A 144,179-nucleotide genomic window follows, 5' to 3' on the forward strand; every position below is an offset into this window, starting at 1 on the left:
ATGTCTTGTATGACTAGCCCATTACAGGAGCAACAGGACCTGGAGAAATAAACCTCTCTGCCCCTGGAAGCAAAGGACCTGGCCACATCTGGTGCTGCTTGAAACAGTTGTTTGTTGTGATGGCTGATCTAGGGGCCAGGTTGGATGGGGCTTTGAGCAACCTGGTCTAGTGGAAGGTGTCTCTGCCTGTGGAAGGGGAGTTGGAAGTAGTCTTTAAAGTCTCTTCAAGCCCAGACCAGTCTGTGACTATGATTCTATGACTTCAGTTGCTTACAGTTTAATTATTACTTGTGCTAAGGTGAATTGCCTTCCTTCAGCTATAGCAGTTACGGGAAATTGCTCTGCAGTTTAACAGTGATGGGTTTGCATCTGCCACACTGATTCCAGAGTTTAAATTCAAGCAGATGAAAACATGTGAGCCAACATATGCAGGCAGTCCCCGTGAGGGTGTTTTGTCACCTTTGCAAGGTGCTCCCTTTCCTGAAACCTGGGGTTCTCTTCCACACAGACCTGGCACATGGTCCGTTTCCTCATTGTGCGTGCCAGTGTATTACTAAAAGTGAAATACAGATTAGAAAGGACATTGTTAATACAAAGCTTCTTACTCATACAGAACACAAAGCTGCTCCTTCTTCCACACTTTCTTGTGCACCACATTTTCAACTCTCTACCTGGCAATGAAATCTGCTGGCACACCTCCTCATCTGTTGCAAGGGCTCATATTCCATTCCCCCACTTTTCCCTTCCTTTGGCCAGCCCTCCAAGTGAGCATGTCCCCATGCTCCCTGTAGCAGTTATTTTCCTCCTGTCACCACGACCTCCTCTCCCCAGGGACATGGGCTCCTTCCTGCTCCTTCACAGCCAAAATAAAACCAAGCTCCACTCATTGCTTTACCACTGCCAAGCAAATGGTTGCTACCACATTTGCTGAGCACGTGTTGCAATGTGAGTTTTCTCCAAGCGACATGTGAGGGGAGAGTGGGTGTCAGAGCTGAACATGCTGCTGGGAGAAGAGGAAGAGGAGATGGAGGAAGGGGATTCAGAGAGACGCTCACTCTGAAGCAGCCTTCAGGCATGTGCCGCAGCACTGCTCCTGTCTCCCCATCACACCTGGAAGTAGACTGTCAGCAAACACCCAGGTCTAACCTCTTCACACACCTGGAGCCACAGCTGGCAGGTGTTCCTGATCTCACCAGTTTAATGTGATCACAGCAACCAAGCCAGCCCAGCACATCCTCCTCTAAAACATTAGGTCATGCTCTTGGGTGACAGTGGGGCAGGAAGGAGACTCAGCAAGTTCTTCTGCCCATGTCCCTGGGGACAGCCAGGGTTAGCTGCCCCAAGTGCACTGGCAGCCCGTAAACCCTTCCTTGGCCAAATAGTTAGGCTTGACTTACTTTGTAGTAGGAGGTTCCTTGACACCTCCCAGATTTCACAGTACCAGATCAAAACTAGCTGGCTTGAAAGGCCGTGGGGTGGAAGAGGTCCCAAACAGAGGGAGAATATATAGGAGTATCTCCTGCTTTGTTATGTGACAGTAGTTTTCCATTCCTGGGTAAAGGGGATTAAACTACTAATACACATAAGGGTCTGACATTCTTAATGGGCTCCAGAAGGTCTAAATGTGGTATTTTACAAAACTGCTAGTCATATAGTATAATATAAAATCAAGATAATAGATGGAAATACTGTGTATGGGGGACTCTTAACTGCTTTTCTGTTAGAAGCCTGTTCTCATTCACTGAGATTTTCTTAAACTTTAGCAGTTTGGGCTGAAATTTTCTATGCTAGGTGTCTCACTGAGACTTTTAAGTACTGGCCAAAACAGGTTTTTTCTGTTCCAGAGGCAGAGAAAATACATTGCTTTGTCAGTGTTAAAATATGCTTAGATGGGATGAAATTTGTGCTCTCCTTCATTTTGCTCTTACAAACTTGTAATTGAATTAAATACATAAATTCTGTTTTGAGAGGACATTAAAGCAACAGTGGCAGGCAGGAAGGTTGGGAAGTAGGAGAATTAAAATTGTCCTACTTTAAGTTTGTTCCTTTCATATATATGCACCATAGTGTAGTCTTTAATTACATGAGCTAGTTTTTCAGCAGAAGGGAAGAATTCAATTTGAACAGCAGATCAGTTTATTTCCAGAAGAGTAATAGCAAACATTTTGCTTCTTGTGGCTACCTCCCACATCATCTATATGACTGACAGCAAAAAGATGCTTCAATAGAGCTTGAGGATGGAGGACAAGGGAGAGCTCTAGGAGATGCTCATGCATGGGAGGTAATATCACCTTCTCTTAGGTCCAAGCAGTTTATGGTAGGATGAGGCTGGGTATTGGGAAGGAGTACGATCCATGAGTATCCCACACAGGTCAGTCTCTGCAGCATCTGCTGCTTCATTTCATTCTCATCCTGTCTTCCTGCATTATGGGGCTTTTTTGGGGGACAGTGAGTATGAGACGTGAAAAATAAATCCTCAACCATGAAAGTAACAGAGGAAACAAGCTTTATTTTTATTGTTTGAAAGTTTTGTGCGTGGTAAAGGTACACATTTGACTCTGGTTTTCCTACATTTCCAAGACAGAGTAATTCTTTTTAATCATCAGCTAAAGCATCAAGAATACTGTGGCACACAAGAAGCTAAAGCTAAACACACATACACACGCGCGCACACACACACACACACACATACACACAAACACTTTGATGTGCATCTTTCATCCTTGACCTTAACGAGACAAAGTTTGTATTTAGCCTCACAGGAATTAAAAAAAAACCCAAACAACAAAACAAAAACAACAACAGAAAGAACAAGTGAGAAGAATATTTCATTGTGAGTGTCAAGAGAGTGCAAGGCTTACGTGTACACAAAACATACGAGATTGACTTACAAAGATGGAATGTACAAAACCTTTAAGAAAAATAAAATAGACAGACTCATTCCCAGAAGTGGAAAACTGCAGCGTTATCAACTGGTAGAGGTTTCTAACAGGGGCTACAGCCCCACACCGTGCAGCTTAGGGAACATTCCCATGTCAAAGCCAAAGCAAAAGTGTCAGGGTTAAGGCCGTGTTGCTCACAAACATCAACTGAAAGTGCTGTACATTCATCAGAAATAACACAACCTGTTAGGAATCTTCGACTCCAAAGCACAGATACCTTCCGCGCACTCTCCACAAACAGGCCTAAACAATTGCTGCTCACAATTCTGGAAGAAAATTTTCAGTGTACATCATGATTTCATAACTAGCTGTCACCCACAACTGAAAGTAATCGTTTTATAGCAAATACAACATATTGGGCACTTAGAGTTCTCATTATGGCAACACCAGATCCTTAGTTATAAAAAATATTGACATAAAATCGAAAGCCCTCTAGCTTTTACAGAAGAGAAGAGCATTTTCTAATAAATCACTATCCCATTACATTAGGCAAATGCTTGCCTAAACCATTTTCCTTTCCTTCATCAGCTACATTGCTGCTGGTTTAGCATATGTAAAAATCCCCTACTGTTTATATTGGATTTATCTGAACAGATCCTTTTATTCTATTCACAAAACAATGAAGGTACAGTTGGCTAGTTTGTCCTAAAATGCTCCAATTACACAAGATCTGATAACCTTCTGAGATTATTTCTGGGTCAAAGATTAGTTAAATGAAGCAAATACTTTCACCATTCATGCTGTGCTGCTAGTCAATTAGCATTCCAGGGAAGTCAAGGGAACATTTGGTTATACCTGAAATCTGGCAGCAAAATGCCTATAAACCTTTAATAAATGGTAGCAACTCAGCAAAATAAGTAGTGCAATTTTGCTGTTCACTTAGTTGGACGAGAAAAACAATCTGGCAGGTTTTAGAACAGAATTTCTGCATTGGTTGCTCGTTGTAAGCTTCGTAAGCCAAGCATTTTAGCTAAGTTAGCTTCAGAAGCACACTGTAAAAGCAATGTGTTTCTTTGTTTCCCGATGCCAGGCAGATAAGGTCAGACTTTGGAAATGAATACCCTATGCCACTGAATTTGAAACTGGAGTTGGCAGAATTTGCTATCAGAAGGAACTCCAAATTAGTGACATTTTTCAGGTGCAGTAACTGCTGCTCTGGTGATACTCTCTGAAAATCCAAAAGACTATTCAGTCTTAAGAAAAAACCTTACACCATACCTAATAGCTGTTAGCTGGGTTGTAAGGGGGGTTGTGTGCAGAATTCCATATTTGATAAGGATGCATATGATTGACACAGGTTATATGAAATCCCGGTAAACAATAACGAGTCAAAGGGACTGGAAATCTTTTGAAGAAAAGTGTTTACATTAAATAGCACGAGTCTTAAGTATATGTTTTGATAAATAGGTTAGGGTTTGATTTCTGTGCTCTCAGAGTTCCTGGCAACAGAGGGATTCGTCAATTTTTTCCCAAGTGGAAACCTTGCAAGATTAGTAAAATGTTATTATAAAAATCTGAACTTGGAACTACATTTGATTCATATTATCTGTAACTAACAGCAACAGCATATTTCTCATTTTCTTTTTATCTCAATGAACCCATTCAACCTCTTCTCTCCAAATAAATACAGTTAAAATTATACATACCTTTTCTTCATTGATAAATTTGCCATTTATAGGCATTCCAATGTCAGAATTTGTTCATTTGCCAGAAGGTTGCTTATAAGGACACTTAGAAGGAAATTACTTGATCATCAGAAAATTTGGTCTACAACTTTGTTAAATTTTGATACAACAGTTTATTGTGTAATGACTGAGATACAGTCTTCAGAATTTTAGGACAAACTCAGTTCAAGCAGAGGATATTTTGTTCTCTTAGTAATTACAAACTTGAGTTTTAACATTTCAAAAATGTAACCACCAGTTTCTTAGCTGCATTATGTAGTCCAACCCTTTAACCTTATACACGAAATATTTATTCCAATGATATAAGGAAAGTTACCTTTGCATGCAAATTTGTAAATTGACTCTATGTGCAAAAAAATAAACAAGGGAAAGAAGAGGAAATATCTTTAAGAAACAATAATTAAAATCAGACAAGCTCCACATTTGAGAACCTTGGGGTCTGCATTTTTACAAACCAAATGCATCTTTACATAAAAACCATTATTTTTTCTCAAATTCATTGAAACAACAACCTTAACCTTTTAGAAATAAGACAAATACTTATAACAAGTAATTTAATAAAGATTTCTTTCCATTTTGCAAACATGCTTAAAATAATCCCTTGTTCCTGACCCAATGCCCTTTTGTTTCAAGGCCCTAAAAATGAGAAAAGAAAGACAGTACTTCCCATGCTATTGTAGGCATTGGCAGCAAGCTCACCAGCTCCTCAAATGAGGTTTAAGAGTGTTCACCACTCTATCTTTATTAGGCTACGGTAGCAATTCATTCTTTGACCACTGGATTTAGAAATAAGAATAACGCCAATGCTACTTTAAAAAGGACAAGTTCACACTTTAAAAAAAAATACATTAAAAACAGAACCATGATTGTAAGCATTTCCAGTTAAATTAATACTTCAACAAAGGACATGGTAGAGAGATCCAGCAGGAAGGAGGAGGGACATTGTTTTCAGAGTGCTGCCATTTACAAATGGCATACATATGTTCCAGTTTGCTGAAATAACCTACTTTTTTATTATTATTATGCCCATCAGTCATACATACATACAAACAAATCAGAACAAATCTCAGAGTCCTTGTTTTCTCCTCTAACAAAATTCCCTTTGATGAAGGACTTCAGGAATTGGTTCAAATTCATTCTTATTTGCAATTTATTTTTTCTCATGTAAAAACAAATAGCTTTGGTAACCCTTGGCTTCCCTATACAACCTCTGTTTACCACAGTTCCTTTGGTTGTATAACGTAGGTCCTCCATAGGGGTACCTCTCTGGCTTTCTGTCCTGTGTGATGCTGCATTTTATTTTATTGGTTAATACAATGAATTGCCTTAAGGAAACACGGCAAAGAACACGTACAAAAGAGTGGCACACATGAGGTTAATTGAGCTGACATTGTAATAACCCTGATCCTAATAAACTAGTTTGGTGTCAAAAGGTCTGTCGTTACACAGAAATTCAGTTCTCACTAATGTATCACTACAGTTAAGTTTTTCCAGAGCTTTAGAAATGTCAGGTCTCTGCAAAGAACTTCCAGCACATTGAGCAAGAGGAAGAGTGAAAACAAGCACATGAAACAATCCTTCATTAATCCCACATGAGTAAGGAATTTGCATTGATTCTCATAGTGCTAAACATTGAGCTGTGTTAGGTCTGACAGCTAGAGCTAGAAGGATTTTGTGAGACTTAACCTTATACTAAAAGGACCTACTTGTTACAGATAGTAAGACGGAAGAATGTTAAAAGTGTAATACCTACCATGATAATGAGATCTAGAAGATTCCCAGGATTACCTCTGGGATAAATAATGCATAACAATGATACTTCTTCAAATTTGGAAGCTCTGAGCAGGAGCTACCCTTCGCAGTCTTCAAAAAGCTTTGGGGACTTTTCCCAAATTTTCCTCGTTTTTGCCTAATAGTTAATTCCAGTTCCATAAGTTGCAGTTTGTGTTTAATATCCCATTGTCTTTATGAATTCAGTTAAAGAGTATTTTCTGTATTAACCCTTGCAACAAAAAGTTCAGTGAGTAACATAAGAGGTGCAAGACCTGTGTAAACAAGGTAAATTTGGAAATTAACACAAGAAGTCCATAAGAGACTCCCTCATTATTAAAAAGGAACTCAAAGTAGGAGACATCCTGCACTGGATCTCTAGGATCAGTCTTTTCTTAAGGGTGGACGAATATCCAGCTCCAGAGCTCATTGCTACTGTAAGTATCGATAGACCTTGAAGCAGTGATTTCCAGAGTCTGCAACTACAACATGGCCATCTGAAGTAAGGGCAAGACCTTGAGGGCCATAAAGTGGGTCAGCAGAGGTGTTAATGTAGGACAAAAATGATCCACTTCCATCAAAAACCTTTGAGGGTGAGAAAGCACAGAATAAATGTTATGAATAAAAAAGAACAATAGAGGACACAAATCTGCTGTCAATTATACCATTATACTTCTCATTTTTGAAATGGTTGAAATACACTAGAATAAACAAGGGCAGAATCTGATTTGTTATTCTCATAATATACAAGTTTATATTCTTGTATTCAAGTATTTTCTTGTCTAAAAGAACTGATTAAAGCTTCCAGAATCTTTGGCAAGAATAAAACATGCAATGAAATAGTAATAGCATCTCAGCTTTTCCTTGTTCTAAAAATAGTCAACTACAATAAATCCAACTCAATCAAGGACTCAACCAACACCTTGCTTTCCTAACAAGTATTACTACTGTGGCTAGCACAACTCTTGGCTTCCCACGCAGAGAAAACAAGGAATTTGTTTGCACTGTTGTCAGTGCTTTCTGAGAACAACTCAGAAGCAGCTTGCTTATTTTTATATTCAGTGAAAATAATACATACAATTAGTTATTTATTAGATATCCTTCGGCAAGTAGGCAGGCTTTGTGATTAGCACTTGAAAGATAAAACGAGCGTAAGTCTCATAAATCAAAACCAGAATATTTTCTCCACATTTAATAAAGATTATAAAAATCATTTGCCCCAGGGTCTGTCCAGATCGTTTGCTTTTTCATGTTTTCCACCATGTCTCCAATCTTCTGTTACGGTGATTATAAATTACTATCATCTCAGCAATGCTTGCAAGTCTTCTAAATCATCAAATCGCTTTTGGGGAACTACTTGGATTCAAAAGCCTTGGTCAGAGTAACCATCAGAGTTACTAGCAGTCACACTGGAAAGTCATCTGACACCTCCAGTTCTAAGTGTGGACAGACCAGCAATGAGGCATATAGAAAGCTGTGTTAAAAACCACATCACTTCAAATGCTATCATCTTGCTTCTTGGGAAGTCTTAAGACTTCAGTAGCCAGAGTTATCAATCCATTGGTTCTCTTAATCAAGCACCTTTGAAATATAGAAATTTCTACCTGTATTCGGCTGTTTCCCCAATCCGCTACAATAATATTTCCATTGGAATCTACAGCTACTCCAGTTGGTGCATTAAATTGTCCATTTCCTTCTCCGTTTGACCCAAACTTCAGTAGGAATTCTCCCTCCTGGTTAAATACCTGTATGGGTTAAAACAAAAACCTATGTATGACGTATCAAATATAAACCTAGGCATTGAAGAGTTCCCAGGAACACAGCCCCTACACACACACATATAAGGTGCCCAGCTCCATTACACCAGACAGTATTTTCCATTTCATTTAAGATCTGATTCAGCTCTGACACAGAGGGGAGGGCCCCAGGAGCCCTTCTACAGCTTGTGCATCTTGAATTAAGAGGAGCTGAGTACAGATATGGCACTGGGAGTCAGTCCTACAGAAACACAACTGAACAGATGCACTCTGACTTCAATAATCTAACACATATTGAGAATCATGGCATGCTGCTGTCTGTACAGACAGTTTAGTAACTGAATTCTCTGTGATGGTAACAGGTTTAGACAGCAGAAAGATGGAACCAGTCAATGACTATTCTGCCAGTGACCTGGATGCACCAGTGGGACCAAATGAGATACAGGATGTGTCATTTACATAGTACCATGCCATCTCTATTTATTTTGGTCCATCTTGGACTCAGGCCCAGCTGTGCCAAAGGTCCAACAACGTTCTTAGATCCCAGCTGTGGCTTGCACAAGAAAATGCAAAGACCCAACAAGTGCCAAGTACACACTGAAGTGCTAATGAAGTGCAAGATGTGAGGAAATCATCCTGTTCTTGAACACCCACAGTGAACAGAAATAAGGCATATGGTGGAAGAAATGAATGAAGTACCAGGTTGGTGCCTCAGATGATTAAAGGAAGTAGAAAAAAAGTCAACTAATTAAAAAAAACAGGCAATGATGTATTGCTCTCTGCCTGGGTGTAAGCGGGGATGGTGACTGATGGAATGAGAGAGAAGCCTGCACTGAGTAGGTTTTTCCATAGAATATGCCTGAAGGAAGGGATATGCTTGAAGGTTGATGGGGAAGAGTAATGTTGCTGGGTGACAATATTTAATTCAAGACACAGGTGGTAGGAATACCCTTGGGACCCATAAGAGTGACATTGATTTGTTTATAAACTTATTTATTATTTAAACCAAAATATACTTTTTCCTCTTCCCCAACAAAAGATAACAACATCGCCCAGACTATAAATGACTCTTCACAATGCCAACAATTATCTGTACTGATTTAGAGGACACTGCAAAAATAATAATCTTTTCCTGTTTGTTAGTACCAGACTGTAACAACTAACATTTTTATCCCATTGACTCACACTGGAGACAGATGGAAACGCTCTGTTCTCATTAAGAATGCAACAATTAGAAATTTGCTAAGATGTCACACTTCTTACATCTCTTCGCTTGCTTTTTTTCATTTTAGGTTGTCCTTGTTAACCCTCTCCAGCGTTCTTGTTACCATGACAAGCCCTGCTAGTGGAGGGGTAATTTATGGGAGCCATAGGCCTCCTGCTGCTAAACCACAGGAACAATCTGTTTTAGGGCTCCTGCAGCAGGCTTAGTTTCTTTGTTGTAATCCAAACCACGAGCTACTATTTCTTCTCTAATTCTCCTCTAATTCCAAAAGGATACAAAAGTAAAGTTGCTATTCAAAAGCTAGATGATTCAGCGCCACTCAGGATACAAGGGTGTCTATGGTCTGACAGCGATTTCCTCTTTCAGGTGAAGAAGTGGACTGAGGTTTAAATCAGAATCCTCAATCGTTGTGTTCAATCAGAACAGGCAACCATTACATGAAATCCCTGGGATCTCATTGGTGTATGGGACCGGTGCACCTGTCCTGAGAACTGGGACAGGACAGTGTTCTGCTGCCCGTGTCCTCCTACTGCTGCTGTGTATTGAGGGAGGGAAAAAGAGCATGGAAAGTGACTGAAAGTGAATGTCATGGCCTGAAAACACACATGCAAAGGTGAGCAATTTCTGAAATGGCCTGTACCTCTTTGTATACTTTTTCCACCATGTGACCTGTATTCTTGCATTGGTTTATTACTGGGACAAACAAATATACCACCCGATCTCACCATGGCTATTTAACAGGTATGGAATTAAAGATTGCCAGGTACTTTGTTATACTTTTATTCAATTAGACATGTGGGAAGCTTTTGTTGGGAAATTCAAAAGCAGTTACCAGACTTACTTAAAATAGGAAAGAATATAGGATAAATAACAGGTTTGGCAGAGAGCTAATAACTAAATTGATATTATTTATCTTAGGTACAACTTGTGTTTATGCAATTGAATTAGAGAACATTATAGTGGCACCAAAGGCAACAGATTATATCTCTATTAAGCAATGCACTGCATGCAAAGGTCTCTGAATATGCAGTTGTTATATCAGACATCATACATACAGTGTTATATCTTTGGTTTTAGCAATACTTTATTTTCCCCACGAAAGTACCAGGATAAAGTAAGAAGCTTTCTGAGTTGCCGTTAATTGACAGTACCTTGACAGAATGGTTATGAAAATCTGTAATGATGATTTCATTGTTGCTGTTTACAGCTGCAAAATGAGGACCTGCAATGCAAAGGAAGAAACAAATATAAACAATAACAACACTAAATCAAAATGTTTTCTTAATTAAAAGGTTATTCAGCCTGCCAAAATATTATATTTGGCTTCTGAGCAATAACAGCCAAGTTGAGAATATCAGTTTCAAGTTAGGAGTAATTTCATTTCATGGTTTAAAAAGCTCAGTATGCCTTTTCCTACCATTTTGCATTTGCACAACTGTGTCTTCCTGATCTCAGTCTGAACGCTATTTCATTACACCCATTTTCTAATGGGAAGATAACACTTAGGGGACTGGTTAATGTGTATCTGATCACTGGAAACACAAAGCACCGTGTAGTTTATTATCATGAGCAGCTGCATGTGGGCATTACAAATCATTTATAAAATACTAGTTAAGATCAGTCTTTCTTGGGTCACTGGTCCGAAATGCTTCCAGGCATGCGGAGGTAGATAAGACAATTTGGTTTCAGCTCTGTTTGCAGAACAGATGTTGCTGTCTTCCCTACCAATTAAAAAGTGAGGTGAACAGGAGCTGTATGTTTAGTAGAACCATTCTCCCCCAGGGGAAACAAGTAGGATATAGCGTCTTCAACATGCTCAAACATCATGCAAATGTGAGCAGAAGAGGCAAGAAAAAGGGATTTACATATTAACATCAAGTGTACCTGCAAACTGCTTGTCACCGTTTCCTCGACTGCCGAACCTGGTCACTATTTTCCCGTTTGGCTGGAAGATGAAGACACAGCATGCTTTATTGTCCACTACAATGATGTGTCCATTACGATCCACAGAAACACCTTTAGGGCCCATGAGCTTTCCAGACCCAATTTTGGCCTAAAAGGGAAAACACAAAACAGGAAAATATGTTGGCATGATAGAAATAAGTTACTACAGTTCAAAGATTGCATTACATGCTGACAGTGGGATGGAGAGACATTTTTTGTCATCAAAAGTTTCCCAGAAGGCAGTGATGGTTTTTATCAGCTCTTATTGTATACTTCATAATTTTTTTCTTCATCAAAAATAAAGACTGCTTTCTGTATGTCCTTTCTAGAGTGGAAAATCTGCCACCTCAGCAACTGAGTCTAAACACACAACTCATAAGAAATACAATCTCAGTCGATGTGGGGCAGGCAGTAGAAATTGTCTACCTGGATTTCTCTAAGGCTTTTGGTAGTTTCCCACAGCTTCCTCCTGGAGAAACTGATATGTTAGTCTTGACAAATGGTCTGCGTGGTGGGTGGGAAACTGGCTGACCAGAGGGTCGTGGTGAATCACTCCTTTTCCAGCTGGTGACCTATCTCCAGGGGTTGATACTGGGCCCTACGCTGTTCAATGTCTTCATAAGTGATCTGGGTGATGGGATCAAAGGATGAAGTTTGCCAGTAATATCAAACTGATTGGGGAAGTGGGCAATGCGGAAGGGAGAGCCACCCTGCAGAAAACAAGGACAAGTATAAGGTGTTGCACCTGGAAAAACACAACCCAGGAGTGCAGCACAGGCTGGAGCCTGCCCAGCTGTGGGCCAGCTCTCTAGAAAGGAACCTGGAGGTCCCGGTGAACAACAAGCTCAATGTGAGTGAAAAGTGTGCTGCTGTGGTAAAGAAAGCCAATAGGATGCTGGGTTACATCAACAGGGGCACCACCAGCAGAGATAAAGAAGCCATCATCCCACTCTACTCAGTGCTGGAATCCTGTGTTCAGTTTTAGTCCCCGCTAAGCAAAAAAAGATGTGGTCAGGCTGGAGCTGGTCCAGAGAAGGGCCACAAAGATGAACTGAGCACTGGGAAGCCTGCTGTATGAGGAAAGGCAGAGATAACCAGATTTGTTCAGCACAGAGAAAAGAAGGCTCAGAAAAAGAATGGCTTATTACCATGTCCCAGTATTTAAAGGGTGGCTACAAAGAAGACAGAGACGCCCTTTTTATAAGGAGTCACATGGAAAATACAAGGGCGAATGGGTACAAGCTACTGCTGGAGAGATTCCATCTGGACACGAGAGGAAAATTTTTCACAATGAGAACAATGAACCATTGGAATAATCTCCTCAGGGAAGTGGTGGAATCCCCAGCAGTGGACACTTTTAAGATTCAGCTGGACAGGGTGCTGGGACATCTAGTCTAGATCATGCTTCACCTAAAAGTTGGACCAGATGATCCTTGAGGTCTTTTCCAATCTGGTATTCTATGGCTCTGTGATCTCTTTGGTGGAGAACATAACTTCCTGTTTCCATCAGAATTTAAATGAAGTAGATACTAAGATACCTCCTTTATGAAACAAGACCATCTTAGACCTCACTGCCTTTGCAGGGTGGAACAGATCACCACCTAGAACAGGCAATGCTTCTGACTTTTCTACCCCTATTCCCTTCCTCTTGCAAGTGATGAGGAGCAGCTGAAACTCTGTTAGTCTGTGACTGACTATAAAGGTGAGACAGATTACAAGGCACAAGAGAAGATGCATAACCTGACTCATTTCCCTCAATTCTCTAATGTTTTCAAAGCAAATACCCATGTTGATATCTGAAGGAGCTCAACTAACCTTAGTAAATCCCATGCTCCTATTCCACAGTACATTCTCACAGGTGGGGTTGAAGGTAAAAATAGAAGGTATCCCAAACTAAAGCCATCTAAGTTCCCTGATGCTGTCTGGTACAAATTCACCAGCATTACTACAAAACATCTTTCAGTCTTAAATGAAGAAAACTCCAAGGAGTAAATCTTGCAGCTTCCAGACTATGCTTAGCCAATATGCAATGATCATGTATCTGTTTTATGTTCAGGTACATATGCTGTTATAAAATGCTAAATATTTAGGAAAAACCCACCTAATTAAATCATGCTAAAATATCCCCAGGGAAGACTATTAAAATGACTTTGTGTTCACCAGGGGAAAGATATGAGCAAGCCTACAAAATGTATTCAGGTTTGCATAACAACAAAGCAGCAAAACCATAAGCTAATGCAAATCAGTAGATTTATTTCCTTTGGTGTGATTAAATCATATTCCTTTTTTTCCTCTGGGATGCCACTGTGTTTGTCTGCTTGTGCACTGCACCACCTCCTTACTTCCAGGATTCCTATGACTCAGTCTCATGAGTAAAGTGTCAATACATATGGAAAAAAGTCATGAATAAATCATGTACTATGTTAATGGGCACTCAGTGCTGAGAAGAGTAATAAAAATCACCATTCTTGGGCCAGAATTTCATATATAATTTGCAGGCAGCAATAAATTAAGCCCAGCTAGACGTTGCAGTGCTTTTTACAAAAAATCTCTGTTTCCAGTTTAGATCAAAATATGCTGACGACACATTACTGGGTCTGGCTGAACATACGCTTTGTATATTTTTATTTCAGAAGGTTTCTTAGAATTATAGGTTTGATTATTCGGAACAGAACATTATGAAACCCAGTCATTCCTGTTAAGTGTATGAATGGAAGTATTTTCAGACTTTTCTGCAATTAGAAATGAGAAAAGTATAATGAATCATCTGAACCCTTAATACAAATAGTGTGTTTAATTGAATTCAGTCAAGGACATTATGTCCCTTATTTTATAGGATTGTATGAATTTAGACTGGTTTTCAAATACGTGTTTATAAAGCCACCCTACTGAGGTGGAAAACATTCTACTGTGGGATACTGCTAGAGGTAAAGAAGTCAGCTAGCCTCTATAAAGATTTATAAAGACTTTTTCACTGTAGAAATAGGTGTGTTAGGGCTTTAACTCCACCAATCTTGTTGCTACCTGAAAGGTTCACAATTGTTGGGAATTAATTTACAGACTTTCAACATACCCTCTCTTCCTATTTGAGAACTTCCCTAATACAGAGATACAGCTTTGTCACACATTGCAGTGTTATACAATAAATGGATTTATCATTTATACAACTGTCTTAATTCAACTGTAACCACTTAACCATACTCCATTTTCCTATCTGAACATGACAACCAGCTACAACCATCTTCCTTAATTCTTCTAATGAGACACGAAGAATTTTCTGTCAGAGAAAATGTTTCCTCTTTCCCGCTCATCTAAACCTGATCTTGACTTGCAGCCCTGTTTGACTAATAACAAGTTATCTTAGATACAACCCTTCAAGACTAGAAAGAAAGTAATTCTCAGAAGTCTAAGAATCATTTTCTTGGCTCTGTTCTCTAGTTCCTTCACTAGGTTTGAATACCACCACTGACACAGAAGCTCCTGCTGCTGCTTCACCATGTGCTCTCTCCTTGGCCTAGCAATATGTCTTCTATAACAGTTTTCTTAAGCAATTTCAGAGTAATTTACAGAGGAAGCCCCAACACTGTTACCTGCCTTTTATAGATAAGGAAAATAGAGCACTGGGAAGTGAAAAGGAAGAGCACTAGTTACCTGCAAGACCTTGTGGCATAGGCAGTAACAGAAGCCTCAAATGCTAAGACCCCATCTGAGGCTTTACAATTCACAAGATAACACAGCCTCATTAAGATGCTCATATTTTGGCATAACCTCAGATTGCCCACCTCTTCACTGTGCAAGTTTTACAGCCTTAGAAAATTGAGCTCTGTTTCTACCAGCAACTGAGGAAGGTGACACGTTTCTGCCTGGCAGCAGAGGTTGCTGGGGTAAGCCAGCCCAGTGCTGTATCAGGGAGATGCCTGGGCCTGGCTCCAGGGGAAATTTGCCTTCTGGCTCACATGACTATTAAAATGCTGCTAAGGCAGAGTAGGTGTAAGTAGATGTAGAAAGAGGGGGACAAAAAAAAACCACCCAAAATAGTTAGGTTAAGTTCAGAATAGTCCCCGATAATGCCGAGTTAACAACTAGCAGACTGCCTACATCAGAGATCATATACAATGGCTTGCAGGCACAGTCCTTTGAAGGGAAACACCATTATACCTTTATCTCTCTCTCTGTGTATCTTAGCAAGTGTTGCACAATTTAATCTGACAGAGCCACTTGTCATGGGTTCAGCAGTAGCAGTCATTTTTCCCCTTCTTGGTAGCTGGTGTAGTGCAGTGTTTTGACTTTCAGCTCGGGAACAGAGCTGATAACAAGCGATGTTTTGGTTTGGCCAAGGACTCTGTGAGGCTCATGCTCTGCCAGGGAGGAGGGGGAGCCAGGAGGAAGCAGAGACAGGACACCTGACCCAAACTGACCAAAGAGGTATTCCATACCACAGCACGTCATGCCCAGGATGTAACTGGGAGTTAGCCGGAAGGGCCGGGGGTCTGCAGGGTTGGAGGAGGTATCAGTCGGAGCTTGGTCGGGCTGGGGGGGGCGAGTTATCGGTCGGCTGGTGGTGAGATGATGTATTCTCTTCCCTTGTTATTTCCTTTATCATTATTATCATTGGTGGTAGCAGTAGTGATCTGTGTTATACCTTAGTTACTAAACTGTTCTTATCTCAACCCGTGGGAGTTGCATTCTTTTTGATTCTCCTCTCCGTCCCTCCGAGAGCAGGGGGAGGGCAAGAAAGGGGGGGAAGTGAGCGAACGAGTTACCTGACTGGGTTTAAACCACGACAGTTCTTTTTGGCGCCCAACGTGGGGCACGAAGGGCTGAGATAACGACAGATCTGACTGGATTAATAGTCACTCATCACAATGACGATTTATTGGCTCTCAGAGTTGTTTCGCTTGATCTCACAGCTTCAGAATGTTGTAACTTACGTAGAGCCGGTATTTGCTGTGTTAGTGTTTATCAAGTATGGGGCCTGGGCTAAGGTTCTTGTCTCACTGTGCTTTATGGCAATGGCTTGTAATACGGGCGGGCTCCAGCAGCAGGGCGGGACGGACGTGGCCGTGGACTTGTACCTGGCCGTCCGGCTGCTCTTCACCGTCCTGGCCCTCACCCTACTCTCCATCTTTGTGAGGCTGCGGGGAGCCGAGGGGGAGCGGCCCCGGGAGCCGGCGGCAGCCGAACCGGCCCGGGAGAGCGGCCCCGGGGACCAAGCGGCGGCGGGAGCGGGGCCGGAGGCCGCGAGGGGACGGCTGCTGGTGGAGGAGGTCGGGGCGGTCGAGGAGCAGAAGGAAGCGGCTGCCGAGCAGCGGGAGAAGGCGGCGGAGGAGCCGAGCCCCGCGGAGGAGCCGAGCCCCGCGGAGGAGCCGAGCCCCGCGGCCGAGCCCAGCCCCGCGGCGGCCGAGAGCGTTTCCCGGAAGCCGCCCGCCGAGCCCCAGGAGGATGCAGGAGACCACGCAGCATTTCCCAGCAAGGCAGAGGAGGAAGAGCTGGACTCGGGAAAAGAGAAGCTGGCGGTGGGAGAGCCGGCAAGCACAGCAGCTACACCAGCCCCAGTGGCAAGCACAGCAGCATCGTTTGAGAGTTCTGAAGGTTTTGAATGGCCTTTGGGTACCCTTGGGACCTGCCTGCTGATTGTGATGGGGATCAGCATGTTGGCACACACACAGACTGTGTTCTACCCACAACCATTTTGTCTGATCTCAAAAGTTAAGCAGAGTCAGGTTTGGGTCTTGTCTGGGGTTAGACAAGGTTATAGGAGGACCAAGAGGATTTTCCCAAAGCTGGAGAGTCATGAGTGGCAGGGTGTGTGTGACAGTATGGGCAAGTATCTAGTCCACTGGGCCCCTCCAGTGCTTTGGAAGCGTCGGAGATGGAAGGCAGCTGTGTGGAGTCCCCAGCAACAAGCTGCAGAAACTGCTTAAGGGGACAGTGAATTATTTTGAGCCTGGTGGGCCCATGGCACTTCAGGCCATCAGAGCAGAGATGCAACATAGAGATGGACTCATGATCAAGGGGTGGACTTAACAATGGACACTATTGCCCAGGTTATTCACGAGTGTGAACACTGCACACAGTCTCTCCTGCTCTGGAAGACTGTTAGAAGAGATGGAGCCTGACATCATGGACCAGATGGACTCAGCAGCTTTATAGGGACTGGTCCATGCACTAAGATAAGAGTGCACTGAGATAAGAGTGATGGTATATTGAAAATGTGGGATCTGAGCATGACGTGAATGGTATGGAATAAGGGGTGGATAATGTCATGGGTTCAGCAGTAGCAGTCATTTTTCCCCTTCTTGGTAGCTGGTGTAGTGCAGTGTTTTGACTTTCAGCTCGGGAACAGAGCTGATAACAAGCGATGTTTTGGTTTGGCCAAGGACTCTGTGAGGCTCATGCTCTGCCAGGGAGGAGGGGGAGCCAGGAGGAAGCAGAGACAGGACACCTGACCCAAACTGACCAAAGAGGTATTCCATACCACAGCACGTCATGCCCAGGATGTAACTGGGAGTTAGCCGGAAGGGCCGGGGGTCTGCAGGGTTGGAGGAGGTATCGGTCGGAGCTTGGTCGGGCTGGGGGGGACGAGTTATCGGTCGGCTGGTGGTGAGATGATGTATTCTCTTCCCTTGTTATTTCCTTTATCATTATTATCATTGGTGGTAGCAGTAGTGATCTGTGTTATACCTTAGTTACTAAACTGTTCTTATCTCAACCCGTGGGAGTTGCATTCTTTTTGATTCTCCTCTCCGTCCCTCCGAGAGCAGGGGGAGGGCAAGAAAAGGGGGGGAAGTGAGCGAACGAGTTACCTGACTGGGTTTAAACCACGACACCACTGTAAGAATTACCATTGCAAACACACAAGATATTACAAGGCTTTGGCTAGATTCCTACATGCTAGCTCTGTTATATCCACGTCCTGTGTTTCAACTGTATGATTATGCCTGCCCTCCATATGTAAAATGCTTCTACAAAACATTTGTATATTTTTTCTCCTCTAAGTATAGCCTTCTGCATTCAATCTAATAATAGTACTTTATATCATTGATGTTTCATCTCTCATTTCCGTCTAGTCTCAGGAACTATAAAGTCCAATGCATTAACTTGCATTAACCACACAAATATTGCCAACTTCACACAGCTCTTGCAATCCAACAAAAGCATTGACTAAAAACAAAGCTAGGCTCCACGTCACAGGAACTACCTTAATAATTTATTTTTTTTAATACCTGTCTCCCTGCTGATAGTGTATAGCACATAAATCCTGGCTTCTCCAGAGGCATGGCTTTTTTCTCCAGAGCTGGAACCATCCAAAATGCTGGATTTACAAGTCTTGAGAAGGAAGGAAAATAAGCTCTCCATGCTCTGTGTCCAGATCAAGCCAGTTCACAGAAAAGATGTTAATAATTATTTAAAACACACTTTGCTTACTCAGGGTTTTTAGATTCTTAACGAAATCATGTCTTTCTTTGGTTTTGTTTTGCTGCTTTCATTTCATTCAAGCACTTCAGCCAAAACCAACGTTTTCCTTTGTAGCTGTGCATTTTCAAAACTACTTGACAAGGAAAATCACATATTCTCTTCCAATGCAAGTGATTTGTATTTTTTTTTTTTTTGACACTTGCATTGTATATTAGTATTGTTTTATTTTAGCTTCAGGTCTACACAGGATCTGGATACTTTTAAAAGCATACACGTCTGTTTCCCAGATGGAGGTCACTGAGGACTATGCAAGCACAATTGCCTATTTGCTATGGCATTTGTCACTTTGCAAAGCCTACTCAAAGGAAGGCCGTTTCTTAGTACACATGTGAGCAGCTCTGGGCCTGAGCTTTTTGTTCATTAGGCTTCCAGAAAATTAGCCAAACAGGCAATTTTGCTCCAATGCAAGACTGTAGAACTAAGTAACTATGGTAGCAATTTCCCTGCAGGTCCTTTATCTCACTGAATGGTGTATACCGCTAACCTCTCCTGTAGGTGACTATTTCTGGCATGCATCGCCAGACTCGGTAACACATATTCAGAGGACACACCAAAGGAAGACAACCTCTAATTCTCTCTGGAATTGCACCTGAACCCAAACAAAATAAATATTGCAGGTTGTCAAGCATCAGTGTAGCGTAGCATCTGCCTTCTTATTTTACTCCTATTAAAGGGATCAGAGGTGCTATGAAAATGAGGAGTGCTTTTCTCAGAACTTCTGATTTCTGAAACCTAAGACATTATTACTGCCTTTCAGTTTTTCCGGTGCACATCACTCCACCTAAAACACTCCTGTCTATGCTGTAGCACTGGAACAACATCCTTGGTTGCCCTTCCCTGCATTTATTACCAACAGGATCATACGTGAATTATACACTTGATTTGCTCGTACACACGGAGTAAATAGAGGAAGTCATCATCAGTCTGCTACCTTATTTTTCATTGTTGCTGGAGAACCTTATGTCCTCCTCATAAGTTTTTATGTCTGTCTGTGTGTATATGCATATATATGCACACACCTTCCTGTACAATGAGAATACTAAAGATATGAAGGCTGTTGAGCTAGTCCAACTAAACTTGATTACTTTAGCTATCCCTGACTACAAGTTATGGAAAGGCATTTAAGTATGTAGTATGTAGAACTGTAAAATGGAACCTAGTGTCTCTATTTGGTAAAACATAAGCATCACAGCTGTGACCTCCTCCTATTAATTACACAACATGGCTGTGTCATCACAACAATGGAATTTGGACTAAGTTACAACCAAAATATGTAGTTTCTGGACAAAAAAAAAAGCAACCAACATTACTTTGCATTCCTTTGTAAGATGGAGAAAGCTCCGGAGAGTTCCCGTGGTATTTCGTACCTTAAATTTTCCATCTGATGAGAATATGCTAACCCATTTGTTATCATAATCTGCAATAATGATGTCACCACTGGGATGCACAGCCACTCCTGTTGGCCGCTGCAACTGGCCAGGAGACCTTCCTCGTATGCCAAAACGGCTCTTGAACTGACCATCATTGGAAAATATCTGTAACAGAAAACATTCATTTTAAATAATAACATCATCTGTGTCTTGGAGCATAGATTTTAGCAAGTCGCTAATGAACACTACAGTCAGAAGGAGAGTTAGGAACATGAAGAACATTTACCAGTCCATATTTGAAAGTGATATTGCATAATTTAAGAAGAGGCTTCACCTGGACCCTAATTCTGAAATAAAGAAGTTCTCTGGACTTACATTGCACTGTTTCTTCTGTGATCTCAAAGTACTTAGCAAACATTAGTGAATTAAGCTTCAAAATGCCCCTCTTAGCTGGAAGGAAGTGGTATTATTCCCATATTAGAAATGAGGAAACTGAGGCACTGAGCTATTTGGCGACAGCCAAAGACTAAGCCAGTAGAAAACATAGGAATAGAAGCAAAATGAAAATTTCAGAATTTAATAATTTGACTCCAGGGTAAGCATTAGGCCATTTCCTGAAAGATCCTTTAGCCACACAAAATTCAGTTTACTGGTTGTGTCCCCAAGCCAGGTAATTAGACACTGAACTTCCTCTGAAGTGGCTGCAAATTACACAGTGTGCCTCTTTGAAAAGGCCTGGAATGGAATTCTTACTGCATGTGGCTTGCTGTTTCCCACATACTGAAGAACAAGCCACACACTGCTGCCTTGTTCATTGCTACCACATGGGCAGCCTGAAGAGTGATGACAAATTGTTAATGGTAAAAAAGATACATAGCAAGCAAATGAAAAAACACAGCTTGATTTTCACACAGGTTACAGAAGCCAAGAAATCATGGGTGTCAAGTGTGCTACCAAAGAGGAAATTTGATCATGATATCAGACACAAAAATCAATTAAGTAGACTAAAAGCCATTTGAAAATGACATCTATGTGTTTGTATTTGCTTAAGAAATTATATAAAAATATAAATCTAGGGCATCCTGACATAGATTTATAGTTGTAAACATAGAGTGATAAATTTACTATGTAAAATTATATTTACAGAAAGGTGTTTTTCCAGATTTTTTCTTTATTAATTGCCAAACATCATAAGGAAGGGAAGTTAACTCTGATATATATACTAGATATAGTGTAGATCTGAAAAAGATGGCTGCAGGTCAAGAAGACGGAATTATAATAGATAACAAACAAGTTGAGCTTCCTCTGTATTTTCTAGATCTGCTCGATTTGTACAAAATGTGTCTGCCTTGGACTACAAAGAGGGCAGAGGTGTGGCAGTGGAGAGAAAAAGAAAACTGCTAGAAGTGGCATATCCTCGTACCTGCACACACTGGTTGTTACTATCTGCTATTAATATTTTTCCATTTGTAGATGCAGCTACACCTTGAAGATTTGTAAATTCACCTTTGTTTCTTCCTTTGGTGCCTAAAATAGAACACAAAGCACATAAGAAATCAGGTTAGGCAGGACTAATGAGGTAGCACCTAAGTGCCAATACATGCATTTAATACATCCTTGATCTACAGTTTTCTGTTTTGAAGAGTTTTTGTATCTGCTAAAGCTTCAAAGCACCATCTCAGTACCATCCACAGTTCTAAGTACAAGAAGTTCTTACTCTTTGGCACGTATGCCAAAGAGTAAGCCCCATCAACATAATTACCTCTTTGGCTTTCACAAGTCAAAGCGTTCGTGATTTGCCTCTTGTGTGAGGGAACTGGTAAAATGTTTTCTCATAAGTGATGGACTTTTTTTAAACTTTGGATTTTTATTCAACTGAGAAGGCAATGAAAGGGGTGGTACCGTGGGAACATACAGGCAGAGGCTAAGATAAGAACCTGAAGAGATGACAAGGTTTTAGTACAATTATCTAAATCTCCTCAGTGAAGTCACAAAGTTGAGACAGAACATACTGGTGAACACTTTGGATGAGGCCATTTCAAGACAGGGAAGTTTCCTGTTGACTCATACACAGTTCTCAGTCATAGACTTTAAAAATTCCCTTAGAAGCGAAACTCAGATGAAGAACTGCCTTTGAATGATTGGGACACGTGGGCCAATGAGGACCGACAGTCGGAGACTGAACGTTTCTGGCAGAGACCTTAGATTGTTCCAATAAAGCAGTGTACACACACAGAGGTCCCATTTTTACCCAGAACAAATGCAACAGTAATTTACATAAAACTCTAAGTCTTTTTCCCAGTGGCTTAAGGGGATAAGGAGCTGTAGAAATGACAAATTTTCACAAAAGTTCATTAAGCTTAGGTGCCTCGGTACTTAAATATTTGTTTTGAGATGCTACAAGGACAGTCACACAGCAAACTGATGTCTTTAAAAGATCAGCCCTAAAGTGGCTCATCCAGATTACATCTGGAGCACAGAAAGAATATCCAGATTCCGGCTTTGTTTGTAAAGGAGGCTCAGGGGTCTTTAGACAAGACTGCAGTTATGATCTTGGACCCCGAGGCTATTCATAAGGAATGAATGAGTTTTGAAACAAAAAGTCTCTCTATAAGCTGTTCTTTCCAAGTCTTGGATGCAGCACTACTTTTCCTGATGAAGTATTTTTATAAGCATTCACTGGCTGCATATCAGACATTAACTGGTTTCAATATATGGGTTTAACTGAAAAACTTGCATTTTATTTTCATCAGTCCAAAATACCCTGGAGCTCGGTGATTAAAACTGTTCTGACTGTGATGCCCAATATAAGACATATATATTACCTCTGATTTCTATTTAGCTTTCATTAGGGATATATATGCTCTTAACAACCCTTCTTTCTGCTGTAGTGATGGGTATGGGATGCGTATTTCCTGTCACTGCCTAACAAGTAACATTTAATTCCTCTGCACTTGGTGGTGTGAGCATGTCCCTTCGCTTCATGGCTTGTTTTCTTGAACTCCAAATGCTCCATCCCCTAAAAAAGGCAAATACTTCTCAGTTTTTGTACTGTAAGGGGAAAGCACATATTCAGGGAACAGCGAGTTACACACCAATTACATTACCCACACTTGAGCCATTTCTGTGTATTCTGTTAATGAGCAGTGCCTGAGGGATGCATGCGGTAATTTTTTTCCACCATATGCTAATGATAAGTTTCCTTTTTGCCTTTTAGCCAAAGAGAGTAGATGAAAAGGCAGAAACATTCCTTTTACTACTGAGAGTAAAGGGAAACCATTTGTTAGAAAAGAGGAGGCATAAGCTAGAGCATCTGGAACCAACTAGCACAAGCTATATGGAATGTATGTTCTTTACCCTTAGAAAAATCTTCTTGAAAGTCAAGGAATTTCATTTTTAAAGATAAGAGAGACCTATATAAAGAGTTACTCAGAATGATCTTCAGTGGATTCTTGTAAACATACATCAAAGGAAAAGAAGAACAAATTACCCAGGAATTCCATAGTCACATTTCACAGTAAGTTTAAGAAATAGTAATTTATTAGCACAGTGTGCATGAAATTCAGCTCCATGCAGTGTCCTTCTATATAGTACTTTGCAGCTATTAAACACATTACATAGGTCCTAATTTGCACACAAGCCTTGATACAGTCCCCTCTGCAGTGGCACAAATTTCTCTGATGAAGAAAGCTAAAATTAGTGAAACACAGCTTATTTCCTAATTTACGTTCAAGAGGAAGACAGATAACTTTGAACTTTCTGATCTGAATAATTCACTATGCCAGCAAAGATCTGAATCCAAGCATAGGCAGTGGTAGGAGTTCAGATGATGAGAGGAAAGCTTTTGCTAAAGTATGTCAGCCTCTGGAAAAGCAGGCTCCTGCAACTGACCCCATCATGCCAAACGATAACAGCTCCTTCCTGTAGAGATTCTTGCCTTACAAACATACCTGCCTGAGAGACAGTCTTCAGCAAGTCTTTTCCTGCAAGATGTCACCCCTCTGTATCAAGGCACCCCGTGCTTTGTCTTCTCTCAGTCATGGGAAGTCACCCATCTCCTTAGCCTAGGGAGGCACCAACATTTCACATGCACAGGGCTGGATCCAGAGGATAGTTGCAAAATCCTCATGCCAGTGTTCCCCAAGCAGCCTGATTTAGAGATGAGAGCTCACACGTTTCATGCCTGTCTTTGCCCAGCCTTACCTCCCTCCTGTTCTGAGCTACTGCATGGCACAAAGGAGGAAAAGACAGACATTTTACTGCAACTTCTGTGGCAAGCTGACTGGGAGAGGACAGCAGAGTTTTCATTAGGGCAAGGGTGAACAGAGTTATTAGGAAGAAGATCTGCAGCCTGTGGAATAGCTCCCTTTATATCATCTTTGTATACAGATAATAAACAACCAGATTTGCCTTAGCATTACCTAATTCCTTCTGGTATTACTGAGCGTAGCCTGCACAAATCAATTAATTTAGCTTTGAAGATATGCTTTCAACAAAAAGCATCCATTTTCAGCTCAAGACAATCTAGCACATGGAAAATGCTTCATAATTTCAATCTTTTACTCTTGAACAATACAAACCAGATTAAATCTCACCAAAAAGAAGGAAGGGAGAGGGGGGGAAACAACCCCCAAACCAAAAGCCCATTAACTTTACAGAAGATGTTAAAAATTACATCATGCAACTGTAATAATAATTTGCTCTGTAAGTGCTGGGCATCTGGACAAACCTGCTCTACGATGTACATTTTTGATTATCATAGTAATAGGAGTGTCTTTTTCTTTCCAAGTTTTACAAATATGACTAATATCTCTCTGCTTGCTGAGCTAGATCTACCAGCTTCCTAAAACACAATGAAAAACCATGTCACTGCCCCCAGCAGGAAAGAAATGGATTCAGAGAGACAAGAACCCTGCAGAAAGATTACAGATTAATGGAGAGACTTTGGAAGTTGCAAGTAGCCATAACCTGTTGTGTAAGTACAGTTTCTTTCCTCCTTACACCAGTTCAAATACTTTTTGAACTGCTCTGTATGTGGTACTGAAAAAAGCAATGAAACTAGACAGTATGGAGAGGTCTATATAAATACTGCATAGACATGTATGAAAGAGTTGCTTTCTTGTTCCTTACCTTCATTTCTTTTTTCCTCAGAGCACTAAACCATATTTAGTCAAATCTTACACATTCTGAGTATGTGATGACATCTCTCATAATAGACACAGCTGAAATACAAAAGGCTCTCTAGTAAAACTGTACCAAATCAGATTGTTAACAAGCTATGTGCTTACTGTAAAATAAATGTCAATGTTTCTAACCCAAGTTCTCATGCAAACCTAAATTTTAGAATTCAGTCAATCTGTTGGATGAAGGCACACAGTGTTTGTGGCCTTTAAAGAGGTATGAATAATGCAGTAGAAACTCTGGCAGGTAGTCCCACACACTGATGGTAGTGAAGTTCGGGCTGATCTGTATTAGTTTGCTTTGCACAGAATCTGGCCCTAAAAGCTTGGCCAAGACCACCTCCAAGCCTTCCTTGTGCAGCGGAGCCCCTGCCACCACAACTAAATATACACACATCTTTGGGGTAGGTGAACCTCAGGAGCAGTTCTTCGCTGGTATAGCAGCAAAACCCTGAATGATGAACCAAGACCAGGTCTCTGTCATCAGGACATCAGACCCACACGGGGGATTCTCTGGACCGTCCATAGAAGAGGGCTAGCTGCAGTTGGGAAAATGTTTTTTCAAGATGTGTACCCATATAACCCATCTGTATTTTTTAAAAACCTCAAAAAGTATATATATCTGTAGGCAGCTCTGTTCCTTTCAAACAGGACAATCTAATACAGAGCTTCAGGCAGAGGCCTTCAGAGGAAAGTAAAGAAGGAAAACCTGATCAAGAATCCCTTTGCTCCACCTAAGCATGCTTTTAAACTGCACTAAAACAATTATTACATAGGCCCTGTTCTTGAGTTTTTATGTAGCGTTCCTAATATACTTTCAGCATTGATAACAGACCAGAAGGTGACATCCACACCTACTAAGGAGGCTGACAGAAGGTACCGTTAAAGGCACAGAATCAGAGTGAATTACCCACATTAAATGTACCAGCTAAACTTAGATGCTCAGTTACATGACTGAAGAGACAACTAAACACAATCAGAGGAAAAGGAAAATTGAACTTTCTAGCAGAGAACCAGCTCTCCATCTGGCTGTATCTAATGCCAATCCTAAGTATAAATAAATGAAGAGAAAAACAAGTTAAAGTGGGAAATAGTACCACTACTGCTAAAAGGTATCAAAGAACCCAGTCACGAGAAGTACCAGAAGAGAAAAAATACCAAGGCATATGGCATAGCACGGCAAAGCTAGAGCTATGGGGTCCTGGACAGAGTAGCTAACTCATGCTACCCATAGCTTTTAATCCTCCTTCAGAGACCAGGGAATAGATTTACCAGAGAAGGTGGAAGTTGCTGATACTGTGAACATCCCTCAGCTTCATCATCCTCTGCTCAGCATGCGTCTAAGGCAAAACAGCAGGGTAATGGAAAAGAGCCTTCCCTTTCCACTTACAGAGGTAGCAAAAAACATGGCACAACAATTATCTTCTGGGTATCATTAGTGCATTCTTGTTTCCTTTTGTATAAACCAAGTACGTGCTACACAGATATTGCATGGACACCCTGTTAGAGATTATTCCCGTTTAAAACAAAAATTTAAATGTTAAGGATGCAAACTATTGAGAGAAAAGAGGACGAAGCAAGAAATACTCTGTTCTTGTAAATATTAATTACATGAATGCATGAATGTGCACTCAATAGTTTGACCTTAAAATGTCTGAATAGAGCCACATGCTGTTTTAAAAGCCATGAATAACAGAATGGGCAAAAGATACAATGCACAATGCCCCATGAACGAAAGCACTTAGCTGTACTAATGTTGTATTAATGCTATCTCTGTTAATCCTAGCACAAGAACAATCTCCTGCTAGGAGCTGATCAATTTACTTGTGCATAAAAGCCCTTACATCAGCATATATACAACAGCATACTCAGCATACTTGCATGCCAATAGGAATATTACAGTATGATTCTCCAACACAGCTGTGTGAGCTTCTGGCAGCTCAAATAGAAGATTTATCTTGCCCAGTTTAAACTACAAATCCAGATTTGGCCAGGGCTATCAGAAGAATTCAAAAATGGGTTCAAAATAGATACGCAGTTGTATTGGAAAACAGTGATAAACACTATTTTATGTTACCTCATCAAAAAATGTAAAGTGAGCTGAAACTGGAACTAAACAAACTCTCAAATCCATGGAGACAATCCCTGTGAAAATGTCAGAATTTTTACCTGTCTTCATTAATTTTGCGTATTTTGGAAGAGTGTAAAAACCTAGAGCATTACAGCTGCAATGGCTTAAGAGACCTTTCAGACAATGCATACATAAGCCCACAGAAACCCAGAGGGACATCTCTATTTAGGGTCATTCTGTGAAATGATGGCTGAGAAGTGAACATGTAATAGGATGAAGCATTACTCTCAGCTTAGTTTTTCAATAAAACAGTTGTCCATATATCCCAAACGTGGACATTCCTGAGATGTTTCATCAAACAAAAGCTCTGAGACACCCATAGCTCTTATTCTAATTATTTTTCCTTCTTTTTCTGGGGAGACAGAATGGTGAAGATGGGGAGGAGGCAGAACTCCAAAACAAAGCACATGGTCACGACTGCATCACGACACAAAGAAGGGCACTGCACTTTTTGGAAAACATTTAAGACTTCTAGAGTTTATGATGTGTTGCAGAGAGCAGTTAAACAAAACTAAAATCCAACAAACACAACCAACAACAAAACCCAAAGCAGAACCATACCACAGGCTAGAAACTGCTCACTAGAAACAAGGGATACAGAAGCAGAAATTTCAAGCTGAAAACACTTAATCCATACCAAAAGCTTTAAACAAGAATAGTAACAGGTTTAAAATAATTTCAGGACATAATTTTTTTTCCCTTTTTCTTTTAAAGTATTTATATCTATGATTTCCACACTGGAACAAATTAGCACTTGATACATGTGAACAAGAGGGCTTGGTACTTAGTGGAGGTGTCAGCCAGTGTTCTCCTGTTACTCATAGGCACAATGTACCTGTGCAGGCTTTGCTGTCCTGCTTCTACCTGCTGTGGACGCACAGACTCTGCTTGTATCTGTCCATCCAGCTCTGTCTAGCATACAACATGTCACAACCATTCCAGAAGAAATTAGAGAGATGTTGTCTTTCTAAACAGGGTTCAGACATTATTCTTAACTATTTTGTTTAACCCTGATTCAAAACAGGGCCCCAGAAAGACCTAGGCTACATTTATACATATCCTCTGCCTCTCTTACCAGTACCAGCAATGATATTAGGAGGAAGTTCTTGACTGTGAGGGTGATGAGACATTGGAACAGGCTGACAGAGAAGCTGTGGCTGGCCCATCCCTGGCAGTGGTCAAGGCCAGGCTGGACGGGGCTTGAAGCAACCTGGTCTAGTGGAAGGTGTCCCTGCCCATGGCGGGGGAGTTGGAACTGGATGAGCTTTAAGGTCCCTTCCAACCCAAACCATTCTATGATTTTATATTTATAGGAAATGCACTGGCCATCTGGGAAAGCTGGTAATTTTATGGGTGGCTTTACTCAAAGCTTATGTTGCACTTCCCTATTCAGCAAGCAAAGTATACTTCCTGAATTCATTTTCTGATAGAAAACCATTACGTTGTTGCATGTAATCTCTATCAAAGCAAGGAATCTATCAGAAATACTGACAGATGAGAACCCAGATGGACAGGGTTATTCAACTGACAAATGGTGCCCACATGAATTTTCAATAAAATGATTAATAAATCCTCCAGGATTAACAACCATCAGTTCTCTGCTACAAAGGAGGAAGCCACCTTACTCACTGGTTGTCAGACTTGGTAACACACACTGCTGAAATCCTGATTTGTACATATTAAAAATTAATCTGCCTTTTTTCTTTAGAAAACATTTTATTACTTCACATTTTGCAAAATGAAAAGTATTTTCTAACTGTATAAGTAGATATTATATTAATACAGTAGCCCATGGTACAGGCTTTTAAAATGATGAATTATTATTATATAGCTTAAAACAAGTGTATATCAAGAGACCTGACAGAAAATCCCAGTAAATGGCACCAAGATGTTACATTTTTGCCAAGAATTAGAAGTCCATAGATAACATTACACTATATAAAGAACCAAAACATATTTAGATGTTGGGGAAAAATGAAAATAAAATAAACCATCATTTTTCCTGTGCTGACATAATGAAATAACTATATATGACCACAGGATTTATCATTTATAGTTCTAGGTCAGTGAATTAGATTAATCTCTAGGGCAATAGGTTTAGAGAAAGAGAGCTCCCACTTCCCTTCTTTTTAAAGTAATTTAATCTGATCTAAAACATTGATCTTATTTATATTTTCATTTTAGGATGCCCAATAGAGTGCAGAAGAGGTGGTAAAATACTGTATCCCAAATCAGACATATGCATTTTTCAATCCAATTTCCAATTAAATAATTGCTGCAAACAGAATTTCTAAAGTATGTGCTTTTAAAATTTACATATGAGCAAAAGTCAAGAGGCCTAAAGATATTGTCAGGCTGCTCTCCTTACAGCTGTAACCTTAAAATACTTTAACGTCCAGATTTTTTCAGTCAGTTTCCATGAACTATTTAAGATATGTCAGTAGGAAGCAGACAAGTCACCTACCTACTCTGAAGATCAAATCATCTTCAATGGGATTCTCTTTTCTTTTGCCGGTGCTGTACATGCTCGCAGGTCTCTTCACCGCTTTCTGCTTCACATGACCACTGCCAGGAGATTTAACACGCCTCTTAACCCCCTCAGTGGTAGGGGACACATCTGCTGATCTGACCACTTTAAGTTTGAATGGGCTACCCTTGATATGTTGATCATAAAGTCTCAGTGACAAAGTGAAGTCCCCTTCTTTCTGAACAGTATACAAAAATTCATAAGTGCCATTTTTATTGTCAAGTATTTCTCCATCTGCTACACTCCCATCAGGCGTGCTCAGTTCAGCAGTGAGGTAAGCATTCCCAGATTTACACAGCTCCCCATCTTTGTCCTTAGTTGTGATGGTAACAGACATGGGCTGTCCGATCACTGTCTGCCTCAGTCCCTCACCTGTGGCAACTGTTTCAGAGGCAACAGCATTGGTGGTTAAAATAGTACCCAGGTTGTGAATGGACTTCTTCAGGCCTTCTGTTTCCACTATGAAGTCCAACTGGTCATTTTCACGGGGCTGCAACGGGAAGTCCCGCTCAGCCAGTTCATTCAGCTTGTCACTCATTTGCTTCTTCACCAGCAGAACTTCAGTTTCAGTGCCGTGGTTGAGGGCTTGGGCTGTAAAGTTGCTGCAACTTTTAATGCTTTCTTGTCCTTCAAGCAGGGAGTCCAGCTGTGTCTGGAGGACCTGTGTACATTACCAGACACCAGATTAGCATTATGTTACAGGAAGTCTCCTAGCAAGATGTAGCATGCTTTATATCTGAAGACCCTTGTAGAAACCCAATTTATAGGGCTTTTAGAGTTTATTTTAAAGTTTCATTTCTGAAAAAGTACCACACTGATCCCCTACATGTTCTTGGAATAACATGCTGCAACACAAAAACATGTGCCCTGTTTTGGGTTTTCAAGGCTTCACAGATCCACTGTCACGCTAAGTTGCCCCACCTGCTCCACCTACCTCTCAGTATTCATAGTTAGTGAGATAATTACTGGAATTGAGCTGCATGCACAGGGGTAGAGATATTTTTGAGTCACAGGTCCATTACTAGGGGAGGCTGCAAGAAACTTCTTGAAAATTTCTTCAGAGCCCAGGGAAACCTTGGGTTGCTCCTCCATGGAGACAGACAAGAAGGCACTATACATCCATCTTGAGGAAAAGTGTGATTCCTGATCTAGGTAAGTGAAGAAGGAAGTCTCTCCAGCAGAAGTGGGTAAAAGGATTCCCTAGTTTCAGCAGACAGGAAAGCAAAATGTAAAGGATGGATTGTGGATATTGGGAAAAGTTGAGTTGAGTAGCCTGAAATCTTGTTGGGCAGCAAGCAGCTACTCTGTATTTAAGACCGAGGAAGAGCTTTTATTATAGGCTTGGTTCTGTCCCTTGGTGTAAAATCCTCAAAACAATACTGACCTCAAAATTGTTAGGTGTGGGCTGGGAACAAGGCTAACTTTTTGTTTAAAACCAATTTTGCAATGAACTGGAAAAAGGATCCCTGAATTATAACAACCTAGCAGAGAAATTCACGACAGTCAGGAAAACCCAAATGTTCCAGCTACCCCCAACACTCTCTGATGAAATCCCCAAACCAAAGTACTCAGTCACACATGTGGTACGTTTTTCCCCACAGAGAAGAACTAGGGCACAGACATTCCTGTGCATCAGAGAAGTTATTTTGTTGACTATCACTGTAAAGTAAATATTTTCAAAACTTTTCAATTGATTTTAAAGCAACCTTGGAGACTGGGTGTATTTATTGCTATGGCTTCTCTTGCGGAGACACCCCATGTAATGACACCACGTTCTAAAGGCATGTTTCTTCTGATTTTTACAAAGCTGTCTGCTTTTCACCCACTGGAGAAAATCCAGGCTGATGAGAAAGTGATAACACAGAATCTTTGTCAAGCAAAACAGAATGAACAAATTTCAAGACTACACTGAAATTTCAAGTTATCTGTTTTTCTAGGCAAGTCTCAGGATTCAATACAGGGCATTTCTAATCTGCTTTGTGTTTATTCAAGGACACAAGTAGTTAAGCAGATAGCTTAGCTAATAAAGTCCTAGAATGACAAAACCCCATATGCTTGGCATAAAAACCCACAAACTGAGGAGGAAGACAATTTGCAGCTACATTTTAAACCCATTATTTTCTCAAAATAGTTTTCTTTCATTACAAAGATGGAAAATATTAAATCTTACCATAGCTAATATTTAAAATGTATTTTAGAGTATTTTACACGAGGCCCCTTTCAGTCCATTGCACAACTCAAACTGAATCACCAACTTTCTTCTAGTAAAGTGCAGCTCTTTCATTTTTATGTTTTTACAAAGTACGTGATCAGAATAACAGAATATTTGGGTTTGCATTATTTTGCAGCACCACTTTTTATTCAGAAGTAAAATCCAATTCCAATAGCTCTTTTTTATTCAAACAGGGGAGATGCCTCTTTTATTGCTTTACAGCTTTGTACAAATTTGGTTCTCTGATGCCCAAAATAGGTTTCAAACTATTTTAAATCCCTTTAAAAACCAGTAAGATAAATTAATGTCATATTCCATCTTGTGTGAACTTCGTACATACCCTGAGTATATTTACTTGATAAAAAAATAAGGTTTTGTGACATCTTGAATACATTTAGATGAACCTGGGATCTACGTCCAAGTTTTTGATGCTAAAAGCTCCACAACTCCTGCTTAGCTCTGAAGATGCCTGAATTCTGTGCCCTGAGGGTTTTGGGCTCCGTGTGTTCCTGAAAGTACACATCTTGTGCACATGTTAGAATTCCTCCATATTCACAGGCTCAGCAGTTCAATACCTTCCTAATGACCTAGCCTGTTCCAGATCCAGGAATGCAGCATTCCTCAGCTTCAGACATCTGGAGATGCTCAAGCTGCTCAGTAATTGCAGAGAATGCCCAACATTATCAGGCACACTTGAAACTCCAGTTGTTAATGCTACTTTTCTTTGAAGGCTTTGAGGGAAAAGATCTTTCTTTATATAAAGCAGACAAACGATGCCCAGGAACACAAGGACTAAATTATTTCATTTGCCTGATTCAGACTGACTAATTCTCAACAAGAACCCTACACAACCAGGCTACAAGCTCATCTTCACAGATGCACAGATTTCTGTCCTCTTCCTTCAAAGCTTAGTCTACTATACAGGGGGAAGAGCACAATCTTCAATCATCCAGATAGGAAATAAGAGAGTGAATACAGCTCTGGAATCTATTGCTGCCTGCATTCCCCTGAGAAAGTGAGTTGTCCCTCCAATCTTTATGTGTTCCAATGAGTGACATCTAACACGATATACGTTAGCAGGCACTTGAAAGGAAAACACTGCCTTAAAGCAAAACAGCAAGCCTTTCTCAGTTCTTCAGGAGAAATTGTTTGGCATGTATCTTCATGAAGGGAGGTGGTGGGGAGTCATAGGATTGCAGCACAAGGATTTCAGACTTTCCTTTGGTGTTCTCTTATTGCCATCTATACATCAGTATGCTGGCTTTAAGCAGATGTCTACTTAGTGTATTGGCCATTTTAGATCCTCACACACCATGCACAAAGGGCTACCTGCCCATACAGGGTCTCAATTTCATTTATAAGGCTGGGCACCCGCAAGCAAGGCTCTGCAGCACTTGATTTCAGGAAAACAAAGCTCTTCCCTGGATCTGAGACACAATTGGTCAAACTGGTGTCCTGCATCATTTGTAAAATTTGTTTCGTTAAATTAATAGGTTTCTATTGAAACAAAACATGCATCTTACTTTGTGTTTAAGGCCATAATTCACTTCCAGTTCCATAAGCAGCACGCTCTTTCGCACATTTAAAGTCTTCTGGAGTTCATCAAAAGTGGAATGAATGTCATCTACAATGCTAGCCTTTTGGTTGGTTAACTGGTGTATGATTTCAGATATAAAATGAAGTGCTGAGTCGATCTCTGGAAGCCTGAGGGAGGGATTAAATTACAAAGATTGCTGTTTCAAAAGTCATTAAACATTGGCCCTTGCTCTGATATCTTTGATGAAACCATCTCATCAGCAGGCTGGCTTTAAACTCGGTCATTTCCCAGAAGTAAGTTCATTCCTTTTACAACCACACAGTGATTTTGGTCTCATAAAGTAAAGCTAGGCCAGGGCCCTCCCTTGTGGAAATCCATTAGACTTTAGGCATTTCTAACAATGAGGCCTTGTATCCTTTGTCCTTTATGCAAATGTATCTGCTCAGGAAAATATAACTAGATCTATCCCACTTCCACCTTTATTTTTTTAGCCTTTCTGCCACCATAGTGTTTGTATTAGTCTTTTAAGCATCCAATATTACTTATTTATCATTAAATTCATGACTGGCTAGCACTTTTCTCCTTAACATTTTATGCCCCTTATTTGGAGGGCACTTGAAATTCTACTGGCCTCTGTTTTGTGAAGGACAGATTGAAATCTTTAGCACTTTTCTCTGACCCTTCAGTGCATTGCACTCAAAGGATTTTCTTTTCCTTATGCTAGCCTCACTATTTCTGTTTTCTAGGCAAAAGTCCATTGCACATCTACCCCGGGTAACACAGAAATCCAGTAGTAGAACTGAAAATAGAAAATAATCAGTGGAGTCTCCATACCTTTTGTTGACAGCATCCAGCTGGACTTGGAGGGAAGCCTTATGTTGTTCCACCACATCCTTGAGGGGTACCGTGGGATGCTCTGCATGCTCTCCTTCTGTACACTCTCGGCACATGGCAGTCTCACAGGACTGGCAGTAAAACTCCATCAGCTGGAAAAGTGCACAACTCTAAATTCAAACACCGCAGCAGTAACATCACTCAAAGGACATCTTAGTGGGTCTTGAACTCCTGTTATTATCCAAGCTCTAAGACCAAGTTTCTCGTTTCTTAGCCACCACTAATTTCCTGCCTAAAAGATGGCTGTTCTATATTCATAACAAAATGCTGATTTAAATGCATTTCATTGCATCAGAAAGTGTCACAACAGCAGCCTGGGAAACAGAATGCTGTACTTCAAGGCAGTCCCTAACATCATATTTATACTGTGTAATAGTAAGTTTTGGTGTCTCTCTCAACTGCTCTCTGAAACAACTCGAAAAAATAGGGCATTCAAGTCCCCTCACTAACTCAATCCTTAGTCTCCCCATCCTGTCTGCCAAAAAGAGTGTAGACTTAGGATGTTTTTCATAACCAGCCCACCCAAGGAACATGACCTTGATGGCACTCACCAAACAGCATGGGTTTTTGCTAGAGAAAACCACTCTAAATGAATCAATGTGCTACAGAGAAAAATCTCCATATCTCATTACTAATCCCTTAAAACCATCAAAACCTCGTATCTGAGATTATAATAAGAGTGCTGGTCTAAACTTGAAAGAGGAAGAGATTCTTTCAACCTGTTATGTACCCAGTAAGATGCTCTCTGGAGATAAAACCAGATCTTTGCATGTAATAAATACCCTAAATTCTGAATATGTTCATGAAGAGAAAGAAAGAGAAAAGTGCTGTGCCCAAAATAATGCACACAGATGCAAATTCGGCATAAGACTTTCTTCTACAGCTAGGAAGTCCTCAAGCACAAAGCATTTTAGGCTTATTAAAAGTGCATAAGGAAGCTCATAGTATATGCTTCAAAGCGAGACACTGGCAGCTCTCTTGCATTCACAGCATAGCATCAGACTCTTGAATAACTCAGCTGATGCTTCTGGCACTTAGACCTTGCACACAAAGATGGCTGGGCTGGAGATGCTGGTTGACAACAAGATGGTTGTGTAGAAACAGCTGTTTTCAGGTGAGCAGAGGAACCTGTAAAAGCACCACGCAAAGTAGCTGGCTACTCCAAGACATCTTGAGAATTAAGAGGGTGAAGTAAGACTGTGGCTATCAGCATTAATAGGGATTTGCCTTTGGTAAGCTCCTTTCTGTCTCATTCCCATTCTTCTCTATCTCCATTCACAAGATATGGGATTCACACACAATGAGGGTTTAAGATATTTGTTGGCCATTTGTGTAAGCCACTTCACAGAAAATTTAAAAGCTGCTCCAAATAAACAGTGTAAGATCAAATATATCAGCCAGGAAAACAAAACAAAATCAAAACAGACCTTCTAAACAATGACAATCCCTATCAACACCACTCCGGTCACTGTGAATTTAGCAGTTTCACATTAGTAGATCCTCCAAGGCCTGACAGTTACTTTGGTAGGCACTAAGATGTGATGCAGTCTTACTGTGCCTAGAGGAAATGAGTTAAGAACAGTTTATGCTTTAAATTCTTTACAAAGGCTTCAAAAATTTGCAACCAGAAACAACCAAAAGGAGCAACATTTTATGTATTTTATTAGGATTTTTTTTTTTTGTCTTTTTATATGGTCAGAAAATTTCATTTCTTTTGAATGAGTGTCAAAAGTTCAGCTTTCTGCCTCTTCATAATTTAATGTGCAGATTCAAGATGTTTTAACAAGCCTTTATTAAATATTTTTATCTTTGGATACAACAATTAGAGTAATTTAATATTTCTTTTCCTATTGAACGATTCATAATAAACATATTTGCAGCAATATATATAGGAAAGAAAGCATCTCATTGGCATATTAAAGTTTAGCCTAATAAACTTCTTTCCTTTTTATTAAAGCACCAGAGAATCAATCACATAAGCTAGAATGGTAACAGCTTGAAACCCACAAGGATCTAATGTGTGTGTCTGCATAGAAACAGTCATCTTTGCCTCAGTCAAACTACAATCTTTTGAGTGAAGCAGCTTTCATTTCGCATCAAAATCTGGGGTTTGCGCCATAGCTGAAGAAAAAGAAAACCCAGTATTAATACCATCCAGTCTTCAAGTGCCTAGATAACCCAATTCCCTAAGATTTTGTGTACCACTTCTTAATCAGGTGAGATTCATTTCCAAGTGTAGACAGACACGTCTTACTGGCTTTTGCTCTCTTCCTTCTATGTCCAACATGGGTATCCCATTTTGTGACAGGCAGAACAAAATTTTGCCAGCAGAGAGCTCAGTTTGTTAGCTGTAATGCTCATAAGAGTCTAACTCTGATACCCTGAATTTTTTATTTAGCCTCAATGACACACTGAGTATTGCACAATGAGATACACAGCTAAGTGCCATGGTGGGAAGTACAGAGGTGAAGAGAAAAAGCAAGGTTTTGTAAGGTCTGTTATGAAGTCATTTCATCAGAGTACCAAGGACAGGTACTTCTTTATTTTTCTAACAGAAGCATACAGGCAGTAAGCGACAGCTGAACAAGTTCAGGAAATACTTTTCTAGACAAAATCTTATACCTGTCAAATTTCCAAGCTATTCACTGATCTTTTGAGAAAAAGCTAGTCAGAGATAAGGCACTCTCTCCTGTTACAAGCATTTAATTTAATATGGGGTATGCTCTCTTGTTACACTCCATAGGCAGAAAATACACTGCACCTGTAAAAGCATGGATACTAGACTCTGGGCTGGCTCTCACCTCAAATTCAAACAAAGCCCAAGCATGGACTTTTCAGGATGCGTGACTGCAAAGAGGCTACACCACTTATTACATATTATGAAGTAATGGACCTAGAATTTCACAGCCTTCCCTGTCCTGGCTGCTGTACCTGCCCCTAAATGATTGTAGATCAATGTTTGCAAACCAGGATGCTTACTTCCAACAAGAGCTGCAGCAGCTGAGGATAAAGCCAATCTTATTTTAATGTGTAGGTAGAAGATAAGAATCTTCCGTTAGGTTCAAAAGGTCTATCATGTATGTGCCCTATTACCTTAGTTTAACAAGAACATATATTTGTGTTTTGTGTTGGGTGCATATGAGGAAGCATTTCTTAATAGTTCAAGCACAGGAAACCATCTCTTGTGTTAAGATCCTACAAGCGAAGTTTCATTTTTTGTAAGAATACACACAACAAAGATGCCACAACAGAGGATGAGAGGTTGTGAGCAGAAGGAATAGGATACACACACATATGGAAAATATGAGTGATGGGAGTAAGAGACCAACTGGAAGGGAAAGTACATGGCCTGAGGAAGGCTAAGTTACAAGCAGAAAGGCATGACAATGAGAAAGTATTGGCACATCATTTTCTATCTGATTTTAATCAGAGAGGCTTAAATCCAGCATGGCTGGAAAGACTGAAAAAACTTACTTAAATAGAAACTTATTTCCAAGCTGATGCAAAGAAAATCTGGTAATATTTAGATGAATTATACTGGATGTAAATTTTTACCCTTGATAATAAAAATACAATGGATCTGGCCCTACCCCAAGCAATACATTAAAACTAACAGAGAGCAGAGGCATTCTGCTTCAGCTACCAGCTCAATCCTCTTTCACCCTCTAAAGCCCCCAGCAAAGGTGCTAGCAGCCAGGCACTTGCCATACAGTGCCCTCATGCTGTGTACACATGAAGCCAGCAGAAATGTGTTTCCTCAGTCAGGTCTAATGTGCCCAACACCTTGCCCTGCACACCCTGCCCTTCAGCCAGACCCACTGATCAGCCTCAAGCAGTTCTCTCCAAAGCTTATCTCAGCTCCTCCCATCACAAGGACTAATGTGTGCACTTTAGCTCTTAATTTCCTAGCTCCACAAAGCTTTAAACTGGAGTCACCCTCAGCCTATCCCCAACCCCCCCAGATACTTACTGAAGCAAGAAGATACTCCCAGCACACACTACTCAGCATCCTAAAGGGCATACTGTTTTTCAAGGCCAGACAAGTACATGGGGTTTGGAGGACTTATAAAAACACCTTTCCCTAGAAAGTTCTCAGAGTGGTATAAGGTGTCATTTTTAATTGTAGAGAAAAGTTTTTTCTAAGCACACCCAAAGAATGATCAGCTGAAAATGTAAAATGCAAAGCAAGTAATATCTTCATTTTGATCATTTTCTGCATTTCACAATTAAATGATCCCTTTCATGATTGCTGTGTCAGAAAAGAACTGTGATTCATTTTAAGGAGAGACAATAAAATGCAAATAAAAACTAGGAATGCATTAACCAGTAACCACTACACACACATAGGTATAGCACACAATTCAAAAGTTATACCAGTTATTCATTAATCAGAGTGTACAGCAAATCAATCCTACAAGTCCATCTCATTCCAGCAGGTCAGTAAAGGTAAAAGAACTGAGCTGTTCCTCTATAACAGTAATCACTAATTATCAGCTAAATTATTCCTATAAAACTGCTATACCTAAACTGAGCATCAAATAAAACAGTTCCCTGAAAGTTGTCTTAAAATACTAACACGTATTTCTTGGCTTGCATAGAAGCACAGCACTCGGTTCATAACACAGCATCACTCAGCTTTGCAGTGTTGCCCACTTACACATTTGCATAAGCCTGGCTGTAAGATAGGAGCTCACATGCCTACCATGAAGCCACACAGGTTAACACTGAAAATTTTTAAGTAAGCAGAGTTGTTAGAGCTGTTCTTATAATAATCTAGGAATACTTACCCAGTTGGGAGTACTTGCCGACGCATTCGGTGATCCAATTTGAGGGTGTATGTGGGAGGGATGCTGGGTGAAAAAAGTAGGTGGAGGAAAAAAAATAAAGCATCCTCCAAGAACTGATACATGAGATGCACAAAACACTGCAGATAAAAAGAAGCTCTCTGTTTCTAGCCTGCGCTGACCCAAATCATCCTGAGCCCTTGGCTCCATGGTAATATGCTCACACAGCTTTTGGTACTGCCTCAGTGTGCAGGTCAGTTAAGCTTGTAAGGTCCCTGCCACATACTGACTAAACAAGCACATAGGCTTCCATGACAATAGTTGATTCTACAAGCAAAAGAGTTACGGAAACCCATCACATAGTGGCAAAAGCACAAGGTTCGGCACTTACAGGACAATAATTTTGATCAAATGTGCTAAAAGACAGTATCATCCAAGATGACTGGTTAGATGAAATAATATCCTGACTACTTGAAAATGCTCCACTGAAAGTATCTGAGTTAATCATAAGAATCACTTGTCTTTTGTCGGCATATTATAAATCAAAGAACTAGTGTGATTACAATTCCCCACTATCTTTTTTGAACAAAATAGCTATGACAAACCAGACTGACCAGTACGTATCAGTAACTGTACACATCACAGGAGTTCATCTCACTTACATTTCCATCATGATTGGGACAGGAGAGCGGTTTGCCTGCCGCAACAGCAGTGACAGTCTCCAAGATGGAGGAGTCTTCAATGCTGTTGTCTGGCGTTCGTTGCAGGACATCCATCAGGTTGGTGATAAAGAAGTTGTTCTGGAGTGCAGAAACCCCTTTCTCTGGCAGAATGGAGGTCTGGCGGCACACGGGGCAAGAAAGGGTTAAGCTATGGGCTGGAATGTAATTCTGTAAGCACCTATGGGAAAGGAGGTGGAAGGGGAGAGAAAGGCAAAGTGTCATCAAAGACGGAAAAAACTCCTTTCAGTTGAAGAACTGGTCTGACCCCTACTTACAAAAGGAAAGGTACATCACCAGGCTTCAGAAGTAAAAGTGGTTACTGTGTTTTTTTTTTCTTTTAAGCCTTTTTCCTCTGCCACATAAGAAAAGGTTTATAAACAGGCATCACTGTAAGAGTTATGTGCCTGCCTTTGATATATTTATGCAGAGGGGATCTGCACTTCCAAACATCTACTGCATCCTATTCACAGGCTAGTAAGAATGATAGCCTACCAGACAAAGTTTGACAGACATGAAGTTATTGCATCAAGCATTTGAGCCTGTGTCTTTAACTGCCTAACCGGTGGTTGACCCTTGTCTTTCCAATAGAATCTCCTTTATTAACTTTTATTTGTGGGTTTAGTGTTTCAGAGCTCAAACCTGGTCCCAATGAAACCAATGGAAATTTTTCCATCTATTTCAACTGGGGAAGTTATTTGGCAGCTAGCCGGAATCAACAGAGCTGTCTTCATTACATAGAGAAGCACAGCCTGGGTTATCACAGTTTATGTTCAGGGGAGTTTTGGAGGAGATTTTTGTTTGTTTGTGTTTGATTTGTGTGAGGGGAGAGGGTTGCTGGGGGCTTTTTAGAAAAATTATATTTCACAGAATGTAAATCTGACACAGAAGTTCTGTGATCAACAATATGCAGCAGACTGGCCTAGGTAACTGGTCTTGAAAAGTTAATGGCTGCTGGGCATGCAACATCCAACTGCAATTTGCAATTCAGTACAGTCCCATAAGCACAGGAAGCTTTGCAGAATGCAGTCCTTAATGTGAGCAGTGCTACACCACATTCCTTAAGAGATGCCAACCAAGAAAGTGTGACCTTGCACAGCCACACAGCTCTTATCCACTTCCAAGGGTTTTTCTTGCACCAAACCTCCCATGGCAGCTCTCCTTCTGACCCCCCAGTAAGGGCTCTGTGAATGGAGAGCTTAGGCTTTGCACATCAGGAATACAGTGGAAGAGTTCTTCCAGCCTCTCTCCATAACCAGATCAGCATAAGAGGATTACAGTGAAAACCAGAAGCTGACCTTAGGATTTACACATGAACTGAAGTCAAGAAACTTAAGACATGATGGTGAAAATTCTGATTTCCCTGACTTCAGTGAGAGTTTCACTGCTGACTTCAGTAAAGTCAGGGTTTCCTATTCTACAAAAGACCAGTTCATCTGACACACTCAGAGATCCACAATTTTTCCTGCACCCTCTGCAAAGTTCAATATGCACACCACAGTTCTAGGAAGTGGAAATCTTGTGAACTAAATGTTCACATAAAACATCATTTATTAAAATCCTCATGCCATTCAACATATAATCCGAAGAGTTCAATCACATCACTGGGTAAAGAACTCTAACAAATAATTCATCAGCTAACTTTTCTGCAGATACTGTATTTTCTCCAGCATTTGATGGATAATATAGTATTATCACTATGGATATTCAGTTAATTTAGCTAAACACAGTAGGTGCCAGGTTTCTGGTTTATCACATCTCTTTTCAGAGCTTTTCCACTTCAGTCAACCAAGCTGCAGAATAATGAAGACATTTAATCACAGGTTATTAATAATGTATATATCATGTCTAACCCTTGGACATTAAAGGATGGGATAATTAATTCTCTGCTTAGTAAATCAACAAAGAAAGGGTTTTACTGTTTCTAATTATACTAATCAGGATAAATTTGAGGCCATTAATTTGAGATCCAAATTCTGAATGCCAACACTTTTCACATGGTTGTAACTGTATTCATTAGTTTCATTAGATTTACTTTTTATTGACCCTTCCATAAAGGGAATGTATTCCAAATATTCCACTGCCATCTCTTCTTCCTGCCTCCCACAAATAACAGTGTTTTTCCTCATCCCTGACTTTCCAGCATTCCCAGACTTCATCATGCCTTGGTATGACCTTTACAACTAAGTCCCCATCCACGTGCTTGTTACACGACACAAAAACCTCATTACCAGCTTGAGGAAAGGACTTACCTCTCACAGAAAGTGTGCAGGCAGGGGAGTACTTTGGGGTTCTTGTAACGGTCCAGGCATATGCTGCAAATCAGAAACTGCTTGTCAATCTGGCGGACCACAGGACTTGGGATGTTGGAGCCTTCACTGGCCATCCTAGACTACTGACATATGCGTCCTGTTCCCTTCTACCCTGCACGCTGCTGGAGTGGGGTGGGGAAAAGAAGAAAAGAAGAAAAATGGCTTATAAACTCCATGAAATAACAAGATCAACAGCTAATTCACTGATGTTTAATCCTTGTGCAGGAATTCATATTTCCCTCTAAAACCAAACCAGTGAAGAATTAAACTTCCAAAATGACTTATCGCTGGTGAGAACTTGTGAAGCAGCCATATCTACAACATGTAACACCTCTGTTTGAGCAGGCATTCTGGAAAGGCATGTTGCCTCTGGACTGATGGAGTTACAGGGCTGTCTGCTTTTAAAAAAATCCCATGATATAAATGTTCTTGCACCAGTAGTTTCAGTCAGTGGTAACAAACACAGGATTTCTTATATCTACAGTACTGCTGGCAAAATGATTAGACTGGAACCGTACCAGGCAGTCAAAGGGCCGCATCACAGGCAAAATGACGCAGCCTAACAATTTTTTCCTTATCAGTGCTGGTGTTGCCAAAGATATGGCAGGTTTTGACTCCAGGAAGTCCCCAGAAAGGAACCTCCAGAACCAGTCAGCCTCTGGAAAGGTTGTGCTCCATTTCTGCATCAGCTACGCAGGTGAGATAGGTGAAAATCCTCATGATATAAGAAACTGAGCAAAGGAGAGGCAACTAATAGGTGCCAAGAATCAGCAAAGGTAGGGTGAAGGATGCATGAAAGCACATCAAAATAATTAATGCAAGAAAAATACCACTGTAGGCAGAAAGAGTAGTAAGAATCATGTTTCTAGGACTCTTATTAATCCTGTCATATAGTGCATGAAATAGAAGGGTAAGAAAAAAGTCTATGACTGACAGAATTAAACTTACAGGTTAAGGAATCCCAGCAGGATTGGAGCACCTAAGGCACGAGGAGAGAAAAACTTAAGTTTCTTTTCAGCTGGAGGTACAAATTCTAGCCAACAGAATTCATATGTGGAAAGAGAAGACGGGAGGAAAAGGAAGGAAGCAATCTCAGGGAAAAGTAAACTTCCTGCTAAAATAGTTTAGGAAAACCTGCCAAGCAGAGGCCATGCAGACAATTTGATATTTGGCTCAGGCGCAGTTCAGCCTTTCCAAGACAGAAATAAGGAGCCCTCTGCCTTGGTGCTGATTACCCTCATTCAAAGTCACTCAATTCAACAATGATTTGCATGCCCTGTAGCATCTTATTGGCAGCGTTGCATCAGATCTTCTTCCTGTGCTGAATGCACGGCACACTAATCTGGCAGAGTTGAACTCATATTGTTCTTCCTGAGCTGTGTATTTTGCCATACAGGTATGGCTTACTTACTACATTGAGCAAGTGGCTATTTCTAGGATAATAACAGTGAGTATGGATTAGGCTGTACTGACTTCCTTGATAACAGGCTCCTCATGAATCAGCTCTGTGCTAGCACATAGAGCAGCAGAAAGTTATTCACAGTTAAAAATACCCAACAGCAGTAACTGACATTTAATTCAGAGGAAAGCATTTATGGCTGGCCCTTTTGTTTCCTTTCTTTTTCCAAGAAGGGAGAATCCACAAGGTTAAAAATGGCTATAATCCTTGTAAAACATCATGTTTGTTCACAATCCAAAAATGCATGATTTCAGGATTGAGCATGTTTCTTTTTTTTTTTCATTTCTTCCTCCATAGTAAGGTAAAATCAAATATTACATAGACACAAATTAATTTTACCTATTTAGATGCCATAAATAACACATAATAAACCTTAGGAGATCAACCGGGAATCTGTGTTACTTTTTAAAAGCTTGCTTTAAAAATGGCTTTACAAGCAGTGGAAATAAAATATATAGCTTTCACAAAAGGGAATAGAAAGAGCAGACTCTCAAACATGCACTAACGTGTCCGTGCGTTTGGCAGCATAACACGTGGAACTTCCCTGATGTCTTGCAAAAGAAGTGTCACTTCACCACGGATGCAGCTGTGTTTGCTTCCCATACAGGTATAGATCGTACCCCCAAAAGTTAGGGGTGGGGACCAAACAAAGCAGGGAAGATAATCAGAAGCAGGAAGACTTCTTATCAAAAGCACAGTTTCCGAACTGGCCACTGATACACTACAAACAGTGTAGATTTTTTGTTACAGACTAAGTACAGACTATTGAGAGAAAAACCCTCTACTCATATGAAAGAATAGGTCTGCAGTGAATGCTGCCTGTCATTTAACAGAAGAAAATTCTCTAGCAATCAGGTATTTTCTGTGATTTCATCTTGCTGCTATCAAGTGCAGCTACACCAGGAAACAGCATTTACACAAGGAAAACTCCTGCTGCCTGAAAAACATCGTATTCATTTAATCTGATCTTCACCTTGGCTTTTTACGTTTCCCCAATCTCATTGCAAAATCAGGTGATTCTTGGTGTTTCATACACAAGGCTCATGCCAGCCACTTTAATTTCCAAATGTTCACACTTTAAGCTTTGTCAGTGGAGGAAATCATTAACAATTCAGAAGTAAGTGCTTGCAACATCTGATGTTTTGTCTGGAACACAGCAGGCCATGACTGTCATTTATCCCCTGTGCTCACATAAATCAGGCTCAAAACATGCACCTGGAAATACAGTTCCATCAGCACATTTCAAGCTGTACCACTACCTGGTACAACAACGTCTTTCACAGGTGATTCATATTAAAAAGTGGTTTGAGTATGGAATTTTCAGGATTCTGCAGCCTCCCTGAGCCAACTCCACCTTTGATGCAATTTTGATGAATGTGATGTACCTACACGAGGATGATTTTACCCGCTGACTCAATGAAAGAACTGTATAATAAAAGAGCATTGGACAAAAAGCTGCAGATTTTACATGATGCTTTCATCATCTAAATCAGAATACTGTCTTTTGAATTTCACCAAAGACAGTATTCTGACTTACTGCAGTGCTCACAGCAGTTCCTGGAAACAGCAACCTAAGTTTCAGATGTATTAGCAGTGGGAGATTTTGCAGAGTAACACTAGTTTCACGAAAAAAAGATCATTCTTTTTTGTAGCAGCATCTTCTGAGCTTGGAAACTGCCAGAGCTCTTTTGGATGTTCATCCTGCCTCACAATCTAATAAAGAACAGCTGAAGCATGAGCTCTGAAACCAAGTCTAAGAATCCATTCTCTGTATAGTTAACACTTCATAATTTAAACATGCAAAATCAAAGGTTTATGAAACATTGCACCAAACAAGACATAAACCCCCACCCATTTATCTATAAGAAGCACACACTGGAAACCCAGTTCATGTGTGCTAAATCAAGCGCAGAAAAGGGTTCTGAAATGCATACCCTTTGTTACCCCTTTGAAGCTCAAGGACTGTTATCTTTCCAGCCACCCGAAACATAACACTTCTTTTCTTTCAGCTTGGAGATACAACTATCAATTTTCATTCACAATATACCATACAGCAAAGAAAGGAGAACACAATGGCTCTCTAAGCTAGTGGAAAGCCTTGCCTTGTTATGCATGCATGCCTTCAGGAACCAAAGTCAGGGTGCGGCCCCACCCATATGAAAAGAACTTCCTATAGCATTAGAAAAGGAAAAAAATCCACATTAGGGTACAGCAAATAACAGTTCAACACGAGCTGTTTCAGATAGAGCCACGTAATAGGAAGGTGCACTCTTCCTACAGGTATCTTCAAATGAGCTCTGGAATTTCCCAACAGTTATTGAATTCTCTATTAGTTTCTGTGGCTCAGCCAACAAAAAGGCATTGGAAAACTTAAAGCTGTCTGTTCAATTCCAGGATTTATTCCTAAAAGTGCAGAATTCCCTGTTGCTGATACACTGCCATCACTGAACTCCACCCAGACAGAGCTGCAACTAGCCTGAAAGTACAGGCTGAGGAGAACAAATTGCTTGCAGCTTGTTCATCCTCTTCTTATCGATGGTATTCACAACCTAGAGGGTCTATTCATGTATTATAAATGAATAGGTTTCCAATGGCAACATTTCCAAAGGAACGGTTAGGCCTTGAGAGCTGTAAGAAAGGGTGGGGAACCTCGATTTTGTTGATCCAAGGAATGGGGGAGCTGAGGTTTAAAAGTCCTTAAAACAGATATATCATGTGTCCAGACTCTCTAGGAATAAAGAACAGATTCTAACACCAGCCCCAAAACTAGCCAACACACCACGCAAATTAATAATCATAACCTCCACACAGTCCACTTGTGTAAAAGGCTTGATAAGCTAAATTTTCATTCCTTTCTCTCCCACTCTTGCCATCAGCTGGGTGCCCTGTTTAAAACACAGCAACCCTCTTCATTCTTACAGCATGCAGAAGCGTAATGAACGACTGGTGGCCAAAACAGAAGGAGCAACGCAGCAGCAGCCACCAGGAATAACACTGAGAGAACTTGAGCATTATTTAGACCTACCCATCTTTGCAGAAAAATAGCTTAATCAGTGCAGTGCTGAGGATAAAATCCTTGCAGGGACGGAGCTGCAGTTCCGCAGTAATCCAAACGAACAAACCATCATCTGTCAATATTGCAAGCCTCACGCGTAAAACTGTCTCAGAATCCCTATCACAGCACAGTCATTATTAGATGCATGACAGATTTTGTGCTCTAAGGAATGACGCTCCATTCCACGGAGAGGACAGGTGGAAAGAAAAATGGAAGAACAAGAGGAGGCCCAGAGAAGTCGTCATGATTTTTTTTTCCTCTGGGTCATTTACAAGGGGGAGACCCCTTCGGGATTCAAACCAATCAATCTTTATTTAGCACATCTTTTTCTCACTCAGCCTGTGTAGAAAGACTGCAGCAAACGGTGCAAGGGATTGTGGGATAGGGATGCAGCAGAGAGCTGCGACGAGATTCGCTGGGTGGGTTTTTTCCCTCCCTACTCAGCAATCAGCTGTTCCAAGGCTCCGCGCAGGGCCATTGAATTTGGTCACCAGAATGTTATTACAGGATTAGCAGGCAGGCACGGCTACCGCTGTGCATCTGGCATCTCAATGCCGCTAAGAAATACATATGCAAATATTACTTGGGAATCGGAAAAAGGATTTAACTCCGAAGGGGAGAGTAAATATTACGTAACGCCCATTACCAGGACAGTCGCCACAGAAGAAACGAAAGCACTTTCGTTTGTAAAGGAGACAAAGTTTAACACCCAACAATTACACCTTGATTTTGTCAGGATTCAAAGTATTTCTCAGGATATAATTCTTCCCTGCCTCGACTTCCAGCAACAAAAGACCCCCACAAGAGCTCTTTGTCTCGCCAGATGTTTAAAGAAGCAGCAAAGGACCCCTTCAGAAAGCTGTGCTACTGACACACAAACCATCAGCAGTTTCTTCTACTACAGAGTTGCGTATTTGACCTGACTCAGACTCAAGTCAAATACATAAGGCAGCAATTAGTAAACTCATATTCAATGAACGTGAAAATCAGAGCTAACAGTCAGCCCAACTGTTTTACAAACATTAATGCAAAGGTGTATTGTCTTAGTTAATCTATTTACTTGTTTAAATTAAAAAAAAAAAAAAGTAAAATCACAGATCAATTCAGATTTAACTAGGCTATTACCTAAAGCAATTCGGTGTCTGGTATTCTTCAGCTATGCAGAGAAGGTTGTTAAAAAGATGCTTGTGAATACGCAGACGTTACTGAAGTAAAGCAACAGAGAATTAGCTTTGTCTTCCAGTATAACAGCTGGTGGGTTTTGCAGACTAGGTAGTATTTGCATCTCTAAATACAGTGTATCTTTTCTTTTGAAAAAGCAAATCATATGCAAGTATTTCAGCTAACTGAGGCTAACAAAGCTTCCCACAAATAAAAGGACACAAAGGTCCATTTGCATCAAGAACAAAAAATGTGGGGTTTAAACATTGTCTGTGCTACTCTGACTTAATTAGAACAGATATTGTTATTTCAGAAGTTTAAAATGTTGTCCTAAGTTTTTCAAGCACAGTTTCCAAAAAAGAATGAATTTATTCAATTCTTGCACCAATGAGGTAAATAGTATTAATAATCATTTAGCATGGCTGAAGAGTAGTCTAAATTCCTGTTAAAAGTACAGATTCCTCACACATCATTTGCTTGTCACTTGGCAATCATTTACCAGATCTGTTTTATGCATCAGGCAGATCCAGCCTGGTTTCCCTGGGTAATGCCCACAGGGTAAAAGCATGTTGTAATCCAGTTTATAACCTGAAATGAAACATCAGGCAGCGTGTGTGTATGTGTTAGGATTTTGGGTGCTTGTGCCAAAATACTGCTCCTCTGATTCTCTCAACATGTGCTAACTCCGTCAAAGAGAGAGAACAAAGTATGTTTCATTTTAGCTCCAGCATTCAGCAGGTCAGAAGAAACAGGCATCTGCACAGCAGGGTTCACAGTTTCAAAAGAAGGGCAGAGATTTCAGGCACATTTTTGAGGGGTGGGTTTTTATGTTTCTTTGGGGTTTTTTTGCTTGCTTTTTAAGCTGCCTAGAACCCCCACTGCAAACAGCAAGCCACATATTTCACTCCCACAAGGAGATCCAAGGCCTTTTGTTTTTGCCACTGGAACACTGACACACGTAAAACAAAAATCAAGAGGGAAAATTCAGGAGTCCCCCCACCCCCACCCCAGACCCGAAGTGAAAACTCTCAGACTGAAGCATACAGGCACCACATAGCTGCTTGCTTTCCTTGCTCATTTCAAGCATCAAATTTACATCCACTAAAACAGAATGACAAGTATTGCTCAAATTACTATTTCCATTTACAATCAGTAGTGAGGGCTGCGTACCCCTCAGATCAGAACCGATCCCATAACATACCTCATGGCCAAAGGAGACTGGAGGAGCCACAGCTGCAGGCACTCTCACAGAGGTCTACACCTCCAAATGAGAGATTGCTTCAAAGTGCAATTCTCTTGCAATTAACTCTGAGAAACTGCCTGCTGACAGGGAGCTGATATTCTGCAAATAATCCTGCTTCTTCAGCAAAACAAAAATGTGGTACTGTGGCAAGGAAAATAAGACAAAAGTCTTAGAATTTCCCTTGTGATTTTTGCTCTTACATGTTGAATGTTGAATCATGGTTTTCTTCTCCCTAGTGAAGAGGAAATGGATTTGTAGCTGAGCGAATAGTTGTGTACTTTACCCCCATAGCAGTTACTACCAGCCTGTTTCAAATAGGGTTATTGTATATGTCTTTGGAGCTGGGAGTGAGGGTTGTTGTTATGTGCTTGGTTTTGGTTTTGTGGTTTGTTTTGTCTTTTTTGTTTTAAAAAGAACAGGCTACTTTCCCTCAGAGATTTGCTGCACTCATTGCTGTGAGGTGCTCCTGCCCATGGCGGGGGTTGGAACTAGATGATCTTAAGGTCCTTTTCAACCCAAACCATTCTATGATTCTATGATTTATCTGCATCACTGCTGCCTTAAAGTTCAGGAATAAAGTTCAGGAGAAGAAAATACATAGCATATGCCATCTTCATAGTGTCGTGGAAGTGATCTAGCCCCTGTAAATATCATGGGTTTTGAAAACATTATTCTTGTCCCTGTTCCAAACACAACCTCAGTTCATATTCTTAGGGAGCCCATTAACAGTAAGTTCTAAAAAACCCCACAGCTAATTTACAGACTATAGGAAGATAGGTATTGGTATAACCTTCCTAACATTAAATAAGTCATCCAAACATGCCAGGTTAAAATTAGTGGTGTGCACCGAAGCCTGTACTATAAACTGACTGAAGGGAGAGTAGTTTAAATCAGTCTATAGGAAAGAGATCGTAAGGTCAGCAGAAAAAAAATAATATTGGGTTGACCCAGCTTAAATGGCCAGCTAATAAAGTCCTGGCAATTAAGACTGACTGGAAAACAAGAAGTGTGAGAGACCAGAAATCAATTACCCAAAGCTGATATGCTGCGAATGCTGGCTAGTTTGGGAACACAAATATAGGAAAGGATAGGCTGTTACAGTCATCGCCCAGTTCCAACGTCCTTAATTTGACCGTGGTGCCAGGAAAGCACGTGGGTTGAAAACACCAGGCTCTGTCATTGTGGGACCATGCCCACACCAGGAATAAAGGGGCCTTTGTCATCCTCATGAGACAGCAGCAGTGGAGGCACCTTTACCTTTCTTTACCCATGCAGATGCAGCAGCTCCCACAGAACAGAGCGGCTTCCAGCCCCAACTCCACAGTCTCCAGTAGCCCAGGCTGTAGCTCACGTGGCCTGGGAAGAGCCACAGCTTCCTCCCACTGTGGGTTTGTAGCTAAAGGGCCCATCTGCCCCAAAAGGAACTCTGCTAGGTCCTGGTTCCTCCCCACCAGCCACAGCCTGGGCCCTCAATCCCTATCCCATGTTGTGATTCAGTGGAGCAGATGCTCTTCCCTGAAGCTTGTGACCCAACACGTGGCTTGTCATAGCCTGGGAGGCAAAGAACTTGAAAGGTTTGCCTGGGATAAAATGCTGGGCGGCTGGAGACCTTCCCAGCCCCCCCCAGCACACATCCTCTTATGCCTTTGCCACCTTATTCTATTTCCTTCTGCCTTCTGCTTACACGTAGTTTAGTTTGCCAAGGTGCGGCTTTTCTAGCACAACTGCAGCGAGGCTGGGACAGCCTGGCCTCCTGGCTCAGCCAACCCAAGCTTGGCTGCAGTGACTGCATTCCCTGCCTGTACCCGGCACTGATGTTGCAAGCCAGACAGCACCAAACACCAACTGCTTTTCTCCCCTCTGTGTTACTTTTTCTCTTTCCCCTTTTGGGTATTTGCCATTGAGGTTGCAAGGCCAGGCACTACGGACACCAGAAACAACCTCTGGTGACTGCATTCTGGCATTTCTTCTGCACAGCAATGGGCTCACCCTGAGTACCAGTCAGATTCTGATGTCACGAACAAGGTTTCTTCTAAAAGCTTTCAACCACTAAAGGCAGGAATAACAGGAAAAGAAGCCACTGCTATAAATGAAAGCCTTGCTTAATAGTTTTACATATTTAATGCTTTGTTGCTTTTTTCTCCTTCCTTTCCTTAGTCTGTAATCAAAGGTTATAACAGGATGAACACCTGAAATACAGGGGTGGGCCTCGTAAGATATCAACATACTAATGCTTTATATTCTTGTAGAGGAGGAAAGGGTTATGAGTGGAATCTAATACACCCTCTTCTTCTCTCTCCCCATTCCCACAGCTTCTGCCTGCCTCTGCAGAATCCCTTCACCACCCTTTGGTGGTGCAATAGTCCTGCTTCCATCCCCACAAACCCCACCTCCTAGCTGTCTAGTCCTTGGACACAGAGAAGGCCTGCTGGTGGCTGCCCTACACACACCAAGAGATGAGACTGGGAAGTTAGAGCTTGTATGGTCACACAGTCATCACTCAACTGAGATATGATACCTAGTTCAAGACTGTTTGTCTGCCTGAGGTTTTCAGGACCTCACCTTGGGTCAGAACCTTGCACAATAAATTCCACCACATTTGGAGAACACTGGATTTATTGCATGTGCAGGGGCAATTTGAATGCTTGCAGTGGAAGTCCATGAATCCCCAGCTAAATGACCAACATTCTCACAAATGAAGTTTCAGAGAAAGAGGGTAGGAAATGAGGGGGAAAGGGCATGCCGAGGGAAATGACAGGATTAAATCATCACATATCAGGTTAAATGACAGCCTCAGAGCTGTCATTTAGGGCTCTTTCCATGTTTAATAAAAAGACATATTCTCAGGTGAGCCATTACAATCTGCAGTGTGGTAGGTCCAAGTAATTATTTCAGGAGCTAGATGTTGTACAAGCCCAAGTAGAAGGATCTAAAATTGTATACTTGCTGTCCAAAGCAGTGAGTCAGAGCACCTATAGGGAAAAGCCCCTTACCCTGGTTAAGTACCAGGTGCTGTTAACATCACAACTGTACATTTTTGACTCCCTGGGCCTACCTGTTTTGTTAACACTGACAGGTCTCTGTTCAGCCTTTATAAGCACAGGCTCAAATAAAGCCAAGCTGAACTGACAAATAATTAAAACTGCACATCAGATCACTGCTGCTTCTATAAACATCTGCTCTGAAATGCTAGTTGAAATAAAATTGCTCCACGGAGACTTGATACTAATCACTGTTAATCCCTCCAGGCACAGGATAACAAGTAGTACAGACAAAAAGCAGAAGATTGAGCAGGAATCTATTTGGAAAGATGTCCTTGGCCTTTCCTAGATATTGTAGGAATATATAAGGTGTATTTTAAAAGCTATAGGCATCTTCTTCAGAGTTGATCAGCAATGGCAAGAAAAATAGAGGCAAGTAATAAATGCCCAGTGCTTTTGGGACTGAGCTGTGCTGTGAAGGCTGAACTGCTCAGAGACCATCCTCTTCAGTCGCCCCTGACACACACCTCTGGATCTGTCCCGCACTGCACCTCCACTTGATCTTACAGTTCTGTAATTCTCCCTTTAGGAGAGGTGATATACATTGGGTACTGGAGCTTAGTTATATATTCTCTATTGATCACTGCAAAGTTAAGTTCATCTGCCTCTGTTTCCATTTACTTCAGTAGGATTTTGTTGAACTAGCACAAAGTTTAAGTCAGCAAGGGAGAAGGCAGCACCCAGCAATCACCACATACCATGGAACTTCTTCACAAAATTAACTTAGAGACTGACAGCACTTTAGAACTGTTTTCTTGCAGCCTTCACAACCCCACTTCCCAGCAGATACAGCATGTGGAAAGTAAATCGGGAGAAAAAAATAGGTGTTTCACAGCAAGAAACAGCAGACAGAATATAAGCGTTAAAACAGCAAAAAATGGAGGCAGAAGACAAAGGAACTCATGTCTTCTTAGTGCACAGCACACAGCAGATAGGGTGCCTGAGCAGGTAGGGTTTCTGCCAAAAAAAATTTTGGGATAGAAATTAAGAAGGAGAGAGAAGGAACAACCCCCCTCCAGTCTGTAAGCAGGCTGAATTCAGGCTCTCATCCTCTGCAGCACTTCCATTGCTTAAAAGATGAAATACTGGTTGCTGCACCTCCATATTTACCTTGGCTTGTGTACAGTACCCACCTCATTTTCTTGCCCAGAGCACAGCAGCGACGTTACCTTCTCTCTGCTAAGTTTTCTTGTGAACTGATACGTCTTTCAAAAACACAGCACTATATCTAAATGTTTATATGGTCCTTGGGTTCAGCAAAACCCTTGCTCAAGCATAAAGTGGCAGGCAGCAGTTTACCCAGGCAGGCTCTTTAAGTTGGCAAGAATGCAACACTGAACTTTCACAGCAAGTAGGCAAACACGTAGCTGCATACAGCAGGTAGCCTGGCAGCACCAGCAATAGTGAGAAGCAATGTCAGAACAACCTTGGCAAAAGAAGCTCTGTGGGTTTTAACAATGCTTGTAGGCACAGGAGCTGAACCGATCAAACAACAGTAACAAAAAGCCACCTACAGCTCCTGCAGGGTGCTCCAAGCACACAGCCTGAGCATGCAGGCTGCAATGCCCTGTCCTCCTCTTCTGCACTCACAGGGTCACTGCATTTGACTTAGCAGGAGTCATGTCCAGCAATTCAAAGCTTGGAAACACCCCATGGCTGAACTTCACCCAGTAAACACGTCTTTCCAGTCCTTAGCAAGGACAACCGTTTGCTGATTGCATGCCAGCACTCCTATTTAAAGAACTGCTGTTATGGGAAAAAGCCAAAACCTTTCTACAGCAGAGACAAAGCATTCCCCGTATCTCGTGCCTTGTCTGCAAAATGCATCAATTCCCAGTATGTGTTTCCACTCCAGAGTTTCACTTCAGCCACAGTAAGATGCAGTTATCTGACTCCAAAACCACCATATCCCTGAGCAGGCAGACAGTCTAGTGACCCTCTCTCAGGGCCTACCAAGCAGATGCTCCGACTCAGACCAGGTTTCCCTCAAGTCTCTTGCTTGAGGGACAACGTTTTATACCTGACACAAGCAGGAAAGAGGAGCAGTAGTAAAACGTGTCCACTTCTATCCTTCATCTCCAAAAATAACTCTCCTAAGCTTTCTGTTAGACATCTCTTCCAGGTTCTCAGCCCAAGCAGGTTCAGGCTAGATGCCCAAGGGGCATTGCCAGACTTGATATAGGTCAGACTTCTGCAAAAATTACATTCTCAGAAGACCCTTATACATAACTGCCTGCATGAATATCCATCTTTTAGACTGACATCACAACTTACAAAGCAGAAGCTATTGAAAGAGGAGGCAAGTAGAACCACTTAAATGACACAGTTTAAAGACTCTCCCAAGCTGAACTGGGGTACACAGTACATTCATTTCTGTATAAAAACACATCCATTTGACCTTACAATAGAACAAATACATTTTTAGGTACATGAAAATCAAATTAGGAAACAGTCCAGGAAACAATAACCATGTGAATGCAGCTATCTCTTTAAAGAAAAAAAAAAACTTGGAAAAAACACAGGCATCAGGATAGCTAAGAACAAAATTGTCTTAAACCAGCCACATTATCATTCAGATTGTGATAGTACCTGGAAATATATTCCAAGTGTCAGAATCCCACTGTGATAGGCACCAGCTACACAGAACACAGATCCTGTGCAAGCATAGGTAGCCAATGTCTTAACGCCTCACGCAATTCAGCTATCACCGTTTAACCGTGACTAGGTTTAAATGACACACCATTTAACCATTTCTACACTAGGAAATAAGTTGTCATAGCCAGCCATTAATTTGGATAACAACTATTTTTGTGAAGAAAGAGGTGCAAGACGGTGGCTTATTTAGCCTGAATCTTTTGCAGTCAGAGAACAGGAGCAGATCTTAGAATCCTCCTCCCTTTGCAAAGGATACAAGAACTACCTGACACTTTAGAAGCAGTTCTTGCGATGACTGCAACAAGATGTACCATGTTGTTACTGATACAGGTTATATGAGTAAATGATAAAACCCATCTGAGGTGCATGTAAAGAAACCAGCTCTGGGCATTGCTGTTAAAAGTAATTGAGAAATCCTAGCAGAAAACCTGTTACGAGCAGGACATACAGAGTCTGCACTATCTCAGGTACTGAATTACTTCTCTTCAGATACCACAGTGAGGGGCTGTTAGGATGTATTTCACGTAAGTTAAATGCTTTTGAAAGCCTGATGAAACAGCATTCACTACTTTTTTTTTAGGTGGAGCATGCTGTATTCTGAGTTAAGTTTTAGTCAAAATTTAGATCTACTGCTTTTTACTCTTCCTATTTACTGTCCATAGATGTGTTGGATATTCTGTCATCCTGTGAGCTGTGAAAACCATTGCCCCAGGATGCTACAGTTGTTAATATTTCACAGGCATTCCAGAAAGAAGTACAAATTCATGCTGGATAAACTGATTAAAGATTTTAAAACACAAAGACACCGCCTCTGCCAGAAGCAGAACTGGAAGCACAAATCACTGAATATGAAAGGGCATTCTGGAGAGTACCATGGTATGTGTGATCTATTCAGATGCCCTTCTGTAGGCATTCACCGTCAGCCACCATCCAAATTATAAGGCTAGGCTAGATTTACTTCTAATTAGGTCCAGACAAGCCTTCAAAATACTCAGTGTAGACATCACAAGGGCTGTCATAATAGCCACTCCCTTTTGGCACAGTTAATGGACATTAATGGCTCCACAAGGCTGTTTTTATCACTTGGCAGAGCCCTGCCATTCAGGGATGTCAGGTGAAATGAATCCAGCACACAGCTGCCTTAATACACTACTCTTGCACGAAAAATGCCACTTTAGCAGTTACACCCATTTCTAAGTCATACAAACAGGACACACAACAATGAATGGAAATTGACTAGTCATCACCCCAAGCAGAGAACCCTTTCACAGTGAATACAGTACTTACCTAGCATATCTCCCCAGTACCTCCTACCTTTTCAAATTTACTTTAATTTCAAGAAGGAAAAAAAGGAAACTTTTAGAGATATTTCCATAAGAGTGACATTTGTCTTGTTTCTTTACAGAGGTACTCTGTATTATTCTAAAAGCAATGCCATGGAGCATGGGGAAATCATGCCTTGATCACTGTCTTGGTTCTCCTCATTTAAAAGTTGTCCATCTTCCTCAACAGAGGTCCCTCCAGAAGGTGCACACCTTCCAAGCAGGCCTTCTGCAAGAGAACATCCCAGAGGGAAACCGGTGATTGTTCAGAGGGTAAATGGCACCATTCAGGAGCTCAGATAAAGATCCATACCAAAAAATTAAATCTGGGAAGAAGCTTTCCTGCTCTTCTACTTACTTGTATTCGAGACTATGCAATGTGTCAGCTGCTGATAAGACACACAAATTGTGGACTTTGCAAGCACAGGAAAATGGAACCACTCATTTTTTGCAAATTCACCTTCTTTTATGGGAACATTTTTGCATGCACTAGTCTGGTCTGGGGGGTTTAATCATTATTTTACTTTTCTAGGAGGGACTAGTAAAAAAGTTAATTAGAATGAGGAAGCTAAGGGATGAGGGTGTTCTACGCCTACACCGAACATGTAGCACAGTTCTCATGGAAGTCCTCTGTTACATACTGTCTTCTGTTTCCAGTATAATAAAAGATTGCACTTGTCTCCACAGAGGTTTTAAGTAAAGCATTACATTTGTGAATGAATGGAAGATTATTCCTCTTTAATTAGTAATGAAGTATCTCAGAACGTGTTTGTATTTCACAATCAAAATTTATTTCCAACTATTTTGGATGCAAAACAAAAAAAAATACCACCGCATATTTGAGAAATAGCATGGAATCTTCATGGTGCAACACTTAATTTTATCTCTTTCTTATAAAATGTTTTCTGAACTGAGATGCAGAAAGATCAGTTGGTCCCAAGACTACACAGAGCAGATTAAGTAAACAAGTAAGAGAAGAGCCTGTTTCCTGTGGGGTGTCCAGGAAGCCTTTTTAGCGCATTGGGAAGACCACACATTAACTCCTACCATAATATTGTCTCAGAGTAACACTCAGAACAAAAAAAAACTTACATGGTATGAAATCAAGCTGTGGCTCTACCTGACTTTTGGGCCCTAGATTTCCTAACCTCAGTACAGTGCAATTAGAAAGCTTATCATGTGGAAGTTAGTCCCTGAAGGTTTATACTAACACTTCCACCAATACAGGGATTTCGGGAGTAAAGTTGTAGAAGGGTATTAGATGAATAACATTTCCTCACTGGAATAGGAGGCAAAAAAACAAACAACTGTGCAATACAGACAAACTGTGGCAGTATTCTCTCTTCAACAGTTTATGTATGCTGCAAAAGGCCTGTCCCTCAGCCAGATTTATCATTCCTAGGGGTTATTTTAGATCCTGAGGAATTTGTAAACAGGCTGATTCACAGTGTTTATAACACATAGCTGTTTTCAGAAGAACCAGGGTGGCCTTGAAGACACCTGACATCATTGAACTTGGTGACATCTGCTCTTTCGGACATCCTGTTTTTTACAGAGTAAGTAAGTTCTCTAATATAAATCATGGGTCAAATATGGCTAGGGCTAAATATGGTACACATACTCTCACCAAGGACCACTATGGAGATTAATGCATTCAGAGGCACATGAAAACGTAATTGTTCGGATCTTTTCAAGAGCACTTCCAAGTTCAGCAAAATCTTTTGAGTGCAATCTCCTTTTTTGGTTGTTCTGTAAGTAATCATGTCATGTGTGTTTGCTCATGATTTCATTACCATTTTGGAGGGGTTTTGCTCTGCACAAGGTGCAGAAGCATCCTTGCATTTATATTTTCATACTAGTCAGAGTTACGCAGCTGAGAGTAATCCAGCCACTGCTCTTTCCTTGCTAAATCAACTCCTGAATACTTCACAAAACATACTGGTCAATACCACACACCTTTAAAACTCACAAATAAACCAACGTCCACTAAATTGTGATGTAGAAGGAAGCAGTCACAGTATAGATGACAATTTTCTGAATTATGAGTTCAGTGAAGGGATATCCTCAAGCCTAGCATTGCACACACATTAAAAAATACAGGAGAAAAAGAAAGGATTGCCACTCTATATTTCCAGTATTGAAAGAGAAAAATAATCAACAATAGAAAATCAATATAGCACAGAACAAATAGCTATACATGACAAAAGAACAGAAAGTCACCCAGAAATAAACTGATCATACACATGTTTAGGCAGACTAATAACACCAAGACAAATAAATCCATACGGGATTAGGAGCAGGCAGATTGCTGAATACTCATCTCATGCATTTAGAACTTGATCAAAAGTAACTGCATCTACTCCAATCTTTATGCCCTTTTCATAGAGAGAGTCTGTCCTGGCATAAGGACTGAAGATCACCATCTACCTAATTACTTGCTCCTAAAATACATCCAAACCTGACAATATTCAGAAGGCTTTAAAGTGAGAGAGAATGAATAACACTTTTACTCATGAGCAAAAGTGCTGACCATAAGAAGCAGAGTTGTCTGCAGTTCTTCCAGGGGAACATTTAGGGTATGCATCACAACAGTTCATTTTCAAGTCATTTGTCTTTTCCCAGTGACAGGGCATATTCTTAAAGTTTTTATAGCCTGGATTTAATATCTAACAGTAAACCATCATAGCCATTCTGTCAGCAGTTTCTTTGTAAACTACCATAGCAGTCCAGCTATACAGGATATATTTTGATGCTTGCATTAACGGGATCACCATGTAATGTAAGAAGTGCCAGAATACATGCTGCTAACATTTTTCACATGTCTGTGATTAGTCTCCTTCTTAATTTAGCTGTGCCTCTTTTAACCCTACTGCAACTAACTAGTAGCAAAATGGATGGAGCCAGCCAACATTCACCTGCCACTCTATCTCTTCAGCACCTCAAAAACCATATTCCAATTTCTATTTCAATTCTTCCTTTTGAATGGGATTTGCTTTTGAGTTATTGCTCTAAGGCCCAGCTGGGAAGTGGGAAGGCTGCCTGGCTGCCAGCAGGCTTCTCGGCTGACTACATCCTTGGCTGTCCCCATACGGTACACTAGTGTGACATATTAAATAATTTATTTAACTTCATGCTATTCCAGTTACAAACTGCTATTCCTGTGATCAAACTAAATTACTGACAATTAATTCACCATTTAAAATAAGCAATGCCTAATCCAAATATAGCAAACTACCCCAATTATGAGAAGGAATGATATGCAGTGCGAAGATAACGCCTACAAATTCTGAGACAGAAAATGTCTAGAGAGTCTGTGGTAGAAAACAAAGACAAATGCCTTTAATGTTAGAATTTACACAATAAATATTTAGTTATTTAAACCACAGAAATAAAACACAGAAATAGAACTAAAACAATACAGAAAGTTTGACATGAAATGCCATTTTAATCTCTCCAAAGATCAACTGGAGTTTTGTTCAGTGGGATGTGGGCTTTATTCCAGTTGATCAAAAATAAAGAAGAGAAAGAAATCTTACACAATTTCTCACAAACACGAATTTTTCCGAACTACATTTGCTAAGTGTCTGCAACCAAGCAGCTCATGTTAACCATGCAAACCATGCAGTCACATGTTAACATAAACCTCACATTACTTATAGGAGGAAAGAGACTGCCTCCTATCCATTCATCTCACATAAGAAATACAAGAGCAGGCCCAATTCTAACAGAAGCAGCATGTCTTGAGAAATAATCTGTCAGAAATGGAGGTATAGAGAGGTGAAGTCTATTTATGTGAAGGCTAAGTCCTGCACTATTCCCTTTAGTATTTTAGAAACCTCCAAACAATCATTTCCTTTCCAACATTTATCCCCTTCAATAAATATTGATTTTATTTCAGTCCTCGCTTTTTTAACAACTCATGACAAACATTTCATGTAGCTTCCCTGTATACCCCCCTTTTTTTATTCAACCCACAAACATTAGCAATAACATAACCACAACCTGTAGTCTCTGAAAATAGTGTATCTAATTTTGGTTGAAGGTGTCAGCCAAGTGTAGGATCTGCAGTAGTCGATTTCAGTCTGACAGTCACTGAACTTTTCCAACGTGGTCCCTGAAAGCTGACTAAACAAAGCAAGTTCATAAATGTTACCCTGCAAAATATGGATGGGCAAAATCCCAAGAGAAAATTTTTAAGGCTTCTTTGGAATTAATGGCTCTTTATAACAAAGCATATTGCACTGTTCTTAAAACAGCTATTTAAATCTGAAGACCTAATCCTTTCTATGATGTAATTGTATTAAGAATCATTCTTTATAAACTGAATTTATTATTTAGAGGAATAGATATGTTTGCTGCTGTGTATAAACAAATAGTTCAAACTAGATACACTTGTATCTTCAGGCATGTTTAATTTGATGAGACAATACGCTTGCCAGCTGATCAAACCCAATTTCTTTTACATTTGGCTCAAGGATTTATCCTAACCTGATTTTGGTTTTGTAGAAATAGTTCATGTGTCTAGATGTAGTATTACGTGTTTCTGCAGAACTGTGTATGTTTAATACTTTATGCAGATGATTACATTTCAGTTTCACTATCATAATGCGCAAGACTTAGTTTTTCACATTAGGACACCCAAAACCTCTCCAGTTCATTTAATTCCTCAGTTTTCCTCAAAGGAATCAGGGGCACTGCTGTGTTTATATAAGCTGTCCAAATCCTTGTTTTGTTATGAGATAATGAAATTCCATTATCAGGCAAAGACATGCCCAGCATGTTTTCATGGTGGCTTCAAGCACAAATTATCTGGGATTTTCCAGTAAACAACCTGGCCTTCAAGCTAAAACTGGTATTTCCAGAGAAAAAGACAGTATCATGGGCCAAGGAAATCCCCCAGCAGTATTGTTATCTTTGTCCAAGTAAAGTCTAATTTTCCAAACACTATGCATGCTCCTGGACATAGCAGAATTCAGACAGCACTCACATGTGCTGTAAGGCTATGGACATTGCTTGTCTCAAACTTAACCTCAAAACTAAGATATCACTGAACTCGTATATCACAGAATGGTTTGGGTTGGAAGGGTCCTTAAAGATCATCTGGTTCCAATCTCCTGCCATGGGCAGGGACACCTTCCACGAGAGCAGTCTGCTCCAAGCCCCACCCAACCTGGCCTTGAACACTGTCAGAGACGGCACATCCACAGCTTCTCTGGGCAACCTGTGCCAGTGTCTGACCACACTCACAGTGAGGGATATTCTAGTTAGTACATGGAAAATCACTTCCGTGAAAAAGACAAACATCTAAGCACCTCCAAAAGGCATTAAACATATACGCTTCTAATTTTTATTCTGCATATGGCATGATACATTTGCTGTCTTCCTTTATGAATTACACATAGAAACCAGAAGATTTTTACGAGTTGGCTGAAATAAATATTTCCATGATTTTAATTTCTCCTTCTTCCCAGAAACCCTATAATCAAATCTAGAACTGGTTCTGTCATAAAACCCGCTTTGTGTTTCCTTCTGGGCCTCAAGCAGCATGTGTTAACAGTGCTCCTCGAAGCAACAAAGAAGTTCTGTTTAGCCTTCTCCAAGAGGAAAGCCATGGTGTATTAAAAGTGTATCAAAGCCATTTCTCATTAAACAGGATGAATCTCAGGGACTGAAATGAGCCCTCAAACAAGCAAACACCAAGCTGTCCTTTACAGCCGATCTGTGGGTACTGCAGGTCCAGATCAGACAAGGATGTTTCTTCACAACTCAAGTTTCTCAAATGCTTTTCTGAGAAGTTTAAGGAAACCTTTGGTTTATGGTAAGCAGTAGATGACAGCCAAAGCACAGAAGCCTTATTTCACTTTGTCAGCCAACTGAATGATTTGCCACTCAAAAACTGTCTGGAAACAGAGACTAACCTGCTCTTTTGGCTGGCTTTGTTTTCTAGCAGGACAATGCGGTTCCAAGACCAGGTACAACAGCTTCCTGGTACCTTCTCTATATAACTACTCCAGGCTTTAGATATCATGTGCCTATCTTCCAGAAAATTATGGGACTAGCATTAAAATAAACAAATTTATACAGATTTTGACAAACTAAACCTTTTCATGTGCTTTTCAAACCCTACAGTTTATATTCCAGAGTTTATTCCAAATACTTAGATAGTCTAGAAACTCTCATTGGTATCACTAGTCAATTTAATTTCAGTTCTCACACAAGCAGCAACATGGAACTTTAAGACAAAAACTTCTGACTATTAAATCACAATAGCTGGCCACAGAACGTTATGTGGGTAATAAATCCATTGCCCTCAAAGACAAAATATCCAAGGCTGGAACAGAAAGCAACTTTTCTTATGCCACATCCTTATCTAAGAAATATTCATTAAGTCATTGTACTTTCACCACAATTTTCTTATTTGTCCCCATATATAAATGAACATTCATGTAATTGTTTTGACCTAATGAGTGAGTTCAGGGTGATTTTTGTATTATTATTATTATATTACCTGGTACATAACCATTATAATCTCTTGTTTTCACTTAAACCTATCATCTGCCTGACAGCCTGCCTAGACTGCACGTTGAAAATAGTAACATGAACTCAAAGGAGGGAAGCCAACCAATGTAAGTGACTTACGAAGAGCTACACACCAGGTAATGGCTCAAGTTACTCTTCACAGAAGCACAGCAGAGTACAGCAACATGAATGTTAACTGCTAACTTCAAAAACCTGAGCACCTGGGAAAACTAAACTCCCCTAATCAGACCTTGGTGCTGTCCTCTCAGATTTACACAGTTGTTATTTTGCTTTGAATAAGCATCACTATTTCTTCCCTAGGCAAACTGCTTGGCTCTGTTCCAATTATTTCTTTTAAATATTAAAGAGCAGGAAACATTTGTCACATCCTGTCCTCTTTGCACAGCATCACACAATCCCCTTTGAAATGCCTGCTCTTACGGCAAGCCTGACATACAGTTCAATCAGAACATTTGCCATTGTCTTTTGCCAGCTACAGACGAATCTCTGCACAAACACTGAAAAGGTTTAAAGGTTTTGACAGCCATCTAAAGTCGAGCTAGCACGACTGTCAAAGAAATGTGGTGTCAAGCTGCTCGGCTTCCCCACTACAGATCTGACTTAAGAGAAAGAAAGACAAAGCGATTCCCTCAATCACACAGCATAGCTCCTGGCAAGAGCTCCCTTGCTGTATAACCACTGCTCTCACAAAACACTCGAAAGCAGAAAAAGCAGACAGAGAGATGAGTGTGAAAGGGTAACTTACATTATTTAGAAAGACAGTGGGAAAGGACTGCTGCAGTTTCTTCGTTATTTTACACTGCTGTTGACAGAGCAGACAACCGAAAGAGTTCACCTAAAGAAAGCTCTCCTTTTAATTCTCTCTCCCCCAGTTCATTTACTCTGGAGTCTCTCAGCCTGAAGAGATCCGACAGTCAAAAGTTTATCCCCTTGTATTTCCGAATGATATGGCTGACTTTCCTTGGACACATACCAATGATGCAGTAAAAATAGACAAAAGGGGGGGGGAGGGAAGAAGCAATCTAGCTTGAGCCTGAATCTTAACCCAGTGTTTTCTGTAAAAGCTGCTCTGATGTCAGAAGCTCCTGTTCCCATACTGACTTGCAGAGCACAGGATCATCCATCTGGTTTCCATCAGCTGCAAATCACAGGCAAACCAGGGAACATATACAGCCCAGTTTCAGCAGAACTCCCCAAACACCAGCCTTACAAGTAACCTGAGGTACAAAGGCTTTGAAAATAAACAGCCAGCCCCACGCTGGGATAGTCTCCCATATGTAGATGACTGACTGCTCCCCCAGCAGTCCTCAGCATCCAAGAGTACCACACACACCACTCACAAAGGTGGCAGCTGGGTCCCACCCCCACCCTGTGGAAACAAACCAACCTTGCAGCCCTCCCTACCAACACAAACAGCCTCTCTGGAAGGCAAGGAGGGTAGATAAAATCCAGCGCATTACTTGAAATAGTTCAGCAGTTTAGCAAGTCATTTTGAACAACCTGGTTTTTATCAACAGGGAAGTGAATGCTGATCCACTTACATCCTTTAAATGCTTCCAGGTGGGAAGCAGATCTATTGTGTTGGGAGGTTTTGGTTAGGTTGGGGGGGGGGGGGGGGAAGGTCTCTAACGAGACAACTCTCAGAGTCAGCAGATGGTTGTTTGATAGAGAATCTCTGGGGTGATCTGATCCATTAATTACAGGAATGAACATTTTACCAAAAGTACCAGAAGCAGAACTTTTAAAAACACTCTGTGAAAGTCCATGGCTTGAAGCTCCTACATCGATTCCAGTCCCTATTTTCAGCTATTTAAAGGTCTACTGCCCTGGCTAAATTCAGGTACCAGAGGCTTAAGAGGTCACCTATAGTTTTGGATACCTCAAAGTTTTTGAATCAGCATTGAAGAAGATTGTTTTCCCAATAAAAAACTGGGAGACCAATTTTACAGTGGTTAAAAAAAGTTTTAACATTGTTTAAATGTCAAAATTGTGGCTAAAAAAAGTTTTGACATTCCTCAAAGCTAAAGTTGTTCTCTGCATGTTCTTTTACTTTAAAATTTATTTAGTCTTTAGTTTTGCCAGAGGACTTTTGCAAGCTTTTCCACTGGGAATAATCTTATTCTATTTTAACAGTGAGACAGCTTTCATTAAAATATAGGTGAATCAGTACACTGAGTCATTAACAAAACAAAAATACCGCTGTAAGCACTCTGCCCAAAAGTCCTGAGCCTTGTCACTTGCTCAGTTTTTCACCTTTGCACAGTTATGACTGTGCTCACTGTCTATTGCACCTGGATCCCTGGATCCAGGATTGACATGACTGGACTGCTAATATCAAAAGCAGTTGAATTATTAAAAAATACATATAGTTTATATATATATAAAGACTAATCAATAGAAGCAAAGGAGAAGATTATGAAACAATTTTCTTTTCATGTATTTTTGCCTGTGCTATCACAATTCCTTCCAATAGTTGTATAAACCCATTGAATAATTTCAATCAGATCAGGTAGAATGCTAGAGATCTCCAAGGCATTATATTGCTACAGCTTTTGTGGAAACAGGCAGCCCTCCAGATGAGTGAAATGCGATCCAGTGATCCAATGTTAAAGACTACACATGAACTCAGTCTTATTACTAGTCACCAGAGCACCCCACACAAACATTGAGAGCAGATTTCATGTGCCCTACTGCTCAGCTGCAACCGCAGTTGTGCGTCTTTGGCCTACATTCTAGCATTTTTCCTCTCTTCTGTTCTCTTCTTCCATAAAGTAGTAAGCAGCAAAACACTTGAAATGCAGACATCAGCTACCAGCTGAAGCAAATAATATTGTTTTTTTAAACAGCAGTAAACAAGGCTTGTTAACAGCTGAATTATTCTTCTCCCACTTAGTAAATAGGTAGGGTGAACTGACTACATCTTGTTTTCATCAGGACTGATATTTTCCATTAAATCAAAGAATTTGATCCTGGTAGAGCAGACTTCCAGGTTTGATGTCAGTAATTATTTCATGGGGTACAACAGAGTAGCCTTCGCATGATTTTCTGCACACGTAGTCTCTCTTCCCCGCTGTACTATCACATTATGAGACAGCAAAATCACTGTTATCTTTGGAATAAGAACTCTTTTTTTTCTGAGACAGGATGTTAAAGCAGAGAGTAGGTGTAAATAACAACTTTCAGCTTGTGATGCTCATGCTGACTGAATAGCTTTCTATCCCCAAGGAGCAAATGCATTAATTCACGCTGATCTCTCAGGTACTCTTCAATATATATGTTCTCTAAAAAAAAACAGTCCACTTTTATCAAAGACTGCTTTCACAAATATCAACTCTGTGAGAAAATGTCAAGAAAATTCAAGATTAAAAAATAGAAGACATCTTAAATGGCCTTTCATTTTCCATGCTCCAGGGATCATTTTTATTCATCATCTTTTTCTCCCTTCTTTTCTAGTCTTCACTTCCTCTTTTGTACCATCCATGTGGGGCACTAGAATCCTGCTGTCCATAGATAGCTCCTGCCTGTAGGCAGGCCAGCTGTGCGTCCCCGCACTGTTGCCTGGATATTACAAAGGCACCATTTGAAGCCCACTTATTCACACTGTGTCTCCATGAACTTTGAGGCAGTCAAGCACCATATGCCTATCTAGTACAAATGTTTTCCGAAGAAATGGAGATGGAAGATATTCATCAGTTTGACGGCAAGAGAAAATTTACTGTAGAAAGCTTCATATAATAAAGACTGCAACAAAGAACAGTTGTGATATGGAAAACAACCTGCTAAGAGTACTTTGCCTTCTCAGAAAAACAGCAGCTTCCATTTAGGATGTTTTCAAATATCAGCTACAAACAACCTTATTATTTTCCATCTAAGTAGAAAACAATTGTGATTTTTCACTGACATCAAGTATGTTGGTGATGTGAGTAGGACAAGAGTGGAGTAGGATGCAGCTTACATATTAATTATACTGATTATATGCAGCTTTGTATGTAGGCTCTTGAAAGTGTTTTTTTTTAAACCTCATTGTGCATTCATTAAAGCAAGGAAAAGGTGCCTCTCCTTGGTCAGCGTGGACAGGCAGTGATGCACGGTAGATGTCAGAATATGTATCTCTCTTGGTCAGGATTCTGCTCCTACCAGGTCTAGTGTGGTTGTACTGGGATTGCTGAATGGCAAAGGTACAGATGAAAGCAAACTGTTTTCCATCCTGTTCTTTGCAGTCTAAATACTGTGACAGGTGAAAGGCCTGGGTTTGGTGGAGGATGCACTTTGCCATTTAATTTGAACCCATGAAATCCCCTGAATGATAGAAGCTCAGGATGGCAGATTAACAAGCCAGAGATGCACCAAAGCTATGTGTTCACCTTTCATTTTAGCAGTAGTCTACTTGGCACATGATCTTAAATATGTTTATGCAGATTTCTAGTCAGTCATAGTTTAAGTCCTACATGAATTTTCTGATGCAAACATGCTGGCAGGCTTTGTGCAGACTGAAAAACCACAAGTCTGATAAACTGAGACAGATCAACCCTTGGAGATGTTTAAGGCAAAGCTTCAGTTCACTTACTCTTCGTGAAATAAAATAATGTAGATTTTAGCACTGACAACAATCCAATTTTAAAAATGATTTAGCTGTGCTATTATAAATCATTTTATCACCAGCATTTTAAAGACAGCACATGGAATATCTTAGGTCTGGTTTCAAATGCTAAGCTTGTACTTCACATACTTGTATCTTGCTTTATAATGTATTCTTTCTTTTCCACAGAAAGAAAACATGCAGCTCAGACAACAACATAATGCATTATAACCTTGATGTCATTGTTGGAGAAGCCTGTGGCTGCTGCTCTTTACACGACAGCCTGCAGTAGCCCCGCTGTTCCCAGCCCACTAAGCCACTTTTTCCCATTAACTCTCACTAGCATCTGTGACTGCAGGGATCTGGGTTTGCCTGGGACACATGATCTCATTCTGCGTTCTTTGTTGACAGAGACAGACACTTTTTCCCTTAAAAGTGAGCTGGCACGATGGTCCCTTTTTTCCTCACCCTGAAGCCCACAGTACTTTGTATTCTCTAAGTATGGAGCCAGCAAACAACATGCAACGTGTATTTCCCAGTGGTTTTCACCAGGGAAGGTGAAATACTGGAAAGATGGAATCGCAAAAGGTAAACATTAGGCTGTTTTCAAAGGCTCTAGCTATACCTTCCCACTTCTTACCTTGCAATGAGGAACCTGTTGGGACTCCCAGTGAACAGACACAGTTCACTGCCTGACAGAAAACTGACACATGACAAAATGCATCGCTTTTCTGCAAGGTGAATGAGGTGAATTAGCTCACAGCGGTCTGCTGGATGCTGCTGCTAACACAGACATGGGGCATCAAAGACCAGAGCAGGGGAAGAAAGAAGACTGTGAGCCAAATGCTCAAGCTGCTTATGAAAACATACCACAAAACAGCAGGTAAGCCCCATGCTCCTCCTAACAGTAAGCTTACTTTAAGCTCTAAGTCACACTTCTGTGGCAACCATGACTCTTAAATACTGTCACACATTCAGTTTGTGCCAGGCTCATGCTTCTGCTCTGTACTGCCCTGAATCATAGTTTGCTCCTCACAAAAATTAACCACCAGCCCTGGCTCATATAAAATCATAGTGCCTCAGAATTGCTGTTTTTCACAAACTTTCATTCATGTAAGTAAGCTTTCTTTCAAAAGCAAGTATCCAGGAAACACTGATGTAATACATTTTCACATGGCTGCATTCATTAAAAGTTCTGAACCAAAAGTAATGTGTCCAAATCCCTCTTTTTGTTTGAAAACATCATTCATCCAAGAATCAGAAATGTTACCATGTGACCAGTGACACAAAGAAATGAATACATAAAAAATCACAGCCAACAGTTCAAAGGCACCTCTGGGCCTGAAGTTGGTTCACAAGATATGTCTTGAATACTGGACACTTTGTTTGCCAAGAGAAATAGAAAGGGCTACACTTTCTAAGACATATACCATGCTTATACTTTCTTGGCTTAGTCTTTAGCTGACCTTGCCTGGAGCTATCCATTCTTACAATGTACAAAAGGCTACTATGTGCCTGGTTTACCCTGGACCTGCCCTACTTTCCTGTCTTCAAGTACAGCAAGAAAGAGGAAAAAGAGATATGTTGAGACCTTTGCACTGACGAACCTGAGGCACTGGGGGAAAAGAAACAGCCCCCTGTTTCTCAGACTGCAAACACTGGGCTATAAGTGAGGACAACTGAGAGTAGGAGGAGAATATGGCAGAGAGCAAAGGGCTCCTGGGAAACTTACAAGACTGTAAGGCAGGCAGGGAGAATGTATGTAGCTCACAGGTTCAGGACCATAGGATCTGGGAGGCCTGGGAAAAAGAGAAGTCTAGGATGGGCAGAGGAGTTGTGGCTGAAAGATGAGGCTGTGAACTATGTGATTGAGGCAGGGGGGCATGAATCACAGGGGAAAGCTGGATGCACTACACTCACATGAGCTGGAGGCCCAGTTCAAGAATGAGGGACCTCATTCTAGGAGACAGTAAAGGCAAGAGTGAAAGGGTGAAAGGCTTGAGGCTGTGCAGGGCTTTGGGCCAGGTGGGAATACCAGATATCTCTACTGAGAATACCCTAATTTACGTACCTGCACACGTACACAAGAATGCTGCTCTTGCTCTTTCTACCCACATGATCGTTTCTTCCCACTCTTGGTCTTTCGCAGTCAGAGCCACAGTAGCCTTAGGTCACATTTTCCCATCTATGTACTACAATATGACATCAAAACATTTTCCATAGCCACTGTGAACAAAGGAAATGTTTTGATGTAGGTCTGGATATATAAGTATCAAGCATAAATTTCAAAGCGACAGAGAATGGATCTCTGGAGAAAATTATGGTGGCAGATTTCTGTAGAGAAATGGTCTCATGAAGGCAATGTCTGAAAAAAAATATGCTGAAATTTCAACCACTGCAGTGCTGGAGTTATATCATCCAATACCTATCAATTTGCTCTTACACATTCAAAAACTAATTAAAAAGAAGGCCAAAGGTATGGCTTTAAAGCATCCCAATCAGAAGCAGAAGCTAAACCATACATGTGAGAAAAGACTGTAATTTTCACAGTCCCATTTCAGCCCTTAAGTAACTAGTCCCCCTGTTGCTTTTAGTGTGAGTTTAGCAGAGTAAGACCTGCAGAATTCCATGCCAGGATATTACTGTAAGAAACATTAACATTTGACAGTTATGGTACATTAGGACATTATACTATACATTAGGGAGAACTAGGTAAAGTGTCAGCTGAAGTTACTGTGTAAGGAGAAAGGTGTCAGGAAGAAAGTGACCCCCAGTATGATTTGATTTCATGAGGGAAACCACAGAACAATCCTTGAGTCTTAACAGGTACTATGCTTGTCAGCTGGACATGCTGTGAACCAGCATTGATAAGAGGGAATGGCTGACGACAGCTGTGATAATTCTTTTAGACAGCAGCAACAAGGACAGAACACAGCAAGCTACCCACTCAATTAAGGACATTTTAAGCTCCAAGCTAAATTGTTTATTTCTTAGACCTTTGGTCCAGCTACACAGGCAAAAGGATAGAAACTGAAATACTGAAAAGTTCCTTCGTGAAGGAAGGAGCAATGGCATCTATAATATTTCCTGCCTTCTTGAGCACATACTGGGATACAATTTGCTTTCTGGGCCTGAGAGAGGTGAGCTAGAGAGGAATCTGGGTAGGCCATCTGGAGGCTGCAGTTAATTTTATACCAGTCCTGTATGTACCCTAAAAAAGGTTGTTTGCAAGGCTGTGCCTTTTCCATGCTATCAAAGCAGCAATACAGAGAGTCTGTTCTGTAAGCCAGTAATTCCAGTAAGAAGAAAGCTTTGGGCTTGGCTATGGAGTCCAAGGGCACATTAACCCAGCATAGGAACAGAGCACAGCCAGTACATGTATCTGTACACCACTGATGCTTGTTTCTTGCAGCATCACTGGCCAGCTGAGAGGCCAGGTCTATCAGGAGGGAGAGAAAAAAAGTGCTCTCGTATATACAGATTTAAGGCAGCACAGACCTGAACACCATTTAGCCACAGCCAGGAAGGTAGGAAGTGATCCCTTTTGTCTTGACCTGAGTTTTCTATTATATTCCAGGCAGGCCACCCTTCAGAATTGGCCCTGTGGCATATTCCTGGTTGAGAAACTTCCTCTTTCTCCTGGGATGAATTTTGCATATATAACCTCCCTTGCAATCCTTTTCTTTCCTAAGTGCAGTGCTTTCTCCAAGTAATAGCATCAAACTAAAATGCACACGTTAAAAAGAGACCCTCTGCTCTTAATGTATAAGTAAGGTCTGATTATTATAACTCTCCTGCTTTTTCTTCTTTAAGCATACAGAACACATCAGCAGAGCACCAGCTAATAAGTCAAAACCCTGAGATGAAAAGCACCACTAAAGCCTCCTGCTTTTACTAAGAATTCAAATGCTCAGTGTCGTGAATTACAGCTCCAGTAACTCAAAACTCTTATTAACCTAGAGAGCTGTTCTTTCCTCGAGAGATAACTCAGTCTGGGGAGCTGGTATGACATTCTCAGGGGCAAAGAAGGGGAAACCTAGTAGATCAGATTGAATGTTACAAGCTTTGTAATCTGGTAACTGTAAGTATATTCAGGAATTACTGGTAAGAGGTCAGGGTTTCGGTCAACCCCAAATTGGTACCTTCCATTAACTGCTGAAGAACTGAGCAATAGCTATATTGCAAATATGACTGCAGACTAAAGACTCAGCCACAGGAAAATGTTGGCAAGGGATCCCACAGTCAACATACAGCTACAGAGAACTACACAGCCAGGAGAAGAAAATCAACTGCAGTAAAAACTCAGCCCTGGGAAGCAGATCTTAGTTCTATTTCCAGCTTTCTTGCAGATTTCATTTGCCTCTTTTGTAGTTTGAGGATGATATGCTTATCTGCTTCTCAGCCTATCTGAAGGCTCAGTTAATGAGTATTAGAAAATCATTTTGTTTTCACAAACTGCCAACCATCTCAGAATCAGAAAGTACGATTATAGCATATGCAGTTCAGAGCAGTCAGGGTTTTTTTATGAAGGATGTTGATTCAGAGCCCTGTGAATCCATCTTGAAAATTATCTCTCTGGGAAGAAGACAAATCAATTTTAATCTTCTGCCTGTTTACTCTAATGTAAATCAAACAGGCACTGTCTGCCCCTACAGAGCAAGCCATGTTGTGCTGAGCTCGTGATGCACAAGGGAGTTCTTTCTTTAGTCAAGAGAGAGACAATGTGGTAAGCATATTGATTACTCCTTACTATGTACTGAGAGAGCACAGCAAAAGCTTCTAGGTGTGTATTTATGTGTGTCTCATTGCTTCCACTGTTATTTAAGCACTGAGCTCCTGCTTTCTTAATCTTAGACAAAAAACAATTTCATTTTCATCTTTAACCAGTCAAGGCTTGGTATCTATGTTCTACTTAGAATGCGTGATTGAAAAGCTCTGGCTTGTGTTCACAGCCTGGCACAGAAGCAGTTTATTGCTGTTATTAGCTTTAGTTCATACACTGCCATGCATGCAGTGTATTGCTGTAGAGGAGGCTCAGTCACAGAGCTAAACTGCAAGTGTTGTGACCCATGTAGTTAAAATGGACTAAGTACAGTAGCTGCCCATAATTTGACCAGTTTTTATTTGAAAGTTCCTGTTTAACTGTCTCTTAGTCACTGCTCCCCACATACAATATCGCTTGATTGGTCCTCTGCAATTCAAGACTCATTGAATGATGCAGTCCTTTAAAAGCATTATAGATGAGTAGGAGAGCTGAGCCAAAGGCCTCCAGACTGCATCAGGGCTGTCTGCAGAAGGTCTGCAGAGCCCCAAAACACAAGCAGCATGACAGGCAAGGGCACAGCCCCCAGGGCATCCCACTATTTGGTATATCCAGAGGGGGCAAGTTAGACAAGCTGGAAAGAAGATGCTTCAGATTTGCTTTTATTTTTTGTCATGACTCAAGGCTAACAAAGACCTGAATGAAATTCAGAAGTAAGATAATTCCTGTGATTTAAAGAGGCATAATGAACACATTTATGATGGCTTCTTTTTATCCCCCAGGTTTCTTGAACTCAAAGTCTGAGCTGAATTTTCTGGGGATCCTGGCACTTTTGGTTCTGGAGAGAGATGAAGTACCCTGGAGAAAGGACCACTGGCAATATTGAAGTGCTGCTATGGTCCCGCATTGGACTTTTCCAGCCATGCCAAAAGAAGGAAGAAATAAATATATTGCTACAGCCTACTCTGCTTGAGGCCTCCCACCCAGTTCTGAGCTCAGAGTGTTTTGGATAAGCAGCCAACTCATGAGGTTTTTCTCTCAGCCAATCTGTACACTGTGAGGTGCACACAGTCATCCCTAGAAATTACTACTTGCATCGTCTGATAGGATTCTGTAAAATAAATTAAAGGAAGAAATAATACAGTACAGAGACCTTAGTAACAGACTGTTGGGTGCTGACACTTATTTTGCTCTATGGTCATGCCAAAGCCACTTCATCTGTCATCTCTTTTATCTTCTTCATTTATAGAAAGGTATCTATAGATGAGCTCCTTAGTTGCCACATGAAATCTTGCCACAGACTTGCCAAAGTTCAGGGCCAGACTAGTTCTGAGATTCTGCATAGTGTCCAGCTCTGAATGGGACATAAAAATTTTCTTTGCCGGTGTAAAGGACAAAAAACCCCATCTGAAAAGTCTGTCAATATTTGCAATGCAGGAGTAAGTTGAAGAATACTGTCCAAACATGGAATATTTTATATAAAACTCTGAGCATTAGAAAGGATGTGTTAAAGATGTAAAAACTCAAGCTCGTTCCATCTCTGCAGTTTTTTGCTCTGCGGAGCTGTGAACATTTCCTAAAGGCAGCCAGCAAAAAGGACTGAAATCTCTGAACATGACTTCACTTTTTCTACTGCTAGCCATATGTCTCAAAATATGGCAGTACCTATCAGCATTTTGGGGAGCACTCATTTTATAGTATCCCATTTCTAGCCCTTTCAAACTTTTCTGAACAATGCTACTTATGACCTTGCAAAAAAAAATTCTGTTGTTTGAAATATGGCCAGATGATCAAATACTGGAAATGCAGCTAAAAATGAAAACTAGATGCAAGTTAACTAAAGTCATATAAAGAAAAAAACTTTGACAAGTTTAAATAGGTTATGTCCCTATTAACTTTTTCCCTCTTGCCTCCCAGGAAGGTCTCATTTGAGATTGAAATAGCGTAGTCCTTGTAGTCATGACACTGCATACAAAGTAGCTGCTCTTTTACTTCAGACACAGGAAAATAATAGCTGCCTCTCTGAATGACAGCGCCTACCTGCCTTGCTAAAACATGCCTTTAGTCTTACGAGAAAAGCCACAACAAGACAGAAGGCTACTTACTAGTGTTCCATAGAGTCCACGCAGGAGTATCAGAGACTGAAATTCACTGTGCCTCTGATCAGAAGATTTAGCTCCCTGCAGCATTCAGACAGTTGGTCCCATTATGGCCATCAGGCGGCTGAGTTAAAGGGTGGCCTTGCACAAACATAAACAGCTTGTCAGCACAAGCCAAAGAGGCGGGCCTGCCCTGCCAGCCACAATGTGAGCCAATGATTAGCTTCTTCGCATTCTGTGTGTTCAAGATATTGTGTTTCATTCTTAAGTAGAGGAACAAGAAGGACTGACTGGGAAGGGCTGGTGCTTGACGGTTTACTGCTGGGCAGTGAAATGCTTAAGGTGGAAAGAAAAAAATACTCAGTAAGTCACTTTAGGAAAAGCACATATTTGCAGTGTAGTCATACAAACACTTTTAGAATGCCCAGAGGCATCCCCAGTGCATTGTTCCATTTAGGTCAACCAATCAATCAAACAAAACCCCTGTGAATAAGTTTAGCCCATATTCACTGTAAAGAAGTTTCACTTGCAAAGTCTGTGATTTTTCTTATTCTTCTCCTTCCTAACGTACTGTCACAAACATCTTACCCTGACCTTCTTAACCTGACCCCCCCAATCTTCACTGATCCTCCTATGATTGTTTCTCTTCATCTCCATCTTAACCACTTGTTCTTTTGGTCCTGATCTCCCCCTAAGAGCATGATCACAATATAAGCACCTTATGGTAAGGTTCTGTGAGACAATCAAGCTCATCTAGCAACTTACTACTGTCAAAAGTGTAAGTGTTGAGACCCCACTCTCTTCAGCACCACACCATGTCCCCCGTCTGTCTGTCCCCTCCCATCGTTTCAAGGAAAGGATATACAACACAGAAGCAAGTATTTCTCTGCCAGTTTAGTGATCTTAAAGAGACAAAAGAGGTATTACATGGAGTGAATACTCCCTGAAATTTAAGCTCCTTCTGATCTTGCCTCATTCATCTATGATCCCACCTGTCTCCCCAAGTTCCTCTCTCCTTTGTTGTTTGAACTGAATTGTTCCTAGTTAATTGAATACCTTGTTTACAGCTGCTGATCCCATTTCATTACAGCTCTGTCCTACTTTCTTGTGCCTCTAGTTTGGCTGTGAGGCCTGTCTGCCACCAAAATCAGTCTCAACAGGTCTCTTATAGTAACTCCCTGTGTAATATCATGTTTTGTACTTCAGCCTCGGCCTCTTTGAGACTTTTCTGCTTTGGGAATAATTAAAATCGTCCATAAAAACCATGTCATCTTTTTGGCTTTCACTTTTTTTTGTCTCTGACCTTTCTGATTAATTCTTTGCTCCGCACCTACCTCTTCCTCTCTCACACTCCCCAAGGCACCCTACTTCTTGTTATAGTCTATCCAGCTTTTATTATTTGCTTGTGCAGGCTCCTGTACCACTTTTATGTCAATGATTTATAAGCATGCATTTTTATTTTTCAGCTTTCTGCCTTTCTCCAATCCCGCATTTTACCCTATGTTTTAGGTATTATGTATTAAATGCCTTGACAGCTCCTAATTTTAAGATGCTTTTCTGGGAGGCAAATAAAGCAATCCAATCACACCACATTCATTACTGCATTACTTGGCACGAGTCATTTCCCCATGCTCTGCTTTGGTAAAGGAGCTGAGCCCTCTGCAGAAGCAGATGCTGAAGTTAGCACCTCGTTCAGATGGGCAGGCGTATCGCAGCTCTCAGTCTTCTGCTGACAGGCTGCACAGAAGTTCTGGCACATATTGCTGCATCACAATGTGCTGGGGTCACGTTTGCAAGCTTTTCTTCACAATGAGACATACTAGGCACCTTCTTCAATGATATCTGACATGCTGGTGCATTGCATGGCTCCTTCAGCTGCCACCCAAGCATATAACCTACACCGCTCATACTTTCACTCAGATTTTCTGCTTTGTTAACCCTATGGTATCCACATGAACAACACCATTTTACCAGAGCTCTCCTCTAGTATTTTTTAATATGTAAATTTGTGCCCAGATCCACCATGTGATCACAGTATTTGATTACTTTAATTATTCTAATTACTAAGCCTAGATCTTATTCCCAATGCACCTACACTGTTCTACACAGAAAATTCAGCACCTGAGGTCGTCTTTTGTTCCATACCCCAGCCATACTGCCTACATTCCCATGAAAGCCATGCTTTCTTGTCCTGAGCTTCAAGGCCTTTTCAGAGACTCTTTTTTCTTACTGATCTGCTCCCAGAGCTCCCTTCATCACAAGGCCTGTCTTCTCAGCCTCCTCTCTTCCTACAAAGCTCTCTTTTGGGGGTTTTGTTCTTTTTTTTTTTTACCTTGTTCTCTATGTAGAGAATGCTTGCTTCATCAAACCAAGTTATCTATTCTTCTTTCTTTTCTACAATCCACATGTCAGAAAATAAGGAATGAACGTATCAGAATGATAGTGAGGAGCAATAAATAGGTGACAAGTCACTCCAGAGAGATATTCCAACTGCATATATAAATGAACATGTGCTAGAAATTTTCTAACTATCAGCCATATAAATGTCAAGCACCTTACGCTGTTAATATTTTTACAGAACAGAATAGGCATCAAAAGCCATTGATGGATATAGATCAAGTGCCCAAACACTGTACATGAGATTGTGAAAAGCCTGCTATGAAAAGACTGACTGTAGATGCACAGGAGAAAGCAAGCTAGCTATTGCACCTCTGATTCCCATGGCAATTTATTTAAGATGCTAATTCAGTGTAGGCACAAATAAAGAAACAAAAGAGAGAGCAAGAATGAGCTGATTTAGTGGACTATGTTGAAAAGGCACACTTCAGACAAAGTCACCCTGGGTATAACTACTGCAGCTCCACTCGTAGAATTATGCCAAGAACGAAGCTGACTCTTTGTCCTTGAGCCTTGCATGGCACAGGAAAATTGTTACCAGCACTGCCAACAGTACCAACCCAGACACCAGCTAAGTGAGAAAGCCAAGCTGATTTAACAGCTTACTTCAACCTAAAGGGTCATCCTGCCCCCTCCCTTCACCACCATTCCCAGCTGCCCAGATCTGCTCCCTCCCTTACACATCTTCCAATAATGGTTTGGAAGCTCACAGAACAAATTCATCTTGCTGGATGTTTTTCAGACAGGTTAATGATCTGACTCATCTCCCTGCCACGTTAAACAGCACAAGAACCAGTGGAGGGAAGCAGTTAACACATGTGGCTGGAAGCAGAAGAAGGAAAGAGGTGGAGACCAGAATCACCAACCTCTTTTTCATAAGCAGAAAGCTGGCTGTCAGCCCCAGAAGCTATTAGCAATTCTGGGGTAAGACCTAAAACTATGAGCCCCAAAAGCATGCCACTCAAACACAAGGTCCTAAAAGATCCTGTAGCCACTTGTTTGATTTCCAGAGTGCACTAAAATGTCTCTTTGAAACGTATTTTCCAAAGGAAAGTGAGATTTTATTTTCCTGAAAAGCAAATTTCTGAGAACACAGCAATCATCTGACTTCCTTGGAAAAAAATCTGGATAGGAGGAAGCTTCTGATGAGCAAAAAAAGGGTAACATTTAAGTTTTCTACATCCAGAACCATAAAGTATTTGGGTTATGAATCACCAGAACTTCACCTACTCCCTAGGTTTCAGGCTCCATGCAATAATATTTTGATTGCCACCTTATGTATTGCCATCCATGCATCTGGCTTCTTACATTTATTGTTCGTTGGTAAAACTGTTTTTTTTTTTCCTTTCTGTTTTTGTGGCTTCAGCCTAGCCTCACTCTGCTCCTCTTCTCAAAACACAGTCCCAGCTGGATGCCATTTTGTCCTCTGCTTCTCCTTTGGGAGCCAACAAGGAACCTCAGGCCTCCTGAGGCTCAGTCTGACCGGTTTGTATCTATGCCTCTGCTGGGAGGAGACCTCTCCTGCTTCTCCAGCAGTAGCCAGAGATGCTGCAGAATGGAGTGGAGCAGGAAGATTTTTGTCATGTTTTACTGGCCTGGTTTCGATTTTAAAGTGGGTCACAAGTTACTCCCAGAAAGCACACAAGCTCAAGCAATGAAAGAGTGGGGATGGTGACAAAAGAAGTGAAACTCTGTAGATGAGTTGTTGCATTTTAATTTTTAAAAAGGAAAAAAAAAAAAAGGCAAGAATGGCAAGGCAGAGACCATGTGCAGATACAGCACACTAACAGAGGGGGCTGCAATCAATGGGAACTTGGGCTTAAGTCCCAGCTCAGGCCATGTGCATTTTGAACTTTGAGCTTCTGGATCATTTCCTAATTAGAGAGTGAGTAACACACTGTGGGACTATTTAACCCTTTGGTGGTGCCTTATGAGGTGTAGCAAATGCCAGAAAAGACTCTGGGGATGTGTCTAAAAACCCTGGAGGCCACATGTGCCTACAGGAAATATCCCTGTGCTCCACACGGCTTAGTGAAACATCTGCTGTCGGCACCTCACTCTTCATGGCTCTCTACACAAAAAGGTCAGGCTTACAACTGTTCCTTCCTGCACTGCTGAATGATGGCTGGGATCCCACTCCCCACCTGCAATGTGCCAGCTCCCCATGAAGAATCTGCCTCTCTTCAAGGCTTGCCATGTCTCTTCCAAACTCATCAGTAATGCCACACCAAGGATCAGATCAAAGAGAGATACGTGCCTGAACTTAATAGTGTAAATAATGCCATACTGCCTACAGAGACTTGCTTCTCTACTTTACAGGAATGGAAAAGCAGCAGACTATTATAAAACTGTAACTGTAACCAAAAATACAAACATAGCATTAAAAGCTGTATGGAAAGAAAGAAGGAAGGGTTAGATAGCTGATATACATCAACAGCTGTCCTATTATTTTATCCTGACTATCACTGATGTTCTAGATAGATCTGGAGTAGTGATTTCATTTCATATACCCTGCTGTAAAGTGCTAATATTATGTCTTACCTATTTCACAGAAGTACTGTGCAGATACCTTTACAATGCTTTGAAGCTTTCACTGAAGAACTTTTGGACATAAAAACTGTTACTACTTTCATTATTGACTTGAGAAATACATCTTTCAAAAGCCAATAAACAGGTTAACTACTTTGGCAGGGTAAGTTTTGTTCAGTATTCCCTGCCACCTCTAAGGTCACTCATGCCAAACATATCAAATACACTAACAAAAGGAGAGGCGCCTCCAAAAATACATGCACCATTGGTAAAAATTAGCTTTGGGGTTGTAGAGCACAGTAAACCTATAAGCTTAAATTCCATCTCTGCAAGTTTTCTCCCTATTTTTCCTTGAGTCCTGTGTCCTGGTAAGAGGTGGTTCACAGGCCTCAATTGCCACAAAGCTTGCAGGAGGCCTTTCAAGTACAAACTACTCTTTGCACATGCCTTTCTTTTGTCATTCAGGTGTAGGCTTTAGCTTCTTGCAGACTAAAGGCCTCAATTTCCCATCTCACCTGGAAGTCTGGTCGTCTGAGAGTTCTTGAGCCTCAAGGTTGTCTAGACTGCACTGTGACAGCAGGGTAGCCAGAAATATCAAAGTTAGGTCTAAAATAGCTGTCTGGTATTTGTGCTGCTGAAGTACTAGAGAACTCAGTCAAGAAGCAAAGCAAATTAGCCTGTCTTGGACACCATGCTGCCATAACTGAGTTTGTATACCCAAGCTGGCTACAAGCTACTTTGAGGTGTTCTATACTACACTACAGGCATTTCACTATTAAATTCTGTGAATGAATCTAGACACAACATTTACATAACGTTTAAATTCCACTGCTGCTCAGTGATTCATGAACTTCTTGTGGGATTTCTCAAACAGTGCTGAAACACCCCTCAGCTATGATTAGCTTTAGAGTTCACAAAAATATTTCAGAAGGACGAATGTTTTAGCTTTGAAGCAGACCTACATTCAGAGTGTCAGCTACTTCCACAAAGAGCCACTGATACCAACAGCACACACTCCACCCTAATTTCAAATTACAATATGACTCGTCTCCAAGGAGCCCTTTTCTAGATAACAGTAAAACATTTCCAGCAGTATCTCCGGAACAGTCAAATTGGTATGAAAAAAGATACTATCTCCCTTACTAGGTATGGCCTTTGCAATGTGGGCTTGTTCACGAGGAAAAAGCTTCCCCAGTTCCTCACACTTCCCTGTGCTGCTGAGATGGCCCTGCTCACACAGACGAACTCAAGGGAGGTATTCAAAAGAACTCTTTTGTGAAGAACTTGCTGTCGGAAAACAAATAGATATGATTAATTAGAAGACTGCCTGCAAGATAACAGTGCCTCATGCTCCCATTATAAACCCTATTCATCTTGAACTCAGCAGTAAATATCCCACTTGCTTCTTTGGCACAGAATTAAACCTCTGCATCAGCAAGAGCAAAGGATGCTCAGAGACCAGGAGGTATTTGCTCATCACAGGAAAAATGCTCAGATTAGCAACGCAGTGACCTTGGTTCAAAGAAAGCACTTTAATATGTGCCTTCCTTCTAAGCATATGAGAACTCCCGCTGATTTCACTGTCACATCAATGAGGTCAGCCATGGATTTATCCAGGAACTAAAAAGAATTAACTCCCTTCACACACACTTACCCTGAATAATGGCCAGAGTGGTCTGTGCTTCAGGCTGCAGATGTGACTTGCCCCTCCTCACTCCCAATGCAGATCAGCAGTTTACCTCTCCTTGAATGAGATTACCCATGCATTTTATGTCTGCCTACTTGCTGAATTCGAGTGAAGGGGATACCAAGACAAATGCTATACCCAGCTTACTTCTACACTCCCTTTCCACCCAGCATGCCTAGAGAAAGTGTGCTAGTTATCCAGCATGCGGAAACACTTAAATGATTTAAACACTTGAAATGGAACTGCAGAGGCACAACAGAGGTCAGAATCATTCACTTGAAAGAGCAAATGCTTTTAAAAGATGGCAATGTGTACTTATAGAGGCCTACAAGCAAACACAACAGTCTGAGTTTTCAGTATCCTTGTATAACAGGCTAGTAAGTGGGAATTCTGATGAATCCCAGATGTTCTCATGTCAGGTTCCTGGTGATTACACATTCCCCTATAAAAACAGGGCCACACTAGTTCTCAAGCAAAGCTCTGTTATGGTGATATTCTGAACAGTAGGAAAGGGAAGAAGACCTTAATATCAAAAGACATTACAAACTTCAGCCGTGCAGGAGAACCCAATTAAAATATAAAAGTCCCCTGATCCAAGGAGCATACGGCTAAAGCTGCCATGTAATCAGAACAACCACCCCCATGTCTGGATTTAATTATGTCATGCCATTTTATAGCAGCCTAAGAAAACTGAACTGGGATCAAAATAATCCCAAAGTAATTCTTCAGTCTAGTACACATATAGGATCCTGGGTAAAAATGGTTACGGACAGTAGCAGCAGACTGAGCATGCAAAGATTCTTAATAATGGCAAGAACAGCAAACAAGTCTATAGACAAATGGCTCACTGCAGAGTGAAAACACCAAGGCTATCACAAATTTCTGTCTGGTCTACAGACTTCAAGCAAACTACTAAACTAATGCATACCGAAAGAACTGAGTTCTTTTCAATATGCTCTCATTGATTTGAAAAGAAAATTAATTCATGGCATGCTAAAATGTTTCAGAAATATGTATTTTGTTATGAGTTCTGCATGTACTTAAATTCTCCATGAGAAAATATTTGCATGAGATTTGTATAGCAACTATAAGGGGGAAAAATCTACATAAGAACATACTCGTAATTAATATGGAAGGATAAGGGACATGGCTGAGAATTAAACATGACATTTAATTTTGTATTTAATTGGAATCTAAAATCAACTACATTGTATAGTTCTATTTGCAAACAAAATGCCTGGATAGATTTCTTGCAAATATTAACTTTGTTGCAGTCTTTTGAAATATTACACAGCCAGCAAAGAAGTGTGGGGATACTGTATATTCTATCTCAAGCAAATAAAGAAAAATGTATACACAAAAGCAACACCACTGCTATATAAATCAGTAGAGGTTTTCTGAAGACCTTTGACAGAATGAAATAAATGTTAATTTCTATAACCTGGATCCAGTATCACTATACTTTTATAGTAATATGAAATCAGTTCCATCCCAGTTTGCTTTTTGTGCTTTTAATTGCCATTTAAAAAACAAAACAAAACCAACACATTTCTTTCAGCTTTCAGTCTTGCTATTGCTCTAAAAGTAGTGAATATGACAACTTACTCCTTGAGCAAAGGCTCCCTGATTTCTGTTAAAACAGTCACAGATGTTTGACTGCAGCCCAGTGCTCTACCAGAGCCCCTGTGTTGACGCTTCCTACAACATAGATTAAATTATAGCTTGCATCCTGTGATTCTATTTGCATGCAAGGAACAAAATCAGTTGTGAAGCAATATTGCATAGTACCCAGTATCTGGATGAAACGCAGGCCTTGAAAATTTCTGTGCATTCACTTGTGCTTTTCTGCATGCTTGTCAAGATCAGCAATGTGCCATGTTTAAAGGAGGCTTTGAAAGGATTGTTGTTTGCTCTTGGCTGCTTTCTGACTGGAGCTGAAAAAGACCTCAGAGAATGAGGCAATGATAATTACAATATAATTGCTAAAATTAAGCAATTGCTTGGATTAATGCAGTAATTTCTAAGCCGTATTTCCTGGACATTTTAAGGAGAGGTTAGAAACAGCAAAAAGCACAGGTCAGCCAGAAAGGAAGCTTATTTTACAGTCAATCCCACTGGAATCCCTAGATATGATAATACCTAAAACAAAATACATGTGAACCCCTTGATATTCCAGAAGGTTCAAGAGCAGTAATGTGTACAATTCAGAACAACAGGACACAGGCTCTCTGTAAAGGAAATATTTTGAGATTCAAAAATCTGTTTAACTTTTGAATGAGGGAAAAGGTTAAATTTTCCCAGCAGCATTTCAAAAAAATGAAGCTGAAGATGTACAGACCAGTCTTTTTGTCTTTCACTTGTGTCCTCACCTACAGTAATTTCAGCCTCTACAACAAGCTCCAGTATATCTATCTTCTTAAATGGGAAAGAACACACAGAGATATTTAATACCATCCTCAACAGAATTAATTACCATTCAGAGTTTTTCTAAGAAATCTTGTTACAGCTATGGTTTTAGGAACCTTCTTGCTATATGGAGGTAACTGAATGCCATGAGGTCTGCCCAAAGATGCATTTTGGTGTCAATTGTGCATTTTTAGTGCATTTTGTTAACACCACCTGTATACATGGTAATTTCATATGTCTCCATTAAGTGACCTTGCCTTCAGCAGTTAATAGGCTGACAGTCTTATGGTTCGGATGATATTTTTTGTGCTAGATATTTGCATCATTAAAAAAAATCAGCCAAAATCATTGAGTTAGTTGAGAACAAGACAAAAATCAGTTGAGAACAAGACAAAAAATCAGATTGCTTTGCAGGATAAAAATTCCAGTGCTTTTATTTGGGAACCATTACAATCCTCCACTCTGCAGTAGGAGCCTGAACAGTAACAATAAGGAAAGGCTTTATTCCAGAAAATGTCTTTCTTAAAATCACATGGATATGTACACTAACTTCATTGTGTCCTGATGTATACCCATGTGGGAGATAAATTTTTGATGTGATACAGGTACCTTTCTTTTTTCTTATATTTAGTCTTATTATTTGACACTCATTAACAGAATTACAGAATCACAGAACCACAGAATGGTTCAGAGGGAAAGGATCCTCTGGAGTTATCCATCCCCCACTGCTGAAGCATGGCCACCTAGAGCCAGTTGCCCAGCACCATGTTTAGTCAAGTTTTAAGTATCTCCAAGGACAGAGATTTCACAACCTCACAACCTCTCTGGGCAACCTCTGCAATTGCTCGGTCACTCTCACAGTTAAAAACTGTTTCCTGATATTTAGATGGCACCTCTTGTGTTTCAGTTTGTACGCATTACCTCTGGTCCTTCACTGGGCATCACTGAAAAGGGTCTGGCTCCATCTTCTTTACCCAACCTCCCCTTCAGGTATTCGTACACATTGATGAAATTCTCTGTGAGCTTTCTTTTCTCCAGGCTAAATGGTCCCAGGTCTCTCAGCCCTTCTTTACAGGAGAGATCCTCCAGTCCATCATTTTCATGGTCCTTTGCTAGACTCTCCAATGTGCCCATCTCTCTCATATACTGGGGAGCCCAAAACTGGACCCAGCACTGCACCTGTGGCCTCACCATTGCTGAGTGGAAGGGAAGGATCACCTCCCTCGACCTGTGGGCAATACCTCTACTAATGCAGCCCATGGTACCACTCACCTTCTTTGCTGCAAGAGTACTCATATTTGAAGAAAGCCTGCTTTGGGATGCTAGTTTTTGATGCCAATGAAAGACTTTGTCCTCATTGTAAAAACAATTAATGGGTCAAGTTATATATAACAAGAAGAATACAAGAATAACACACACCTGGATTTGGGCGCAAATTTTTTGGTCAAAGAGAATGGAAGAAATTAGGTGAGACCAAACAAGACACATACTTCCTTTGTGAAAAGTATTTTCTTCTTCGTTTATAAGTCTGATTTCTCCTTTCTCATGTAGCAAGCCTCAATCAACAATTACAAAGAGAAGAGTGATAACATGTGAAGAGATAAAACAAGAAACCCCATTTAGATAGATAATTTGTTCCAAGAAATAAAATAAAAAAAAAAATAAAAAAATCAAATACTCTGTAAAGTCCTCCAGAGATATCAGTACTGCAGCCAAATTTACATAGAGGGTTGCACCAGAGGTAGCCTTAAGTATAAACCTTGCAGCAGACAAAGATATTAAGCAATACACATCAAATCCAGTTCAACAAAAGAGGACAGATTAAATTCACAGGGCACTGGAAGAACTTCTCTGGCATGAAGTATTCCCATAGGCAGCTCTCTTAGAAGATAGCAACTTTACATATCGTCCTGCAAAAATTCCTCCACATGAAATACTGCTCTTTTTACTGCATATTGTGCTAACACAATTTCCTCACTGTCAGGGCTGTGCCTTCCCTATTTGCAGCTATGTTAGCCACCTCAAGACCTCATAGTGGCCAAGAATTGTACTTTGCAGGTGAGTAATAGTGGAAGGGCTTTACCCAGACAGAGCCAGTGGACTCTGTTCTGTGAATGAAGCTAAGTGAATGGAAAAGACTCCCCTATCACTGTATTTCTCCAAGTTGGCTCTTAGTGGGATCATACTTTGTCTATAGCAAATAAAATGGCCAACAATTGTTAGTGGCAACAATTAAGCCATTCATCATGCCTTTTGGAAAATGATGGAGTTTCTTGTACCATCCACATCCCAGCTGCACTCTTTATCAATTCCTCCGTCATGGAAGTTGTGCTATTTCAGCATCTGCTCTGAATCAGTAGATAAACAAACCACTGTGGACTTCTTTGTACACATACACAATGACAGACAATTCTGTAAAGAGACAGCAATCCACTGACCCAGAGAATTGCACTGTGAGTTGATAGGCAGCCCTACACCTACTTTTAATCGCCATACCTGATTAAACCAATCAGTTGAAGGTCTCTCTTGAGCTCCCTTTATAAACACCTTTATTTAGGTAGATTACCTGAAGCACAGATGATGACATAGTAATGTTGTGGCACTTCTTGCTCTGGCAACACCCAAACTTTCCCCACTGTCAGAGCGGAAGCATATTTACTGGAAAAGGCTTTCCAGACAACAAGGTCAGAGTAGTGTGGGGATCTCTGCGACTGGAGGATCTAAGCAATCATTTTGCAGTTTCTCCATAAATCAGGGCTACATAACACCAGCTCTGATTTCTCCTAGGGCTAGCTGGCTGAGGATCAGTGAGTATCAAAGAGCTTTCTTCTTTCTGCTCTCCAGAGCACTTGCAATAAGGTGAGGTCCCCTCTGTGTCTAACTGTCCTCACATTTTCAAGAATAAAGCAAAGCAAAACCTTTCAGAAGATATTTTAAGGAGAGAACCATTTTTTAAAAGCATCGCCCTAAGCCAATGATGTGGTCTTCTGTTGCCCCAAAGGGATAAACTCATATTTCCGTAGAAATAAATATAAGTGTTTTGCATAGTAGTCCTCCCTTACCTACACTCTGTGATGCTGACCAAGAAATGAGCATTTCTGGAAAAAGAAATTAGCTGTGACTATTATTTCAGTACATGAACAATCAAGGTCAAAAACAAAGGAAGCCATCATGAGTCTCCTAATAATTACAATGAATAATTACTTTTCCCATCAATAATTATTGATTGCTAGAACACCTTTGAAGTCCATAGCATGGTACTCATTATAAGCACTACAGAAAGCTACCCATATTACAGGTTCACTCTGTTAACTCTCAATATGCTCTTAAAAAAAAGCTGAACAAATTAATCTCATTCTCATTTTAAATTGCACAATCTTGATCTCATAGAGAAAAAGAGCATGCTGGCTATCACTCCTGTAGGAACACTGACAGTTGGAAACGCTTTCAGGGTAAAATTTTGCCATGAGAATATGCAGTATGAGTTAGATTCACTTTTAGGATGGCTACACCTTAGCCCAAGGTTAATGTCTGTATTGTTCTGGAACTCCAAACATGCTAAAATAATTTGGGTGTTAGTTGATCTAATTCTTTGATCAGTTTTCAGCCTCACTGCTTTACTTTTACATAGCAATTACCTAATGCCTCAGCATTAACTGATGGCTAATTTAAAATCAGTCTGAGGACTACAAATACTGCAACAAAGCTGTAACAATCTATGGATTCAGGTTATGTTAGTAGTGCAACACTCAGAATGTCAAAGGAGTCAATGTCCTGTATGTCCAAAAACCTAGCCCTGCCACCTTGGAGGAAGTACTCCGCATTCTGCCAAGAAAGAGCCAAAGGCATATATTCCAGTGAAGCTATTTTCATCCAGAGATGAATGGAAGCTGGTTCATTACAATGTATTCAACAGAGGTAGCTCATGGTATGTAGGCTCTCTCAGTTCTCAAAAAGACCCCTTGCATGAACTAATTCCCACTGAATTGAAGAGGAGGAGGGGACAGAAGAAGTATTTAACTTTTTTGAATACTTCCCTAGGTATCTAAAGGGGTCTCAAAAGAACTGAAGCCTTTAAATTAAGGTTACCCATCTTTCTAAATGACAAACAAGCTCTGATGATTTGGTTATTTCTGATTTACTGCCTTTAAAATTAGGTCATTTCTTTCAGGAATGCTTTGAACTACATGAATGATAGGAGAGGATTTTAGAATGTTCTTAACAATAATCCGTACCACTCCTCAGGATAAATTATTTTGCCTTTGACCTTCTAGCTTACCCATTTGGGAATCATATTATTGTCTCATAAAAAAAAGAGGTACCTGTCTTAATATTCCTGAACTAATGAGTTCTGCAAAATCCTCTCAAAGTACTAGCTAACCAGATTGATAAACTACTGCTTTATCCATCCAGATCAAGCTGGATTTATGATTGATTGCATGCATGCAAATAATCCTTCAGACTCTTTCATTCATTGTTCTCTGTATGGAAAAACAAAAAACAGGGAAAAAAGACATTTGATGAATACAATAGCCCTTCACGTTTGGCAGCTTGCATTCACTTAGATTCTTTCAACTGCTTTATGGAAGGGACAACAGTGATGTTATCAGAATATATTTAAATTTTGGTTGACACCAATGCCCGCTGTTAGTGCTAAATATGTCACCACAGTTACACAAGTTGCAGTGTCAATGCAAAAAAAAATTACTATTGCAAAGCACAATTTCAAACTGAAATTAAAAAACCCTGGGAAATCCAATGCATTGTGTCTTTCCAACTGCAGCTTGGGCCTCTGGGATCCTTTAGCTTTTTTATTCTTGCATATGCAACTAGGTATATGACCTCATAATAAAATCAGAGCTTAGAAACCATAGTGGCTTGCACAATAGAAATTTCCAGAAAGAACAACTGTGAATTTTTTCCAAATTTTGTCAGTGACAATGCTCAGTTAAGTTATAGCTTATTTTCCTATGCTACAGTCTTGCTTCATGAAGGATGATCTGAAGAGTGTATGAAGTGAATAAATGAAATACCTTCAGAATGGAATAGTCTATTACAGTATGGCTTTGTAAACTGTAGAGTTGTTTTGACTGATTTCAGATGGCAGATTCAGTCCTAGTTTATGGGTATAAAAATACCACATACCTTACACCACACTGTTCAAAAAGGTGATGTTAAATGTACTTGTTAGATGGGCAGAGAGATGGGAAAAAATTGGGCTTATAGAAAATACAGATAGACTCTTATCGCACACTATGATCCCTGCTGTTCACCTGCTTGAATCACAGTACATGACCCATGATGAGTCAATTACTGTCTGATGGTTGTGTGTCATGTCAATAATTAACACTGAAATTTAGATCCTGTAAATAACTGCAGGTAAACATGCTTCATTAAACTTAATAATTAACATCATTGCCTTAGTAATTAATTTTATCAAGAGTCTTATTAACTTAGTAATTGACAATAGTGTCTTCTTGATTTGGTGGCCCACAACTATTTTGTAATTATAGTCATGCTTTGGTCAGTTGAGATAATTTCAGTTAACATACTTCATTAACTTAATAGCTAAACATTAACAGCCTAAGGGAGATACTCCAAGTGAATCAGTAAGACAGTTTTAAAATAAGGTCACAGTAAGTGTATTTTATTTTCTTATTTCAATTCCATGGAATTTCAAGCCCGTGTCTAGTCTGCCTAGGCAAACTCTGGTATCCTGGTGACCAATTCAGTTATAACATATTACTACTGACATCTGTATTCTGAATTCAGATAAAATGCCAAAACAAGAAAGGTGGTAAACTTTTTGCTTTGTTTTAATATAGCTTGTAAGCAATCTGGGCCACGGATGACCTTCTGTCTCTATACACTACCTAGATCAGCGACCTTCCAATAAAAGTGTCCCTAGAAGCTACAGCAATAGCAATTTCTCTACATTTTGGAGACTTAGGCAGGGGTTTTCAATGTTTAATCCAGGCAAGCAGTGGATTAACTGCCTTCAGCTGAAAGCCTGCCAGCTGACAGTCCTTCCCCACACACATGGCATTTGATGTCTGCCATTTTAATATTTTGACATTTTTGTGAGAGACATTATCCTGAAAGGTCACCACTTGTCTCAGCAGTTGGCTGGCTGCCACTCAGCCTTGGGAAACTTAGTTCCACAGCTGTCATCAAAAAAATGACCATTTTCACAGCTAAGTTTCAGGGACGCTATGAATTTCTGACTGTGTATGAGGAGAAAAGGAGACAAGAGGAAGGAAAGAGAATCTCCAAAATCACCTTTCACTTGCTACAATGAAGGCAGGCACTTCTACATATAAATCTGTAAGGCTGAAATATTGCAGCTTATAAACAACAGATTGACCAAACAGACCTGTGTTATAAAAGCATTATCAGGGGGTTATACCATTAATATCTTTAGCTGTCTATGTGTAGCAAACCACACAACATATACAGTCTCCCCGCAGTCATTTAATGGCAGTCACCTGTTAACTGTGATCATGACATTTTCACATGGTTCATAAAAGGCTTACAGTACCACAGTGGTCCCTAAGAAATGAAAAGATCTGTAAATAAAGAAATGCGATATGGCAACACAAACTGGCTACAGCCTGCACTTCTTGTGCAATTAATCTGACATTTCTACTTGGTACTGATCACAGGCTGGTTTCAATAAGCAGATTTCATTCACAGCACAGTAAGAATTCACTAACTATAGACTCAATACGACAATGACACTATAAAAGCTTTCAATTAGAAAGGAGAATAAAAGCCAATACACTGTTCCTTCAGTGCTATGTGACCAAAAAACACTAACAAATACCCATTACCCATTCTTTTCCTTACAGTATCACAACACTGAGAAACCTTCGACTCTGCTTCTTCCCAACCACCTTACTATCCTGCCTTCAGCCACACAGCAGATAAAGATCACCTTCATGTACAGACAAAGTGAGATCGGTGAAAAACATGCATTGCTCACCATGCTATGTTCATCGTCCTTAATCAGGTCAGATGCAGACTTACTGGTGCCCCTTATGATGACTATTTGTGCTTCTGATAATAAGGTACTGTTGAGTTTCTTAATGAGAAGTCCAAGTCTGCATTTATGGATTTTTAAAGAGAAGATTCCAGATGAAAACTACCATGGCAGGTTTCTCTCCCATACGCTCACAAGCCACCTATCACTGCTGAAGTATCTTTCTCACTAATTCTAATATTAATCTAATCTAAGCAGAAAAACACCCCTCTAGAAGTCCCTCCTGCACTTGCTTGGCTTCTCTCCTCACAAAGCAGCAAGCATACATCCCAAAAAGCAAACACAACTGCAAACTATTTGCTCCCGAAAGCTTTCATGCATCCTCTCCCCTCAGTAGCTCTTCCACTGAAAGGCAGAACAATACTGCAGAGAAGCTTTCTCTGTCAGAATGTTTTCAGCCTTCGTCTCTCTGCTTTTTCAAGCAGAAGACTGAGGTACAAACCCTAATTAGCAATCTGAAAGCACTACGCAGGCAAAGAATACTTACATTTGCAACTGTATTTGTGATATTTGCGCACTGATCCAGCGACTGGTGATTACAAAGAAGAGAAAGAGCTTTTTGGGCTGCCTTTCAAGCCTCGCAGCAGTGAAAAAAAGGCTGTTATCTGAAAGCTACTCATTTTCTATATGCTGTGCTCTACTTGCTTCCCATGTGCATACAACACAGCTGCCAGATTTAATAACCATGTCAGCCTGCTTTCCCCTTAAAGCAGCAGAGAGATGACAGGATGAAGTAGCCAGTGCGTTAATCTGTAGTTATGGCTGCACTAAGCCTTGAATGACTGTCACGGGTTTATTGCCCTTGAAGGAAAAAATTAAACAAATCAACAGTATCTGTGAAATAAATGTGCAAAGGATTTCAGAAACATTAATCCATACTTGCCTCTGTGACATTAAAGTACATTATAGAGACATTTCTCCTTTTTTTCCTCAGTTAGTAAATCCTAGGACTTAATTCCTTTTTACTACCTCCTGATCTTTCAGAATACATTTTTCCTAGCAGTGCAAGCTTGTACCCCAAAATAACAAAACATTAACTGACAACTCAGTTGAGCATCACTCCTCTCTGGTTCCTTTCTGGATGGAAGGAATTCCATACCTGTCTCTCTTTGCTGTCCTCTTTCAGGAAAAATACAAGTTAATAAAAAAGGGGGAAGAGTCTCCTTTACCATTTAAATTCTCCCACGTGCAGTGGTTCCTACAGCACTGGATTTTAGCATCTGATGTGGTCAGTTCACCACCAAGGTGGAGCATTTGCCGTACCTCCAGCTGCAAAACCAGTTCCATGTGAGGGAAGAGTGGACAGAGTTTATGTGACAAGAGAAGGTGCCAGTGATACAATCAAAAAACAGAAAACTGAAATAAAATAAGCCCAGAAATGTTCGGTTGAGTTTGCAACAGTGCGGGGATGCCGCAGAGATCATATGACATCTGTGCGCGTCTTTTTCCTCTCTCTCATTTATATTCCCTCCACTTCCCTCGGAGGCACCTGTCTCAGCGGGGAGTGGTTTCTGTGGAAACTATGGACAGTCAGTTTTCCCCTCGGAGAAAATGTTACTATGGCAACCTTACATAATGTATATGGCCTAGATTCTTCCTTTAAAATAATCCAGCACTGAAATTCTCATTATAAAATTAGAGTGGACTGGGGAGCAGGTGGAGGGAGAGGGGGGGAATATAGTTATTTAAAAACTGCATTACAAATGCAGGATAAAAAAAACAAATGGTATTACAAATGAAATGAGCGTGTAGGGGGCACTGTCATTGCATCAGTCACAAAAGACAAAATAATTTGTGAATTCCAGTAAACAAGGTCTATTATTTAGCATGTGTGGTAAGCAAGGCGGAAGGGAAGCATTTACTTGACATCCTGGGTCAATGTAGGAATCAATACTGCATCTTACGGAGTGGGGCTTTTTTCTGTGTGTTTATTCTTCCAGCAACCATGACTTCACTTACTGATGTAAGCCCAAATTCTGCTTACATCTACCCCATTCAAAACTGAAACATCAAAATCACTTACTCTACATTATGAAATCATGCTACGTTAAAACTCGAGGAAGCTCCTCAAAGGAGCTGCATGAGTCAGTGTGGCATAGCGTGCAGTGGAGCAGAGGCAGAAAAGGCACACTGCTGTTTATACAACTTTCAGCACAGGGGAAACAAGTGTGCCTACAGCTACAGTGGGGAGGGCAGATCTGTCAGACCATATCGGGCAAGACAGGGAGGTTAGGGCCCCCGTAATGGGACTGGGCAGGGTGAGGGGACTTTGCCTTCTAAGTCAGCAGCTGAAGACCTGCCTGGGTTGGGAATTACATGAAGGGGTAGTCACATCACAGATGTTTTGTGACCCCTGTGAAATGGGTAGGTAGATGTCCCCCTCCCTATCTGCAGCCACCCTTGCAGATGACCCTTTTACTGGAAATATAAATCAAAAGTCAAATGGTTAAGGAGGCAGTTTAACAGCCTGTTTACCTCTACACAAAATCAGTGATTTCAGTTTGAAAAATATTGTTGGGGAAACTTCAGTCAAAACTTGTCTGCAGTATCTGTGTTGTGACTCAGTGGATCAAGATCTCTCTTGACCTGCCAGTCTAGCAACTGTTATTAGCATGAACTGCATTAATATACATGGGACTGATTTTTCTTCTCTACTCTTATTCAGAAGATGAACAAGGAGAGCATCAGAACACTTCCCCCAAACTTACATGAGGTCCTCCAACACTCTACAGTGCAAAGGGATTTTCCATGTGGGACAGAGCAGGCAGGAAGCATTGCTTCAAACCCCACATGTTTATGTTCCTTTTTTGCACAGCAGAGACATAATTACAAATAAGACTCATGCTGCCTGAAATGAGGTGTTGTTTGGGATGCTGTTTCTCTTTTTAGCTTCACCAGCTAAAAACCATGCTGGTGCCATGAGTGATGAGACATTCTCTAATACAAAATCCTCCAAAGGGGTTTCCGTATACTGGGAAAAGTTTGACGTTTAAGTTACAGAACAAAATTGCTCCATAGCTTGCATCGAATATCCAAACTGACCTAGACAGGAGACCTCCTCTGACAATCACACAGAGCAGTAATTTGTCAGAGGCTGTGCACACACCTTTTTGTCTGTAAAACTCAAGTGTTACATGAAAATGTGAAAGCATTGAACATTATCTCCTTTTACCCAGAAAAAACAAGAGAGATTTAGTGCATAGTGTTAAATTCAATTGAGAAAATTCAGCACTATCAGGACACACTCTGCATCCTACATGACTGAAACTTTTATGATTTATCGAATATCACATTCTTAGTCAAACATTACACAGGAGTCAGGCCTCCCTTTGAACCCCATGGTTCTCATGTTCTATCCACAGGACATAACTACCACAATGTGTTAAAATCTTTTGCCTTCCAAAACTGACAAAAAAAAAGAAAATATTTTCAACAGAACATCTACATCCACTTCTGAATTAATCTTACACCCAAAATTAAAAAAATAATTGGACAATGTCAAGTGAAACACATGTTTAGTGGCCCTGGAAAAGACAATATATTCAAAAGAAAAGCACTAAAATGAAAAGATTCCTTAAGCAGATTAGAAAGAGCTAAGCTGTCACTTAAACTCAATGCAGTTCTGATATTTTGCTGCATAAAACCTTGAACTTCAGAGAGTACATTGCACAAAGACAGCAACAGGGACAAATTGAGGAATGAAGATTATAACAATGTAAAGCAATGAAGTTAATAGCTTATTAAAAAAAAAAAAGGTGCACATACCCAACATAAAATGACATAAAAGCTACTTATCATAGCTGTGCCAAAGCTCCCAACACAGAAAAGCATAGCACAATGAAAGCCAACATAGTTACACAGCTTCTGGACTGAGCTAAGTAACCTCTAGCCAGCTCAGCATGGAAGCAGCATGAACTTGGATCCCTCCTCATTTATCTATGTAAATATTCTGTGTGTATCCAATTCATGGACAGTTGTGGCTTTCTCAAGCATCACACAGGGTGTCTGGAGACCAACCTCAGGGTTGAGCATCTCACTATTACCATTAGTTAACAAAGCATTTATATTTCTCTCCTCAAACTCTGCCTTTAGCTACCTGGGGATCCCAAGTTACCCAGATTTCTGGTCACACTGTAAGGGACTTGGCCAAGATACTGCTGAGAAGGCAGTTAGTCGAACAAAAGAAAGATCTGTGTTCACAGCAGGACTCAGACACACAGGGATGCAGCTGTAACCTGTGAACTTACTGTTAAGTTTCCTTCCAGGAGGGACTTAGCTCTCTCCAGAAGTCCAAGCTTCTCTTGACAGGATCTGCTGTAATGGTCTCTCAGAGAATAGACTTGGAAAATAAGTAATTGAGCTGTTACGACCTGGACATGGTTTGGCACACGTCACTGAACATGACAGCAACCCTACAGCCTAGCATACAGCTAAGAAAGGCAGACTTCCAGTGGTTATTTAAAATGGTAACCACCCATTCCAGCAGTATTTATTGTATGTTCCCCACATCTTTTCCCAAGCCATTCATTATATCAAGCCTATGAAAAAATATATTAGCAACACAATACTACATATGGCTTTGCTCAGGGGTAGAGAAAAGTGTCAAAAGATACCCTTTGTACAGTATTACATTATTTATTCCAAAAGAAATCTCTAGTTGACACACCTCACTTAACTCCATGGTAGGCTTTTACATAGACAAGCTACTTATATTTCCAGGGTATTGACTGCTCATCAGACATATATTGCTTTTGATATTGCAATCTCTTTTCTTCTATGTTATTATTTGCTATACAAAAAGTCCTCCTTTCTATCTAGCTCAATTGACATGCTTTGGTTGAGGAAAAAGATCTTAGCAGTAAATAAAGGGAGAGACAGAATCACAGAGAGGCACAGACAGGGTTGTCAGTTCCTAACCACAAGGTGCCTTGCAGTCTGCAGATGCCCCTGCCAAGAGTTCTGTGCTTAAGCAATCCACAGGAATGACACCCACAAAAGCCAGCACACTGGCGCAGAGCTGCCTAACTCAGCTGCCATGAAATGCCAAGATCTTAAGCTCACTTCATGCATCCTTGGCATCCTCAACTGAGCTGAGAAAAATGCCCATCTCCAACTGGAATTCATACATACCCATTCTCCTGAGTTGACTTCCCTTTCTCACAAAACTGACTGGGGAAGAGACAAGAGGCAACTACAGTACTCAAAAGATGGCAGGTTGGGGTTTAAATCTACTAGCAGCCAGATGAAAGTTTAACCAACATTCCCTTATTTAATCATGTCTTTTTAGGTTATTCTAAGGTAGGAATCCTTCTGAAGCTGCTGTCCTGATGCTACTAAATAATGAAGGGAGTGAGGAAGACAACAAAGACCACTATGTAGAACAGTAGTCTGGTTGCTGTTTAAGACACTAACCTTGAAAGTCCAATCTCTGCTTCAGTAACTGACTTTTCATTAGGAGTAGACTCAGGTTTCTGTGTCCCTGATGGCATAAGCTATTCTTCTGGGGTCAACAGGTGCCCTCCGAGCAATGCCAAACTAACTGCTTCAGAGAAGACAGGCACAGAGTGCCTTCTGTGACAGTCCTGACATGTCTAGATATAAGGAGATGCCCAACCCTTGCTGCTACTTAGCATCTCCAGGCATCTGGGTTATGTGGCAGATTTTGAAGGCCTACATTTCTGCCTGAAGCATTTGAAGTGGCCACCACATACTTAAGGCCATGTACGCAATGTGGGAGCATGTTCACCTGAGCTGGCAGGGATCTGCATACTGACTCAGAAACCAGAAATGCTGGGAGTTCGGTGCAGAAACACACAATCTGGCTCTGTACATGGTCCCTGATAAACAATACTGCTGTGTACAAGGCTGCACTCCACTGTGACTTTTCCAGATTGAGGGCTCCTGAACTCATCTACCCCAGAGAGTAGTCAGGCCCTACATCTGGCCTCAGTCTCTTCACAGATCTTGCCCGAGTTCAGCCAAGGAAATAATCATTATGGGGATTAAAACTAATCTGATTTCATCTAGTCTAGAACACACAGGAAACAGATCAAAGGTGGATTTCTGCCTGGGTTTCTCATGGATTTCAATTTCAGTTAATGCTCCTAATTGAAGCCCTGCCTACTTGTTTCCTCGTTTTAGAAGCAGAAATCATTGCCAAGCCTCTGGCAGCCAGGCCAGAAAATAGTGACAAATAGTGTAAACTGATCTGGCAGGCTTCATTAAGGGCAGATTAAACACTGATGGTCCCCAAGGTTTTTGTGACATGATTGCATGACATGGCCAATGAACTAGTCACTCCCTAGGGTGAGAAGCAGAGATGATGTTCAACTGCCTGGAGAGTGAACCATAGACTACTCTGTAAAATTACATATTCCAGCAATGTAAGATGCAAAACAACCATGTCTAAACAAGGTGCTTCACCTCAAATAAACCTTGTGAACAGCTAAATACAAGTCTGTCTATTCCTAAGAGGGATGAGCAATGTAGGGAAAAAAAAAATAAAAAAATAATCAAGAGACCTGCAAAAGGCCAGTGTAGGAACTCATCCCAGTCAGGATGCCTGGCCTTCTTCCTAGGGAAAGTCCAGAGCATTCATCATTTAAGATTATATTTTCAAGAAATATGAGAATGGACCCTCATTTACTGGGTCAAGGATTATCACATCAGAATGACAAGAACTCTCTCAGTTGTCTGTGTCTGTGGCAAGGTTGTCTTGGATGTAAAACACCTTTCTAATTCTACTATCTACTGTAACCTGATGGTTTTCCTTGCTCTACAAGTTGCTGGATCTGTAAGTTTCTAATGACAAAGACTGCATGATACCATTTCCCTTTTCAACCCAGAATACTCCAAATGCTTCCAGATTTTCTCTTACATCAGCAAAGGAAATAAAACTGATCCTACCTGAAATGTTGACACTTAACATTTATTCAGACACAAATAAAATGCTTATGAAACCAAATGCTTTTAAATTGAAATTAAAAACCAACCAAAAAAGATAATCAATCAATAAATCCCCACAACTTCAAAAGAAGAATGTTAGCCAGCAGTCTTGATCTGATTTGTAGATGCAAAATGCACAGAGTAGAAAGAAACTTACCTAAGTTTCCGTATTTCTCACTGAGGTCTGGACTGTATCTATTGTCACAGATTTGGAAGAGGAAAAAGGTGCTGTTGAATTGGCTCATACCCAGTGAACACTGCATCCAGGAAGCACAGCACAGCTTCTTAGCTATCTCCTGGATTTAGTGTCACATGGAAGATCTGTGCTGCAGGTTCTGCCTTTAACAGCTATTAGTGATTTCAGCAACAACTGGACACATTTTAATGATGTTAAATCTAGCAAAAGCCTCTTGAACACAGTGTCCTGTTTGCAGGGGTCTACCCTGCCTCTATTATGATACAAATTTTTCTGGTTTACAATTACTACAGGATAGCAGGTAAGAGCAGGTGGAACTGAGGCACTGGTATACAAATGGGAAGATGTCTCTGTAAAAGGGAAGCCAAATGTAGTGTTATTTGGGAGACAAATGAGCAGCTGGTGTCACAACTTGGTCCTTGCCTCATCCATCTTCCTTTTCCTTCCTGCATTTTAATACCTCAACACCATCACCATAACCAGCATTCAGAACTTTTTCATTTAGCCCTTTTAGCTAAGGAAGCTCAAAAAAGAGTAAGAAATAATTACCTTTAGTTCTCCTGCTTCATCAAGTCAATGCAGAGACATTCTGTCACCTCCTGAGATATCATTTGTGCCCTAGAAGTTCTGAACTGAAATGGATGCCTCCACACTCCAGGGACATCCAGAGGGAACTTTCCACAAACAGCCCTACTTACTTGGAATGTCTTTATGTTTGTTAAATACAAGGAAACAAGTTAAAACACACAAACCAAAATTATCCACCAGGAGAATTCTATTCCAATGTGACCAACACATCCAGCTAGTTAGACCTCTTTATGGCTTTACCTCCAATTTAGAATGAATTGAGCAATTTTCTGGGCTTGTGAAGGTTCCAAGTGGAATGGAAATTATGAAAGCACTCATTCAAAACACTTGTTAGCAATCTTTTCCAGCACTCCAGTCCAAATCAGTTGAGTGGATTACTTATAATTTAGGAACCACATACTATACCATGCCTGAAAAAACAAATTCCCACAGACAACTAGAATGCTGCAGAAATCACTGTGATTTAAGACGAAGATTGCTGGAAGAGGGAGGACACAGCTGCAATGATGTATGCTAGCAGCATCTCTTCTCTCCTTCAGATTTTGCAGAAGTCCTTCCCCATATACAGAGTTTCCTGATTTCTACAAGTGATGGCTTGTATGGGAAGGAATCAAAGGTGTGAGTCTGCTCCATACAAAATCAGATAATCCCAGTGCCTGGAACTTAACTTTTGACTCCAGGAATTGCAAACTTCCTCCTGTTCCCAGGCTGAGCCTGTAATCAGGGAATAGAAAACAAACCCTTCATTTTGCAGCATAATGCTCTCGCATCAACCCCAGAAACAGGCTTCTGCTTTGACCTGCACAGTTTTTTTGGCAATATGTCTCATTGTACCCTTCAACCTGAATCCACAGAATTGAAAATACCACTTGCTTGACCTTGTCCAAATAGAGTCCTGCTGCAGTAGATGTCATCTGTAAGGGAAGCCTTGGTACTAAAAAGTCATCAAAGTAGCTTTCAACTGCACCTTGGTTCCAGAAAGCAAGAAAATTTGGACAAAGTCCTGTGCTCATTTTCTTTTGGCTACTTCTTTGTTGAGCCTGAAGGCTCTTCATTGACTCCACAGGTGCCTAATTTTGGTGCCTAGGTGTAACCTGTTAGGACTAAGCATAATTTTTACAGGCACTGCAGTACAGAACTGGAATTCTTGAGGCAGATCTTGCAAATCTAAAAGTAGAGCATTTTTATTATAGGATCTCAAGTTATTAGTCTTGTTTCTAAGCAAATTCATGGTAGTATCTCAGAGTGTACAGAAGTACTTGCTACATTATTCAAGGATACAAACATTCCATCACAGTCTTTGCACACACTGCAAGAAGCCATGTTCCTGCTTTCTCAGCTCAGGTGCAGCATCATTCACATCGAAATATTTTGGGTTAGGAATATTATATCCTAAACGTTTTTACTTTGCTGAAGATCATGTATCCCTTGTGTAAAATAAGCTTTCCAGGTTCTGCTATAATTAACAGCATGCCCAAGCAAACAACTGCTCTAACAGGATTGATTACAGACCAAATGGGATTGAAATTCCATTGCTGAAAAAGCAGATAAATAGCTCCTTTTCTTTAGCATCAGCACCTTATTTGCTTTGTGTGCCTAGAAAGTAAAACGTGATGGGAAGAGCCTATATTTCTTAGGGAAAGCCTGTCTTAAATCTCTGGGCAGTTAGTGCATAGTGACTTCTCTCCTTTTTAGATTATGGAAACTGGTGCTATTTTCCACAGAAGCACCAGTTTCTTGCTATGAACTATTTGTATCTCGCTATAAAAATACTTTGAGATTAACATTATACTAGTCAATAGCTAAGCCTAATTAAACTTGCTGCCTAGCTGTGCTAGAACCAAATAAACCTGGCCATCATGGCCACATCCAGAATTACTGACTACCAGAGAAGGTCATAATCATAACCACTGCCTGACATACAAGTGGTTGTTGTGATCACATTTATGGATTCACCCTTCTTTTGTTGCCTTCCTATAAATGCAAACAATGGATGTATAGTTCCTGCTCTGTTGCTCTGCCGCTCGGAACAGAAATTGTACTACCATCTTTTGACTGTAAGGAGAACTACACCTTTAGAGAGTCTCCCTTCTGTACTGTCACATCAGGAGGTAATCTTTAATTCAGTGAAAGAAACATAAAAATCCATTTAAATATGGAGACACAAGACGAACAGTGTAGTCTATGAGCTGAGTCCTTTACAAAAAGCAACTTATTTTGAACATGTCCATAAGAAGGCTCATATTTTGGGAAATCACATATACCCAAGAAAAAAAACATACAAACATCAACAGTCTTAAATGTGTCAGCCACAGTGCATCTATTTCTATTTCATGTGTCCTACTAAAATGTTTGGATGCAGCTTCACTATTACAGGTCCATGTTTCCTCTGGCACTTTACATCTGTATGACAGCTTTTGAGCAGATCAGTATGGATTTGAGTTGGTATTAATTATGAACTCTTTGATTTTCAATGAGTAGTTCATATCTAGATTAATTCCAAAGTGAAGCACAGTACTACTTTCTGAAATGTACAGTGATCTATAGAAAAATTATTTTTGTTCCTAATTACAGTTAAGTGTCCTTATCTTAGTACCAAGGATTCTTCCAGATATGCCTAGACACAGTTCTTCTGAAACAAGTCACAAACACATTGGAGAAGCTCCTAACAGATTTTCAGAGGTTGGTTATCCTACACTGTGCTCATACACAAAATTGTGAAGTTTTGAAACCATGGTAAACACAATACTGACTTTTTTTAGGCAAATGCAGATGACTCTTATGCATTCCAAGGCAAATTCCAAAGCACTGTAAATAGACAAATGTATTTAAAATCCAAAAGTAACATGTAAAAATGTATACTGTGCATCTGACATTAAGAACAGTTTTGGGAGTGGAGTGTTTAGTATCATTCCTCTGAGTACCAAATAAGGTTTTGTTGGCTATCTGACAACAGAAACACTAGTTTAATACCCCATGATCTCACAACAGCATTTTTGCCAATCCCTGAAAAGAAACCACTGGCATTTTGGGTGTGCATTGTGGCATGTGTGGTTTGGTAGTGCTTTACCACTTCATAAATTCAGGGCAAAATCTTGGTTTCAGTGAAGTCAATGAGATATTTGCTACAGGCCTCCATGGTGCTGAGCTTTCATCCATAATATTTAAGAAGTGGGTCTGTGTTCTGAACAAGATCAAAGGTGAAATGTAATATTTTTTTTTTCCATTACAAAAAAAACAAACAAACAAACAAACAACAACAACAAAAGTTACAATAAACAGTAATGGGTAAAATTGAAGTTTTTCATAAGACAATTTTCCCTATCAATTATGCTGTACCATACACAGTTTTTAAGCAACTCTCATTAATTTATCTATGCAGACATGCAAAGAAATTGGAAAATAATATAGACATATACACACACACACACAGAGGCTATAGTCCCTCTGGTGTAGCTGAAATTACATTTGATAATAAAGGACAGAGTAGAACTACTAATTCAAAGAAATCTTTGTCTTCACATGTAGCATTATTAAATGGAGCTATTACAAAGTAGTGGTCAAGGGTCATCTTCACAGTTATGTTTCATTTTGAACTCTGATCCACATCCTCTTTGCAGTACACCACCATATACCACGATACTACAGTAGCTAACTCCTTCACACCGGAAAACCCAGTGCACAGATCTAACTTTCACACCTGCTGGATGGAAAGAACACTTTACTGATGAATAATTCAACAAAGTCACATTGTATGCAAATAAACTGGTATATTCCCTACTCAGCAGCAATGAAAGCAATCCTTCTGACCTCATCCCTCAACTTCCCTGAATTATCTAGAAGCTACTTTTATCCTTAGCATGCTTAAATAGAGCAAGAAAACATTTTTCTGTCACTGGTAACAATGTTTCTACAGTTGCACACAGCACCTAAGTTACTGCACTAGTAAATCCTTTCCTTTTAGTCTGCAGGTTCAGGAAATAAATTGTCATTGTGTCTCTCAAGCCCCAGGACCTCTTGATTTCAAATCCACTGTCTCACAAAAGATGCTGGTTATCTGCACGGTGAACCGACAGAATAATCAAGAATTGGTAATGTAGCTAACTTCTGATGTCTTTTACATGCCCATACCCCATATTAGTTTATAAGGATATGGCTTTGTGAAGAGCTACATACTGAAGTTTGAGCGTCATCAATCTGCTGAAAGAAAAATTATCTTGCACTAAACTAATGATTTGTTTGTAGTCCAGTGAAGCAAACAGCCTGTATACCACCTGGAAGGAGATTACTCTCCCTAGCTAACATCTGAAATGCATGAGCATTTCTACAGTAAGGTGAACTGTCACTTGTACTGTATGAGAATATTCAAACTGACCTCTAAGAAGGTAATGAACTGTAGGAAACAATGATTTAATAAAAAAAAAAAGTATTCTGACTACTTTGTTAGTTGAAGAAGAGCTACAGGTAGATAAAAAGATTTGCTTTTCTTTCTTTCAGCTCACCTCTGCACCTACTAACTCTGCTGTCTATATTTGGCGTATGCAAATAAATTATCCTTCCACTTTTATGTTATGGGGGATTTTAGGCTAGCTGGCAACAAATAAAACATTCTGCTCTGCTGGGTGTGGATGATCATTAAGACATGGGTATTGGACCCATTTTCAAGGTGCCAGGATATTACCACAAGTAATCACACAGCATAAAAAGTGAGGAGGACCTCCTTTTTCCAAGCTGTTCTGCCTGGCTGGGAAGCTGGCAGTGCAGAGTGCCAGTGTCACTGTGGAGGAAATGTCATACCCACTGATTAACATCAGTTGGAGATATCCCAGCATACAAGAAACCTATGGGGAGAATGCCAGGACCTTGGTTATCACCCAGACCTCTTCAATGATTCATATTGTAGTACTCCATCTGGCCCAGGCAGCACTGAGCAAGAACCTGATACGTACACGTATATTCCTAAATTGCATCAGAAATGTTTTGAACATCCCCTGGTATTGAATGTTCCTGTTCCTTGCACAGCAATGACAAGAGGTGCTTCTCCTTCTGAACAAATAGTCATCAAACCACAACCACTCTGATGCAGGCAATTCCTCAGGCTTCACCTCTTTAGAGTGAATTATCAGCCTGTTTATTATCACTGTTCTTTCCTAAGGTTATCAATACAACACAAACATACAGATGAATGGAAAAACAACACTTTGAAAGTTTATGTTATGGGGCTCATGAGTTGCAGCTATGTATATACTCTGCATCATATTTGATTAGAGAATTCTTTTTGAACAATTTTGGACTTCCTGTTTACAGTACTGAACAGGAATATTTGTGGTGACATTCCAAATGTTCAGAATGTGGATTCCTTCCTATTTCATTGGGAACTCTGAATTAGACCCCTACTGAAAAGACCAATCCAAATAAAATAAAAGCCATTTGCATAGAAAACTGATCCACAACACAGCAGTGTTCACTGCATGGGCAATGCAGTACTTCGTGATTTTCCTTTCTCACAGAAACAATTTCCATGTGCTCAATTACCAGCTACAACTGAATTCAGAGATTTCTCTGCACGCCACAGCATGAAAGTGATGATCTACATTTGATCTTAAATGCCTGGCAGACCTATGTTCTGATATGCCTTTGTGTCTCACCTCATTTTTCTTCAAAACTCAGGCTTCTTTTTGAAATGTGCCTGCTTTATGCATACGTTTTGAAGTTTTTATTCTATACCAAAAATACCTGGAAAACATGATGACAGAGAACATAAGAAAAAAAACAGAAAAAAGCTATATAGTTATTTAAAAAAGTCAGGGTTGGCAGCATGTTCTGGAAAATGCCAAAGGGTTTGTGGAATAAATTCCATTTGGCAAGCTTAGAGATAAAAGAACCCAGCGGCTTTCAAACACCAAATGCACCACTAAAAAGTCTCTAAAACTGCAGAAACATCTTAAATCAACAACAACAAAAAAAATCATCCTCCCACACAAAACAAGAACAGCAGCAACAAAAGAACCACAAAACATTCCTATTTAGATAGACTTCAATGCTAGCTGAAGTATGTTTGTTCGAGCCAGTTTGTCAAAGAATGCACTTCAATACAACAAAGGGCACAGGGTTGATGGATTTTGTGATGCTTCAGGCTATTGCAAAGCTAGGCAAAGAGATGAAAGCAGTCACACTGCTGGAAGGACCTAAAGGAATCAGGCTGAGCCATATGACAATTGGAATCCTTTGCAAAAGTGTTTCATAGAATCATAAAATAGTTATGATTTTATGCATCCTTTCTTCCAAGTTTAGATACAGCCAGTTCAACTCCTTCACGACATGCATGACATGTAAAACACACTTGTAGCAAAACTGGAATGTGGAAGTACCTAAGATAGGGACTACCTCCTTCATTGTAAGGGAGTAAATACTCATGGAAGAGTTTGCAGAAATGGCAAGAATACTGCCCTTTTAATTCTAATAAAATCTGTATTTTCAGGCTGCTGCTCCTTGTCATTGTTCCTTCAACAGAATATCCACTGAGAGGTTTCTAGCTCTGCTCCTCACAGCCACAGTCCCTTCTCAGAAGTTAATAGCACAATCCAATACCTCTCCAGAGCAGACTTGAAAAATGGGTTGGCCCTATTGAAATGTGAGCATAATTTATTTCATTTTAAATGGACCATTTCACAGATCTAGGTTTGAAATTAGTTACACTAGCACAAGTAAGGGTAAGGCACCTTCCAGTAAATGAAGACAAATGAACCAGTGGAAGCTACTGAGAGAATACTACCCAGGGACAACTACCTGGATGTCCAAAAAGCCAGCAAAGAGCCCTTACTGAAAGAGTCCTCCTTGTAGATAACTAAAACGCAAAGGTAACAATTTCATTAACTACTTTAAGAATCAAAATTAATAAACATTCTAAAGTTCCTTTCATCTCTCCTTATTTCCCGATAATACTATAGTGTCACATATGAAGAGCTTTGAAACTCACATTTCTAGCTGGTAATTTCCAGCTAGTCTTTAAAAAACATAATAAATCTAAGCAAAAGCAGTTCAGTAACTTTGCAGTATGAAAAATAAATATAAGACACTCCATTTCTAAACATATACACATACAAACAATGTAGAAAAGTCTTGTGATCAAATGGCTGGAGACAGAAGGCACAAGTCTGGCAGGCAAGATGACTAAGTAAGAGGAAATGCCTTCACATTTTCCAATTAAAATGGGATTTGCTTTGGCTGATCTGCTGCAAATCAGTCTTTTTGTCCTTTATCAAGTATTTTTCCTCAGCTTGAAAGGAAGCAGCTAAGGAACATCATGCTGTGCTTGCGTACAATTAATTTAGCCAAGCAATGAAACATTTAGAGAAGAAACAGAACAGCCCTGTCTGCAATATGCAGATTTTTATATTGTGCTTACGTAGTGCTGAACATCCAGTATGATAAAGACACTGTAGCTCTCAAGATGTGTGTATTTCTGATATCCTATTTACATATAACTTCCATAGTCTGTAAAATACCTAAATACAAAAGCTGTAACATCACAGAAAGCTTTTTTCTATTCAGTAATCAATATAGGCACCAGGGCTTCAAACCACAAAGGCATGTCTACATGTCCCTATAGATCAATTATAATCATATATATCAATTTTATATCAATTATGGTTATAATTAAGGTGAGAATCACCTTACTACAGAGGGTCTGTGTAATTCCTTTACATACTACCTTAGGCCAATGATTTCAGATGTCTGAAGACCTCCAAAGAGGTCTATTACAGGTACTCCTACATATGACATGTCTTTTCCCAATACTATACTTGGCCTTTAATTTGCCAGCAACTGCTTTGTTAGGAAAAAAAAATAATCTTGCTTTTATCTCTTTGTCATATCCCATTGCTGAAACAACATTACACTGATTCAGCATCAAACTGACATGACGCACCTTGCTGTAACCTTACTGAAGTAGCCTTCACAGTTTTCCCCATAGATTTCTTTAGGTAATAATAAGCTTTACTTTTGATGCTCCAGTCTATAGTGATGGACATTTGTATGCAAATGGCCAAATTGCATAGCTGCAGAAAATTAGACTTTGTATTTTTTTTTTATGTTGGTTGGCTGAATTATCTCAGCATGTCTATATAAAGTTGACTAGAAAGAGACATTATCTTTCTATAAGCTATGTCTCCTACAAGCAGACAATTTACTATTCTCTACACTTCCAGGAATTTAGCTTCTTTGAGAGTTTAAGTGCCAGTGTTGGAGCTGGCTGAATACTATTTACCAGCTGACACTAATTTTGATCTTCTCTAATTCACAATCATTCACAAATATTTCTCACTGCTGAGAAACACATTTTGTCCCTTTATGCTTCTGCCAAATGGCTTGGTGGCCTATTTTTCAGATTCTGGTTGCTCACAAACATACCAGCTATTGATTATTCAAGTTATGTGTATGCTTTTCATCCACTGCCTTTTTTGCTGAGTGGGTGGCTGAAACTTTTAACAAAAACAATTGATAGCAAACAAAGAGTTGATTTCCATGACTAATCCTTTGGGATGTGCAAACATCTCCATGACCGTTCCACCACTGTACCAATATTAAAGCTTGGCAAATAGCAGAGTCACCATGGTCTTCAAGAATGTTGAATTAAAATTATTTAATTGTTATTATAAGAGTTCCCTTTTCCACTGTTTTGCCAGCCTTAACCACTATTCCATAGCAACAGTGGCTAAAAAAAAGACACCAGCAGATCATGCTAATGGCCTGCAGGAAAAGCATCGAGAAACAGGCTTGCCTTCCACCTTCAGCTGATACGGAATCTGGAAGTTGCACCCATATTCCTTTCAGATCTTCAGGTATCTCCAGGTTGGCCTACTGCAAATGTCCAGATTCCTGCTGCTTGCCTTCCAGGAACCTGAACACAGAATGCATCAGGTATCTAGCACAGCTGATCTAGCTCACCCTCTAGACCTCCAAAGCACTAAGGGTGAACTTGATTTATAAGAACCAAAGGGAAATGACAACAAAGGATGGTCAAGGGTACAAATACTAATTTATATCAACATAAAATGGAGCTTACATACTGTTACTCAAGCTCAAGATCTATATGGCTCCATGCTCCCAGTTCAGTCAAATGGTATGTATAAAAATAAAAAGGCATATGAGTAGTCCCTTAGTTACAATATCTATGCCATTCACAGCAGAATGAGTGCCTGGCTGCAACAAAGCTTTGGGTAAGGTTACTGATCATGTGCATCCATGAAAGTCTGCATTAAAGCTGCTTTTAGTAGTACATAGTTCATACACAGTATGAATATTTGCTACTATCACGTTCAAGACAAAGCACCTATACAGAGACTTTCATTCACCCTTTTTAAAAGGGTTTACAAGGGCGGCTGATAAGAATTGGCTGAACTACTGAAGAATAAGTAGTGACCAGTAAGAATTGGTCACTACTGAAGGCAACTGAGGCACTAAGGAAATAAAAATCTCTCTTTTTCCCTCCCCCCACCTCCCCGAAAGGGCTTCTTTGAGGGCCCTAATGTTTCTGGTCCAGGGTTAAGCAATTGAAAAGACTGTTAGAAGCCGTGGTGTTCCCCTGAACAATCCTGTCATCACTGCAGGCACTTAGTATTTCTGAAAATGTTACCAGAGCCCGGAGGTTAACACTTCTAGCTAAATACCTGGATCAGAACAACACTTCTGAATATAAAGACTTGTCTCTACGACCACAGTCACACAAGAAGTCAGTAGCAGAGTCAAATTCCATAACTCTCGAAGATGTTTCTCCTTCAGAGTAAGTGTAAATACAAGTAAATGGAACAACCTATACCACATGGCTTGTTTGTTCAACAAAAGTAGCAAGACTGACTTGTATGTGGAGGACTTCTCAACATGAAGACATGTGCTGGCATGACAATACATTAAAAAGCTATTAGCTATTGTGTAGAAATACAACAAGTTAATACACAAGGGGATTACTATGATGACAGTATTCCAGAGTCTCATCAAATGCGGTTTGTTAGAAATAGGAACAAATAACACTTTCTCTAACCTGGTTCAACTTGCAGCAATGACCCTTAAAGCTAGTAATAAAATTTTCCAAAGATCTGAAACAAACAGAAGTTGCTTTTGTTCTACTCCTCCCTTTGTAACTTTTCAGGAATATTTTAGGCCTAGAAAATTTACCAGTTTCAACTTATGGGTTTTATTTTACCAGCATTCTTTGTCACCCTGTGTGTATATATATTATTTCAATCACCTCATAACTTCTGTTCTCCTCTCTGATCCTTTTGTTTCCTTCATCAGGGCTTCAAAAGTAAAAATTTATAAACAAGTTTTGGCTGAGATAGAGTTAATTTTCTTCCAAGTAAATGGTACAGTGCTGTGTTTTGGCACAAGAAGTCACTTCAAACAGCTAAAACAAATAAACACAACTTACTATATTCATGAAGGACTAGACTGGCACTTTTAACCCTTTTACTTGAAACAATATTAAGTTATATTCCAAGTCTTGTTCTGAGAAGATACTTTTAGAATTATACTAAGAGGTTTTTGCTACCTGAAGATTAATCTTTTGGCCTCAATGAAAATTTAATTCAATAAAGCAAGTCCTCTTCTGTAAGATACATCATTCCTCAGCTACAGAGAAAATAATTTCCAAAACCATCCTTTTTATGACCTTCACTGTCGCGGCAGATAAGATGATCTGTATTCTTGCTCCAGACAGCAAAAATTAGACTGCCCAGATTACGTTTTCCATTTAAAGTGAATGAAAGCTTTCAGGATCTCAGGTTTCCCTTCCTAGTCAGCCAGCCCTGTTAATATGGGGTGTTTTCTTTTGGCACATAGTTTCCTAGCAGTAGCCAGGACTAGCGAGACATAAAGCTGTGTTAGCAGGTGGAAAGACAGAAGCAACTCTATAGAACATTAAATGTGTTGATCAATGAAGTTTTATAAATGTTGATGTTGCTCTCGTATCTATGATGAAGTTCCATCCAGACACATCTGCAATACAGTCCTGCACTTGATTGTCATTGATGTACACAGGAAAAGAGCAACAACAGCAGCACAGGTTTCAGCTCTCAGACATGTGGTTTGTGCTGCTTCAACCACAGTGTGACAATAACTACATTCAGTCTCAAACTATCTGGGGCATCTCTGTGTGTCACTCTGCAGGCATACCCATATCAAGGAAGCTAGATGTGTTAAAAATTGAAGTCCTGGGGTGGCAGGCTCTCTGGGTCATTCACCATAACATCCAGTTGTGGTAATGAAAGCATGAAACTTTCTGTAGAAAAGGCTATTAAAAACTACAGTACTTTAAATTTCTCAGCGATTTTTCTATCCAGAAAATGAAAATGTAAGCATTTCAGTATGATACGTGATCAATCAACTTTTGATAGAATACCACTTAAAATTAACTCTAAATGTGTGTAGTTTGTATTCTATTTAAAAATCTACTTTTTCCTTCTTCCGAAGAAGGAAATCCCTTTGTTGTCAGGGTCTGTTTCACCTCAGGCTTGTCATGATACTTAGTTCTTCATAGTTTTGCATTCTTCTCCTCAGAGTGCATTCTTCTGTCAGCTCAGCAAGCTTTTTCATTCTATGTTTTCTTTTTTGCTCTCTTTTTTCCTCTCAGGCTCTCTCCGCTACACTCACAATAACTATACATGACCATGGTTTAAATTTCCTCACTATTACTTTCCTAGGGTTTCTTTAATCTCATTTATCCCATTTATAAGAAACACACAGACATCGCTTATTTCTCTTCTTCAGGCATCCTTCCTCATCTCCACACAGTTGTCAAGTCACTCCCCTGCCTTTTTCTTTCAGTCTTTTTCCTTTTCAGACTTGTATGACCTTCCTCTGCTCCTATCACTATCAAACTGATAAATTATTTCTGGAGTTCACAGGCTGTGGACAGCTGGACTGTATTCACTTGTTTGAAGTTAACATCCATTCAGGAAAAGGGATATCACTGTCCTTCCACAGTGAAAACTGACACACATCAAAGCCCCAAAATTGTCCCACAGTGAGTCTGAGGAGATGCCACTGTGGATGCAACCTGCTCTTAGAAGATTTAAGAAATCGTGTATTACAACATTTCATCATTACTAATCCTGTACCGATCTTCAGAACAACTGCAGTTGAAAAATCACATTCCAATTGAAGTAACTTGGGTGACTACAAATTTTCTTTGCTTCAAAAGTCTACCCTCAGCCCTGTGAGGAGTCCTTTGCTATGGCAGCCTCATAGTAGTCTTATCTTGATTAGCTTCTAAACAGCCAAAGGAGCAGCATGTGTAAAATCCAGGAGGTATCTCACTTGACAGGGCAGTACTAATAACAAGTGAAGGAGAAAAAATGGAAAATCAGCTTCTGCAGATAGAGCTAATAAATACTGGAACATAAGATATCCATTAGTCCCAGAGAATTTAAAGAACTAGAAGGTGCCGTAAATAAACTAACTACCAATCCCAATGACAGCCATATGTTTTTCTCTACCCATGTTTTCAAAACAAACCAGCACACAAGCACACATTAGATGGGAAATTCTCCGAAGAGCATGTAAGGCGGTTTACAACCTCTGACCTCCAGGCCAGGGCAGGTGCAGAGGACAGAGTCACCATTAGCCAAGAGCTGTTGGTCTCAGCTTGGCTGGGCCAGAAAGTAAAAGAAGATGCTATCAGGCAGAGGCAGTGCCGCTCCTCAGACAACAGTAGCCAGGAAGAGAGGCAGCTTTAAAAAGAATGCTCAGGAGCTAGCTGTGATCTTAATATTTAGTCCTAATGAGCTGGACTGAACTTTTTCCAGCACAGCTGTGCTTAAAGCTGTTTTTCTGGACTGAGGATGCTGTCCTCATCTAATTATTGTAGTAATTCCACATTTCCCTGCATTCTGCAATTAACTTGCATTTGTGGTTTTGCAGAGAAGACCGCTATTAAAATCAAGCTGGTTAGTGGCAGCAATAGTGTCTGTATTACTGCAGCACCTCTAAAACCTAACCACGGCTCAAGATTCTAGTGTCCTGAGGCAGTGCTGAGGAGGATGAAGAAACATAATGGAGGACACACTACATGTCACAAGATGGAAGCACTGCATCTTTCTCCAGCTTGTCAGTATGGCTCAGCAACGCACATTTGGTTCTATGCGGACACATGATTTCCAGTTGTCCTGAATACTAGCCTGGGGACCAGCTCACAATGCTAAAATATTATTCAGCATCTATTCAGATACAAAGCCACTCTCCACAGGGCAGGGCCTTCTGCAGGAAGATGGGGTGACTATTGAAGGTACTCACAAGGTTCCCATCAGAGCAATATTGAAACAGCTCACTGTCCCTCACATACTCATCACTGCAATGTCCCTGTGTGTAGAAATAGCCTTGGTCTTGAGAGACCTTTACTGACAAAGCACCTTGCTCAAGGTCATTAAAAAAAAAAAAAAAAAAAAAAAAAAAATAATAGAAGATCTGTGGCAGAGCAGGAGCTCAATTCACATTTTCCTGGTGGCCTCAAAGCTTAAGAGTCTACTATTCTCTGAGCAACCTTTCCTTACATCACACTAGGTTTGCATGCCATTTTAAAAGCCAAGATACAAATGTTTATAGAGCACATCTAATTTCTTCCTTTTAAAAGACAGGTGTAAGGCAATGATATACTATCAGAAAAATTCTGTAATTTTCCTTTTGTTTTAAAATAAGCCAAGGAGTTTTAAGGTTTTCGGGGATGAGCGGAAGAGGGTTCGGGACGGAAGAAGGGAATATCAAAGGTATTGAACAGTACACGGTTTCATAGCTTTAGAGTACAACTGAAACCAGTGTACACTCTTGATGCCTTCCATTTTCTTAATCATGTTTCATCTAAAACAGTTATACCATATCCCAAGTAGCTGCTATATAATCATATCTGCACTTGCACTGCTTTTCCTCCACATTTTTTATACATTAAGAAAAAAATCTAAGCACATTTGAGAAGCTGAAAACCAAAGATAATAAATGAAACTTCGCAGAGCAAGTTATTAAAGCTGCAAGAGGGCAACCCAGCATTACAGGAATGTCATGTGGGCCCTCTGGTTCCTGTGACATGGTTTTTGCTTTGCATGGCAGCAATGGGGACCATGTACATGGGCTTTTGGGAGATCAACAGTCACAGCTAGGCAGAAGGTCTGTCAGTAAGCACACAAGAAGCAGAGTTTTAAAGAGCCAGAAAATGTAGTTTGAAACCCGGAAAGGGAAGAGGTGGTTCGGAAGCCATTGAAATACTCCATTCACGATGATAAGCCTGTAACCTGAATTTTCAGTTAAAAGTATCTGTTCTTCTACATTTAGATAAAAGTAGCCTGTGAGCTGAAACTCTCCACAGAGGAGTAAGTATTAGGCAACTGCAAAGGACTAAACGGTAGTGAGTTGGCTCATTTAGGTCTTTATTTAAGGGAGTACTTGGTACAAAACAAAGTTTTATTTCAGCCTGGATGTCTCCCAAATATTATTTTTTACATTTTTGCTCTCCCTACACATAGTTTTTCAGTTCAACTCAATTTTTCCCTTTTCAATTCTACGCTCAAACATGTAACCCCTCTTCTTTGTCCAGTTGCACTGGTCTTTGTTTTCCCCTTGGCCTTACCCATATTCCCCCCTGGACCCTTTTTGTTTGCAGTCTTTAGGAAAGAAACATTATAAACTGGAATTTTGGTAAAGACTTCATTCTGTGATGGAAAGGAAATTTCCAATTCAAGGACATAACAGTTCTGAATGAAACAGCCTGATGTGCTAGACCCAGGCACACTGAGCCCTGATCTGAATACTAGCCTATTATTTTATCTAACAGTACACTCTAAAAGATAACTATGCTGATCATACCAGAAAGTCTGCAAACAGACTGGGGTTGCCTATTTACTAGGAAGCACTTGAAACAGTTACTGGCACAACCATACATCATTTGATGTGTTCAAGATAAAGTTCAAACACTGTTTATACCTTTCAGCTTATATCCTGTTATCTTTGCCTGTGTACTAAGAAGATTTAAAATCTCCAGACCATCCTTTATATCAAATAACAGATTAGCAAAAAAATCATATGGCTGTGAGAAAAATATTTAACAGATAGATACGTTATCATTAATCCTCAACATGGTAAAACATAATGAAATTATAAGAATAGGTGTAAGTATACTAGAATATTTGTAGTAATAATATATCACTTATAGATTTCTAAATGAACCCCAGTGATAATGAACAAATACCATGAAAAAAAAACACGAAGTAGTAATGAGGTAAAGTAAGGAGTCCCTGCTAAGCCAAGCCATTTCATTGGTGGGCACTGCAAAATCAAAGAAATGTTATAATATTTTCTATGCCCAACAACCCAACTTTAAGCAACTCTTGTTTAAAAATGCAGACAAGGAGAGTTCACAGATCATGGATTCTCTCATCAATTTATCACCTGTCTCCAGTGCTGTTTCTCTGTTTTCAGACCCAGAGGAGCAGGCAGTGTCACAGACAACATTCAGCTGCAGACAAAAGGTAAAGAAGCTCATCTGCTCTATTAACAAGAAAGAATGACCTTGCTAAGAACCTACCTTCTCCTCATTTTCTTGGTTCCAGCTCCTAAACAGTCTTCAGCCTTTCAAAACTCCCCCAGCATGTGTGACCCTGCAACAAACTCATTGTGGCAAACTTCCTTCTGTTCAGCTTCAGTTTATGTGGCCAGACTGGCTGAGGTGGGAGTAAAAAAAAAAAAAAAAAAAAAACGGAAAAGAAAATAATGAAAACCAAACAAACGAAAAAATAAAAAGTGCAGGCATTGACAGGAGAAATAAAAACCATCTTAAGAAACAGTGGATCTGGTCAAGGCACACGTTCTTTCACCATGTCAGAGTTATTTTACTGACTATTGACTTTGGCTGTAGGTCACTAGGGTGCTAATGCCAGGCAAGGCAAAAGGCATCTTGTCCTTTGATAGGATTTAAGAGTAATCTTTGGGAGAAAGAGTGAGAACAGCTATTAGCATTTGGGGGTGTGATTGCTAATCATGCTAAATGATGCATGACTGATTTATTAACTATTTTACTCACCAAAAATATGGAAGAAAGTTCTGCCAAGAATCTGCCATTCTTTGATGGAGACCACAATGTCTGAATCCCTTTTTTAGAGCAAAGCCATGGCAAATGCTGAGCCTGTGTGTTTTGCAACAAGGGATTAATTCTGTCTTAATGCATAATCCTATATGCTCACAGAGGAGAGAGTGCTGCAGAGAATTAAAAGGGAAAAGAAAAAAGCATGCAGAAATGTATCTGGTGTGGTTTTATAGACATGGTATTTATAGACAAAGAGGAAGAAATACTTCTGCACGCATTTTCCCCCCGTTTATCAACACCATTAGTAGCTAAAGTAGGTCACGCGTCCAAAGTAAGAAAAAACCATTAGTGCTTCCCCTACTTCTTCTCCCCACCTCCATCCCGATTCCACATGTGGCATAGCCACAATGCAGCTAAACTGCATGTTGTAGGTTACTCTTCTACAGGACTATGGGGCCTTGAAGAACACTGGAGCCTTTTAAACAAGAAAACATTCCCTGTCCCAAAAGACTTACAATCCAAACAATCACCAGACTGAAACAGCTGCATTAGCAACTCTGAAAAAAAGTTCATATGCAGCATTCTGTAAATTCCCATCCCATAGACACCTATTTGCATCTTGCAATTATGTGTCCAGGAAATCACTTGCTGATCCACACACTGACCCAAGTACAAGGAGGTAGAAGTTTCTACCCTGAAGGGCCAGATGTGCAATGCTGAGCTTTCACATACCCACGTCCTTTATCACACACAGCACTGAGCCTTTTAAGTTAAATTCATGTGTCACTGTCAAAATGCGTCTTGAGTAACCTACTCACGTACCCTAAATGACATCTACTCCCTGTTATGGCTTAAGAAAACACTGCTTTTGAAATAAGAGCAATCAATATTTGCATTATGTCTTTATGCCAGGACTTCTCTACTTGTCAGTTTAATTGTTAATTACTTTACATACCAGATACCTCCTAAAGACAAGTCAAGACACACATCTTGGTTTAAACAGCCTACATTCAGCATCATGTAACAAATAAGAATTGTTAATTGGCAATAAATAAAACAAGAGAGACTGAAACAGAAAGAGTGAGGAGGGGAACAGAGTGTGTAATAAAGGCCAAAAGTTACCTAGGCCTTCAGCCTGATCCGTAGTGCCAGAGGTCTCTGCCTGTATGAATCCCAGAACAGCTAAACATCATTGCTGAGCCTTCTACTACATTTTTATCTCTTCAACTCCTGCCTTTTAACAGAACATGTTATTAACACCAAAATGCAACCCACTACTCTTCACACAGCAAAAAGCCTCCATTCAGTACACCATTCCCTACATAATTTGAATAAAGTTGTCTTGAAAGTAGGTAGAGTTGGCCACACTACATCAGCTGCACAAAGGTGTACAACCAGTGTGCCATTGTAAGAGATCTGAAGATAAAGATCCCTTACAAGCAAGCAAAAAAAAGGTGAAAGATCCTGCCAAAAATGGATAAACTTTTTTTTTTCTTTCTAATGAATGTCCTAGAGAAAAGAAAAAAACAAACAAAAACCCAAGTAACAACAAAAAAAAAAACAGTAAGCCTTGAGTAAGAAGTTGCAAGCTGTGGACAAAATGAAATGCATTTGCCTACTCTTGCCCTCTCAGCAAGTCCTCTGACTTGCACTCTGTATGCTTTCACTGCTGATGTAAGAGCCCTGCCTAACTCTCTGAACCTCGCCTTGCTTTGGCTTGTACTACGTAGTATTATACTGTGCTTCATCTTCACAATTAATCTCAGTGACTTTTTCAGACAGATTTGGACCTGTTCTCTGATAATTTATGAATCTTACAAGCTGATCTGGGTGTTAGAACATCTAGTCCATCTACTACATCTCACCTTGGTTAAGCAGTGACCTTAAAAAGCAGTACAGAAATGACACAATGTCTCAAGATGGGCACATGTCATTAAAAACTGGGATAATGGCACAACATCAAGAGATCTTCCCTCTACTTTCAGTCAACTTCACAAGCCTGCTTTGCTGTCTATGTAAGGAAAAGGCCTGGAAATAAATAGCTACAGGACACCTTAGCAGAGGGAGGTACAAGAGCAGGGCACATTTCAGATGGAACAAGAAGGCAATTCAGTGAGGGAGTCTGGCCTACCTCAGTCTCTAATGACAGGAGCACCACAGGGTAACTGGTTAAGCCAAGTGGAAAAATTTATCCTAATAGTCTGGTTTCCCACAAAGTGTATAGCCTTCCAACCCCATTATAATCCCACTTTATTTTCTTTAGTATAACATTATCTGTCAAGAATTAAAGTGAAAGTAAGGTAACTACTTTGAAGAAATTCACTAAAGTTTAAATTTTAAGTTTTGTTCTTGCTTACAGATGGCATCTTTCTCCTTACTTAGCTGATACATATTCAGCACCAGACTAATTTAAAACACTGAGACCTTATCAACTATCTCTCTATATAGGCTCCTAAAAATACAGAACTCTTCTTCCTTCTTTTTGTAATATGTTCACACAAAGTAAAACAGCCTTTTACTGTATTTATTTGAAGGCTCCATATGAATTGTTCCTTCAAGCCCTTTATTGCTTTCAGAGCAGGAAAGTCATAAACATCCCTTTGCTGTAGTGCCTGATACTTGAAAGCTCATGCTGGCTATTTGCACCTTTAGATACCAGAGTCCCTGGCAGTACTACCAAGAATCTCAAACACATATACATAAAACATCAAATCAAGGCACATGAACACTGTAATTGCTCAATATCAAAATATTTAAATGTGAACATTCAAACAGTATATGCCAGGACTCATGTCATATTTATTGCACATGCTGATTTTATCTTCCTGTATCAGTCCAGTTATAGACTTGTATGTATTATTTCCAGCAAAAATAATAATGTAGAAAAAATAGCCTAGTCTATTGTACTGAGAATTATAGCACCCAAGAACTGCAGCTGAGTCATTTGCAGTTTAGTCTTAGGTCTGAAACCAGCTTACACTGACAGAAATTGAGAAGGTTATCTCCTATTAACCTGTAAGTTTTTTCTTTATAAAAAAAAAAAAAATAAATAAAAATCACTGTATCTTCAAGGGTTGAATAGTCTTCAAACATCAATCTTAACAGCTCTGTAAACATCTTCATGATGGTTCATCAATCACCCTGCCCTGCCTTCTGTCACTAGCAAAGTTTGGGGAGAATTTGTCTCACTGGAGAGTGACTTGCTCTGGAATAAAAGCCCATGTCTTTTCTTTGTTCCATGCTTAGAAAGAGAACTAAGACACATGGCCAGGTTTTAATCTAATCAATTGCTTTACCAGAGACTTTCTTCTCTGTTTTTCAGTGAACTTTAATCTCATTAGCTCCCTAGAGACTTCCAGGTTTGTTGTTACTAGGTGCTTTGAAGCTGTTGCACAATGCAAGAAAGGGCAGAGATGCTGAAGTCACCTCAGTATGAACTGCTTCCACAACCAGCCTAGGTCAGTAGCCAGGAACACTCCAGGAAGACTTTCCTTAGCAGCTAGCTACACATCATGTCCAAATATGACATGTAGGGACAAACCCTACAAGTTTTTAAAAGGCAACTTTGAGTCTGACTGTCATCTTCATTCTGTCCATGTAAATGAGAAGTTACTTCCATTAGTGCTGAAGAAGAACTTAACTAGATGCTGGACTTAGTGAGATTCAAACAAATCACCCATCAGCCCTTTCACGAAGGGCCCTTTTCTTCCTGACCTGTATAGCAGCTAAGCAGCCAGCTCACACACCACCCTGATCTGCAACAAGGTTTTCTAGGCACAAGAGAAGAGAGAGGGGACAAACGGAGAAACAGAATATGCATGAAGAGCCTCATCTGCCAGTCAGGAAGGAAAGATAAATTGTATGAAAAGGACCCATGGCCTGTAGGAGGTTCTCACATATCATTTATAAAATGTTACAGCTTTGATCTATAATCCATGCTCTCTTATTCCTCATCCTCCTTTTACATCCACAAGCAATTGCTAACCTTTATCTTACTTGGAGCTAGAGCTGTAGGTCTGAGTAGACCAGATCCTTGTAAAGCATTCTGCCCTTCTGTGACAGCATTAAAAAGACAGAGCTTTCCATGACTGCATTTTCTGTAGGAGCAAGATCTCTCAAGCAGCAGATACTGCCCACTAACTATCATTAAGGAGCACTTGGATATTCAAGTGCACAATATCAGTACACACATTTTAAAACCCAAGAGACCATCTTCTCTTTAATAATTAATGTAAGTTACAGAGTTTCCCAGGCTTTTCAAGGATAACTCAAAACCTCTGATCAGTGCCTTTTTCTTTAAGGTTACCACAGAGGCCCCCAAAGTAAAACAAAGCACACCTGCAAGAAAAATATCACACAAAAACTAACCACTATTTCTTTAGGACTTATGGGACTGAGTCCTGCTTAATAACATAAATCAAGCAAATACTAAGAATCAGTAAGTTTGACCCACGGCATTCTACTCTCTGCAACAAACCAGTTAAAGGTCATGCTTACAAAGATGTGTCCATTCCATCTGTGATACAGGTGCACAAACAAGCACAGGAGAGAGGATGGAAGGATGCAGTCATGAGGCTATTATTTTGCAAGAATCCAGGCAAAACCCAGGTAAGACAATTGAAAATGAGGAGAGTTCTTGTCTTACAGGAGGGGCTAAATAAGCTCTCATTTCAAATAAGCTGTAAAGTTGTAACATTGAAAGGAAGAGTAGGGATATGCAATGTAAAGGGGCAACATTTACTCTCCTGGTACAAAGGAGCTATTCAAAAAAGGAAAAACTGAGCTCAAATCTATACTTTACTGTTCACAGCATTTGCTGACTAGCAAATAAATACTGAATGAGTGAAAACGTTTAGGGATTCGACATATACTGGCAAAGAAAAATCATCATCATCTCCATCCCTTGCAGCTGCTGATACTCAGCCAACACACTCCCACTCTGATGTCAGTGGTCTAAATGAGGGCCATACTCTGACAGTTTAATCCCAGGAAATCTCTGCTGAACTATTTAGCTGAGGCTCTGACTTCCACAACAACGGCACACTGCTCCTCAAGCACAGAGAAGATTCCCTAGCTTCTGATTCAGGAAGGGAAGATTCTGCAACTATTAAACACTGGTGCAAAGTTCAAACTTACTTTCAAGACAGATCTGGTAACGTGTTCACCACTACCGTGAGCCCTGAGAGAACAGAAAAGAATCACCCAGTCCCTCAAGTGTTTACAGCTAGGCTATGTCAGTAATAATTATTAAGTGCAGCAAAAAGACATCTTGGCACTGAATATACATTCAGAACGCATGAAAATACTGCAATGGTATTTCACCTCCCCTTCTAGTGGCTGGAAACTAAAGCCTGTTCAGCTTTCAGAGTCTCTTGCGAATATAATCATTTTACATATAACTGGAAAATTTGGTCATGACTCATCTGCCTGTGTTTCCAACTGGATTTTTTAGTCCAATAGCCAGACATCTATCATGTGGGCTGCTAAATGATTTACACTGATTGAGAATGCACAGTATGCAGCTCTTGCAAATTTTATATGCTGGCTGTATGGGGAATGAATGCTTGCTGATTATGTTCCAAATAGCAAGGAACAAAATAACCTAAGCCACTAAGTCCCTGTAAGGAAGCTAGAAATACAGCTATTGCTTCAACTGTCTTAAAGAAACATATACTATTTGGATCCTAAACTACTGTAAGTAAATGGGAGATATACATTAGTGAAGAACAAGCACATGAGTTCAGATCACCTCTTTAAACCACAGAATCATAGAATAGTTAGGGTTGGAAAGGACCTTAAAATCATCTAGTTCTAACCCCTCTGCCAAGGGCAGGGAAATAACCATTGTTAACTCCTTATGCTCTAGATCTTGTATTCCACAGTAAGGCCTCACACCACACCTGAAAAAATAGACAAGAATCCAGCTATTTTGGGAATTCTGAGATGGGGCCACCAAGATGGGGGGGGGGGGGGGGAGGAAGGCAAATTTAGAGGAGAAACATAATGACACTTCTGAATCATCTTGTGGTGAAAAAGTGACTTCTATTATACACAACCAGAGTAAACTTTGGTATGAGGAACACAGGCAGGTGTCACTTATTCCAAATACCTTTTCTACAAAGGGTTAACTTCACATTCAATATTGAGATCCTGTGCCTTGTCCACTCAAGGTTCAATGTGGATTGAGATATCATGTTTCTGGCACTGGTTCAGTGTTCTGCCACTCTCACGGGGAAGAAATTCCCCCCCCCCGTGTACCTTATTGCAACATTTCACAGTTGCCCCTTACCCTTTCATTGTGCACCTCTGGGCTTTTCTGAGTGACAGAGCAGAACTATCACCACAGGCACTGCATGCAGAGCAGCGACAAGAGTGGGCCCATACAGGTACAAGACCAAAGGGACATCACCACTGCAGGGAACAACTGCAGTTCTAAAGACTGAGTTTAGCCAAGAGCCTCACTTAATAGCTAATATTGCATTTCAAGGCTCTAATGCACAGATAATTATCTGACGTCACCATGCAACCCTGCATCTGCAACGCTGCGGAGTCTCTGCTTCAGGGAAGGACTTAAAGCTAGGACTGGAATAACAGGAAAATCAGAGGAGGGTGAAGAATAAGCTTATTCTTTTAAGTTCATGAATCACCTGTCATACAAAACACTTATTCCTTTCATGAACACCAGAGAAAATCACATGGTATATCACAGAATTAAATGAAAAAGCTCAAAATTACTAACATGACTGAAATCAGGCCCCTCTGCTCTTGTTCACTGAGCACATTATGCAGATTAATGGTAAAGAGATTTTCTATTTCAATCAATACGAAATAGCTGTCCATAGTCAGTAAGGTTTTAGCTCCTGTTCCAGACTCTGAGGTATATCCACAAGTACATTCATCACTAAAAACCATGAGTGGAGAGGCACCCCCTCATACACATCACACTGGTGCACACCTCGGGAGACTCAGTGTAGATGTAGTCTCTTCAGTTTTGCAACACAACTGATCCCATTCAAAAAAAGAAGACAAAAACCCACAAACCAACAAAATACCTCCTCTCTTTTTAAATAGATTTCTGCATGTGAAAATCGTCTGTCTTCCAAAACTCTCAAGTTATTTTTACAGATATAAATGGATAAGGCTTAACAGTACTGTAGAACCCAAGATGGCTGCCTGCATCTAACCACAGGGTCTGGGAATAGGAAACAGGGCACACCACCAAAATGCAGGTTTCCCAGTTAGCAAAAGGCACAGCTCCAACTGCACTGAATCAGGCAAAGCACTAAGAAATTAATTATGAAACTCCTCTTTACAAATGTGATTTGAGGATTCAATCTATATCCCTTTCTTGCTAGAAAAAAAGATAAAGTGCTTTGGAGGAACATTCTGGAGGCCAATTTATCTGCCTGTTCTCTCCTGCTCTGAATCTTCCAGACCACTTCATACAGTGGCTAAAAGGGAGGATATGAACAGATGGCTGTTTGCTCTGATAACTGTGTCTCTTCCTAGTCAGATTAATTGGTTACAACCCAGTTAAAGATCACAGCATGGTAAAATGATACAGACAGTCCTCCAGTTAGTCTTCACAATCTATGAGAAGAGACTAAAATACATTCCTAAGAATGAAATCCAAGTTTCAGTACATGCTAGAGATTGTGCAAAACACACTGCTCCACAGTATTTGCTCTTCCAGACTACAGTTTTAAAGAGCATAAAATATACTGGAACATGAAGGTCAAATGGAGATTTAGAGAAACAAGGCATTCATGAGAATCAACAAACCTTAGGGTATTTGACAGAACAGTATCAGTGTCATGACTACTTTTTGTTTATCCAGGCTTTTGGCATCAAGCAGCTCATGAGACTTAAGGGCTGCTGTTATACCTAATTTCATACCTCTTCTGATCATGCTGAGAAGAGATTTCAAAAAACTGGGAACGTGCCAGAAGACTGGAGCATTGTACTGATAATACATAGTCTCCCCACTGAGGAGAATGGGTTGACCTCAGTAATTGTAACCCTCAGTGCAAGGCAAGATAATGGCAAAAACTATGCAATGCAATCAATAAAGAATGAATGGATGGGAACATAAGTAGGGCTGGTCTACGTGATTATACGGAATGGATGGTAACATAACTAGGGCTGGTCTACGTGATTATATGGGACGGATGAGAATGTAAGTAGGGCTGGTCTACCTGATTATATGGAAAATTGACTCACAAACCTGACTGCATTCCCTGAGACCATGGGATTGACTGCTACTGATAATTGTGAAAATGCGATAATTTTAGTAGAGTACTTGATACAGAGCTGCTGGGTCACTACTTTAAAAGGCAGCTATTACCCTACACCAATGAAAGCACAATAAATGGGTTAACAACTGGCTAACTGGTGAACTCACAGTGGGGAAACATGATCAGTTGAGGAAGTTTGTAGCGGGGTTCTGCAGGCTTTTATTCTAGGTACACAGCCCATAAAGGTGGGGGTTTACCTCCCTCTTGTACAAGACAGATGTATAACATAACATGTATGTGTGTGTGTGTGATACCTACACGTGTATGTTTATTATACTGAGACTGACAATGGGTAAAAGAACTTGATCAAAAGCATATTCAGCTCAGTAACACACAGTACTCAAGCAAAAGCAATGCAATAAATATAAGAATAGCAAGAATGGGCCTCACAGGACAAGAGTGTATTCAAGAAAGCAAGGATCTTGGAAAGAATTCAGGTTTACACAAAATTAAGAGATTACAGAAACATCTGAGGAAGCAAAATGAGCAAGTACAATCTCTTGTGTTTGTACTGTGCAGGAGCTTGTTTCTCAGGTCTTTGATAAAGAACCAGGAAAGAGGCAGAAAGAGCCACAAAGAAGAGGTGAGAGCTCAGTAAGATGCTTTGCAGGAGAAGCCTATAGAGCTCCAGCTGTTCAGGCTACCATAAGACAAAAAAGATGACTTGGTTACAGTGCATGAATCCTTTGAAATGAGAAAATTAACATTATTAAAGAGATGTTTCATGCAGCAGAGAAACACACACACACACACAAAACCCCAGTGATTTAAGCCACGAGAATTAATTTGTGAAATCAGACAAAGATGTAATCTACAAGGTGATTAACCAGAGGATCAAAGCACCTGGGGGAAGATTTTTCTCATCTTTGCTTGGTGTTTCCAAACCAAGACAGGATGCTTTAATGGAGAACAGAAGCTTTAGCCTGACTTTTCAGATCAAGGAGAAAACAAAACTGAAACTGCCAAAAGCACCAGCTTTCAGCCTGTGGGGCTTGCCCATGGTTTACTTCAGAAGTTAAATGATCCCTCTCACAGTGCTGAGATCCATGTCTTTTACCAGTCACCTGCACTCAGCTAAGATTCACTTTTCCCCACTACCATGTCTCAGGTTTCTTTACACATACCACACTTATCTTTAAGCAGGATGAAGAGTAGGCATAACCATTTTTAATATATGTAATGAAAGAAAAAGTAACATTTCAAGCAGGTATCTAAAAACTCGGGAAAATACATATCATCTACATGATGAATAGTTGTAAGACATCCCTAACACACACTTTTAACTGCTTTCAATCCTGACCTCATCTCTTCCTCTGCGGCTAAAAGATGCATAGCTTGTACCAGGCCAATACATGTGTCCCACACTCCCTCCCTCCAAATAAAATTGGTGTAACACTTTTTTCCTTTTTTAATCTGAAGATAAATCCCAGGATCACACTAAAATGAGTTGTTTGTTTTTTTTTTTATTGTTATTAGATCATATCCTCCCTCATAACTTGGTCATTACCTCTGCCCCAGCAGGCAAGAAAGCCTTCAGAAACACACCCTGCAAATCCCTTATTGACAGACAGATTTCTTCCTGTAAAGCAACTTACGCCAGTTTTGAAACATAAGGCCAAAACATGCCTCACGACATACTCTTTCAGCACTTCGCAGAAACACACGACCTCCCCCGAAGGCTCACCCTACAGCTGCAAGATTAAATCACCACCCATGGGCGCAAACCCCACTCCGACACCCGCCAGGGGGAGGCCGCTCGCGTTAAACGACTGCCGGGCGCCGCTTCCAGCAGCACACCGCATTACTCCGCGCACAGCCACGGCCCCGCAGCAAGGAAATGGCTGCCGCCACCTCAGCTGCCGGCGCGGCCGTTGGAGGCCTCTGGCGCCACCCAGCGGGTGCCGTGTGCCGTCGCTACCGGCCCCGGTGTGAGTGGGGAACCCGCCGCTGGCCACGGCCTTTCCATCCGGGGCACCAGCCCCGGAGCCAGAGAGCAGGGCAGAGCCGCGGAAAGGATTAAATCCTGCACCTCCTCCCTTAGACCCTGAGGGAAGGAGGAAGTCGGCTTTCCTGTTAGCAGAGCCACTATACCCCTCCCCTCCCATTCCACTCCACTCCATTTTCTCCCCCTTTCGCAGTATTTTCTTTGCAGAGATTGTATCCTCACCGTTTATATGAGGCAGCATCTCCCCACAGAGCAGACAAGGACCCATTTGTGAGGATTTACCACAGGAGCAAAGCCCCACTCACCGCCCTGGGCCAGCAGGAATGGAGCTCAGCTGCAGCCACCCACACCCTTTGTTAATCAAACCATTAAAGAGCAGGAAGAGAAAAAGCACTCAAGTGCTGTAAAGAGCACCAGAAGTGCCATCTGTCAACAGGAAACAATATGAAATGGCCACCTCTGCTGGCTCTTTGTGACCTTTCTTATTGCTGAGGCCACAGTCATTGATCATGGGCTTTTCACAGCATTGCCGGGGCAGCAATGAGCATGGGCTTCCCCATGCCCCTCCAGAGCCCTTAGAAGCAGCAATAGTAACATACATTACATTGCATTACATTACAATACATTAACTACTGCTAAGTAATGCTCTACTCCATCATAGAATCAACTAGGTTGGAAAAGACTTTTAAGTCCAACCTTTACCCCAGGACTGCCAAGTCCACCGCTAAACCATGTCACTGAGGGCCTCATCTAGACTGCTTTTGAAGAGTTCCAGGGATGGTGACTCCACCACTCCACTGGGCAGCTTGTTCCAGTGCCTGAGCACCCTTTCAGTGAAGAAATTTTTCCTAATGTCCAGTCTGAACCTCCCCTGGCACAAACTGAGGCCGTTACCTCTTGTCCTATCCCTTGTTACTTGGGAAAAGAGAACTTGGGATGAAGCATTGGGATGGAGCTCTTCCACATATCACATGGCTGCGCTGGGCTGGAAGTCCTTCAGAGTTTTCAGAGACCTATGCAGAGAGGGGGCAAATAATGAGGAATATGCATGTCCACATATTTATAGGTTTTGGGGGGGTTGTAGAGGGGTCTGTACATAAGAAATTCTGCTTGTATTTATGCGGGGTTGTATCTGTGAAGGATGAAGGTTTGAAAGTTTGCCCATTGCTAAGCATAAAACAGCCAGCCTGGGTTTTCTGAGATTTTTCCCTTATGTCAAAGCAGACTGAAAACTTCATTTAGGGTTCAGTTCTAGCACCCAACCCAACTTTGATGAAAAAGTCAAAGGCAGCCCCTCCTCTGCCCCCAGCTGTGAGATCTAGGCCTGCAAATTTGCTATATAATTTTTAAAAATGCAATTTTATTCTAAGAAATGCTGCCAAAGCTTAGTGGTAGGACCACACTGAAGTGGGTGCAACAAAGATATACAATAATACCTTCAGATGTCCTTAAATGCATTGCCTCCTTCAACCACTTAACTGATACAATGAGCTAAATGAAAGCATTTTTATATGACAGAGCTGCTGCTTACAGTAGGTGAACTAACTCAATTTTAATGTAATGTCTCAACCCTTTATCTTGACTTTCAACATCTTCAGGAACTAAGCTATAAAATCTAATGATGGCTAACCTGCAGACTTCAGACTTGGTCTGAATTTACTCCTGTTCTCTGTCTTTTTCACTCCTTCTCCTGTCTCTTCCTGGAGTATCCTCTGCCTTCATGCTGTTTCCCCACCACCCGCACCGAGCAAGCCAAAATTCTTCCTTCCTCCCTTTATTTTTTCTCACTACTGTATACTTCTATCTTTGTATGCTACAGGATCACTTTGGCATAGCTTTGTGTTTTGATACCAACATACTGATCGTCATTCACAGAGAAGACAACTTCTCCGTGTTTCCCAGTTGTTCTGTTTTGTATATCTCGTAATTTTTATGACAGGGCTTTTTTGGGTCCCCAAGTCCTGAAAGTGGCATTTTTCTTAGCACTGCTGTTTAATACTTCTCTTTTGAACTCTGCAAGCATCTTTCCTCTGAGGAGTGGAATGCAAATACATATTCCAGAACAGTCTATCCTTCTGTCTGAAGGAGAACCACCTGGGGTATCTAAGAAGTATTTTTTAAAAAGCTGTTTTTCTATTAGCTTATTGTGTCAGTGATCCATCAAAGGAGCTGTTTATCAGGTCTCTCCCTTGCAAATTGCTGTTAATGGGCACATATACCTTATACCCACACTAAACCTTGTTTGGTGGGCTGTGTGGGTGGACCTGGGCCTGCATTCCTGCAAATACCTGTGGGCGCAACCTAGTCATATCCTTACATTTTAGTGTTGTCTTCAGATATGCTTAAGATAAGTGTTCATTGTGAATGATTTTTTTGTCTCAGTTTCATGCTCCTTAAAGGGTATGGGCCATCTTGTCATCTCTACTTATTCAGTGCTTGCCAATTTGCTGTCACAGCCTGCTGAAAGGTCTGCCAGATGCTATGCCAATACACATAACAACAAGTAATAAATTGAGGCATAGAAACCTCACCAGTAAGGTTTCTCTGGAGGTAGGACACAAAATATCATATGTCCTACATATGTAAGAGAAGGGCCTGAAAGGATGACTTCTGATTATGATTACTTTGTGGAAAACAAAGATGTGTTTGGGTTCTATATGTCTGATATACAGAATTGGTAAGCATGTATAATCCCCCAATAGCCAGCAGGAGCTGAGACTATTACGTATGTGCAAGGCCATCTGCAAGAGGAGTAATAGCACTGTATTCCAGCACGGAACTTGTTGTTCTTAGCACTGGTTTAAAGATGGAGATTGGGACTTTGGTTTCACTTCCTAAATGACTGGCAGTGTCATTTTAACAGCAAAATCCACATGCTTTTAAGGAATGAGGAGCTAGAGCCTGTCAGGTGGATTAGCCATATGTCAACTCCCCAGTGCACTACAGCAGAGACATCCTTAATCTGAAAACTTGATTACAAGCCAAAAGGAACAATTATATAACTGAGAAATTTGAAAGGTGAATAGTACAAAAACAAACAAGAAAGAACAATCATCCTTACTTATACACAGGCACATTTTACTATGACTATTAAGCAATCAAGATTGTCATATAATTGGCTTTTTTAAACTACAAAAATGATGGAAGGGTTGCAGTAATTAAAAAGTGAAGGCAAGATGTTGAAAGACAATAAATTACATAAAGGCAAAATGCAAATGAAGCAAAATCTTTACATGCGTTTGTTTTCTCCACAATTTAGAGAATTTGTGGCTTTGCTGTTTGCCTGTTCCTGACTGCCATTGACAAGCCAGTGTCAAATTGGTCAGAGGGACAGCCATCAGAAGGAATTGAATTACCAGAGCAGATGACTACTTCAAAAGAAAAATTGTGTCAATCCCCAGAGAAGATACAAGCTGTAGGAGTGGGGCTCTTCACCAAGACAGATTGCATGGGCAAGTTCTGTGGCACATGCCTGAATTGCCATGAACGTCCAAAGCAAACTTTGGAAAACTGACACAAGAAGAAAAAGGTCCACTAACATTATTCCTCCCACATGGTTAAAGGAGATGATCATGCAATTAATTAATCTTATTTATTAGGACAGGGCTTAGGGCTCCTGAAGGTGGGGCCTTATTTTGTTAGGCATGTAAAAGCAGAACAAGTCTATGCCCCAAAAAGACTTCTACCGTCCTTGTACAAGGCAGGAGAGAGGAGGATAAAATATAAATGAAGTAGCTGTGGAAGTGAGGTTAAGATAATACTCTGAACCACACTGGAAATTATTCCAAAAGGAAAGTGTCTACTTGGGTAGCCTGAAATGCCAGTGTTTACATACTGCCCCAGTGCCATCCTCCAGAGATCTGCTATGGAACTCGAAGCCAATGTTATTTCCCACAGGAAGGTCACCAGTCTGTAGTAAGCTCTTGGAGCTACCTGATCCTCAGGGCTGATTTCAACAGAATGACTCTTGGGAAGCTAATGGTCCACCCGCTTCAAGGGCCCTGGTAGCAAGTCTCCAAACCATGTATGCAGTTTTATACCCAATATCTGGACATATACTTTTGTACCTATTGTCTCCTGAGATATTACTTGCAACACATGGGTTGCAAACAACTTATTTGTACTTGCAGATCCCTTCCCTTTCTTTTCCTGTCTCTTCCTTCTCCTTCCTTTCCTTCTCTTTCCTATCTCTTCCTTCTTCCTTTCCTTCTCTTTCCTTTTCTTCTTTTTGCTAAGTAATGCTAGTAATAATAACATTTGTTATTTTTCTGTTCTTATGTATCTTCAAAGCATTGAACAAATTAAGTATCTAAGTTGCTAGAAAAGCTCTTCAAGCAGCATTTCAGATTTCACAAACCCACCCATTTGCTCTGTGCCCAAGCTCTCAAGACACTGTGGTGCAAGTACCAAGGTAATACAGCAAAGACATTTCAGACCTGACATAATCTCCACTACAGGACATGTATATATCCACAAACCTGCAAGTTTGATGTACGAGTCATTCAGCTGAGGTCACAGACAGTGGACACTATAGCTGAAGGTTTGGTTTGGTTTGGGGTTATGTATATATATATATGATATATAAAGAGTGATTGCAACGAGAATAACCCTTAGTTTGGATTAAGGGACTAGAAAGAAACAACCCAGGCAAAAGAGTAGCGGAAGGGTGTCGCATACAATTTTGTCTGTATTAGCCTGTGCTGAGCTGGAAACAAAATGGCTGTTGAGCTTTCTTGCCAACTGTGACATTACCAGGAGACAGGGAAGCCAAGGGATTGTGTGCCGGCCTCAGACTCAGGAAGCCTGCACCCTGCAAGCAGCTGGCTGAGTGACACGAGGCGTACTTCTCTTCCCCATGCCTTGCTCTCTTTTCTCACCCATCGCTACTTTTGTAGATGGTGAACTCATCTGGAGAGAAGCTGTTTTCGTGTTCCATCTGTGCACAGCAGAGCCCTGAGCTCAGTTGGGCCTCTAGGCATCAGGTTAATATATATAATAATAGTGCGGTACAAAAAAACAAAGGCATAACAGTTTCATGACAGAACGCATCTCAGATGAGTTAATGTGTGAAAAGCACTTTGAAGTTGAAAGGTTCTGCAACACGTAAAAGCTGAGCATTACTTTCATATGGATTTGTTGATCTTGAAGACTTACAAAGCCATACAAAACATGCCTCTACTCAGCAAAGTGCAGAATGCGAATCCCTGCTATACACTCTGATCTCCAACTGGAATAGTATGTCCAAGAAATTCCTATTCAAGGATGTCATTAGGAAAACCCATGTCATTATAAGAAAATATCCTTACTTTTAGCACCTCTCTATATTAAAAACAAGCAAAAATGAGGTATTAAAAATGAGCATCCCTGGGGAAAAATGCAAATAGGCTTTTCACAATCCTGCTGATTTTGGCATTATCTCTTCTCCATTGCTTTGAGTCACTCTCGCTTTCTGGTTCTCCTACGTTAAGTTGCCATGGGAAATACAAGTATTGAAAGAAAAAGTGTTACAAGCTGCCAACAGATTGACATGAATCTTATCCATTCTGGATCCTGGACCTGAACTGACTTTCCAAGCTTCACTGAAGCCCAGCTGATTCCCAGCCAGGAATAAAGAGCATTTTGTGACTCCATATGCAGGTTTGTTGGCCAGGTCCTTTCTGGGGCCAGAGCTGAGACCCAGCCCAAACGCTACTTAGGATCATGCTTACTTCAGTTGCTCTCATACCTCACCACCTCTTTTGGATTATTAGTTACTGTACTTCAAGAGCAGGGAGCACCCTAGTTCAGGATTAAGGACCTGTATCATGAAGTGCTGCCCAAGCACACCCCATAGTGGTCCCAGAGCTCATCTTCTGACTGAGACCAGATGCAGCAACCAAGCAAAGCATTCCCTAAAGAAAGCAGACACTTTACAGGAGAACAAGGGGTTACATAGAGCAGCTTTGTGCCTAATTTGGGTGGTTCTGCATCATTCCAACTCTTCTGCACGGTTCTGTGTATGTATTATTATAGAGATCCACACCAAAATGCACGCTTACTCATGCGTCTATCCAAAAGGAGAAAAGTTGCAACTAAATACGCCTCATGGAGACCCACCGTCCCCACGGGCCGTGTACCCTCCCACGGCCGCAGCCGTCTTTCCAGAGGCCGTACCACTAGGTGGAGCTGAGCAACAAAATTCCTCCTCCAGGCCCTGTGCACAGCTGCAGCATCAGCCGCATTGCCCAAGCCGCGGGTTTAAACATGTTTCTTGCTTAATGGGCACTAATGTTGTTTCCCTGGCCAGTTGATACAGGGACAGGCTGTGGTGAATTGTCATTAAGAGATTGCAAAACCATACTCCGCAACTGCGCTGATTCACCCTTAGCAGAGGATGATGTCAGTCCGGGTAGATTTGGCAGCCAGAAATGAATTTGGAAAACGAAAGGAGGGGCTTCTGCATGCCCCACAGTTTGTGGGATGGAAAAGCCTCCTCTGGAATCACTTCTTTTGGTTATCTAGGGAACAGGGGCTCTCACAGCTCTTGCGATGGGATTGAAACACTTGTGCTCATCAGCAGCTTCCTGAGAGCCTGGGAGACAGGCGGGAAGCATGTCTGCTTCCCCATGGTTGCCCCTCCAACCTTTCAAATGATCCAATGACAGCAAACTGGACACAAAGCTGCCTGTCTTCCTTGGTGAGGGCTACTGCAACAGAGAGAAAAAAAGGCAGGGAAGAGCAGTGGTAAAATAATAACCAAGCCTCATGGTCTGGACAGAGCAGAAATTTCAGAGAAACAATAAAAATGAAGGTGCATCTGGTAGCAAGACAACTGTCACTCTCATCTTGCACAGGTAGTGGTGCCAAGAAGTTGAAAACTGGTGCTGTGGAAATGTACCGCCCTGGGATGCCCCACCTGAGAGAAGTGACATTGCCAGGTCTTGTTTACACACAGCATTGGCAGTAATCTGTCTTCATCTCTTCAAAGGCAGCCAAAGTTAAGTGTGCTCAGATCCCCACAGGAGAAGGGATTAGCCCACCATATAGGTGGTTAAAACCAGCCCATTTATTTTGTATACTAACTTACCTATAAACACTTCTGTATCTAAACAATTATGGTGGCAGGAAATCTGCTTATAACTACTTAAAGCTGTTACAAGCAGAGGATATAAACAAATGTGGCAACAAAGCTGGGAAAAAGTAGAAATTTTAGCAAATCAGGTAATAGCAACATTTAAAAATTTGTTTGGATGCGGATTGTCAGGCTAAATTTGAATTATATCTGTTAACAAATATCATAGACTGCCATGAGCTGAGAGCAAACTGCAAACAGAACCACAGCTGGTAACATTTGACATTATTTAGGTTATGTGTTGAAATGAGAATAGGGATTAGTTGAATTTGAACTATGGTAGGTCTAATACAAACTTCAGAGAAACCAATGTGAAAATAGAATCAGATTTTAAACTTTGCAAAGCACTTATACAGATTACATGTTCATGTAGGGGGGAAAAAAAAAACCCAAACATTAATAAATCATTGGATGAATCAAAAAATGCTGTTTCTGTACAAGCCTAAATGTATTATCCAAAACAAGGCTGGCTTTGTATCTGCCTAATCAAGGAATGCATCTACAGAGATACAGTACAGATCATGTCTCACTTTCTTTATTCCATGTGTGTGTCATATTGTGGTAACCTCAGCTTTAGATTATTATAAAATGAATGCTTTCTGCATCCCAGGTGCTTAAGTGACAAATGTCTGCAGGCAAACCCCACTAAGATGTTTTAACAGTACGTTTTGCAAAGCAGGTCATGCAGCAGTAGGTTTCTATAATGGTAGCCAAGTGGCTAACCTGTCAAGGACCCCTTTTCTCAAACCAACAATACTAAGATGTTTCAGTCAAGGTGTGCTGAAAGCTGCAGGAAAGGGTGTGGTAAGCTCACAAAAGTGTGTCTGTGGCCAAGGTGTTCCCAGGAACGTGGGGTGAGTCACCAGTGTCACATAGCTCAGCTGTCTGTGACAGGTGACATTTGGTGGCTGCATTATTACTAAACAGAAGTATGAGCAGGTCTTGATACATGCAGGCACTGAAGTGTGCTGTGACTGATGCCTTACAGAAGGCTTCAAGAAGCACACAGAACTGAAGCTGTAGGATTATAGCCGCAGAAAAATGGGCCCTTTCTCCCTGGTGAACAATTTGGAGGAGACTGATAATTTTCAAGAGTCTAGCCGTATATTAGCCCACTGTAATGAACAGAAATAGCTTTTTAATGATTTCTAATCTAATTTGATAATTAACTTTGTCTTTGGAAAGCAAATCAGTGTCTACTGTAATTGAAATTTGATGCTGGGAAGCTGGAAAATAAAACTCTTTTTTTTTCTACCCTATTGGGCTTTAGGCAAACTTCAACGGCATCCTTAGCCAAGGCTAGTTCAGGCTTTGACTTCAGCTGTGCTACCTGACTTAGGCATATGGTACCCTGATGTGGCACTGTCTTGTTAAAGCCTCCTTGGCTGTCCTCTAAAAGGTGCAGAGGTACTCCACTTCCCAGGTCCTACATTGCACCATTGCCCACGCCACCAGGGAAGCTTTCTCCAGACCTGCTGAGACTCGTCAGCCACCCAGCACGCTTGCACACCAGCCTCCGGTCAGGACTTCCAGCTCCCCTGGGGCACCCTTTGGAGAGGGAAAACTCAGATACCCTCATGCAAGCCTAGCCCATCAAGTCTGCAGTGCTGGAGGAGCCAGACATAGGTGGCAGCAAGCCGGGCAGCAGGCAGCCCAAGTGACTCTGCAAGAGCATGCAGGTTGCAGGGCTAAGCGTGCTAAAGTCTGCCCGAAGTACAGGCGTGGCCCAAGGAGGGTTGTGAGCTGTGCCTCTGCCCTGTTAGAAACACGTATTAGCCCTGTGCTTTCTGGGGACTGTGTCTGGCTCCTGCATTCCCCAGTTTTATGGGGTCTCGGAACCCAAAAGCTCAGTTCAGCCTCAGTTCATGGTGCGCATGAAGATCTTCCCTCATCCTCACTGACACAAGGGGATAGTGGCAAGCATGGCACTGACCCAGAGGAAGACCCATGTGTGTGTGCTGTCCAGGGGATCCCCAGTTCCCAGCTCCTCAGGCCTGATGTTATCTTCCACACATCCATGCTAGAGTAGTGACCACAAGCACTTTTAGGCACTGCCAACCAGCCTGCTTTCCAGCACCACAGACCCTGTGCCTTTTGACATAAATCTGAGCTGAATATAGCCTCAGGCTTCAACTCACATTAATCCTGCTACAAGTCCATACAGTGTGGTGTGGCCAAGGATTAAAGTGTGAGAAATGGAAGAAGGGGGCGAGAGAGAGAAAAAGGGAATGGAGAGGGGATTGGCACCTGCACTGGGGACATGGTAGGGAGCAGTTGAAGGATTTCTGACAGCCAGTTTCAGATCAGCTTTCATTTAAAAGGCAATCGTGCCTATGAGCTGCAACACCTTGCTTGCAATAATAAAAATCAGTTTTGCTGTTCATGGGTTTTGTCTTGCGCTTCTGGTGGTGAATGAAAGAGGAGAGCTGGAGAGTTGCAGCATGCAGGGAGCTGGTATCTCTCTTTCCACCCAGAGACCCTCACTGACATAGCACAGTACAGCTGAGTACAGGACATGTCCCCCACCACAGTAAGCTGAATGAAAGGTACTTTTCTCTGGATGTATATGCCCGTTGACACTGTTCATCACAGATTCAGTGCTAAACATGGTGTGGTGATGGTTTTTCCTCCCTTCCTCCTCTTCTCTGTTTTGTAATCCCCAGGACTGTTTCCTGCACTTACAAAGGAGTTGTGTGTCCTCTCAGGACGGACAAGAGATTATTTGTAAATCCAGCATCTGTTATTTATTGTTCACAGTGAAAGCTTCAGCTTTGAGCTGAGATCAATGCAGTTGCTTTAAGTGTTGGATGAAGTGTTCAATTATCAAAATTATTCCTGTCATTTGTTCATTTTCCTCTGCTCTCCACTCAGGCTTTAGACCCAAACTCCAGCAAAGCCTCCAAAGCTGGACTGCAAAGGGAGACATGAAAGACACACACACACAGAGTTATGCTAAGCTGCTGAAATTAATGCTGGTTAGAGCAATGTGAAACACCCTGCAGGCAGCAGGATAGTGTCATTTTCCTAGGTCCCTTTCGCCTAGGTAAGGATGAAAGGACATCTGTCAGGGAAACCTCTTGCTGTCCTGCCTTTGCAATGTAATTTGCTTTGCCAAAATAAAGCTGGTGCCTCTTGATAGCAGGAATGCTCATGCCTAATAGTGGCCTGCCTTGCCTCTCCCAGCGTGTGTGTTGTGGTCACATCGAAAGACCCCAGATCAAGATTGGAGCAGTGCTGTGGTAGATGCTGCAGAGTGATATGCTGGTGTAGGAAGTCCCACACCCTGCCACAAACCATTTCCAACCTGATGTGGAACTGACCAGGGGAGCCAACAACTGGCTGCAAGAAAGGCCATGGCTAATGGCAATGTGATGAGACTTGAAGACATGTTCTGGGAACAATCTGATACTTCAAAATCACACATAAAGGAAATCAAACAAACCCTTGTACAAATAGAGCCAGTTAGCTTTGAAAGCTATTCCAGTCAGCTCTCACTGTCTCTCACTGGCTGACACAGACCATCATCACCTCTGTGGCCCCACTCTGCATGGTGAAGGTGGCACAGACCCTTCTGAGTGGCAGTGAGGGCACCACAGGGCTGCCCCATCCCCTGTGCAGAGCACGTGCCTGCTGGTACCTCCTGGAGGCCTCGGGCCAAGAACCACAGCCCCTTACGCCCTCAGTAATTCTGCTCCGTCAAAAACTGGGTGGAGGGGGCCTAGCCCCACACAGCTTCAAGGCACTTACAATGGGAACGCAAATTAAAGCCACCCATTTATGTAAACTACCTCAAAGCACTGAATACAAAAGCAGGTGCATAGAAACAGAATTGCAATACCAGTTTCAGGCAGGATCCACTGGAACACAAGATGAATTATATACATATAGGATTTCAAAGGGGATCATTAGGACAGGCTGAGTTCTGCCCACGTCTTAATGACCTGAATAGATTAGCCTCTCCCTCCTCACTGCCTTGTGCTATCTGGCTGGGGATTGAAACTGCAGAGATTTTTGTTTTGCTTCAGGCCTTAAAGTGCAGCTTCAAGGAGAGGGCAGGGGGGGTGATGAATGCAGTGCTGCATCCCAAGTTGCTCCCATCACCCTGCCAGAGGTGGCTTGTTTGTAGATACAAACCCTGGGGCCATCCTCAAAGCACAAAACAGGCAAAGGGAAAGGAGAGGGAGCCTCGTTGAGTGCACTCGGAGGGAGCAAAGAAGGACAAGGGGGAAGAGACTGCCTGAAATGAGTGTTTCTCTGGTGTTTCTCAAGCATCACTAGAGGAAAAAGAGATAAAAAAAAAAAGAGAATAAACAGAGGGAAGAAGCAATGAAGGAAGAAGTATTATATTAACTAGATGCAGAGGTTAAACAAAAAAAAAACAAAAGATGAGTAAAGGGCATAGGAGATGCCCCTATACCTTACAGATCCTTTCAGTGTTTTCTCACAACTACTCTCAGTTCTGTGAAGTAAGTGACTGGTGTCCGGTGGTGGAAAGGCTGAGCATGGTCTCTCCGCATCCCATGCAGGGTTTCCCTGCAGGGCACACACTGCCCATCCCTGAGTGGAGCAGCTGTGCCCTTCCACTGCACTGGCAAATAATGCCATGCTTGCACACCTTGGGGCAAGTACATTTTTCCCAGGTGAATGCAGTTTTTCCAAGTGATCAAGATAGGATAACCAGCAGTAAGAGACCAGGTTACACACCAGGGCTCATGAATTTCCATGGGAGCCCAGGAATGCTGTGATACAAGTAAGCACTGCTGTCACCTCTGTTATTTTCCAAGGCCAATTTCCAAAGGTAATTTTTGGTTTACAGTAAACAGCCTTGGAGTCTCTCTGGATTTATTCTCTCTAGATCACATCCATTAATTGGCCCCTTATCCAGATAGTTGATGTCCTTATGACCCCAAACTTATAGCCCCTGAGGGATGCCCACTGAGCCACAGCAAACACACCATCGGGTTTCCCATGTCCTACATGCACAGTGGGTCTGCATAGCCACATAAAAAAGCCCACCCCAAAACTGTGACACGTTGTACAGCACCAGAAGACTTTTGGGTAGAGCAGACCTAGGGCCAACATTAGCAATACTTTAATCCCAGGCAGGTGCAGAAGAGGCAACCTGACACAATCTGTGTCCTACCTCTCTCTTTGCCAGGCAAAAAATGCTGCTGTTTGGGTTCCCATGCCATGTATTTTATATACTTTTATCCTAAAGCTCCGTCTGTGTTCTTTAATATAATAAACAAATCACAAGTCTTGTTTTACATACCTCCGCACATGAAATCTCTTTCCGGCACTTTGTCTTTATACTTGTCTAAAGTGCCTTGCAAGCTGCTGCATTAAACAAAAATGAGGTTGAGCTTGGGGCTCACATACCCAGAGCCCTGGGGTTTTACAGAGCCTTCTTTGTGGAGCTTCTATTTCTGTCTGATTAAGCTATCTAATTCTCAAAGATTAAGCTATCTAAACTGAGTACTGAAGCATTTAAAATGTAAACGCACTGAGCTTTAATCACAGCCTGCAGACTACCCTACTCTCTCCATCTGTGTATATGTAGGGGCTGTTTCCTCACAATTTCCTGATGTTACACCTGCATCAAGTGGCACTTGCACATCCTACAAGTAAACAGAGTGTGCCAGGGTGAAGGACAAAGTGCCCAGGTGAATGCATGTGAGGCTGCCAGAGCAGCTAACATGATCCTATCTCCCCTCTCTGTCCTGCTGCCCCCACAGTCTCGCATACCCAAGTCAGCACCCACCCTCTTGCCTTTCCCAGGGGCTCTCGGTCAGGCAACACCACTGCCAGCATGAAGCCAGAGAGGGGGAAGAAGGCAAAAACACAGCTCTCTGAATTGGGCCTGCTTATGCTCCCATAGTAATGCACCTCAGAGAAATGAGAGCTACCAAGCTCTCCCAAGTATCATAGTGAGGTACTGGGAGACTCCCCTCCGGTCCTCCAGTCCTTTGATTTTTTATATTCGAGAAAAACCCTTACAGAGGGAGTACTTCTAGTCTGGCACAGTGAGCTCCAGGAAGGGAAGACACACTACAGCTGTTCTGTGGCTCTGGCCTGTAGGGGTTATGGTGGGAAGAGTGGGATAAGCCTGGCCCAACCCTGCAAACCCCACTACTTGGCAGGTCAGGGACTTCCCAAGCCACAGGCTGTGTCTGCAGCAGCAGCTCTAACAGGCCTCCATAGACCTCTGTCCCATTAATTTGCCTAATTGCTTTTTGAACCCATGTATAGTTTTAGCACCTGAAGCGTCCCATGGCAATGAGCTCCACTGGTTAATTATGGTTGTGTGAAACAAAGACTTCCTGCTCTCTACATTAAAAAATATCTGTTTGATGATTTCATTTCACATCCCTCAGTTCATGTGTTATGAGCAGCTGCTGCCATTCTTCCTGCTATTTGTCATGTTGTAGACCTCTGCTTTAGCCCAGAGTCCTCTCTCTTTTAGGCTGAAGTGGGTTCATTCAGATCTCATACAGCCAGCATGATGCATCTCTGATCATTCCCGTCATACATCTCTCTGCCTTTTCCCTTTCAGGTAGAGCCTGAATTTCAGGAGTGCCACACACCCACAACCTTGAGGTTGTTCAGTAAGAATCAAAGGCATTAAGTACTGTATCCTTTAAAACATCAAATTTGCTGCTGTGGGTTGTGCACCAAAACTGGCTACAGCCATCTCAGCAGCTGACCTGGAGATGTTGGGTGCTAACCCTGCCTTTGGTGGAGGGGTGGTGGCACCAAGCCTGGCTCCCAGGGCTCCTGCAGGCAGTGGCTCTTGGCATGCCATCCATGGCTGCTCTGGCACTTGTTTATTGGCACCTCTGTCACTAAGCCCACAAACAGTAGGTGACTGCCACAACATTTGTATTTGAGATCATGGGGACAATAGAGGTAATATGTTCATTGAGCAATTGTAAGCATTGCCTCAATGAAACCATTATAGGCACTTGCAATAGAAATATTTCAGATAGGAAAAGAAATTACCTCAGACAGGATCAAATATGCAAAGCTAACTGTGGCTGCAGACTTCTCCCACAAGATAAACAAGTGGCTTAGCCCTCGAGGGGAACAGCAGGAAAGGAGAATCCTGGTGAGCTATTCCTGTGGCAGGTTTGTTCTGCAGGGCTTTAGCAGGAGCAGTGCCAGAGAGGCTGGGATGGTCTTCTCTCTGCTCACCCTCCCACAGCAGCCCTGCCAGCAGAGCAATACCACTGAACCCTTGCTTACATGGAGCCCTTTACCCAAGCCCAGCACACCAGGCTTGTGCCTGCTCCATGTCAGCATTTGCTCTGAAGCACAGTAGGACAAAAACGGAGACACAGGCTTTGCAAGGAGGAGGGGATATTTACAAGGGCTGGGCATGGAAGGTGACTTTCTCTTGCTCCTGAGATGCAGAGATGATTCCAGCTTTCCATCTTCTCCAAGATAGCCATAAGAAGGAAAGACAAAATATGGAACAGAGAAAAAGTTGTGATTCAAAATACTATGTGCACCTCCCCATATCCTTCAGCTGTGGGATAACAACCTGTCAGCCACTTCTCCCAGTGGCACAAAAGCGGGGGGGGGGGGGGAGCTGCAGCGTGCCAGCTGGAGATTATCTTTGCCATCTCTGTCACTTTTCTAGCTCAGCATACAGTCCATCTTCCTTTAAGCAGTCTATGTTTTTCTCGAACAACATTGCCATTCCCTTCAAAACATAGCTCTGTTTATTGAAAACAAGCAAGGGTTGGTATCTCACCACGCCAAATGGCAGATTTGCTGCTGCTGGGTGGCGCTTGACAGCGCCAAGCTGCGGGTGACAACTCCTTTTTAGTAGGTAAGACAGGCAAGTGCCAGCAAGGATGTGTCCATAATAAACCAACACTTATCTGTTGGGACAGAGCTTTCTCCTCTGGTTGCCAACATGGGTTACAGCCTGAATCTTCCTTTTCTTTAGCAAAAAAAAAACATTTACAGACATTTCCACCTTTCCTTCTCCAAGGTTATTCTGCGAAAGTTGAGCCCAACAATGAAACTGTTGGCTTAGCAGGACAGAGGCAGCTCCTCTTTTAAACAGAGGATTTTGATTGTGCCCTGTTATTTTATCTCTTTAGAATATTCACTAGACAAAGTAATTTCCCTGTCTCTGAGCAGTGCTAAGTTGTCAGACTCCTTCTCTCTGAGCAAAAGGTAGTACAGCATCTTCTCCCCACACAAGCACTTTTTTATGAAAATAAAAAAGGAAAAGAGAGAACACCCTCACCCCCCACTGGTCATTTACAGCCATATGGTTTTCCAGAGGTAGAAAGAAGCAGCAAACTGTGGCTGTTCATGCAGAACTCCAGCACCAGGAATCGCTCCTGGCAAGATTGCCATCCTGGGAGGATCAGCCCCACCTGGCAGCGTGACATCAGGAGGCTCCTTTAGCACCTAAAATAACCCACCCTGCAAATATTCTTCCATTTAGTTTTAAACAGCACTGGGGCCAAAACTTGGCCTCAAACAGAAATGGAGATGTGACACGGGTGAAGGATGGGGGTAGGGGAAAAAGGGATTACCCAGAGTCCTTCCTTGTATCCAGTGCAGACACTGCCCGTGTTGTTTCTTTAATGGGTGAAACAATGTGCTCTTTCAGGGGCTGCAGGTGGCTCAGGGCATTGCAGAAAAGGGACATTACGGCTTTCCATGATAGCGTGGTTGAAAGGTTTGGAGCCCTATGTACAAAAAAGCCTTTGCTGAGGGTATTGCTGCTGCATCAAGTATCAATGAAAGCTGCATAACTGCTGTTATGAATCCATTTGCCGCAGAAAATGAATGGCAAGCATTAAGAGCTGCAAAATAGTGTTTCAAGCTGCAATGAACAGCAACCAATTCATCAGTGAATAGCAGGCCTGGGTGAGTGGAATAAAAGCTCTGTTTGAAAGAAATATGGAAGAGCCTTGAACAGTCTGCAGAAGCAGATGTGCAAAAGTAACTAGAACTGCAGGCACTTCTGAGGTCTAAGGTAGTGCCAGCTTTGAGCAAGGCTGCCTGCGTGAACCAGTTTATGGGCCTTTAACAGCATGCCACTCCCCTGGCTTCAGAGACAAACTTCTCTGAAGAAGAAAAGCAACCTGTATGTGCAAGAGCACTATAGCCCAGCAATTTACCTCCAAACATCATGGTCAATCTTCAGAAAAGAAACTGGCATTAAAAAACATGAAGGCATTAGTGGTTTTACAGGTAGGGAAAGTGAGGGTGTGTAGTAAAGCCAGAAGCAGAACTTGAATGTCCTAGTTTCTCATCCCTAATTTTGACCCCACTCCTCCACCAGCCCCGTTTCTCTGATTTCTGGGATGCTGTAGTGATGAGAGCTGCAAAATCCAAATGCAAGCCCTGTTCATGCCAGAGCAGCACAGCACAGCCTCGGATTGTTACCAGTGGGTGCTGGGGATCACGTGCAGGACCAAACACTTGCCTCATCACAGCCTCAGCCCAGCTTGCCCCCTCGCCTGCTGGCCAGGGCTTAGGAGGCCCTGCATGTGTTTTTTCCTAGGTGTGTGGGATCCATCCAATGCTGGTGAGACCCCTGTCACATGTGCCACCAACTAAAGGAGGACAGAGAGGCCATGTGCTTGGCAGGGAGTTAGCTGAGACTTGGGATTTTGTCCTGCTGGCTGCTAGTCCCTGAGCTGCTGGGGGTGCCATGGGGCTGGCCCAGTCTCAGGATGTGTCCCCCCAGTTCTGCACTGCTTTGGGCCACACACTGGACTTTTACCCAGAGATTTCTCTGCCTGACCTCTCCATGGCAGATGCTGTCTTCAAGGGGTGATGACACAAGAATAGCTAGACAGCTGATAAGGTTTGATGGCTCTTTACTTAAGGGAAATCCTCTTGACTATTGCCTAGGGCAAATAAGACTGAGAGGCCTGAATTCCCAGGGGAGGCATCAATGCACCAGATCAAAGTCTGCTCCCCAGCTGTCACCACAGAGGCATCACCTCCAGCCGTAGCAGGAGGTTATAAAAACAAGGTCTCTCCCTGACACATCCCAGGCTGCACAGAGAAACTGGCTCCAAAAAAAAGGGAAAGACAGATAGACCTCGCTGCAAGTGCATTGTGGACTGTGGGTCCAAGTGGCAAGCTCCCAAAAACACTGTGGAATGGTGGCTACAGCCCCGAAGATGCTCTAGAGATCATGTCAGAGCTGTGGCAGGGAAGGACTGCCTATTTCTCTCGTTAGCTCTCTAGGAAGGGGTGCATCTGTCTGCTTCTGTTGTTACAGTCTCACATAAGGGAACTTAAAGTCCAGAGTGCCGTGAGTCCTGGAGCATAGTCCTGAGCTTTTAAACAAAGGGGGGCATGGGATCCTGCTGCTGACAATGTGATTTCTTTCAGGTGGAGGCTTTCCAAAAAGCCTCACTGCTGCTGGGACTTCATAAGGAACGCGGTTACAGGCGGGCACAGCCTTTATCACCCTACTCATCGACCACAGGACTCACTGGCAGGGCACCACATGCTCTCACTGCCTGTTGGGGCTGGGCTGCCGGCACTGCTGGCACCAATCACACCAAGTCAGTGTCAGGAGCAGCCGGCAGCCCCACAGGAGCTCCCCTGGCACAGAAAAGGCCAAAGAGTTGAACTGTATTAGCTGATGGTGCCTTGATAATTTATATCACACTTTATAGCTGATGTTGGCATTACAACTCCTTCAAGGTACTCCAGCATGAAAGATGGCAAGGTCCCTGCCTTGGAGAGCTTACAGTCTAGTACAGACAGGTAAACATAACAAGTAGAAACATTAAACCTTAGGTAGGGAGTGGGGACAGGTCGAGGGAGTATGTACAGAAATTATCTTTGGCACATCAAAGAGCTGGAAGAAGTCCACCAGAGGAACCTTTAGGCTATTTATGTATTTCAGGTAGCGAGATAAAATCATGAATAATGAGCTCCTGCAACCTCTTTGCAGAACCGGCACTGAAGCAATGCTTACAGAGGCACTTCCCTGCTAACATATGTCCTTCAGATGCGGAACACTGAATCCTCCCCAGATTTACTCTGTTGTCTTTTAACCAGTAAGGAGAAAAGAAATGACAAGCAGCACAAGCACACCAGCATTGTTCCATGTTTTGGTCCCTGTCCATGGCTATATGATCACAATGTCTATCTGTCAGGCACCATCCTTAGCAACTCTCTGTTCTCCACAGACTGCTTTTTCTGAACTCCCAAGCTACTTCCCCCCCCCAAAAAAACCACTATTTTGAAGTAAACATTCTCAATCCTTATTCCTTCTCTTACTCACTATACCCAATCCATGCTGTCTTCTCTGAAACATTAGAGTGAGAAAGGTTGCACACCAAAGTGAGGAACGACTAGACCCAGCTTCAACAGAGCTTGCTGTCACCTCGGCTCCTGCAGCCAGAGAGCCAGCGTGCACCAAGATGCAGTACAGGGTCCATCCCACCAGCACCTGCCTGCACAGCTTCTCTGGGTGGGGGGCAAAGGGCTTGGACCCTTCCCTTACAGGCTATCAAAATGTCTAAGTATTGCAGAACTCATGATTTCATTATGGAAACAGGAAAGAAGGTAACCGGCTTGTGCTACACTGTCAGGCTCACAATCACCAGAGGCAGCTTGGGTGCAGACCAGGAGATGTTTCTATGCATATTCTTCTCATGTGTGAAGGCTCCCTTGAGCAGACTGACACAGGATATGAACTCTTTCCAGTACAATGCAAAAATGTATCATCTAAAAAGCAGACAAATATACATGATGGCACTGTTAGCCATTTCACTGCCAAATAGACCAAGACAAGTCAGTCAATCAAAACATAAAATCATAGAATGGTTAGGGTTGGAAAGGGCTTTAAGATCGTCTAGTTCCACCCCCCCTGTCATGGGCAGGGGCATCTCACACTAGCCCATGTTGCCCAAGGCTCTGTCAATCACAAATCACAAAGAAGTCCTGTGTGTACAGAGGCCAGAGACCCTTTACACCAGGCTGATGAAGGTACTGTCAGTAACCATGGTGTGAAGTTACAGGAAAAAAAGCAGCTCGTGCCCACGCTGCTGCTCCATCTCCTGTGCTGCCTCTCCCACTCCACTGGCCCAAGCCCTGGTGCAAAAAGCTGAGTGGAAAAAGGTGGTCCAGCTGAAAAAGAGCCTGGTGAAAAGTATTATTTCTTAGCCAGGAAAATTCTGCAATCAAGTTCATCCTATAACAGCACCTGCAGGCTGTGTCAACAGGCTCCATCCTTAATCAGCCCATGGGCAACTGAGTTATGACTCTTCGACTTAGTGGCAAATAATTGCAAGAGGCTGACATTGTTTTGTTGTTGTTTGGGCTTTTTTTCTCTCTTGCTGTTTCAGCCCCGGTTTGCTGAAGTCTCTCTTGTGGCTGTGGCAGATCAAGGATCTTGGTGGCACTAAGGTCCCTTCCAAACCATCCTTTGATTATGGTATTTTCGACTGGAGAAGATAATTTGCTTCTCTGCTGCCTGGCCTCAGGGCATGTAGAGAAACCTAGGCCAAACCACACAACCCAATGGCAACAGCAGTCAAAGGCTTTGGTGGTGAAGGGGCTGGCAGGTTGTTTCCCCTTCGCGCAGCTGGTGACACAC

The 144,179-nt window shown here is 41.1% G+C and overlaps 1 protein-coding gene across 12 annotated transcripts; it reads right to left on the reverse strand.

The window, feature by feature from the left end:
- Positions 1-2,489: 2,489 nt before the first annotated feature.
- Positions 2,490-91,905, reverse strand: TRIM2 (tripartite motif containing 2). 12 transcript variants are annotated; one of them, XM_062637501.1, is made up of 12 exons: positions 91,706-91,905; positions 42,409-42,590; positions 40,100-40,337; positions 34,594-34,745; positions 33,746-33,926; positions 29,948-30,671; positions 21,596-21,699; positions 20,170-20,337; positions 11,264-11,432; positions 10,531-10,601; positions 8,002-8,142; positions 2,490-6,982 (listed from the first exon to the last, which is right to left on the reverse strand). In XM_062637501.1, exons 2-12 carry the CDS (start codon positions 42,540-42,542, stop codon positions 6,830-6,832), a joined length of 2,235 nt encoding a protein of 744 aa, XP_062493485.1. In that variant the 5' UTR covers positions 42,543-42,590; positions 91,706-91,905; the 3' UTR covers positions 2,490-6,829. The 12 variants fall into 12 exon arrangements, with proteins under 12 accessions (XP_062493485.1, XP_062493481.1, XP_062493486.1 ...); XM_062637497.1 differs by lacking the exon at positions 91,706-91,905 and adding an exon at positions 91,542-91,685; XM_062637502.1 differs by lacking the exon at positions 91,706-91,905 and adding an exon at positions 91,612-91,632.
- Between the last annotated feature and the right edge of the window lie 52,274 nt (positions 91,906-144,179).

The sequence above is a fragment of the Pezoporus occidentalis genome, unplaced genomic scaffold, assembly GCF_034315485.1.
Source record: "Pezoporus occidentalis ecotype Australia unplaced genomic scaffold, CSIRO_AGI_Poc_V1 ctg53, whole genome shotgun sequence".
Taxonomy (NCBI): Eukaryota; Metazoa; Chordata; class Aves; order Psittaciformes; family Psittacidae; genus Pezoporus; species Pezoporus occidentalis.

What these genes read in the sequence shown, in the direction of transcription:
- TRIM2 (XM_062637501.1), bottom strand. Translation starts at nt 42,542, where the DNA reads ATGGCCAGTGAAGGCTCCAACATCCCAAGTCCTGTGGTCCGCCAGATT. An exon ending in TGATTTGATCTTCAGAGTAG is followed by an intron (nt 21,700 to 29,947) that starts GTAGGTGACTTG and finishes GTTCTATTTTAG; the next exon opens with GCACCAAAGGAAGAAACAAA. An exon ending in CATCAGATGGAAAATTTAAG is followed by an intron (nt 11,433 to 20,169) that starts GTACGAAATACC and finishes TTTCCCTTTTAG; the next exon opens with GCCAAAATTGGGTCTGGAAA.